General features: G+C 42.7%; 1 protein-coding gene and 2 long non-coding RNA genes across 5 annotated transcripts; 2 read left to right on the top strand and 1 right to left on the bottom strand.

Moving 5' to 3' along the window:
• Positions 1-27,076: 27,076 nt before the first annotated feature.
• Positions 27,077-129,985, top strand: LOC110475079 (contactin-3). 2 transcript variants are annotated; one of them, XM_077786187.1, is made up of 21 exons: positions 27,077-27,152; positions 51,939-52,075; positions 76,754-76,849; positions 89,497-89,700; positions 92,054-92,156; positions 93,114-93,298; positions 100,835-100,971; positions 102,965-103,094; positions 104,139-104,289; positions 112,962-113,089; positions 114,378-114,553; positions 116,851-116,968; positions 118,094-118,252; positions 118,337-118,486; positions 119,315-119,385; positions 120,172-120,406; positions 121,022-121,137; positions 121,774-121,960; positions 125,698-125,810; positions 127,420-127,588; positions 128,116-129,985. In XM_077786187.1, exons 2-21 carry the CDS (start codon positions 52,018-52,020, stop codon positions 128,217-128,219), a joined length of 2,790 nt encoding a protein of 929 aa, XP_077642313.1. In that variant the 5' UTR covers positions 27,077-27,152; positions 51,939-52,017; the 3' UTR covers positions 128,220-129,985. The 2 variants fall into 2 exon arrangements, with proteins under 2 accessions (XP_077642313.1, XP_021394635.1); XM_021538960.3 differs by lacking the exon at positions 27,077-27,152 and adding an exon at positions 27,351-27,475.
• On the bottom strand, positions 95,009-112,500 carry LOC110475080 (uncharacterized). 2 transcript variants are annotated; one of them, XR_013340718.1, is made up of 4 exons: positions 112,055-112,500; positions 97,986-98,883; positions 96,971-97,163; positions 95,009-95,936 (listed from the first exon to the last, which is right to left on the bottom strand). It is a non-coding gene; the product is annotated as an uncharacterized LOC110475080 (long non-coding RNA). The 2 variants fall into 2 exon arrangements; XR_002466211.3 differs by having other exon boundaries at positions 95,009-97,163.
• A 5,226-nt stretch (positions 129,986-135,211) lies between the features above and the next one.
• Positions 135,212-135,689, top strand: LOC116184099 (uncharacterized). The gene is made up of 2 exons (XR_004148837.2): positions 135,212-135,257; positions 135,535-135,689. It is a non-coding gene; the product is annotated as an uncharacterized LOC116184099 (long non-coding RNA).
• The last annotated feature ends 8,175 nt before the right edge of the window (positions 135,690-143,864 follow it).

The following is a 143,864-nucleotide window of genomic DNA, read 5'->3' as shown; positions in this document are numbered from 1 at the left end:
CCTTCAGATGCAGCCCTTGCAGGATGCCAGGCAGCCAGGGGAGGATTGCAAGGAGGAGAAATACAACTGCAAAGACAAAATGCGGCTCTTTACCTGTGCTATCTTGTATTATATACTTGCTTGAGGTTAAAGAAAGAATTTTTGAATCACATCAGCGTGTTTTTATTTTTACAAGACCTCTAAGGAATTTTTTTTACGTTTATTTTTGGTAGGAGTCAAATCAGCAATTCAACTGGTGTCCTTTGTTCCAAAAGTGACTGTGCACCACCAAGCGATGCAGGGCAGCCTTAGTCTGAATGTGGACCCTTGGTGCATTCAGTTATTTTGCTGCGGTTTTGGTTTGGTTTCTGTGGGTTCTGATGACCAAAAGCACATTGAATGCTTCAGTCTCTGCTGTGGCAGCACAATTTTAAACTGTGAGCTTCCATCCCTGGATGTGCCAGCACAGCCTGAGCAGCTCTCTCAGCACAGACATTATCTTGAACCTGCTACTCAATGCTGTGCCTGTGTAAGCCCATAAAACTCCCAAACCACACATAAACCCCCCTCAGTTGCCTGGAGCCCCAGCCAAGGCCCAATTTGGGTAATTGCATTCTGTGTCTCTGAAATTCACATATCAGGTTTCAGTTTGGGGTTGATTGGATTCTTCCTCCCTGCTTTCACTCCACCATCTGCAGGTTTTCAGGCAGGAGCTGTAGTTTGTCTTCCAGGTAGCCGTGTTCCAGTCCATGGGCCAGGATGGATGAGGGATGGCCAGGCTGTTCCGGTGCCATGGGCACTTCAAGTGGCTCCTCGACTGCCTCACCAGCAGCTGCTCCTCTTCCTCAGCCAGGGATGTCACCTCTGCCTTCACACGGTGACAGAGCTCTGCCAACTCCACCCCAGGAAACGGCTGAGATTTATTTATTTTTGTTCTTGGCATCAAATCCCTTGAAAAACTCAGCCTGGAAGGAACCTTAAACGTTGAACTAAACTTGGTCCCCTGCCACCTTGGCAGGCACAGCTTATGAAATGCTGCTGCCCCATCCCAGGCTGCACTGATCCCAACCCTGCCAGGAAAAGCTGCTCACTGTTTCAGAGGTGCACACTGACCCTGGAGGGCTGAGCTGCTGAGCACATTGCTTGCTGCTGGCCTGTCTCCACCCCTGCAGTTTAATATTCCAAGAGAATTCTCTTAGCAGGGATGTGAACTTTGCTGCAGAGCTGAAAGGTCCCAGACAGCCCTGAGGAAAGGTCCCCAAATGCAGCTGGGCAGGCGAAAATAAAAGATATATTCTTCCCTTTCATCCTGAACTTTCCATGAGGCAGTCCAGCCAAAGTCAAAGCTTTCCACCAGCTCCAGATAATTCATGGAATGAAGGAAGAAAGAGAGATATAAGATCTATTTCTTGCTGAATATATTGCTGATGAGCAGTGGCTGAAAAGCTCCGATGCACAATTACAGGGACGGAGTCCTGGAGCCAACTTTAATTAAAGTTCTTTTGACATTACAGTAAATCCTTAGTAATGGTGTCTTATTATTCCAGTTTCCTTTGACTGGCATGCCTGCAATGCCCACTGGGAATGGGAGAAACCCTCCCTGGAAACCCTCTTGTCTATTCTGCTTTTCTGTAATTAGCCTGAGGCAACAATGCTCACAAGAATATCTCTGAGCACCTCGATGGATGTTCAGCTCTGGAGTCCTTTATAAACTGGAGGTAATTAACTACAAATAAATGATTTTATTTATTTAAATAAAATAAATACAGCTCCACCTCACCCTGCTGAGCCCTTGGTTCCAGCTGGGCACCTGAGAGCTGTGCCCATGGCTGTGTCCATCAGGATTAAGGTGGGCACCCTCCTGGTGTGTCCATGACCAGAGGGGTTCTCCTCGAGCTGCAGAGAGAAACAGCCACGTACCCTTTGATTAAAGCCAAAGATTTACAGAACAATTAATAAGGGTGTAATCCATCCTCTCTAAGTCTCACTTATGCTTAAAATCTGCTGGAAATCTGTGTTAGTGGACATTGCCCAGCACCACCAGTGCTGTAGTGCTTAAAGCTCCTGGTGTGTGCAATTTCCTAGGGTGGAAGCTGCTTTTTGGGATTTTTTTTCACATGTTAACCAAGGAGAGAAACCCATGAACCTCATTTACTCAGCTAAGAAATGTAGAAATGCAGTCCAAAAAGAGCGTCCCATATAGAAATAATCATAGCCATGTCATTTCCAGTGTTCCCTTCTCTATGATATCTATTACCTTGTAATAAATTCTGGTTCTTAAATATTAACGGTGTAAACGCTGAAGATTTGCAATATCTCCAAAAGCAAGATACACAGTGACATTCAGATGTCACTCTCCCAGGCCGCGTATTTATTTCTCACTTTTACAGCATTTGTAAAAATAAGTAAGTAAATACATAAGAAACATAAGAAAAAAAAAAAAAAAACAACCATGTTTAAAGATAAAAAAGAAAAATAAAATGTGGAGAATTCAAAAGCAGGAAGGGAGGAAGGAAGAGGAAGCAGCTGAAAGCTGCTGGTAACAGATTTAGAAACCTTTTTACTTTTGAAGAAAGTTCTAAACTTGTGCTGTCATCAGCTGAGTTCAAAATAAGCATCACACCTGGGGAGAGGTGGCAAAGCAGGGCAAACAGTGTGGGGAATTAAGGTTAATTAGCTCTGTTCAAGTAATTGAGAGTGCATTCATTTGTATTGCTTTAATTCTTGGATTACCCTGATCTATACAGTGTTCTATGGAATATATACAATATACTCCATATATTCTATGGGATATATACAATGCTTCTATGGAATTACAAATTTATCCAAAGGTTGCCTGTAATGTCTGGATGTGGTGGCCCAGATGGGAGATTTTGTTCTCTAGATTGTTCTAGAACAGGACAAAAAAATAAAAACTCAAGTTTCTTTTTTGTCTTTTGTTTGTTTTTTTGATTTATTGATTTTTCTACTGGAAGAACACAAAATTGTGCAGTCTGTGAAATTATCCCTGAACTTTTGTTTTGTCAGTTGAGGTCCGTTAAAAACAACAACAAAGACCCAATGAATGGCAGCAGAATAATTCATTTAAATGCAGACAAGTCAAAAATCTCCTGATGAAGGAAAAATAAAAGTCAGATTAGTGTAGGAGTGAGGCTGAGCAGGAAGGTAAAAGTGTTAATGCTGTTGCCAACTATCCAACAGCTCATTTTGTGCCTTTTGCAGGGAACAAAACCCTTGAAAGGTGAATCAAAAGGCTGATGTGGGAGACAATCATCTCTTCCTGATGATTGTGAGCATTCCCACAGAGCTGAGGCTGTTTGTGTGGGATATCCCTCCTGCCATCCCAGAAAATCAAAGAGTGGGGTTTGGAGCTGGCAGCACTTCCCAGGAAGCTGGGCTGGGGTTTGGATGGTAGCAATAATTATATTTCTTATTTTATCATTATAATTGCCCAGGAAGCTGGGCTGGGGTTTGGATGGTAGCAATAATTATATTTCTTATTTTATTATTATAATTGCCCCTTTGATCAGAATCCTACACCATTTAACCACATATATATGGTCATCCTGCACATGGGTTCTGAATACAGGATTAATTATTTTCCAAGGGGAAACTCCAGGAGCTGGGTTTCCCTTTACTGCACACACATGAAATCCCATACATCTGGCACCAACTTAGGTTATTATCATTTCATTCTTCCTTTTTATATTTGTTTCACTCTAAAAACAATACTACCAAATCCTTCAGAACCAGCCCTGTGGCTGATGGGCACTGCTGGGAGCCAGCTCAGGGAACAAAAAATGAAGGTATTTGGTGGCACTGCATTGGGTGGAATTCTGTGAGGCCTAAATGCTGTTACCACTTTGTCATGAGGACATTTCTCTGGAAAAAACATAAATAAAGAAGACAATCTGTGATATTTAGCCTGCCAAGGGAAATAGGAATGACTTAGTTAATAACTAATTTTGGTTATTTCTGAATGTTCTAAAAACATACCCAAAATTATTAAAAATTAAAGCACCAACAAGATGATAAAACCATATGTTTCCAATATGCTGTGTCTGAAAACTTTTCAAAGCCTGGATGCTTTTGAGTGGGTTAAAATCCCATGGAAGAAATTCCTTCTGAGCTCCTCCATGAAGAAAAGACCATTGAAATGGAGACAGGCCACCAGCAGTGATAGGTTTTCCAGATAGATTTGGATGGGAGCAAAAATGGGTGAAATATCTAAATTACACCTGATGTTTGTGGCCAGCCCTAACCTATGAGCATGAACAGCTGCACTGATAGGCAAGAACAAAAGCATTTTGAGAAACTTCACTTTTATTGTTTTTTTTTTTGGTGGCTAAATGATGAATCTGATAAGACAAGCGTGTGCTCATCCCTTGCTTAAAACTCAGCATTTTTTTTTATTGAAGTGTGGCATCATCTTCACAAAGGAGCTCTTGTCCTCCCCTCTCCTTTTTTATGAAGCTGCTCTTTAAATTATTTTGTCTTTCACCATCAGAGTAGAGGCAATGAAATATGTCACAGAGGTGACTGGGGCCCAAGAGGTCCTAAGAGAAGCTCTTTTGCTCCACAAAAAACCTTAATTACTGAGGAAACTTTCTTTTTACATTAAAAAAAAAAATATTAAACTTCTTTATTTTATGAAGAGAAGGAACAGAGGATCAGAACTCCCTTGATGTCGTCAGAGCTCAATCCCACTGAATAGACCCTACAGACTTCTCTAATTATTCACAAAACATTTGGAGCAGATGTCCACAAAATAAATTATCTGCTGTCTGCCAAAAACTACTTCTGGCAGGCAGCACACCAGGTAAATAAGATGAGAGGTTGGGAACATGAATAAAACATGACTAGAGCAGCTTAGGGCGTTTTGTTCCTCGTAAATTCAGCAGCACCAGTTGAACCCAGGGAGGTGCAGAAGGCAAGGGAGGGCCACCATATGAGAAGGGGTTGGAGGAAAAGCTCTTAACAAGCATTTTCTTGTGTTAGTGGCATTATCCCTGTGCCAAGGCACAAAAAGCACTTCAGGGCAGCACTCTGCAGCATTTACTATGGGAGAAAGAGAATTTGGACTTCCAGCAGCAGCCTGAACCCTGGAAGCCCCATGGACCACCACCTTGGATTCTTATATTCAGCAAAAGTTGCTAAACTGTGCTATTGGCAAGGACATCCTTATCTAATTTAGCCTTAGTTTGATAATCCAATGAAAAATATTTACTTTCGTACCCTTCCTACTAGGAATGTGCCTCATGTTTTCTAATGAAGGCAGGATGCTCTACACCATTAAAATCAGGGAGGAATTACCTCTACAACAAGGCTGAACATTGCAATGAGTAAATCTGCAAATTAGAAATGCTATTCAGGAGGCAAAATTAAGGTTTTAAACCACTCAGCCTCATGTTGGCTCATCTAGTTCTGAGATCACCTTTTGTGTGTGGTATCATTTCAGGCAGATTCATATAGATCCAGGCCAAAGAAAATCTCAATTATTTGAGAGGAAGGGGCTTCCCAAAGACTTTGCATTGAGTTAAAGTTTCCTACTCTGTATTCTTTCATTGACTAATAAAAAATTTATAATGCTTTAGGAACAGATATTGTCCTTCATCCATATCAAAATTTTACTGTGCTGCACAAAATATGTTGGTTTGTTGTTTCAAAGAAAAAGACCCCATAAAGTGAGACTGCTAAATCTAAACATCAAGAAAATATGAATTAATCATTTTGCCTTATGAAAAAGGATACCACATAAGAGAGGGAGAGAAAAAGATGGGAGGGCAGAGTAATTTGAAAATTGTGATTAAAAGAAATGTATGGGCAGGTAGGTAACCCCATAAATAATGGACCAGATTTATTCACAGTGGGTTCATTAAAAGCAGTGATAAATGAGTGCCAAGCAGAATTCTGCTTCTTTGCAGTGGTTGTGACCTATTCAGTGGAACCATTGTAGTTACTAATTCATACAGGATTATACATAATTGGGATGCCAAATTATTACAGCTGAGTTTCAGAAATGACAATGTTCCCTTTCCTTCAGGGATCTGTAATTTATTCCATTACCTTGAACCTGCGTTACCCAATCTGCCAAAATAAAATTTGCAAATGTTCTGCTAAATCCTGCTATCTTTGGTTTGTACTCTATGTGTGAGGGAAACATGTTGAGAGGATTAAAAATATGGGAAAGAATTACCATTTTAATACCTTTGACTTGTCCACCAAGAGACAACAGAAGGTTTTCAGGCTCAGTAAATCCACTTTAATACATGTAAAGAGTTCATAAAAAATTATTCTATCCCACTGTCTTCATGAAAGCTATAGCTGGTCTGTGCTAGAAAGGACAGGATTAGTTTACCAAAGAAATCTGCAGATTTATTTTGTTTTGCAGGGACAGCTTCCCTTACCACATTTTATCCCAGTCAAATACTTCCTTACCATATTAATTCAGGTGAAATCTTTTATATAAATTGCCATCAGAAGTATCAACCCTTTCAAAAGCGTGGCTGATGCCACCTTTCCCTGCACTTTGAAATTTCCAACATAGAATTTGGCTAATGGCTCTGCTTTCCACGTGTTGTCTCGAGAAGCTGCTGAAATATTAAGGTAATAAACGTTTGAAGAAAAAGATCTATTCATGCAGAATCAATAAAGCATTGCCAGGAGAAATCTGAAGCTCTCAGAAGGAGGTTTCCTAGAAAAAAGGGTTTTCCAGGGAAGAATGGCTTGTACATGTTTGATTCTTTCTGGTTGTTGCTGTCTCACTGCTTTTGTTCATGTGGTGCTCAAACCTGCCTGCTTCAAAGCAGGAATTCCCCTCAGGAAGATCTTCCAGCAGCAGAAAGTGGAAAAATGACTTGCTGGGATGTCCAGCCTGTGGTGCAGGGGTTGGAGGAGAGAGAGGTGTGTGAGCAGCACCTCAGAAATGCCAAATGTTGGGACAAGAGCAGGGGAGGGGTTGGGGTTTGGGGACTTTTGGGTGCACTGATGAATTTTGGGGGGAGGTGTGAGAGCTCTGGGGTTTTATAGCTTGCTTACAGGGCAGGGATGATGATGATAATGATGGTGATGATGATGATTTGGTCAGCTTGCTGGAACTCAGAGGAGAAAGTGCTTTTTCTTACAGCTTCTGTGCCTGGAGAATGCTTTTGGGAACACGGTGTGGTCCCTGGGGTGTTCTCTGCAGAGCCTGGACTTCACTGAGCTTCTGGGTCCCTTCCCAGCCAGGATATTCTGTGATTTCTGTCATTTGCTCTCAGTGGAAGAGTGCAGACATTATTTTGTGGGTGTTCAGATGATGTGAACTATAGAATGTGCATGAAAGTACATTTGTACCTTTTTCCAGGGTTTGAGGGCGGATATCAATATCTGTAAGATGTGACAGCATTATCTGCTGTTGCTACAGTGAACAGTTCATCACCAGCCTCTAAAAAAGGGGGAGAATTGCATTCTTTCCCAGTCCTTCCTAAAGAGTTTTTCCTCTGGGGTCAGCAAGCCTTTGGGCACACATGTGGCACAAGAAATGGTGCTGTTGTCACCCTGCCTGCCTCCCCACAAAGCCAAAATCCTTGGATTGTCAGCCCAGCCCAAGGACAGCCTGTGCTGCTGCACATTCCATGGATATGAACTGAGGGGCTGCTTCTTCGGCTGCCTCTGAATTCAGTTTACAAGGCAGTGAATTGGAACAAAGCCAGAGACATCCCTGAATGTCAGAAATGGGATCTTTGAAGTGATTCTGGATGCACAGCCAGCCAGCCAAGTTCGGTCCCTCTTCAAAGTCATGATGCAAGTATTGTAATGCAGATTACATCGATTTGCTACCAGTGGCTGGCAGCTCGCAGGAGTCTTTTCAAGATTCTCCACAGCACCCATGGAATAAAGAGCTCTCTGCATGAAAAGGAAGATGTATTTTCATGCATATGACAGCTCGAAAAAATAGTATCAATGTTATCATATATGTAAGGGAAAATTCAATTTTGCGTAGTGAATTTCATGGATGTGTCAGGGTTCAGCTTACAGCACAAAGAGACCTTACATTTGGCACTTGAGGACATGGTTTAATGGTGGTGCTGGGTTGATGGCTGGACTTGATGACCTTAAAGGTCTTTTCCAACCTGAATGACTCTCTGATTTTATGATTTAAGCACGTAAGAAATGCTGCTGGCTTGAATACCTGCTTAAGTGCTCGTTGATGATTTGTTTTGTAATTAATGTATTGCAGAGAGGCAGCAGAAACGCTGACTCTCAATATCCCCACAGCAAGTTTGCTGTGGATCTGAGCTCTCCTTGGGCAGGACTGGTGTGCAGGTGCTTGATGAATGGGAGTAGACAAGATTCTACAATAAATACCTGAAATACCAAAGCCATGACTACTGAAGCATAAAAGGAGTTCTGCACCAGGCCATAATTCAAAGCAGCATTCCATTTACAAATGGAATAAGAGTAATAGAAAAGATTAACTTTCATAGGGAATTACAGTTTGGGTGTGGAAGTGCCTGTTTTTATGAAGTGCAGTTTCTTACAGGCTTTATGTTGCTACATCAAAGTTACCAGAACGATTTGAGGCTGCAGCTCCTTTCAGTGATTCTGTCACTGTGTATCAGTGCTCCCAAGGACTGCTTCCCACTGGGACCAGGTTTTTGCAAAGATTTCTGTGTTTATTTAAAGCCTAACCATAATCCAAGCACTGGAAACTGCAGTGTGTGCTCTTTTTTTTTTTTTATTTGCACGTAAAGGCACCTGCAAGCCTTTGGGATTACACCTGAACACTGGCTATAGCTGGATGCACAGATCTGCAGATTGCAAGAATGTTCTCCAAAATCTGCTCCTGTATGGAGGAGCTGGAAATGCTTCAGATTCACCCAATGCCATAAAATATGCCCTGGCCTCTCCAACTCCTCATTATCTAAGGACAAAGGGATGCAATGTGCAATCATGGCAGGGACACCTTCCACTGTCCCAGGCTGCTCCAAACCCTGTCCAACCTGGCCTTGGGCACTGCCAGGGATCCAGGAGCAGCCCCAGCTGTGCCAGGGCTGCCCACCCTCCCAGGGAGAATTTTTTTCCTAATATCCTTTCTAAACCCTTGCACCTTCTGTTTAAAGCCATTTCTACTCGTCCTATCACTCCATCGCCTTGTGAAATGTCCCTTTCCAGCCTGCACAAGAGTCCCTGGACAATACCAATCCTGCAATCCTCATCGTTTGCTTCCTTCCTGATGAAACCTCCCAGCCTAATAACCCTATTTAAAACAAACCAACCGAACACACAAAAAGGAACCTGAAACCAAACCACAGGCAGCATAAAAATCTCATTGCTCAAATGATGTTAGTCCAAAAATAAAACCAAAAAATCCAATGTGATTATGCAGGGGAAAGGATGAGAGCTAAATCATTGCTCTGCTTCTTCCTTCCTCTTCAGGAACTTCTGCTCCACATCTGAGTACCACAGAGCTGTTTAAAACACCTGTCCTTTAAAAGTTGCTCTGCTTCTTCCTTCCTTTTCAGGAACTTCTGCTCCACATCTGAGTACCATGGAGCTGTTTAAAACACCTGTCCTTTAAAAGTTGCTATCAGATCTCTGAAAGCTTTAATTTTTCCAAGTGAGCTGGAGGCCTATCAAAGCTGGAGCAAAGCAGGGAGAGAAATCTCCTTGGCAGACCCCTGCGCAAGGGCCGGGTCGTAATTGCTGTCCTGAATGAGAGACCCCAAAGAGAGACCCCAAAGAGAGCGAGGAAGTTCCCGTTATAATACAATAAATCTTCTGTGCCAAATATTCTAATTTTCACTAACCAACCTAGCATAAGATATAAATCCTATAGCATTTACCTACAGCCTATAAGAATCATGACATTACCATATTGTGTTACATTTTAAACCCTAAAAACGACTCTTTGGACCCCTTTTGCCAAGCTAGCAGGGTCTGCTCTGCCCCTCGGAGCTGTCTGAAAGCAGAGGGTGTTGTTTCAACAAAAGGGGATTTCCTTCAGCCAGCCACACCATTGTTTTCCAATTGTTCAGTAACCAATGCTTGGTATCTCAAAGCTTGCTTTCATTTCAATCTCACTTATAGTTTCCATATTCTCAAAATCTTTTGCCAGGCAATCATATTTTAAGGCTTTTCTGTTTCATCTTCCCCAACACCTGCTTTAGTGTATAACTCTGAACTCCTTATAAAGCCTCAGTTAACTGCCTTCACATGTTGGTTGGTCAGACACAAAAATCCTGCTGTGTGCTGAGCTCTTGCATGACTTAAAAACCAAACTGGAAGCCCTTAACATGATGGACCACCTCTAAAAATTCTAATTGAGCTGCACACTGTAATAGATTGGGGGAAATGAGGTAAAACGTTATCACCAATCTTTGTGCTAACTGCATTAAATCTCAGGGTATATTTATAAAGGCAAGGGAGGATATTAGCAAAAAGATTTATCCAACAGTGAAGGATTTTTTCCCCATTAACCAACTTCTAAGTTTCAGAGTTCTTGCAGTTTAATTGGAGATAGTGGAATTTAGGAGAAATAATTATAAACATGACTACACAGGCAATATGCTGCCATTAAGCACAAAATACAACAACTGTTTCTTTGGGGCTAGTAATTGAACCAACACAATGGGAGAAAATTCGAATAAAATTAACTTTCATTGGAAAATGGGAAAACAATAATAAGGAAATTTTGAAAAAACTGTCAAAGGCTTAATCTGACTGCCATTGAGAAGAGCATAAATAGATGGAGCAAGAACAGAGAGACAACTAAAACCAAGTGGCCTTATAGAAGGTTAGGGGTTGTTTTTCTCAAGGAAAAGAGAGAATTTAATGTCTGAAGTCAAAGTTAGACTCAATCAATACATTCAGGGCTCTTGAGAAATTTTGAAAATAGTTTCCTACTTGTAGTGATTTAGAGCAGTCAGGCATATAAAAAGATTGAATCGGTTGTGAGAAATCAATGACCTCCCTCCAACATCCCCCCCCAAGATTCCCACTGAAATGAAAACTTGCCAATTACAATGGGAGTTTTGATAAGGCCAGCAGGAGAGGGATGTTCCAGACTTGAAAAAGTAGCATGTGAAATGTAATATCTGTTATTTTTTGTGCCATTAGGGTGTGAGACAGAAGCCTGCTGAACATCTTACCTCAAAACTCCAGCCTCTGTCTCCTGTGGCAGATTAGGGGTGGTGATGCAAAGCAAATAAGCAGAGTTTACACCTGCATGGGATAATGATTCTCCATCTTCCAGCAATGTCTGCAGACATTTGCTTCCCCACCCAGCAGGTAACTGAGATGCTCCTTCCTTGCAGCCTTTGGAACCCCCTGTCAGAGCTTCCTTTGGGTAAAATGCAATGAAAAACCCCTCACTAGGTAAAGTAACAGATGATAGCTGATTACCCTTCATCATTTAACACCAGGGCCACTGGTTTCTTATTCTTTCACCACTCTGGTCTTTCTTGTGCCATGCCAAGGACACAGGTACTGGTGGGGCCCTGTCACCACTAGTTAATAGGGCAGATCCTCTGCTGTGGGAAGCTGGTGTTGGCTCTACAATTCCTGGGGCTTTTAACTGCAGAACAGGGCTGGTCTCACCCCCTGGGATGAATTTCCTGAAGGTATGCCTTGGCTGTGCTCCTGTGGGGACAGTTTCCAGTTTATTTTCACCTGAGAGGAACCAACTGGTGCAAGGTGAGAGCCTTCCAAGATGGGAAGTGATAGATCTAGGGGTGATGGGGAATTCATTTTGGTGAGAGCAGAAGGGAGGTCCTGGCTTACAGAGCCAGGTGCAAACATGGAATGCAAGTCACCATAACACTGAACTGCCCTTTTCCAACCCTCTCCCCCTCTTCCATACCTTCTCCTTTCCAATTTAGACATTTCAGTTGGAGCAGCATCCTTCCTTGGCTTGCTGCTATGGCCACTTGCCAAAATATCTCTCCGAGGGCTCTGAAGAGCAGCCAAGCTCTTGGGGATGAACTTCTCAAACCTCCACATAACCACAGGTAGAGAGGACCCCAAAAAATCCTGTTTGCCATGGCCTCTTGCAAGCACCCAGTGATTCCTCCTAAAGGCCAAGCCCATTCCCACTTCTCTTGCCTTCCAAGTGTTTGAAGAAAAAGCCAAGGGATCTCACAAAGATCCCTAAAAGCTGATAATCTGGTTTGACAGTCATGTCATAATTGTTAACAATGGTACTGGAGACACGCCAACAACCTCACACTCTGCTGCTGCTTCTGTGGCTGAGAGGAATTGCTCCACGAGTGCAAGTCTGCAAACCAAATCTGACATCAAGGGATGCTTCATTGAGAGGAAATGTAGAGCACTGGATTGTGCTGTTGCCAGATTACACAGCAGCCTCACAGGGTAAAGTAATGAAAGAGAAGAGGCTGCAGTGACACCACATTAATATTTGGTATTCCTGCTCTCTGTGCACTCACACTTATTATGTTGTTAAGGCCTTTGGGAACCCGATGGAGAGCCTGGCACACAGGTTTGGCAGAGGGTGTTGGGACAGCCAGCAGTGATGGAGTCATGTTGGCTGGTGTACCTCACCCCACGAAAGGCTCTGCTCTTCTCTGCTCCTGATACACCACACCGAGAGAAGTTTCCCAAAGTGTGATTTGGAGCTCCTTGTGCTCCTTCCTGCACAGCCATCTGTCCTGGTAAACATGCACCCAATAATGCACCTGCCAGAATAAATCACAGAAAATGATACTTTTCCATGTGGGTGTCATGAATTTCAGAGCTCAAGGTTCTGGGATTGTTTCAGGCCCATGGAAGGACCAGCTCCTTGTGAAATTTGTTGACCCTCAGACAGCTATAACTCCTAGCAACCTTCACTGTGAAAGGAATCAAAATACAAATCAACACCATAAAAAGTGACACATGAGAACGATGTCCTTTCTACCTGTGTTTGTAATTCCTTCTCAATGGCTCTATTAGAACTCCTATCAGCTAACCCATGCAGATCTCTGCACGAGCTGTTAATGATTATAGACTCTAGTTTACCTTATCAGGGAAGCTGTCAATAGATCTAGTTAATGAATTTTTTTTTCCTTGTCATGAACATTTTATTTAACAGTTTATTAACTCCCAGTCCAATTCACCAGAGGTCTTGGCAGAATTCTAGAAGATATATTATGCATATGCTCCTGCTTTCTTCTCTATTCAGACAATTTCTGGTCCAGAATTATTACATCAATTTCCCAGCACTGCAGATACAACTCTGACCACTCCAATTATCTGCCTGCTCCACAATACAGTAGCTGTAACTTCAAGCCATCATAAAGAAGTTTATTAATTCAGCTCCAACTGCGTGCCAACCATTTCACTGCAGTGCAACAGAAAACGATCTGCCCATGGAAGAAAACTTGCCCTATTCATCTCTTGCCTTTTGTAAAAGGATTTTATAAAATTTGCAAGGATGAACAGTGGTGCCAGTGCAGAATCTGCATGGAAGCTTCCCTAACTCCCTGCAAAACCAAAGGGGTATTTCAGGTGAGAAGCTGCTATTTTTTGAGCCTCAGAAGTCAGGTTTGCTGGGGATGCAGCAACACTTTCCCCTCATTTCCAAGGGCTGGAGTTTATTTGTTTTCACTTATTGGTATGTGCTGTTTCTCCTTGAGTGAGCTTTTGCTAGCAACTCTGAATATAAACCTCCAAACTCACTCCTAGCCATATTCTTCCCAAGAATGCCCACAATCTTAATATCCTGAGCATTGGATACACCTTACCTTCGGGCAAAATTGGGTTGAATTACAACTGACCACTGTGCCCTGGGGTGGTACAATCACCTGGGATGTCCAACAGAAGGAGCAGAGCTGCAGGAAAAAGAGATGCTCAGAATAGATAAAGCTGCACTCTAATGGCCAGTCTATCATGGAAGAGTCATCTGCAGAGCACTTGGGGATCACAGAGATGGCCCAGGTCTGCGTAGAGGGAAGGGAAGGGAGAAAAAGCTCCTCAGCTGGATAAAATGAAGTACCCACCCAGGAAAGCAAGGCAGAGACAGCTTTCATGGGGTTGTCAGCCAGGTTGTAACACCTGGTTGTGTATAACCTCCAACATGATCCTCACTCTGCATCCTTCACATGACAGGAAAATTCCCAGGGATTTCCTCAGCCAGCAGAGATTGGTCTGGGATGCAAAGGGATTGCTTTGCCTGCAGAAAGAATGGTCTTTCTCGATGTTTGGAATAGATTCTGTACTTCCCAAGGTACTGAAGCAAAACAAAATTCCCTGAGCTCATGGCAAGTCCAGGTGCTGCATCAAACCCAGCCACTGAAGCTGAGCACATTTTGCAGGTGAGATTCTGCTGCCTGTTTGAAAATGTTAGTTGTCATGGGCATTACAGTACAATTCCAGTCATCTCCTGTCATCTTGAATTGCTGTTGGTCAAATACCTGTAACCCCAAACTCAGAGCCTGTCTCTGGATTACAGAAAACAGCTGCCAAAACTGGCAGCTTAAATACCATCACTCCATCAGCTGGGCACCAGCCAGGGGGAAATGCCAAGGAAATGCTCCTGAAGGGCCAGGCAGGAACAGCACAGGAACAGGGCAGAGCTTTGGGGATCTATGGGGCTCCTGAATTCATCCCAGTCCAGGTGCAGAGCCCAGTACAGGGAACTGGGAATAACTGGGAGCAGGTTGGGTTTCCTTGACTGCTTTGAGAAGTCACACACAAACCCCTGCCAGTCAGTGGAACACAGGACCAAAATGTCTGATTAGATTTTCTGCTGACTGAGGAGGAGGAGGAAAAAAAAAAGGCAATTCCTGTGCAGTGCTCCCAAAAGAGCCAAAAGTGACCCTGCAGAGCCGGGCTGCTGCCCAGGGTGAAGGCCACACTCCATTTCACAGGAATATCAAACATGTTTGGCAGTCAGGTCTTTTTCTGAGCTGAGAGTGAACTGTTGCACTTCATGGATGGTTACTAGTGCAGATGTCTGGGGTTATGAAAGAGCAAAGATAGATTCCTGATCTTTAGGCAAGGCAAAACAGAGAATAGAGGAAAACAGAGCTTTTCTCAAGTGCAATAAGGAACAAATGTGAAGCGACTGTTTGAAAATTGCTTCAAAGCCACTTAAGTCAATGAGAGGTTTGATTTCCCACTCGTTCCAGTAAGCTTTTAATCAGGCCAATAAAGGGGAGACAGAAACAGACTGGTGGAAATTAGAGAGGTGTAATCAAAACACGTGTATCCATTTGGAAATGGGACATAAAATGGACTTTTCCCTTTACACCATGTTTAATGCTCATGCTTCTGAAGATATTTATTTAGAAAACCAATCAAATTCTCATTGGCAGTGAACATAATAATATAATAAGTTTTGCAGATTTATATGGAATGGTAGCTATAAAAGACACCACCTATAAATTAAGGTTCAAAAGGTGACACAGAAACCGAATATTAAATAACAGCACCTTTCCCTAAGTTGAGTTAACTGTTCTAGCAAAATTTATTGCCAATCTGGCTACAACATCTGCAGAACTAAAGGAATTGTTAGAGAAAAATGAAACTTGTCTTCCTGCCAAAGTTTGGAGAGGCTTAAACAGAAATTAATATCCATAAGAAATCCTGGAACATTTTTGAAAAATTATCTGCCTGGCAATTCCTGCTGCTTTTCAGAGAAATAAAAGCATTTTAAAAGGCATCTTTCACAGTGCAGCACAAACTTGCTCCACAGAAATGATGGTGCTTTGATACAACTGCTTTCAAATGCTGTCTCTGTGGTAAGGTAAATTTATGCTAATCACTCTTATTTCTGTCAAAACAAATCTGATGCATTCTCTACAGAAACAGACACCAGGCTCTTGTATCCTCCAAGAACGTGGCACATGTTGGTGCTGGATGTAAGGGATACGGATGATAATGCAGAAACCCATCCATACCAGCAGGTTCAAGGTGACAGTGCTCTCCTCTGGGTCATAAATCCTCTCTCTGGTTTGTGTTCTGGAGGAGAACTGCCAGAGCAGCTGAGACAGGCTGCAAAGGCCTAAAAACTCACCCATTTTTGCCTATAAAATATCCAGCTAATGGCTCTTCCCTTAAATTCTGGAATCCTCCAGTTCCTTTTAATTACTAGATTGTAAGAGATTAATGGCACCAAGAACTCAGTCACTTGTTGAGATGCTGCATCTCTTTTTATCACTGAAATCTGATGCCTACAGCCTCTACTATTTGTGATAATAGACCATGGAAAAGAAGATAATCTATACTATTACATTTTAAAATATGAATTCTCTCTCCTCTCAGGGCACCTCACAGAGAGCTGGGCTCTCTGGGCTGTTCCTCATTAGCAGGAGGCACATGTTGGATTACCAAGCAATACTGCACTTGCTGAGGGAGATCCCAAATTTCTGCCTTGGGGTGCAATGCCAGCACTGCTAGAAAACCTGGGCTTAAAATGGCAAGGCCCAGAGAAGAACATCAGTTGCAAACTGAGATCCCAGTACTGGGCATGGGAAGGGGCTGAAATGCTGAATTCATGACCTAAAAAATAAATTTTGATTAACCAGTAGTTGGTGGAGGACCAGAAACCAGGATTAAATCAACTCACAGATGGCAAAAGGTAACAGCATTTGGACAGCATGGACTTCTCCAGCACACGGAGCTCCCTTCACTCCTGTTCAACCAAACTGGGAGAGATTCTTGCACAGCATTCAAGGATTGTCAGGACTGTGAACAATGATTTCTGTTCATAATGCTTTGGTTGTTATGACACCTTCTGGCTGTGGATTTCAGCTAATTACAGTAATTACTTTATCCACAGCATCTTTAGCTCTGATAAAGACAGCACCATGCCATTATCCATGAGCACTTCTGCTCAGGGCAAGTTCGAGTTCCCCTGTGGCCACAAGGACCAACATGTTCAGATTTTTCTTCCCAACAGAGCATCAGGGATGGATCCAAGATGCTTCTTGATTCTGGGATTTCAAACTTGCACAGTCCTCATGTGTAAATAAGTCCCTCATGCATATTTGATTGCTGCCTTGGGTGGCAATATCCCTGCCTTTAATATATGTGCACATTGTGCAGTTGCTGTGGGAACTGTAACTTTGAGGTTTCACAGTTTAAAAAGATAAAATAGAAAGAATGTATTTATAGCCTTTATTTATTTGGCTTATGAATCAACATGTTAATATTGATGCAATGGAAGAAGAAAGGAAAACAAACTTCTAAACAGAAAGCGCAACATCAAACACTGATCTGTTTGTTTTTCTCTTCTGCAAAGTTCCCATAACAGCAAAATCACAGCAGCAGAAAGGGAAAGAATTATAAACCAAGAGGCAGACAAAAGAGGAGAAAGCAAGCTGCAGAGAGGTGAGCAGCTGAATGAAGTTCTCAGAGATCAAGTTTGACCGGTCACAGATGACAGCATGCCCAAAGAAGCTGTGACACATCCCAGGATTTGCCATCCTGGGTGCTCCCCCCAGAGCCTCGAAGCTCACCCAAAGCCCAGGTCACTGCCCCACGCTGCTCAGGTAATCACAGCTCTGCTCTCCACGGCCATCACTGAGCTCTGGCTGCTCACAGAATGTGGGAGATGGGTTTGCTTGTAGGTTTGGGCTTATCTGAGCTCCCCTGAGGGGTTTGTCAGAGCAGCAGTCACAGCCCAGCACTGCCCTCACTGACCATGGGAGTGGGGCTGGCGCTGGTTCAGCTGCAGCTTCACCACAGGGTGAGCTCAAATCAGAGATAATTATGAAGGAAATGGAAAAGTCCCCTCATGGTGGCTCTGTGGGGTGAGCCTGTTCTCTGTGAGTCTGGGAGTGACAGATGCTTCTGTGAAGTCAGAAGAGTAAAGCACTTAAAGTGGTTAATTTATTACACCAGGGAATTTCAGGGAAGGATCCATCTCGATCCTCTTTCCCTCTCAGGACAAGACCACTTCAGCATTTCCTTCTCAGATGTCCTTTACCTGCATTCCCTCCATGGGAGTTATGGCCACAGAAAATGCCTGATTTCAACAAATATGGAAGGAAGGGAAAATCTTTCCACTCTTGCCTCATAGAGGGCTGGGACTGTGCCAGATACAAGGAGCTGGGCAGAGGAATGGGGCATCAGCTCTGGTGTATGGATAAAGTGGAATGAATATCCATGAGATCCTGACTGAAACACATATAACCAAGGGCCATCAAGCCCTGGGCACTCTGGCTAATTGTTAATTAATAAGTTGGAGTCCACTTAGTGAAGCCCAAGCTGCCCCATGCAGCTCTTTGCAGGAACAAGGAATGAACTTGTCTGCAACACTTCCTGAAGGTCGAGAGTTTGGTTACCAGGCTCAGGGGTGGAGGTGATCATGGCAATAGAATTGCTTTTCTTCTCTGAGATACTCCTGTGATATTTAAAAAAATATTCTGCTTTCCACTGATTCAGCAAAGACGCACAGTAGATTCCTAACTTGGAATATTAAGGGATTTTTTTTATTTTTGGTCCAGAAAAAGGTTCTGCCATAAAGCTAAACATGTTTGAAACACAAAGCAACAGTGCTACCTGAGACACTAATATTTACCTCTGCTGCGACACAGTTCAGCACAGAGAAGTTGGCAGAAAGAATTGTGCTGTAAGCACAAGGGCATCCTCTGCTTTCCCGTGTGATTACAGCTCTTTCGGGCAGTGAAGTTTTCCCTGGCAATGAAGCCCTTAATAGCAGCCTGAGATTTCTGAGGGCTGACCCCGTGCTCTTTGTACCCACCTCACCTCCAGATACAGGTCCTCATGAATAAAACCACTTAGAGGGGACATTATAACTTAATTCTGTAATGAACTGTGGGTCTCAGATTCAGTCAAAGAGAGAAATGGGAGTTTCTAGCCAGACAGAATCCTGGGAAAGTGTTGGAAAAGAATGTAAATAATTCTCTATCTCTCTTGCTTTTCACATTGTTCATAGTTAAGTTCTATCACTGTGCATCAAGCACTGTACACCAATGCTATGCGTTGTTTTCACTTCAGAACCAATGGAGTTGGTCCTCATGAAGCTCTTTATAAAAGAGCAGTGTATTTTGAATAAATCAGAGTTTTACTCTCAGCAGCCTTCTGGTCAGAGTCTCTTCATTCCCATCCTGCCTCGACAATGAATGATTTGGATTCTGCTGGCAAACAAACTCTTTCCACTACAGAGAGACAATGCTGGAGCCAAAGAAAGGGGCAAGACTACACTGCCCCCTTCATCTGCTGACTGTTAAGTTTTCTGGGATATAATTGTTTGTTTTTTGGTTGTTTTTTTTTCCTCTGATCCATGTGGTCTGGTATCCATTTAATCTGCAGCTTGTAACTACATTTTACAAAAGGTGAAAAATGAGGGATCTGATGTGTTCCTACAGGCTGGATAAAAGCGTGGAGCTGACTCCCAGCGCAGGGCTGCTCCCCACAGCTCGTTTAGATATGAACATTATTGCCACTGTGCTGAATGCCTTTCATATTATGGCATAAGTTTGTCAATTAGGATTGCAATTAGCATCCCTGACTAATCCTGCCCATGCTGGGAAGTTGCAGCATGCGAGTTCCTCACCAAAGGGGTTGGTATTGTTTCTTCATTATTCCATTTTAATGCCAGTTGACAACTGCAACAGTGGGGGGTCAGAGAGAAAATCAAGTTTTCTTTTAAATGGGAGGTGAAGGGTTGATTAGAAAGGTTTCAGCAGAGGATGAGGTCTTGATTGTCCTGTATCACATGAAATTCTACATTCAAATTCACATTATATATCAAATTGTACAGATTTGCTTTAAAATGAATGCTCCAGATTTTCCTTAAAATGAATGCTGCAAAGCTGCTCTGAACTTCATGAAGGACTTTGTCACACAGCTTTTTTTTCATGGTCTCTGACAGCACAGCTCTTAAAAGTCTCATATAAATGTAGTTATTCTTAACTCTGTAAACACATCCTCCCCACAATCATATTTTTCTATGGCAAAGCCTTTTTATACTCTCTTAACAGTGTAAACAGATTTTTTATTTTAAAAATAATATCTGTAAGCATTTAATGTGCTGAGATTTAATGATGAATATAATCCAGTCTTCAAATATGACTAAAACATAATTTAAAAAACCCCAAGGAACAACAAAAACTCTATTCAGGCACTGTTTTGGTACAACATCTGGAAACAAGGGATTTCTTTCTCTTTTTTCATGACTTTCTTTATGCCAGTAGAGGGCACAACTGTTTAAATCACATTTATTTCATACACAGTGGGACATAATAGAGGCAATTTAAAAATTCATAGGAAAAAAAAACCCCATCTATTTCCAATAATGAAAATTTTGTGGCATTTGCCTGTATTATCCAGAAACTGCTAATAGCAAAAGGAATGTTATTTAAATTATTTTGCATTCCACAACTGCAAGAGTGTTTGAGTGTTTCTGTCGAGTTCACTATCAGAAAGCAAATTTTTGGGCAATGAGATTAAGGGAACGAAAGATAATGAGATGGAATTGCATGAATGAAATTAAAACCAGTATTAATTTAAACCCAAACCCCCATTAATTTGCTGCTTTTAAATAAGAGGAGTTGGAATGTTTGTGACTTTTTAGTTAAATTGTATATAAAAACTTGGCAAACTTTCTGTACAAATCACCTCTGCAATGGGAAACAAAATCTTGAGGTAATTTTTCATTGTATTATTCCACCTGACATCCATGTAAAGGGAATTAGAGAGGCTCGGGATAAACCATGGGCTTGCAAATGACAAAACAGCAGTTCTACTTTTCATGCATAGCTTAGAATCCTTTCATCCCAGAGTTTATTTCTGGAAAGGCTTTGAAAAATCCTCAAGTCAATAGATTAATAGCTTACCTGGAATTGTAAAGGAAAAATTAATTAACAGAAAGAGCATCCAGTGGGACAAAGTTTAATAAAACACAGAAAAAAACAGTAACTTGTTTTCTTCCACTTTCTGGCCAACATCTCTAAATTTTTGGAGCCAGCTCCGTGCAGGGTTTCAGTGAGTAGAAAACCTGATATTGGATTGATTCTAATGCTGAAATTAGAGATGTTATCTTCCAGCCAAGCAGCACTCTGCTGTCAAGGAAAGTTTGACAGAATTATTGAAGAACGTGGAAAACTGCCAGCCACAGATGGAATTGGTGTTTGGGAGAGGGGCACGAGAAGAATCAACAGCAGGAACTGGGAAAATAATATATTATCAACTTGAATTCTCTCAGTATCTTCCTTTTATTTTAACATTCTACGAGCATTTTAAAGTCTGATTTCAATGTGTTAAGGTTCACAAGTGCCCTCGCTCTGAGCTGCAGGAACATTCTGGCTGGAGGTCACTGACACGTTGTTTTCCTTATTTTTCCTGCTCAAAGACATTTGCACAGGGTCATTTGTATTCATTACTAATGCAGAGTTTTCCCATCAGGGTATTTATAGATCTCAGAATTATTAATATTTGATTTAGAGAAGTATTTTTAACATGGACAGGCATTAAGGCATGTGTTTTTATGGAGACAAATGTAAATAGTGGCTGAAATACTTCCCCAAATCCAAGCTTCTGAGGCCCTTTTTTGCCTTATTTATCCTTCAGGGAGACTGGTTTTCATTTTGTTCCTTTCCAGGTCACTGTTATTTATGCTCCTTGTTTTATCTGGCTGCATCTGATCCTGCTGGCAAAGGATTAAATGCATTTACCTTCTCTTTCCCTCAGACATGTTTGGGATGCCTGAGCTAACTCATGAATGAAACTGCATAATGCTGAAGCCTGAACCTACTTTATTATATTAACATGTAAAGTGTCAGATGATTTTTTTAAAGTTGTACAGAATTATTCCTTGGCTGCATGGAAGGTGCTGTGTAGGAAATGGCTGAAGGGATGAAGACAGCTCCTGATGTTTGGCTGCCAAGAATTCCCCAGCAAGGAGGAAAAGCTTTGGAAAATCCTGCATCACATTTGCAAGCAAATATTGTCCCATTACAGAAATCACTTTAAAAGTATGAGTTAAGCTCTTTGGAGTAGAATGAAAAATCCCTTTGAGGCTGAGAAGGAGGAGGAGCTGCTGTTTCCTCCTCTCCTCACAGTGCCAGTGATCACATTTCAGAGCACTTTTCAGGAGAATTTCTTTGCTGGTCAAGTATTTCCTAACCACATTTCATTGGCAATGGCTTCCTTTGGCTTCTGTCTTCACCCCCGAGCAGCAAATTCAGAGTCATTTTCTGGATTCATTTATCCTCTGTGGGTTCCCCTTCTCAAAAGTCAGTTTGAGCCCAGGAGAGGAGTCATTTCTCCTCCAGAGAGAGCCTCCTGCCCTGTGAGAGCTCCTCAAGACTAAACAAAATATCTCATTTCTTTAATAAGCTAAGCTGAGCTTTTGTTGGAATTAAAACCTCTCATTAATAAAATGTTCCATATTTAGCAAACTGGAATAGTCCATCAGGCAATTTGTTGGAACAAAGGATGGCAGGGGTGGTGGGAATACAGTTTTGTGTTTAATTGGATTTGATTAGGAGAGTTACACAGCCCATCACTCAGCTTCCAGGACAGCCATAAAATATCTTTGCCTTCCACTGAATTGCTGGCCAGGCCTCCAGGCATCAGGCTGGTTCCTGCTGAACACTTCAGCTCAAGGTTGCCAGTTAATGGGCAATGATAAGAACTGATCCCTTGCATTTTAATGGGTGTGACAAACTCAGGCAGAAGTACTGCAAAAATAACTTGAAATACAGGGGAGTGATCGTATTTTAATGCCTGGTAGCTGCAGATGTTCAAATTACTGTAATGCTATTAAAATCAGTAGCTATTAATACACAAATATTTCAACGACACACAAAAGCCGAGTCAAAAAAAAAAAACAAGCCTGAAATAATGACAAAACTAAAATTGCCCATTTATTGGAATTAGCCTTCAATCACTTCTTTCTAATGGGCAAGAGGCTGCGCATCTGACAGCACCACTCTCATTGCTCTCCCTCCCAGAGTCCATAGATTGCTTTTATGCCTCCATCTACCTATATGTGAAATCATTTCCCCGTTTTAATTTTCTTTCTCTGTGATTTCAAGATATTGTATATCAGTTTGCACTTGCTGGGCACTTAACCTTCCTATTATCATTTCCTTTCTGTGAGATGCTCTCCAGCACAATTGCAAATAATCCACTTTCTCAGATGGCTTTTGGAATATGTCCTGCCTGCATTGAGGACATTTGCATCCACAGAACACCACTGGGGTTATTACAGAGGTGTAAACCCTGAAATGCAGATTCTGTCAGGACAAATGGAGCCTTCCAGTGCTGCTCTTTAATCCAGCCACAGAATTAATTTCCTTCATACAGCCAGAGCCACTCATTAAACCTCCCCATTCCGGCCCTTCCCTCCTGCTGCTCCCAACACCAGTTGCACTCTCCATTTATTAGCACGAGCAGCAGCTCATGGAGGCAATGAAATGGGAATTTTAAGATGCTTGGTGATTTAATCAATTGGGTTCGATGCCAAAAGAAGTGTTACCACTGAATTCAGTGAAATTGGATCAGAGCTGTGCTGGCTGTTTCTAAAAAAAGAATTATTTTAAGATAACGCCTCCCAGGCCTGTGGAGAGCAGGATTATCCAAAATCCAGCTGGCCATGGGCACGAGGATGCTGGGGTCAGTGTTAGTGACCATGGACCAGGCAAGGGAGTGAATTCAGCTTCTCCTGTAGCACCACCACACCAAGGAATCTCCCCTGGGCTTGTGATACAGATATTCCAAAAAAAAAAAATCCAAAATAGTTGTTACAGCTGACCTCGATCTTGATAGAAATGCACAACCTCTTAACTGTGCCTGCAGATCAAGGCCTCAGATTAGTTGATATCAGAGGGAAGCATCACTTAAAAATTAGGAAGATTAAATTGACATTAAAGAGTTTTCTTTAAATAAGAATCCCATAGGTATTACTGGAACGAGTTGATTTTCTACTCATTTAACTGCATCTATATTTTGTCCATATATTTTTGCCATTGACACTATTGTGCCTGAAAGTGTGATTGGAAAAGGTGGGCTGCTCTAATCTTTATACCTAAAAGGACTGAAAACGAAATTTTCATCAGGTTTTAAATTTATTTTTAATATTCTCCTTTCTAGGCTGTTTCAGTTAATTGAAACTGATAGTGATTGTCAGTGGTAAGACCAGACTAATGATCCATTGAGCCCCATTGGCAAGATCTCACTTTGGTAATATCCTAGAGATGTTGTGCAAACCAAGTTCTGCTTAGGCTTGAGGTGAATTTCTTGGTATTTCTGCCAGTGGTGAAAGAAACTCTTCAAAAGCTAAAGCAGCTGGGACAAAAACACTGATTGATTTTTTTTTTTTTTTCTGGAGGAATTTACCGTGTATCTGAGTCTGCTAGTTACTGATGGCTAAATTCCCATCTCAAATTTGAAAAAAACAAAGTTTGTCAAAGCAGGACACAAAAGTTATGTGGGCAATCCGTGTGGTGAAAAGATGAACATGAAAAAAATGCTTGGAAATGGACACACCAACTAAAGCAGAGAACAGTCAGAGGGTGTAGTTAATAGGAACAAAAACTCAATTAATATTTTAGGTCTACAGCTGACATCAGGATGGACAGGGTTAAGCCAGGTCTTCAAAAGAAATTATTAATTGGGAAGCTTAAATATGATCTTCATGTACTTACTTACACCTGTGCAGGGGTTTTTTTCCCACTTTGATTCTTAGGAAGCCTTAATTAGACAACACTAGAGTAGAAGCATTGCTGTTCTTCACATGTAATTTCAGAGAGATGTCTGAATGACAAGTGGAAATGAAAAAAAAAAAATCATTAGCTGGAAGGAGCGTGAGACTGGTAATTCAGTTGTTATTATGGAAGGTGAATATTGCAGTGGGTTCAGAAGCCTCAGGTGGCAGAAGGGCAGCACAGGCTCAGGGGCTGTGTGAAAACATTCCAGGTAACCTCAGAGAATTCGCTGTCTGCAAATTGCTTCCCTTCAGCAAGTATATGGTGATACTGCACCTTTGCTGTGTTTTCTGAAATGAATACAGGAAAAGCACTTACAAACCCACTATTTCTGCATGCCTGGGTTGTTGGAAAATAAGTGAGGGGAAGAGAGGGTTTTGTCCTTTTTAACTTGTCATCCTAAAGATTAGAGTAATCTTTTCAACCTCACAATCTCATAAAGTGCCTCTCTGACAAACTTAAAATAAAAGTATCTTTTATGTGGCCAAACTTGATGCCTATGACTGGAATTTGAAGCCCTTGACTTAGCTGAAATTGAAAAAATATATTAGTTGGCCAAAGGAGTCTAAAGATGGGGCTGGGCTGGAGGTGACAAAGGACACCAGGCAAGGCAAGATGCAGGATGCATTTTTAAAATTTGAATGGCCTGTGTGGTTGGTCAAGCATAAAAATACAGGCTATCCTTCTCAGGATGGCCTTCACAGCTAAAGCTGCTATTTCCACGTGGAGAGCTGTGCCACAGGTCCCCGACCTTGTCAGCTCTCATAAGACTCGGGGGCTGTGCATACGTGAGCAGCACAGCTCTGAGGAAGCTGAGGAAACTGAGGAAACCCCAAATCTGCATCTGGGATTTGCTCCTGCCCCATGCTCAGCCACTGCCCCACGAGGAGTCCACAGCCACCACGCTGTGAGCTGGAGCTTGCTGGGGAACTAAGGCTTGGCCCCAGTCCTAGCTAAGGATTAGTGCAATAATAACTGGAATTTGTGATATCTTCCAGGCAAAAGCCCAAAGTGGAGTTGCAGGGATGTGGTGGAGTTTTCAGACTGGGCTGCACCAGCCCAAACAGGCTGGAGCATCCTCCTGACCCACGCCAGGGCTGAGCTGGACCTCGCTGCTACAAACCTCAGCTCAGCCCATGGCAGGTTATTAAATCCCTGTAATTCCATCATCTCCACGAGTCCGATGTGATCACACTCTGCCAATTAAAAATGCATCTTGTTTTCCTGAGATAATTCTTTTTTTGACATCCCTTCCTCAGACCAGTGCCACATTTGATTACAGAAGTGGCTACACTTCTGTGCTGGACATTTCTTGGTTATAAAACTGTACATGCATGGAAAAGTTAGGATATCTCTTCAGGTCAGGGCTCCTGCACCAAGTCTGGGTCAACAGATGCTGTGTCAAGTCTCTGCTATCCCCAGAGGAGATGTCATTGTTTCTCAGCCAGCACATTTCAATAATTCATGACACAACTGGACAGGAAGGGAAACGGAGGTGACAGTGACTTAAATCTTATTTGCTGAAGAAGCAAATTGTTCTCCTCACATCCTTCGTCCTTATGCCATGACAGCAAAGCATCAGCACCCTGTCCAGAATCCCTCTGTGTACAAAACGACAGCCATGAAGTCTTTTTTTCCCTTCTGGGAAGATCCCAGCTCAGGGAGGAGCTGGAGCTGCTGGAGGAGCCCAGAGGAGGCTCCAGGGGATCAGAGGATGGAGCAGCTCTGCTGGCAGGAAAGGCTGGCACAGCTGGGATTGTTCACCTGGGCAGGAGAAGCTTTGGGGGGAGCTCAGGGTGGCCTTGCAGGGCCGGAAGGGGCTGCAGGAAACATGGAGAGAGACAAATGACAGGGGATGAGGGACAGGGAATGGGTTTAAACTGGCAGAGGGCAGGGCTGGATGGGATATTGGGAATAAATCCTTCCCTGGGAGGGTGGCACAGGGTGCCCAGAACATCTGGGCTGCCCAGAACATCTGGGACTGCCCCTGGATCCCTGGCAGTGCCCAAGGTTGGATACTGGGGCTGGAGCAGCCTGGGACAGTGGGAGGTGTCCCTACCATGGCAAGGGTGGCACTGGGTGGGATTTAAGATCCCTTTCCACCCAAATCAGTCTGTGGTGCTATGATTGACTCTTAAATCAACACTCCACTGTGGCTCTGAGACAAAGTCATCTCTGATAAAATTTGTCTTCAACTTTGAGACACAGGGACCTAATGCACACTTTATTATAACACACACTTCAGTGTTCTTTGGGATGCTGAAAGATAATACAGGTAAAAAAAAAAAAAAAAAAAAAAAAGAACTTAGAGGAATTCTGCTCAGCCTTAATTTCACCACACATCTCTAATGCTGCCATCAGCTGGAGCCAGATCCAATAAAACCTCCATCCGGCTCCTGCACAGCGACCTACGCGAACCTGACTCTTTCCCTGGGCTTCCAGCCCAGAAACGGGATGCAGTTTTTATTTAAGCCATAACGCCTCAACTTTCCCCGGCAGCGCATCCACCCTGAGCGGGTGCGTCCAGCGGGGCTCTCGGGGGAGCCGCGGCCGCCGCCGGCGGAGCATCCCCGGCGCCGGCGGGCTGGGCTGGGTCCGGAGGGGCTGTACCGGGCTGGGCTGTGCCGGGCTGGGTCCGGAGGGGCTGTACCGGGCTGGGCTGTGCCGGGCTGTACCGGGCTGGGCTGTTCCGAGCGGTGGGCGGGAGATCGGCCGGGCCCGCCCCGCCGCCGGGAGCGCGGCCAGCGCCGCTCCGGCAGAGGCGCCGGGAGCCGCAGGATTACGGCGCTGGCACCGCGGGCGAGGACGGCGCTGCGGCGGCTGGAACGGCTCGGCTGCAGGTGGGCAACTTCGGGCAACAAAGTTGGGCAGCGCCGAGCCCCCCGCATCCCTCGCGGGGGATGGAGCGGGCGAGCGGCACCGGGGACGCGGAGACCGCTCGGGGATGCAGCGACAGGCACGGGCGCTCGGTACAGCCGCTGCCCGCTCGGGTGATGCTGGCAGGTGGCATTTGCGGGGTTCCTCGGCCACCTGCAGGATGCTGCTGTCCCCCCAGCCCGCCTGTCCCCGGGGCTCCGCCCGTGGCTCCGCCAGGGCCGGGGATGCGCTCCGGGTCCGGCGGCGCCGGAGCGTGCGGCTGCCGCCCGTCTGAGCCGTGCCGCGGGGTTTGCGCTTTTCTTCCCCCGTAGGATCCTTCTTGAGCCTGGAGTTGCTCAAGTTGTAAAGCTGGGCGGCTCTGGGTTTGCTTTTAATTAAGCGCTAATTGTCTCGAATGAGCGAAGGCGCGCACGGGAGCTCGCCCCCATCTCTGGTACCGCTGCTTTGAAACAGCGCACCACGCCGGTGCCCGCTCGCCGAAAAGCTTTTTCCTTTCCGTCTCCTATGAGAATCTCGCTCTTTCTGCACGTCCCCCGCGGCCGTTCGGCTTTGAGCGAGTCGTGGGCACGGCGGAACTTCGCGGAGAGCCGCGGCCGAGCGCAGCGGGGCTGGGCACAGCCGCTCCCGCAGCGGCGCTCGCCCGCTCCGCTGTCCTTCCCCGCCGCTCAGCTGCCTTCTCCGGGACTGGATGGCTCCTGCCTGGCTGGGGGCGAGCCGCTGGTGTCCCCAGCGTGCCGTGGTGTGTCACCTTGCTGGCAGCCCAGCGGTGTGCCTGCTGGGATTAACCCAAATCCAAGCACCATCTTGTTGGATGCGTCGGAGGGAGATCAGCCCGTTCCCGCTGGGGATGCGGGAATAGCCTTGGGTGGGAACTGGTTAGTTAGGTTTACCTTATTACTGCCATTGACACAATACAGGAATCAATACTGATTTTTAGCTGTCGTGTTTTACACGGGGGGAATAATGTCAGTATGGAGTGCAAAAATCAAAACCAAGCCCATAAGGACAAGAAACTCTCCAAAGTATTGACCGCTGTATTTGGAAAGAGAAACTTGAGCTCCAGCTTAAGCTGCATGCTAGGCTTGTTCAGTGGTGTAATTTTTAGATGTATATGGGAAATTATGAGCAAAATACTAAAATAAGGAATGGAAACACTGAACTTGTAAGCACTGAAAGCGTGTTACTACCCATGTGGAATTGTTCCAGAAAGTTGTTTATCATGCAAGAGACTTCCCATAGTAATCTGGCAAATGCATTTGTGGAAATATTTGGGGGGGAAGGATTGGTGAAGGTGCTTAACTCTTGCCAAAACCCACTTGGTGTTGGGGCTGCACTAAAGGCACAGGGCGCTGTGAGCTCTGTCCTGCCTCCCTGGCTCTTCCCAGGGCTCCCAAAGATCCGTGGGACTCCTGCTTCTGTCTCTTAGTCCTTGCACGGCAGGGGATGCTTGGGCTGCAGGCTTGGCTCTGGAAGCAGTGCTGTTTTCTGGAATAAAGCAGTGGGAGGTGCTGCACAGGATCTGCGAGCTGCCAATGGCTGTGGGGTTTTTCCAGAGTGGGTTTTCGTGGATGTCGCCTCAGTGAATGGAACAGGTAGGGGCTGTCTAGCTGATCTTGCTGCTGTTTATTTTTTCTGTGTTAAGAAAGTTAAACCACTGGATTTTTGAGGGGTTTGGAGCTGCTGTGGGGTGGTGGCAAGCTCTGGTGGTGACTCCTGTGGTGCTGGTGCCCTAAGTTGGGGTCTTGTCCAGAAATCTGAGCATGCACGCAGCTGGCTGCAAACCCCTGAGCTGGATGTGAAATACAAACTTACCTAAACACAACTTGTTCTTTAAATCCCTAAAATCACATCACCGTAGCTAAGGAGCAATGCCATATTTTCCTGTCACTTTCCTATAACGCTTCTGAAGTTTCCACCCACAAACAAATGCTTCCAACCACTTGTGCAGGGGTGGTGGTTTTTGGTTGTTTGTTTTTTTCTGAGCTAGCTTCACTGTCTTTGATGTTGTTTATGTTTATGTTCTTTGTGGTGTTTCTTGTGGGAATTTTCCCATTGCAATACCATAAGAACTATCTTAATGTTGTTGTGATACAGCAGCGGGAGGTTTCTGCAAATAGATTCAATCCTTTTACTGTTCTTCCTGGAAGAGGCTGAGTCTTGCAAGTGACACAAGCCAGTGGTTTTATATGTATGGAAGGGATCATCAGGATTTACTCTGATACCAAAAGACACAGATTAACTGCAGTCTGCAAAGAAGATTTTTTGTGTATTCACAGTGCTGTGAGGAGTTTGAGGAGCCAGCAAACCTGCAGAGACCGGGAAGTGATCATTGATGAGGAGTGACTGGGGCTGGAGGTGAGCATCCCCCTGGCTTTGGATGACCTGGGAAATAATTAAAAGCCTGGTCTTGGTTTACTAGAAAATCAAGGAAAATGGGAAGTTTGTTCATCTGTAAAGTAAAAATTAGTCCTTCTTGGTGCTCAGCTTGGAGCTAGGTCTGTCTTGTTGTGCTGTCAGATCCATAAACTCCCAGATTAGAGTCCCCTGGGATGCATGCACACATTGAGCACTACTGGAGTTACGACTGATGAGAAATGCCTTTTTCAAGGGACCTGTGTGATGCAAGCATTGCTTGAGCTCCTGTTGTGCATGGGAGCTGTCCAAATGGTCTAAAAGGCAGGATACTCAGAAATTAACTTTGTTTGAAGAAGCTTAGGAACCTAATGCTTTGGTTCTTCAAAACTTTGAAGAATGAACTTCTCTTGGTGCTCTGTTGCTGCTGTCTTTAAAATATATCTGCAGTGACAGCAATACCTGTTTCAGGTATTTTTTGGTTGGTTTTGAAGCTCTACAGCTGAAGTTTCCCTCTCTCAGCCAAACCAGGGATAGTTCAGTCAGAGATTAGCCCATTGAAAAACAACTGGAATGCAGAAAAATGCAATGGGAAGAGCTGTAGTTCCCTCCTGTGCAACATCTCCACCTTTGATTTAGGGAAGCTGTTTAGAATTGTAGCCCAAACTTTTCAGTGGAGATTTGATGGTCCACATTTTGTAGCATGTGGTGTAGGAAAATGAATTGCAGGGGAAAAAAAAAAATTAAATAATTATCAGTGATACCTTGTAATGTGCTTTGACCCAGGGAAGGATTAGGTAAAGGCTGGAGGTTGGCATAAGCTGAGAAATTTCTGATTTTTTGATCCAGACCTCAAAAAGCCACACAGTTCTCTGGTCTGCTGAGACAGATGAAAACCAGATGAGAGCTGATGGCCTTTTAAACAGAAGTGTACCCAGGAGAGCACTGTTGGGGAAACAAGAGTTGGAAGGGGTGGGAAAACCTTTGAGCTTTGACTACAGTCAACTGAAATTTACTATATATTGATTTATTTTTTTTAGTGTGCTGTCTAATACAAAGAAAAGACTTAATACAGAGTGAGAGGAAGTGGCAGGAGTTCAAAAATCTTATAGATTCTCAGTCTTCTTGATTGAAAGAAGATGGTGGGCAGCTGATGAAATAATGGAGTTAGTTGGTATTTTATTAGTGTAAAGTTAAAATCTGCATGTTGAAATTTGGTGTGAGAAAATACCAGTTAAAATGCAGGTCATAGTGTTTACAGAACTGGCTTTATTTTTAAAGAGCAGATAGTTTTATACCCCTAAAGTTTCACTTTTTAAGTGCAATAAAGTATAATAATATTCCTTAAAGTAAGTAATACTTTCATTTGGCACAGCTGATGTGGGAATTTTCCCCAGATTATAACATCCAGGTATTTTTCTCTTGAAAAATTTATCTTTTAATTAATGTAAAGTATAATTAATTAGCTGGCAGAGGTGTTGCACTTCCAGCTGGGGGAAGCAGCAGTGGGAGCTACTGAAGTTGTGCTCAGCCCGTGCTCTTCTGGAGAAACCCATTTAATGGGAACAGCCAGGATTTGAAACCTGGACATGTATTTTAGTGTTTTCTTAATCCTGATTGCACACAGAGGGAACTTTATCTGTGTTTGGCTGACTCATGAAACGCTTAAAATCTGGACTGCAGAGCTGCCAGGCTGGGGGGGAGCTCCCAGAAAATGAGCTGTGAGCTGTGAAAGGCTTTGGAGTGAGTGGTAATAGGAGGAGAAAAGCAGAGTGACCAGACTTGTCCTGGGGGTTCTTTTTGTCAGGCAGTTCTTGGTTGCTGGCAAATACAAATAATGCATTTCTGAGCTGCAGTTTGAAGGGGAAGCGCTGCCTGTGATGGAAGGAGCTGAAAAAAAATCTCTGTGCAAGGGAAATCTGACTTAAAGACAGTGGCACCAACCTCCCTGAGACCCTGGGGACCCTTGTGCTCCCCGAAATCTGCAGTTCCAGGGTGGAGTAGGGCTCAGCAGGGGTCTGAGCAGCTCTCAGCTTTCCTGAGCCCAGCTTATTGCAGAACCAGTCCAGCTAAACTGGTTCATCTGTCACAGATTAGTCCCTCCACACTGGGTTTAAAGGAAGAAAATGAAATAAAGTAGTTTTTAACCCTTGTAAGTCCCTTGTGTAGTGCACAAAGGAAGCTTTGCAGTCCAGAGCTGTTCTGTCTGAGGGGTGATGGACACAGCACTGCAAGCTACCATTCCTATAGATCTATCCCTATAGATCTATCCCTATAGATCTATTTCTCTATCCTTCCCCCTTGGTTTTGAGATACATGGTTGAGGAAAGACACATTTGTGCATTCAATTTAAACAGAGAAGTGAGAAATCTTGAATTTGACTGTAGCTTTGAAAAAGTGGTTTGAGCCTTGTTGAAACATTAAGGTTAAATCCAGATTCTTTTTCCACCAACATTTACAAGTAGTAATGAGCTACCCTGGTATTAACTATTCTAAAAACTCTCACTATTCCTGTTTTTTTTACTGACTCTGTAAAAAAAAAAAAACATCCTACTGCTTTCCTAGCGCTGCTGAAATCACAGTGCCATGCTCCTGATGTGGGAAGCATATTTCACTTCAATAGGCCTTGACAATTCTGAAGAGTATTACTGCTCAACATGCTCAGGCCTTTTGTGAAATGTAAAATATAATAAATTACAGCTGTTTGTAGCTGTAAACCTCTCATTGGAGTAAACTAGTGGGGAAAATCAACTGGTTTTCCACAGGCTGGCTTAATGTGAAGCATGTCCAGCATTCCTTTTGCTTGTGCTGAGGTCAGGACAGTAATTTCCAGTGTACTGCAGTACTTGACTACATAAGGAGCAATTCCTGTCTAATCCAATCCAGGGTGGATCAGTAAATGGTAAATTCTGTTTAGCTTGCAAGCATACAGATTTTCATAGTTCATTTGCAGAAGGATCACGCATCTCTGCATTTGAAGACATTCCGTTTGTTGAAGTTGGCATCTCTTAGCATTCCTGGTGAAATGTGCAAGATGAAAAATATTGTTCTAATGACTTATTACTGTGGAGTGTTTTACAGGGGGAAACCAGCCAATTCAGCTGGTACGGTTGTTGCAGGAACCACTGTTTATTCCCCTGGATATTGCAAAATACTTTAATTTTATCCTGCCTCCTTAAAGCTATGTGCAGTCTGTCCCACTTGTCCTGCTGCTTGAGGATAGTTGGACTGTAAACCCATAAAAGCAGGGTCTGGTTTTGCCAGATGGGGGGAGATACTTGATTTTTGTGAGATGCTGGAGCAGGTAGTAGCCCTTGGTGTGGTGCAGTTTTCACACCAAAATCTCATCACTAAAATATCAGCACTTCTGTGATGACTTTTTCTTTGTTTAATGGGAATTTTTTGGTGCCTGCTGCTGCGAATGTGGTGCAGGTTGTTGTGTGGGCAAAGCAGAGTGGGAGGAGAGCTCTCTGCAGCACCCTGGGTAATTTAACATCTCAGCCCAGTGTGCTGGTGTAGGTTGTAAATGACAATAAAAAGAAAAGGCTGTATATGCATGTTTGCTTTGCCAGGGTAATTTATAAAGCAGGGTGTAATTGGGAACATTTCTGCCAGGTCACTGCTTGACCACCAGCACCTCTTTACCTCTGAAGTTTGTGTGCTCAAGCACAGGCTGCAGGACAATTAAATAATAACAGTGACCTTTTTTACACTTTCTAAAAAATGCTCTAAGGAAACAGGATGAAGAACCATTAGCATCTACCCTGACATAGGTGCTTTCCTTTGCACTGCTAAATCAGTTCTTAATTCAGTTTTCTCTGACTTAAGGTCAGTAGAAGACCCCAGGTTTCTATGGTTTGCAGTCCTTCAAGTGCATCAGTTGAGCATTTAAGAGCATGTTTTTAGCAGTGTGCACCTCCTTTGGATAAAGATTTATTGATGCTGCAGAGCTGTTATGTTTGTGTGTTTGTCAGTGGTGTATGAAAAGCATCTGTTTGCACACTGAGCTTTCCACCCCACAGAAAATGTTTTGTTGTTTTAGACTCAAGATCTCGTCATTGATCCTAAGAGAAGGAAGATTTACCTTGATTTACTTTGATTTACTTGTCCCTAATGACTTTCTGCAAAAAAAGGTAGAGGTAGGCTGGCTAAATTAATGCTGAAAACTTTTAGTTTTGTGTGTTGGAGTTGAATTCCAGTTTTCCTGGACCTGTGTTAGTGCAGGGCTGCATTCACAGCCCCCAGGAGTTGTGTGCCATGCCTGCCTGCCTGTGGGGAAAATGCACTTAAATGGGTTTTCATCCTTCTGGACAAGATGAGGGGCAGCAGCTGCTCATGTGTAACCCTTTCCCATTCTTGGGCATTGACTTCTTTCCTACTATTGACTTAGCTTTCATCCTAGAAGGAGCTAAATTAATATAAACCAGAGTTGTTTTCCTCTTCCCCCCCATTTTTGAGGGGCTCTCACAGCACTTTTCCTCTCGTTGATTGTCACATCTTTCCTGGTCTAAAAATCCTGTTGAAATTATAGTGGAAAAAGCAGTGAAGCCTTACACAGAGCTGGCAAACTCTTTGTAGAATCAAATGCAGCTGTTGAATTGGCTGCATACACATGGTAGTTTTCCTTTTAGTGGTGGAGCTTAATCTGGTTACAGATCTTGCAGTTTTTCAATTTCTCACTATAATTTTTGTAGCTATTTGATTTTGAATCTCGCATTGACTATTTTTCGCTATTGTATTGCTGAAGAAAATAAAAATTGCTGTGGCCCTGGTGAAGAGTAGTGTTTCTAATGCTTTAAAAGCTGTAGTTTGTAGTCTCTTGGAGCATCTCTTTTCCTCAATAAGCTTAAAATGCAAACAGAGGAGGTGTTACATCTAACAGTGCTGTTCTTCTGCAACTGTTAAATGAAGGATAATTAGAGTTTCATGCCCTCTGCTCCTGGGATAGGAGATTGTGGATTTTGCTTGGCACTTTTTCTGCAGCACGTTCTTCCCTGCCACAGAGCTGTGATTCACACACTGAAATCCTGAGATGAGACAGTCCCAGCCTTCCACCAGGTGCACTTGGAGACTGGAAAGTCACTCTGCAGATCTGTCCTCCTACAAAACATCTGCAATAAGCTGGACCTTGGTGAGGAAGGCCCCATCCTCTTCAGAGGCAGAGCCCTGCAGAGGGGAGTGATGCCAGCCCTGGGGTGTTTGCTGAGCCCTGACTGCTGAGTGACACCCTGCAGGTTGGTGATGGCATTTGGTGCCCCTCCAGAAGGCACTGAAGTGAAAAAAGGATTTCTCCAAGCTTTTTACCTCGCTCTCTTCAACACCTGCCAAAGAGGACTGGAACATCTCTCTCCTGTTTGTTACTCACTCAGTTCCCAGCTTGGATGGAATTTAATCAAGCCTGTTGGAAGTCCTTAAGGCTTTAACCTGGTCCCTGTCCTGTCCCATAAATACCCTTGATGAGGCCCATTGTGGGTTGATAGGTTTCTTTCCAGGTTTATTTCCAGATGAAGAACCTGAACAGCCCTCAGGAGGTGTGGAATGGCTGCAGAGCTTAAAATCCTTTCTAAAGCTCTTCTGCTTTCAAAAGTACCTCCCCAAAGCAGCTTCTTCATAGTCAGGCTCCACTCAGAAATGTGAAATAATCTCTGTCTCAGAAGCTGGTTTGGAGCTTCTGTGCCATTTCCAAGTCATGCAAGGGAAACATCAAGGAAAGCAAACATGGAACTCATCTCCTCTACTAAACCATACCTGACGTTTCCTGGACAGATTTTCTTTGGATGGGGACTTGGATTTTTTGCTTCTTTCCTTGGTCAGAGGGCAGAATGACTTCTGGAGTGTCTAACCTGAGCACTGTTTGCCATCACTTGCTGGATGTTCTCCAGAGTTGAGAAAGTTGCATAAGCTCCTTATCAGGAGCTGAGCAGCTTAAGGAAGTTGCAGAGCTCCACCACCTTGTGCTTCTCCTGTTGATCTGTTTTAACACAGTCCTCTCTTCCACCAGCATCTGAGCATCCTGATGGTGCAGATTTTGATAACCTGCTCAGTCATCTCCTCCTGCCTCTGCGTCCTGAGAGAACAAAAAGCTCCCAGACCTTTGTGTAGTTGTGGATACAGAATAAAAACACAGGAGTAAAATGTGTGAAACAGATAGAAAACTGTGCTGGGGTTTGGGATGAAATCTGGAGTTTTCTCCAGTCTGTTCTCCTTCTGGGATGGATTCTTGATTACTTCATGCAGAATAGGCATCAGTTCTGATCTGGGTCATTGAATGTCTTTAATTCCTCACCTGGTACCTGCTGCCTTTTTGAGAAGCTTGGGCATTGTCACAGTAGGTGTTGCCAGCCTGAAAAATTACATGTCCCATACTTATAAATCCCTAGTGCCCAAGGGTGTTCTCTGTCCAGGAGAAAATAGTCCAGAGTGACTTTTTTTTAAGATAACTGGGCTTGGAGTTTTTATTTGGAGCATACAACAACACCCTGAACATAAAAATGATTTTTTTTCCCCTGCAGTTAACCTAGCAAAACAAGCAGAAGAAAAAAAGTCTCCTCTGTCCTGATGCCTCTTTACACTATTGTAAGAAGGGCCATCTTCTCCAGCCCTTGGCTCCCTGCAGCAGGGAGAGAGGAATCAGCAGTTCCTCTGTATTTTCAGAAAAATTTGAAGTGCATTATTTCCCAGAATAAGCACTGGAGACAGTTAAGTGCCTGTAATTCTAATGCAAATTTCTTTTAATTCTAGATTGCTAAAGATCCACATTTTTCTTTTCCAAAAGGCTCAGCAGCTTGTCCAATAAACCTAATTAAAGGTGGTAATGGACATTGCATTCTCAGATTGATTTATTCCTATGCAAAGTGATTTGATCTGCTTAAATGGCACCTGTGCAGAGGGGTTGACATACAAGCAGGGATGGCAGCAGAGAGCTGGTGTGGTTTTCTTACTTTCACAAAAGAAACGTTAATGTTGCGCTGGTGGAAAAGCCATTTACTCTTTCCTTTTGTAAAGTTTAACTCACAGTGAACTTACAGAGAATCCCAGGATGGTTTGGGTTGGAAGGGACCTTAAAGATCATTCCACACCCATCCATGAGAAACCTTCCACTGTGCCAGGCTGCTCCAAGCCCTGTCCAGCCTGGCCTTGGGCACTGCCAGGGATCCAGGGGCAGCCACAGCTGCTCTGGGCACCTGTCCAGATGATTTATTAAAAAAATATGGATATTGATCTAGTACCAATATCCAACTGTGACGGACAAAAACTCTCTAACAGTTTAAAGTTAGAAAAGTGTGTGTTTATTGTGTGTGGGATAGCTCCCAAATCCACACCGTGCCTTCCAGGTGATTACAGAGTCTTTTTATCCATACAAGTATTGAATACACAAAATACAAATCCATATTTATCATTTTGGTACATCCCATTCCCCACATCGTATGCTAATCACTCCAAAATCTATTCAGCATGTGTGGTTTGTTCCTTGAAATGGGCCGGTGTCCCTTCCATGGGGAGGGGTCCCAAAATGAGGAAGTAAATGAAGTCTTCCTCCTTCTGACCTTTCTGCCTTTTCAATGCAAATATGACAAATGAACTCTTGGTGGAACTCCCATTCCTTGTCTTCAATTGGTTTCAGAACAGAGGAGGCCACAATTGTCTTATGTTCCTAAAAGCTATTTGGCAGTTTCTATAAACCCAGCTAACTAAACATGGTGCTGACAAGCAATCAATTATTAGTTAACTACTAACTCTTAACTTCATCAAGGCCTACTCATTTATTTTAATTAACTCTAGTAAGGCTTATCTCTAACTAAAATCTTATCTCCTCTAAAATCTCTAAATTCTTAAAAATTTATATTTCAGTGCAGTTCTGGGCACACTTGTTATTTATCTGGTTTTCTGCAAACTCTCCTGTGGGATGCATTATTCTGATAAATTCCACGATTTCTCTTTATATTATGTGGAGGATTTCTAAAAAATCCAGCCCTTTGTTTTATATATCTGAGAGTTTCCTGACTAAAAGGGTTTGGTACTTCTAAAAAGGGTTTGGTACTTCTAGAAACAAAATCCCAGCAAGGCTTTATCATCAATTGGCAAAGCTCTCTGAATGTGCTCTTCCTCTCCACAATGTCCAGTATATGGAGATCCAATTAGTATTATAGGAAAGTGAAAGAAGTCTTGAAAGTCTCCTTTAATATTAGGCTTTGAAAAATCCTGCTTCTCTGATTCATTGTGGTCAGGTGAATTTAATGGTCTGCTTAGTCAAAAAAAGAAAAAAAGCTAAAGGCTCTAAAAGCCTTTGTAGAATTAAAATTCTTTTTATGAGTTAAAAACACACATTGCAGGCACAGCTTCAAGTACTCTTGTGCAAGGTTTTTGTGTAGATGAGTTTATACTTTGTTCTTGTGTTAATGGCATCACTTCAAGCCAGGCACAATGTGTTCTTCAAGGCTCTGATTTTCACCTTCACTCCTCTACAGTGAAGGATTCAGAGGTGTCCCAAATATTTTAGGAGCTGCAGCCTCTTCCAGGCCATGTCAAAAAGATGTGACTCCTCAAATTCCATATTCAGCTTAGAGTAATTTTTCCCTGTGAGCAGGATGAGAACCCAGGCAATATATGTGACACACACAAATATCCATTCTTCAGAGAGGATCTTGGTGGTAACTCCAGCAAAGTGAAATGCAGAAGATCTGGAGTTCTCTGGGAACATCTGGAAGGAGTTAAGGGGTGCTGCTGCCCCTAGATCTGAGAGGTTTAGGAAGAAGTATTAGGTAGGACTGTGCCTTAGCACAGAAAAATATAGATTTAGTGGTGGATTGAATTCATGTGGCACATCTCTAGTCTATGTTTCTAAAGGATATCTTCTGGCCTCTTCCTTCCTTTGCTGGCTCAAAACACAGCCCTGCTGTTAAACCATATAAACAGTTTCCACTCTGTGCTTTAAATCAAGGTGCTGGTGGATCCTGCTAAAGGAAATAAAGCAGCTTTGTGTGCCTGTAGCCCAGTGCAGAAGGGCTGAGCTCTCTGGTTCAGTGGCTTTATTGGTTTTTAAAGAATTATGAATTTAGTTTGAGGTCATTTCTGGAAAAGCACTTTCTCTTGGTCTGCAGTACACGATTAATGGTGAGAGCAACGCCAAGTGCATTAAGACATGAAGTGAACCTTGGAGATCTGAGAGAAAAACAGCATCTCCTCAGGCCTGGGGCTTGCTGCTGCTTTCCTGTTAGACATGGTGCAAAAGAGTTGTTATTCTCTGAAGGAAAGTGATATTTGGGAAGTAGAGCTTTTTGGTTGGTAAAGCTCCCAGTGGAACTTTCCTGGAGTTGTACCTCAAACTCAGTTTGGTGCTATAATTAACCTCACAACAATATTATCATCATTATTATGAGATAAAGCTCCTGGACCTCAAAATGTGAATTTGTGCTTGTTTCTCCATCCCCCTGCATGGGCTCTCTCTGCATCACCCTTCTGCAGATTTGTTTTCCTGCCAGGGCAAAATGCCAGGGCATTTTCTGTCTTGGTACTTTCAATACTTTACAAACCAATTAACCTCTCTCCCCATTGTCTTTTCCTTCCATGTGTTTCAGACCTTTGTCAGACAGATATTTCCTCATTTGAATTTAGTTCCTAAGTCAAGAAATTGATTTTTTTTTTTTTAGTTCTTTAGATACTCTAAGGTTCATCACCACTGAATGTTATCTCAGTGTAGCTCTCTGCTCCTTCCAGTTTTGTTTGGGTTTTTGGTGGTTTTTTTTTTAAACCAAAGCTGTCAAACTTGCCCAGTAAAGCCAGTGGAGTCTTTATCACATCTAACTTTGTACTGATCTTTAAAGAGATCTTGTTAAGTAATTTAAATACTTGGTTGGGTTTTTTTCCCTCCCTGAAAGTGAGGCCTCATTACATGGGAAGGATAAAAGAGCTGATCCACAGCTGTTTGGCTAAAAAAGCTGGTTTTCTTTACTACTTTTAGTAGATCATCCATATATTTGCATGCATTAATCTTGGGATGGGCTGTAACATTTATCTTTTAGTGATCTGGAATTTAACATCTAATTTCTGCTTTTTCCAAATTATTGTCTTATGCTGAGACTCATTTTCCCAAAGACACAAGGAACAGAGATCCCCAAATAATAATAACTATAATATCTAGATTGTACAAAACTGAGATAAACTTCCTTTCCTTTCCATCTCAGGCTGCTGGCCTCTTCCAGCAGTGAGTTAATGAAGCAAATGTGTATCTAAACAAATGCTGGAATTAAGTGGATTAATGAAGGGGAGCAGGGATGTGAGCAGCAAAGCACAGAGAAAGTGAGGGGTGGGAGGAGGTGGCAGTGTTCGTTAAAATGAAAATAATAATTGAAAAAAAAAAACATATTCTGTGTTACTAATAATAACCATAAAATGGTTTGATTGTCTTTCTCTCCTGTCATGTGCCCTCAAATCAGCCACGCTCATCCCCTGAACATCTCTAGTGGGATTTTCATGGTCTCCTGTGGGTTTTGTTCTGCCTCCTGGTTGGGTGTTTCTTCTCTTCCAATCTCACTTTTTGATTAATATCTGTGCTGGTTTGAAATGTGGCTGAAATGCAGTATTGAAGTTCTCAGGCAATGTCTCATCGTTTCCTTTGTAAAAAAAGAAAAGAAACTTTTTCACAAAAATATTTGAGCATTTTATTCCTATTCATAAAAGAGAGGAAACTCTCTCAGGCTGAAGAACTTTTCGAGTGAAACTTCATAGACATCAATGCAGATTAAGCTGCCTTGGTCTCAAGGAAGAAGTAGAAGGGAGGGGAAAAAAATTTTGCAGAAATGGGTTCAGCTCTAACCATTCAGCTGTGACTTTGAGCTTTTCTCTCCTTTCACATCAGTGAAATCCCCTGCTCTATGCTGCAGGGGATTATTTTCCTGCATGTGACTCGGAGGGAGATAATCACAGACAGGATAGATTAAGGGTACCTGTGGCCCTATCTCCCAAAGCTCAGTTCTTGCTGAAATTGGTGAATATTTCTATCAAGCTCCTCCATTCCCACTCTCTCTCTATATATATATATTTGAAAAGAATAAGAAAAAACTGGCAGACCTGTATATAAAATAAACTTCACATTTTTTCCTTTATTCCTCTAATTTGCTTCCCTGCTTGAAGCATCTATCCCATTTTTCTCTCTTGCTTGATTACTTCTTGGGAATTAATTGTTCTTTTGTGATTAAACAAGAGACAATACATCTTACCTGTTGCATGTTGGGTTGTAAACAGATGTGATGCTGGAGCACCAACTTCATGTGTCAGCTTTGGTCTGGAGAGTTTCACTGATGTTGGTCAGGAAGAAACAAATGTGTAATATAAAAATAATAAAATACCAAATTCACACCATATGTAGGATCCATTTAGGGGGCAATCATCTGCTTTTGTGTCATGTAGTGCATTTATTTGTTTGAGTTTCTGATGGATTAGACTTCCTAATGTTAAAAACCCCAAATAAAACCAACCCAGCCATCAGACATCGTCTGCAGGGCAGTGGGAAAAGGCTGTCCTGTCTTGTTCTGAGTAAATTGGCCAGAAAAGGCTGCATTAAAATTCATTATTTAAGAGTTTAAAATCTGCTATCTTGGAGGCATTTTCTATTTAAAAGCCAAGTTGAGGCCAGGGCTTTGTGGGAAGCCCCAGTTTACATGGTGGCATTTGGGTGGGAGAGGTGCAGGTTCTCATCTGCACGTCTGTTAGGAATTGTTTTTAATTTCTGTTAAGAAAAACAAATAACTGTACTACTTTTTCTAGAAAATTCCTGGCTAATGCAGTGCACAGATCATGTTTTAAGGTTGGATTGAGTGTTTTAAAGATGTGGTGGTGTATTGGGGGATCTCTTCCTATATTGGGTTGGTCGTAGGACAGAAATGACATTTAAATGGAATAAAATTTCTTGTAGATATTTGAGCATTAATGAGACTTGGGAGGAAGAAAAAGAGGCTGAGAAGGAAGAGGCTTTTCTGCCATTCTCTCTTTAGTACATATTATTAAGCTGATATATATATATATTTGTAAATATATATATGTATGTGTAGGTAGCTACACATTTTACTGTTTAACCTAAAAAGCCTCTGGAGTTTTTCAGTCCCAAAGTGTCTGACTGCTTAATTTGTCAGTTTTAAAGGTATTCAGCACAGAATGATTTTCTCATGTGTTGCAGTTTAAATTGTCAGTGTAAGGGAAGTTTAGTGGGTTGGAAATGTTGTTTCTGTCTGCTCTGATCGAGTTGGAGCCTCTCCTGCAATGAGAGGGACCAGGCAGGCTGGAGTGCTCATTTGGATGAGGATTTTTGGCACTAAAAGGGGGCTCTGAAAATCAAAGTAACTTCTTAGAAGTTAAACACAGGGCACTGCTGATGTCAATTTTGGTACATTTGGATGTTGAGAGTATCTTTGTGTTGAATTTTGCATTATTTTAATTTGCAGAGTAATACTGTCATCACTTTCTAAGTGGAGTGTCTGTGTTGCTGTTTTGTGGTGTTTAATGGGCTGTCTACGGTTGGTTTTTGTTGTCTCATTTTTTCATTTGTTTTAAATCTTTTTGTTGGGAGGGAATTGAGGACAGGCTTCACGTTTGTGTTGGATTTTTTGTTCTGTTTATTCAAGTGCTTGCTGGCCTGTTGTCATTTTGCTCCTTGGATGCCTCAGTTCAGGATCTGCTTGAATTCCACATCCTGGGATTTGCTCAGATGTAGGATCTTGTCCTACCCTGTGATTTTGAGTAGAGATATGAGGGAGAACAGCACATTCTGTTAAAAAAATATATTTGAGGAAGACAATTTTACTGTGGGCTGTGGCATCATTGGAAATTCAGCAGCCTGTAAATTTTTGATGAGGAGGGAACTGTTGACAAATTGCTGCAGGTGACCCTTGGAGCCAGGGCAGGCAGCATGGATCAGCATTCCTGGGGATCCGTGTGGGATGTGGGTGTTTAATTCCAGCTGGACACCAGAGAGGCACAGATCAACTTTGTTCTGGCCAAGGAATATCAAAGTGGAATTATGTATGCAGTGGAAAGTGCTGAGTTTTTATTGGGGCAGCCGTGCAGGATGAAAGAGGCTTTTGAAGCTGTGATTTGTGGTGGATGGCATGGAAGGTGCTTGCAGAGAAATGCTGATTTTTGTGCCCCACCAGGGACAGCTCTGTGTGCTGGTCAAGACTCCGGACTCAGGAATGAGGAATGGGTTATGCAAACACCCTGGGTTGGTCCCAGCAGGAAAAAAAGGGAATTCTGCCCCTCCCAGGTGAGCCCCACCTGCAGAGCTGCCCCAGCCCTGCCCAGCCCAGGGAGGAGCTGGAGCTGCTGGAGGAGCCCAGAGGAGGCTCCAGGGGATCAGAGGATGGAGCAGCTCTGCTGGCAGGAAAGGCTGGCACAGCTGGGATTGTTCACCTGGGCAGGAAAAGCTTTGGGGTGACCCCAGTGTGGATTTCCAGAACCTGAAGGGGCTGCAGGAAACACAGAGAGAAAAATGACAAGGGATGAGGGACAGGGAATGGGTTTAAACTGGCAGAGGGCAGGGCTGGATGGGATATTGGGAATAAATCCTTCCCCGGGAGGGTGGCACAGGGTGCCAGAGCAGCTGGGGCTGCCCCTGGATCCCTGGCAGTGCCAAGGCCAGGTTGGACACTGGGGCTGGAGCAGCTGGGACAGTGGGAGGTGTCCCTGCCATGGCAGGGGTGGATTTGTGATGGTCTTTAATGTCCCACCCAACCCAAACCACTGTGATTCCAATGGTCACCCTTCTTTTCAGGGACTAAGAATTGACCCAGCAGGATCATCTCCTCCATCTCAAGGCTCCCTGTTCTCCTAGCAATGAGTCCTGGAGAGTTTGGAACCCAAATGCAGACATGGGAGTCATTCCTCTTATGGAAATAAAAATCAGGTCTCACCCTTTCCCCCACTGCAGCTGCATAAGCCAGAGTTCACCCAACTTCATATTTGATTTTTTTAAAAGAATTCCAACAGCTCTGATTTATTTATTATAATTCTCCAGCCTTACATTATTTTGAAGTGATTTGTGACATGCTGTTATGTGGGTTCAGAGAATTCCTGACCTCTGGATGTACCTGCTTTGGGATGCTTGGTTGAAGGTGTTGACCCATAAATATTATCAAAAGGGTGTCTGGAATTGGTAGGTCACAGGGGAAAAGCCTCAGGCATACAAATTACAACAACAGGAGCCTGAAAATAACAGAGCAAATACTTGATTTTTGACAGGTCACTCTTCTGGGAAAAAAAAAGAATTTCTCAAGTTGATTATTGGTTTAAAATATTCTAAGAAAGGAAGAATTAGTGGGCAGAGCGCCGGTCATGTCATCAAGAGTGTATTGCAATTTTAACATTATTGTGTTCATCAGCATTGGTTTAAATGCAAAAGTTTGTGCTGTCAGTGCTTGGGAAGGCATTCAATAATTACTGAAATATAGAAAAATGTATCTGTACAGGGTAATAGATGGAAATATTTAAAGTAGCAGCTGAGGTTGGCTTTTGGCAGTGAGTGGTGAATATGAATAACTACTTTTCAATTTTATTAACACTTGTACAGACTCTCAATCTTTGTGCTAAATATGTAAAATTCTGGGTTACCACAGGTAAAGAATTGTTCCTGCAAGTATTTGGTTTTTAACATCCTTCTCTCCTGTATGTTTGGGAAGTACAATTTGGCACTGAGTGAAGGTTTTGGTTGCAGCCAGGGAGTGAGTTTGGTGTTAAACACAAAATCTGTGTGCAGATAAGAGAAAGCAGATTCCCACAGCAGTTCAGTGTGTGCATGTTTCACTAAGTGATGCAGAAAGAGCAATATAATTCTGATTTAATAACTGCATGAAAAATTAATCTGCTCCAGCAGTGTAACACCTTCACTGCACCAACACCAAAAGTAGTTTCCAGGAACTCCACGTGCCATGAGATTTGGGTCACTGTGTGGGAATTGGTCTTTGCTGTTTGTTGGGTTTTGAGTTGCTGTTGCTTCAGACTTAATAATTTTAAATTGCATCTCATAACTTGCCAGAGCTCACCCTGGGTCAGGGTGGCTCCATGGGTGGAAAAGTCTCTCCTCCAGCCCGAGCTTCCAAAGAAAGGCTCAGCAGTCTCTGTTGTTGGTCTCAAGGCAGTTTATTGCAAGTTATCTAAAAGATTTTCTCCTTGGGCTGCTGTGGTTTACTCACAGCTCAGGCAGAGGCACACACACACCCTGACATCCTCTCTGACCCCGACTGCTTCTTCTCTCCCCGCCAGGGCTGCTGCTGTCTTTTATATGGGACATTACGTGTGACATGGGTACAGTTTTTCCCCAATGCCTATTACCTATATTAAATGGTGATTTTCTATCTTTTATATGGTACATTACATGTTACATGTTCACAGTTTTTCCCCAATGCCCATTACCTATATTAAATGGTGATTTTCTACTCTAAACCAATCTGTGAGTGCCAACATCTCCAAGAACATGGAGGTGAGGAAGGAGAAAGAGGGAGGACAGGGCAGGCCCAAATCCCAAATCCATCTTCAAACCTCTGACCCCCATGTACAAAACCAAAACCCCCTGTACAGCACTCAGAAATTCTTCCCTCTACTTTGTGACTACTTCTACTCTAATATCTAAACTTTTGTGACTTCTTGTTCTCCCTGCAAGGTTGGTAAATCATTCCATGGCTCAAACCCAAAATCACAGCTGTTTCCAGCTGCCTGCCAGGGTCTCAAATGCTTCTGACCTGGGCCTGGAACATCCAAAAATGTCTGAGGGACATTTTGAGTTCTGACAATAACTGATAAAATGGCAAGAGTTTAAAGGGGGTCTGGTAAACATTTCCCAGAAAACTTGGGGAAGCACGCAGAGCTGGTTTTTGGTGAAGTGTTCCCGTGGGTGTGCCGGGATGGATGGAGCTGAGCCGTGCTGCAGAGCTCAAACCTCGGGCAGGACGTGAAGAGGCTCTCGAGTGCTTGATGCACAGAGCTGTGGGAGTGATGGGCTTTAAGCAGAGCAGGATTCCTGAGGACTTTAAGATAAATAATTTTTTTAAGATGATTTTTTTTTTTCTTGCTACCGTGCTGCTTTTGTTGAGGTGGAATAACTCCCCGTGGTAAAGGCTGAGCTGAAGGTGTTTCGGTGGTGGCAGAGCTGCAGAAGGGAGCTCAGCACACCCTGCTGCTGAGGGATGAAGAGCAGAGATGTTCTGTGGCACTCACTGTGCCCATTCAGGCACTACAAATGTTCTCTGCTGTGCTGGGAGAAGGAGGGGCTGAAATCAGTTCTGCAGAGCACAGCCACCTGTGTGAGCTGAGCTCCAGGGAGCTTTGGGTCAAGTGCAGAGGATGGATGGGCTGGGAAGGCAGGAGACCATGCCCGAGTGTCCATAAATGATGCCAGGCAGGAGAAGTTGGAATAAAACTCTCCACAGAACAGTTGCTGCTTCTTCCTTATTAAGCTGTTGTAAATTAATTTTGTATAAAATTACGCTTTTTGCTAACGGCAGGTGGAGAGAGCTTTAATCCTGCTGGGGAATGGAGGAGTTTCTGTGGGAATTCCTGGCTGGTTTTGTGCTTGCAGCTGGGTCAGGAGGGCTGGGATGCTGCCAGAGCCCTGCAGGGGCAGGAGGCTGAGGAAGGGCCAGGGGCACCTCACAGGGACTGCCTGGCAAGCAGCTTCCTAATGAGTGCTGCTGCCCTGGAACAGGGATCTAATGAGACCCCAAAGGAGTTGGAGCCATCCCATTTTTCCTTAGAGCACCATTTTAAACTCATCTCAGGAGCAGGGCACAGTGTTCCTTAGCAGGTTTTGTAGCTCTCTTCTTTGTCTTGCTGCTGTGGCTTTTAACGGGTCAATCCTTTTTTATTTACAGCCTTGCAGGTGAAGTTAATGCATTTTTGTTTCTTTCAGAAGTATGCTGCCACTGCTGGCTCCGTGCTGGTCAATATTGCCTCTGTGTTTTGTTTTCCAAAGCCTTTCCAATCTCTCCCATGAATTTACTCTCTAGACCTGCCTGGTGGATGATGTCAAATTGAATTAACTCCTTCCTTCCACTGACAAAAGTCCCCTCTAAATTCTCTTCTTTAAACTGGCACCATCTCTGCTTCAGTGCAAGAAATGACAGATACCAGTTTGATTTTAGCAAATTATTAGTGGTCAGCTGTGGCATTGGACAGTTTAACCTTGTCTGGGTATTTGCAGATACCTTTAGTGTTTTGGAGTTGGATTCATCCTAACACAGATCCAAGTGAGCTGGGCTGTGTTGGTATCAAACCAAAATCTGGGGATTACTTGGTGTTGAAGAAAGATTGGCTCAATAAATCAGGTCCAAATGGAGAATTACCACAGGGGTTTAGTTCTCTTTCCTTTGGGTTTTCAAAAGCCTGTGACTGTAGCATTTCTCTAATTGTTTTTCATTGACCATGGAGAGGTAGATGTGGAATTCCCATGGAAAACTGGAATATTTTCATTGTGGCACTGGTGCCTTTAGCTTGGTCAGGTGAGAGGCAGAGGTTTGATCAGTGATGAGGAAATTCCCAGCTCAGCGTTCCCTCATGGAAACCAGGTGGGTTAGGTCACTTCTCACCACTGCTGATTCCATTTGGAGGGCAATCAGAAATGGATATCACTCCCCTCTCCTGTCAGGACATCACTTGATTTTCTGTGTTGTGCTTTGGGATAAATACAGAAAAATTTAAGTTCTGGGTCTCCACAGCTCTCCTGAGTTCCAGGAAATTCTGAATAATTTAGACTTGATGACTCTACAAATTCCTCCTGCTCAAACTCCAAGTTTAAAATGAACTTGCCAGCCAGCTCTGACAAGTTCCATTTCTATATATATAGAGAGAAATAAAAATTCCACCTTTAGGGAACTGCTGGTTTTTATGTTTGACTCTATATAGTAAAAATTAAGGTCACTGAATAAAATTACTGACTCCTGAACCTTTCCCAAACTTTTTATTTCTTTCAGATGTTCATGTGCATCACTTGCCATATTATATGATCTGAAAGTTCAAAGGTATGGAAGGCTATTTTTAAAGGAAGAAAATGAAGCTGAATTTTTTTACATGGGTGTGCTCCCATCCTACTTAATTTGTTTGGCTGGTAGTTTGTTTGGGTTTGTTTTTTTTTTTTTTTTCCTGGATAACCGGTTGTTTCCATCAAAAAAATGTTTGGAGCAACTAATGAGAATTGACTTTTTCTGAAAGTTGAAGATATTAATAATAAAGAAATGTAATCTGTTAATTTTTCTTGGTTAGTTTTTTTTTTCACCACTTCACAGCTTTGCTTTTTTACTGCCTTGAAATAACTTTGGCTTCTAAAACCAGAGCACTACTAATAATAGGAATCTTTCTGATTTAAAAATAAAGTTCTATTTCCTTTTGCATATTCTGTGGCTATTTCTTTACAAGCCTTTCCAACCACATCAGATGCTGTTTGTCTTTATTCTTCCTGGCCTTTACATACAAAGTGCTGAATTTTGGGGGAGCCAGTTTAAATCTTGTTTCCAGAACCCCCCTCACAGATGATGTGAATCTGCCCCTTTGCTGCTGTAAAAGGAGACATGAAATGACTCTTAATATTAAAAGTAATAATAATTGATACTTTATTAATATTATTATTTTAATGTGGATATTTTAATATTACATTAAAATTTAATTTGTGAAAGGGAACATTTAGAACACAAAATCCAGAGGCAAAGGGCTGGGACCTGAGAAACAGCTGGGATTATGGAGGAGCTGGGAAGGTGACACAAATGCTCAGCATTGTCCTTGGATTTTGGATTCCTGCTTTGGCAGTGGATTTCTTTGATGCAGGTTATTTCTAGCTCAGAAATAACTGGAATATGTATATTACAAAAAGCAACTCACTGCAGCCTTTCTAATACAATGTTTTGGGGATTTTAACATCTTCATTTTTAGATCATCGGAGTAAGAAAGAAAAGGTTACAGCGCAGCTGAGCTGCTGTGGTGTCCAGTATTTGAATTTTTTTCTCTTTTTTGGAGCCATTTCCAAGGCAGAAGCTTTCTCCAGTGCCAGGCATTGACCAAGGCTCTAAGAACAGCCTGATCCCACTGACCTGGCCGGGGGCAGCTCTGCTTTGCAGCCCTTCATGTGTTGGAAATCAGGTGAACCCAGTGGGAAGAAATGATGATGTCTGACCCCAGTTCAGAGGCTGAATGATTTCTTTATTATAACTATACTATAATACATTAATATACTTTTTAAAGGAGATACTAAAACTACAAACCTACTTTTTCTAACTACCAAATCTAACTCACAACTCATGACCCTCTCTGAGAACCCAGCAACCACCCCAGGTAAACAATTCTTCAAACACATTCCACATGGGAAAAACAAGGAGCAGAAATAGAAATTGTTTTCTCTTTCTTCCCTCTGTGCTCCTCTATGAAAATCCTGAAAGACAGAAGAATGTCCCTGCGACATTCATGCACCTCTCTGCAGAGAAATAAAACTTCTTTGGGCTCCTTTTCTTTAGAGGAAAGCAATGAACTGAGGAGAAACTTCAATAAGTTCATACTTTGGGTGTGCACCTGGGTTTGCATCTTGGCAAAAAACAGGTATTATTGAGCATAAGGATGCATTTATCTGGCTTAAAGCTGGAAATTTCAGCACTCCTAAGTGTGGTGCTTTTAAAATGAAGCAGTGGCGTTCAGGAATAGATCCTAGATTGGCACAAACTCACAGAACACAGGGAAAATGAAGTGTTTAAAGTAATTTAAGTCTTAAAATGTTGGCTGGTAGCTACTGTTCTCTCTTTAGATATTAAAATTTATTAAAATATAATGCAGCCAGAGGTTGAAATGTATTTTTATGATTTTATACCCACATACAAAGCTTTCAATTTTTCCATTTTTTTAGCTTTTACCAAAGCAGTTTTTTTTCTGGCCTGAAATGGATCTATTGCGTTCTGCTTTGCCCAGAAGCACTTGGAGAACAAAACCAAATTAATTTATCTTCTCCATAATTTTTTTCCTTTGCAAGACTGCAAAAAAGCTGACACACAGGAGTGACCTACTTTAATATTGATGCTTCACCTCCTCCCCTCTCCCCTCCTTGCCCTTTGCTCTGGGCAGCTGTAGAATTCCTGGAATTCCAGGGCTGGGATGGGGATGAATATTTTGGGAAGGCTTTGTGGGTGCCCCTTGGAAACACAGGGTGAGGAATGGCCAACTCCAAGTTTACAGCTTCAACAATAAGTTTTTTATATTGTTTGGTTTATTTTATTATTGTTTCAGTTTGCCCCTTTTTTTTGTGAGGTTTTGTTTCTGTTAGTTTGGTTTTTTGGTTGGTTTTTTTTCTTTTTTTTTTTTTTTTTTCGTGGATTTGCTTTGCCAAGGAGAAAAGTAAAGCCTTGAGCTGCACATCTGCCACAGAATAGGTTTCTTTGTGACTTCACTTTTTATTGGGCTCAAAGAGAATTTTGAGCAACTCTCTGAGGCACAGGGTGTGACCCTCAGGCTGTCCCATGCAGGGCTAAGAGTTGGATTTGGGATTTTTGTGGGTCCCTTCCAGCTCAGGATATTCTGTGAAGAATTAACCTGTTGCCAAAGCACTGTTCTGAGGTTTTTACCATGCAAAGTGAGCAGAATTCATTGTACTCCCATTGCTCCTTTTGGAAACCAGTAACATTTTAGTTGTGTATCACCAACATTTTTCCATCTGAGATCTGTCAGAACCTGGGTGAGGCTCCTAAAATTATACCCAGGGAGGTGCCCTGGGGTGGGATATTCCCATTTGAGGTGCCTGGGAATTTCTGCAACACTGCTGTGAGCCTTCCTCTGTGCCAGCTTTGCTGGGGGATCAATACCTTATTTTATATATATATATTTTTTTATTATTATTATTTTATAGAGATGTGAGGGCTTGGATTGGCTTATTTTCTGATTTATAAGCATGTGGGAAAACTGAAGAAGGCAAGAACTTCAACACTGGATGGAGGATGGCACTGCCAGCTCTGTGTGGATCCCACAGGAGCCAGGGTTGGCAGGATGAGGAAAAAAATAATCTCTTTGTGGCAAAGGGTGATGTGTTGTGGAGGAAAGTAAATTCTCCTAGCTAATCACAGGCTGGGGATGAATCAGAGAGAACCCTCTGTTTGAATTATTTTTCTAGGAAGCTTAGCTGGAAATGCAAACACTTGTTCCACAGCAATATTAAACCCTCAATTCTAATGTAAAAAAAAAAAAAAAAAAGGTAGTTCATGTGGAAACTTCGAGTTCAGACAGCTCAGATTTGGCTCCTCAGAGTTTGTAGTTGCTTTCTTGACCTTAATATGGCCATGCAGTGATCTGTAGGCCAATTCCAGAAGGAATTATTTAGTCTGGGCTGTGTCCTGCCTGTCTCCCCTTCCTCTGAAGAAAGAGGATGCTGTGGAAGTGACAGCCAGAAAATACATAGGCCAGAGTTGTCTTGCAACTAAAGAAAAATGACTGCTTTAGGAAAAAAATACAAGTGAAATCATGTCATAGCCAGGTTGGTAAACCTCAGCACAGGATTTATCATCTGGCCAGTGACAGAGGTAGAAATTGCAGTAAATTGGTTCATTGCACCTGGTGCAGAAGTCCAGAGAGGAATTAAAAACTAAAAAAGCCACCAGCGAGCTCATCACACTCCAGTACATCAAAAAAGGATGGGTTGGGCATGGGTTTAATGAAATCAGTTACAGGTTTGTGGTGTTGCCAGCAGGGCTGGCACAAGGCAAGTGCAGCACAAGCTGCTCCTCCCAGATGTGTTCAGCTGCTGAACTCTGTGTGGTTGCACCCTTCCTTTAAATCCACTGTATCTCACCAATAAATCAGTACTGGAGCTTGGTGAGAAGTGGGAACTGCAAAATCAACTGTGCTGTCAGCTCTGCTCCTGCTGGAAAATAAAACTTCCAGCACCTCATGTACATGAAAAAAATGTGGAATATGAATGTACACTTCTGTTGGGGGATTAAGTCCTGGAAAAAAAGAGGAACATTAAAGGATAGGCCAACTTTGTATTTATTTAAAAAGTGCATTATCAAGGAAGCCTGTTCTTAATAACCATCAAGGGATTCAGTCTTATGTGTGTTCTTTTAACAGGTTAAACCTTGCCACCTGAGAGACTCAGACACACAGTTCTTGTGAGACAACCAGAATTACTGAATTCAGGAGACTGAAGATGCTGCTGCTGCTGTGGGAGCAGCTGTTCCTGGTGTCATTTGTTGGCTGCCTTGCAGGTAACAATAATGTCTAATTTCTTTTTTAGAGCTGTGCCTGAGTTCCCAGATTCAAGGTTTCAGCTGCACTTGAGGAGCAGAACCCAGAGGCTTTGAAATGCACAAGTTATGTAGAGTTTAGAAACCAAGCATGCAACAGATGTGTTGAATAATGCAAAATATTAAGAGTGAATGAAAAGAGCCTTTGCTACCAAGGGATGTGCTTTTTAAGCAAGCAGAAGATACTTGGATGCAATAAGGATGCTGTTGGTAGCAGTGCATGGTGGCTGTGCTGATTGAAGAGCTGCAATATGTGTTTGTCTCTACCTGGGCACTCCAGATTCTTGCTGTGGCTGATTGCTGCAGCTTTTCTCAAAACTCTGTTTTGGAGCAGGGTTTATTCCTGAGGAGCAGCCCTGGGTTGTTGCTGAGGTGCTGAATTGGTGCTGAGATTTTCTTTTCTTGCTGTGCCAGGCAACTCTCAGGGTTTGGGGCTGGTGCTGCTGCTGAGGTCTCATCTCTGCTGCCACATCAGCTCTGCAGGGTCATTTTTCTGTCCCTTATGGAGCTCAGTCCCTGCTCAGCAGCACAAGGTTCTCCGTGGTGAGCCCTCTGCTCAGCTTCTTCTGATGCCAGGGGTGTGAGGGCAGAGGAGCAGCTCCTGCCCTGTCCTTGGGCTGGGCTCTGGTGGATTCTGTGCCCCCCTGGCTGTGCCAGGCGTGCCAAGAGCTGGGCAGTGCCTGATCCCCCGGTGCATCCTCATCAGGAAGGTCACCACAGCTCTGGGAGCAGCTCCTGCACTTCATGTACCCTGAAAATGGAGAGGTTTGTCCCCCAGCTCTGCTGTGCATAGATCATTTTGCTTTCCAAGAACTCCAGGGGAAATGGGGGGAAATGCTGTGGCTGCCCTGGCCATCCCCTGGCTGGGATCTCTCCTGATCCTGTGCTGTGCCAGCCTCTCCTTCCATCCCTGTCCTGCCCTGAGCACTGCTTGTGTCCTGGCTGTGCTCAGCAGGGCTGGAGTCCTGGATTTACCTTCTCATGGAGGCTCAGAGGGCCAAGATTTGTTTTTGGCTTAGTCAAAAACTTCAAAGAAAGAGAAGTGACATGGTTAAACCAGTGTCCATCCTCCCAGCCCTTCTCTGCACCTATTTCAGGTCGCTCCCTGCAGCTGGGTACTTGCCAAATGTCAGTTTAGTGGCTATGGGGAGTTGATTGGAGAATCAGGAAGAAACCAAGTAAAAAAAGCTGCTTTTCCTATTTCCAAAAGGCAGCTGGCACACTTGGGAACCTGGAGCACCCATCAGGGATGCACATCCCAGGTTTAATGTTGGGTTGCTGTCACTGAGGAGGTTGTGTGGAGTCAGCACCTGCAGAGACAAGAGTTGAGCCAGATGGAATTTGAGGAGCTGAGCATTTCCAGCTGCCTGACCCATCTCCCTCAAAACAGCAGAAGGGCTCAGTCCTGACATAAAAATCTGTTCTTTGGGCATGTGTTCCATGCTAACATGACCTGTTTGCTTCAATTGCATGAATCTCTCCAGTGGACCTTTGGAGCAGCAGGCTGCTAAAATCCACTTGGGAATCCTGGAGCTGAATTGATTTCAAATCAGATTTCAGTAAGAGCACACTGTAAATGTGGAAACAAGTTATCAAATACTTTGCAGAATGTTAATTTAGCCTCTTACTAAGACAGATAAGCAGGTATTCTGTCTGCCCATAGAGAATCATTCTTTTTTTGCTTTGCCTATAAGCAAAAAGATAGTTGTTGAAAGAGCTGTGTGCAGTTCAGCGTTGTGAAAGAACATCACAGCTGCAGAAAAGGAGATGATGCTGATCTTGGCTTATGAACCCTGACATTGTCTGTCTTTGCAGATCATGTATTTCAAGCTAAGCCCCTTATTGCAGTGTCCTATACTGAATTGCTTTTCCTTTATCTGTTGTGAATCTTCATAGTTCATCAAAGAGAATGTGAGAGGATGTAATGAAAAAAAAAAGTGGCCCTTGGGTTTTTGTTTATTGAAGTATGATTATATCTGTATGACTTATGATCCCGGGGTTTTTTTGTCCACTTACCTTGAGGAGCAAAAAGGTGGTTACTGAGTGTTAAATACATACATATATATATATATATATATATATATATATATATATATATATATATGTATATATATATATATATGTGGGGTTCCCAAATGTCTGCCTTGTTAGGAGAGGCATTTCAAAACACACACTTTAGCATTATTGTCCTTAAATTACTCTGAAGACCAACTTCAAAGATAAAAATGAGTAAAATATGCAGAACAACATCAGCAGTGAAAGTGCCAAACTAAGCAGTGGTGAAGTCATGAATTAATTCCAGGTGTAACTTCTTGCAACTTTTGATTCTTGTAGGGCCTTCACCCCTCCAGAGTGTGCTGATTGCACTTGGTCCTTTGGGGAATTGGGGTAGAATTCCTGTTTGGAAGTGTGAGGAGCAGTTTGGTGAGCAGTGTCATGAATTTGTGATCCGCTATCACACGAGTGTGTAAAAACTTCCCTGCAGTTTGTGAGGCAACTGCATTTTCTGATGGGTTTTGTGAATTTTGTTTGGTTTTTTTTCAAATTGTGATGAATTTTGGGTTGGTTTTCATGCTCCTGGAGAGGAGGGGAAGGCAGGGAGGGCAGTGCTGGGGCTGCAGAGCACAGGCACTGCTTTCCTCACTCCTCACTCTGCTCTGCTGCTCTCCCCTGCCCAAACCAGCTGCTCCCTCCTCCCCAGAAAAGGATGTTCTTAAAGCTCCTCCTGAGATTTAACAGGAAAAACAACTTCTGAAGGGTGGTTGAAGGGGAAGGAAAGCTGTGAATAAAGAGGGAGTTCAAAGAAATGGAACAAGGAGGACTCTGTGTGTAAATGCATACAATTTTTCTCCTTCGGGAGATGAAGGGGCATGTTTCAACCATGGTATCCAGGGTGAGACCTGGAGACTCCACTTGGATTAACTTTAGTCTCCTGAAATTCTGACTCCTTGCCATCGCAGTGTATCCTAACACTGGCCTTGCTGCACTTTATTTAAATAGAGAAAAACAAAAATAATTATATTTTTTCTTCCAGCCATTGCAAGCCTCGGCAGAAAAACAAACAAAACCACAAATCCACAAAAAAAAACCCAGCCAATGCACTCCTGTCATATATAGAAATTATTTGGACATTGAAGCCTGATTTCTGTTGTGTCACTTTATACTAAAATTTGCCAATAGGCAGGTTTTACTTTTAATTCCTTATTCAGCAGTCCATTTGAGTTTAAAACCAGATCATATTCTTTATATTTCTTTATGTCAATTCAGGTGTTTTTATTGCTTTCATTTTCATTTTCTCATTTCGTTTTCTCAGGCTAATACAGAAATAAACTGCTAAGCCCTCAGGCACAGCAATGTCATGTATTGGATCCCACTTCTCTTCTTGAGTATCAAGTTTAGGAGACTTATGAAATTGGAAAGCATGATTCCTTCTTTATTTTCCAAAGAGCATGAAAACAAACCTTCTGTGTTCTTACTGCTCTGATGTTGTGATTAAATCATGCCACAAGCAGAGCAGAAATATCCCCTTCAGATTTAGTCTTTGCTGGGGAGTTTCTTTGTGGGTAAAAGCCCGTTTATAAGAAAAAAAAAAATTAAATAGTATCATTTACTACTCTTGTTCAAATTCAGTTTTCATTAAGAGTTACAGCCTTCAGACAGAGCCAGCCTGGTTTTTGATGCATAATGCTTTTGCATATTAATAATAATCTCCTTTTTGTGCATTTTGCACATCCAGCCATCATGTTCAAGTGGAGCTATGCCAGTAGTGACTGTCAAAATTGTTTAGCTGGGATGGCTTGTGCAGCACTACCAGCATTCAGTGCACTGCCAGAAAGTTTGGGTTCAGTTAGTTACAAAATGAGGAGCCAGTCTTGAGAGTTGTGCTTTTTGCTAGAGTGTTTGGGGAGCAAAAAGGTGATTTAGTGAGCAATAAAAAATATATATATTAAAAATTATAATATTTTATATATAAATATTAAAAATTATATATAAATAAATATTTTATATCTATAAATAGATTTTATATATAAATATATTTTTATATTTCATAAATATTTGTATATATAAAATACATATATTTAAAATTTCTACTTTGTTCAAGATTTCAAAACACACACTTTCCCATTATTATCTTTAAATTACTCCGAAGAGCAACTTCAAAGATAAAAATGAGTGAAATATGCAGAACAAGACAAACAGTGAAAGTGCCATGGTGAAGTCATGAATTAATTCTGGGTGTAACTTCTTGCAGGTTTTGATTCCTGTAGGGCCTTCACCCCTTGCTGTGGCCCAGGGTAAATCTCACCTTCCTCTGCAGCTCCTTTATTTAATCCATTCATTTAATCCATTCACCTGCAATCAGGTGAGGGGAAAAGAGCATCTCCTTCATGAGCATCTGGGTTTTTTGGTCAGCTAAATATTAACTTGGAGCTGGATACAAATTGAAATCCAAAGCCCATGGAAGCACCTTTGTTGACATCCCAGCCTTTCTCCAAGTTCATGGATTTCCAGGAGTCTGGGTTTCCATGGTGGGCATGCACTTACCAGTCACAATATTGAATTCCATAAGTGCAGAAGATGCTGTTCCATTCAAATTATTTTTGAAGAGAGACCTTTAACAGCTTTTGGAGAGTCTCCTTGGTCTCTGCTTTCTCTTTCGAGCTGAAGTGTGGGAATCCAGGAGTTCCCTCTGGCTGCCCTGGGACCCTGGCAGGGCTCAGGAACCCCCCTGGACAGAGCCCCCACAGACACTGGCTGTGATCTCTGGCCATGGAAAAGAGTTTTCAATCTTACAGGATCAATTACCAGCTCTGAGTGTTTGATAGAAGTCATAATTAAGTGTGGCATGGGTGCAAAATTAAAGTTTTAGGATTCTAGATGAGGGGTCCAAAGGGGACAAGATGGAGGAAATTGGGTGTGCCTTGTCCTTTTTCTCCTTCTTCATGCCCTCCATGTCTCACTGTGGTGTTGGCATTTTTCTGTTGGTTCAGGCTGGGGACACACTGTCCAACGTAGGTGACAGATATTGGCACGTTCTTGTAAATGCAGCCCAGGGAGTTTCTGGTATTTAATGTTTGTCACATCCCACTGAGGGCAGAGCCCCACACGCTGCCCTGCAGGACAGAGCTGGGCAGGGCAGCAGAACATGTGAGAGATAAACAGAATAAACAACCTGGAAACCAGCACAGACCAATTCTGGCTTCTGCTTTGGCAGGGGACTGACAGACAGAGACTTTCCACAATCTCAGAATCATCAATACCTCAGATTCCGACACTGAGAAAAGCCTTTTGAAAAGCAGCTCCCTCGTGCTGCAGATACTGTCTAACCTTAAAGCTGAATCCTCACCTCCAGACAATCAGTGCTTCATTTTAACGAGACAAATGCTGCCTTTATCTTCATTAATTAAGCTCACTGCAGATTTGATGACATTTAAATGGAGAAATTTTGACTGGTGGCAATTCTGATTTTCACATAAATTACCAAGAAGGAATTTCCAAGCCGTTTATCCCGCAATAAAATTTTGTTACTGCACATACTACTGAGCATGAAGGCTGTACATTTGTACTTCCGCAGTTCTTCTGCCTGCTGCAGTTTGAAGTGCACTACAATAGAGCAAATAATTCCAATATATTTATTGTAAAAGGTTCTGGAGCTCGGTCACACTGAATGGTAACCCCTCCTGGAATGCTTGCTCCAATCCACAAATAAATATTGATTTAGTGGGAATTATGGTAAATCCCAATGCCTTAGGGCTTCTGTTTGCTGAATTTTTTTGGTAGCTAGATCATTGCCTGGTATTTTTGTTATGGCTGCCTATTTGCTGTGTGACTTCAGCCTTTTTTTCCCAGACACCTTGGAAAAAGTGACTTTTGAAGATTCCCAGCTTGCCTGCCTTGTGACAAGGACAGCACAGGAGCCTCTCCATGGGTGTTTTTTGGGTTTTAGTGTGGAATAACACAGTCAAGAGTTTCAGGAGTGAGGTCCTGAAAGTTGTTGGAAAACTCTCAGCTTCCAGCCCTTTACTTGGGAATCTCAGGACACTGTGGAGTTAAAAAAATCAGATTAAAGAGGCTGTGACTGACAGTTGCAAAACAGGGGAGGTACACTGGGTTGAAATCTAAAGCTGAATAATTTGGCAGATGTTCAGCAAAACAGCAGAACTGACAATAATTCAGTTTGTATTTAAAAAAAGCTCTTCAGCAGAAACTGTTCTGATTTTTCTTGTTGTTCTTAATGATGATGTTCAAAATGAATGCTTTAGCTTTTTAATTTTTGCTGATTTTAAATACGTGGCTGCCAGTGCCTTGGACAAAAGCTTTATTTGTGCCATAATTAACCTCTCATTTTTTTGTGTAATAACAAATGTGTTAATAGTAGCCTTTAGCTCCTCCAATACAGGATGTACATATCAGCAGTGAGATTTCAGGGATCAGTAGTTATCAGGGATTAAAACACAATTTACATACTGTTTTTTCAGTAACAAAATAACACAATATTGTAAAGTATTAAGCTTAACCCCAACCATCTTTTTACTAAACGTGTTTGAAAACCTAAGCGAATAAAAGCTCATTTATATTCCTGTCTGATTAGCACAATCAGAACTTATTGATGCTAAAATGAGCCAGATTTCCATAACTATAAACAGAATATTAAAATACAGTTGACTAGCAGAGTTGTGATGCTTTTCCCCTCCTTGGATGGAACATGGAGTTACGACTTTCTTGGTGAATTTTAGGGTCTTTCAAGAAAATCAAAGGCATTTCAAAGCCAGGCCTTTGGGCAGGGAAGCAGAACATTTTCCAGGGAAATGTTTGGAATAGAAAGCAGAAGATGATGTGTAGGTAAATGTGTTTGTGCTTGGCTGTTCTTTATTTCTGCACAGTTGGGGGTCAGATGTTCAGGAACATTTCAAGGTAGGAACCAGTCCTTTTTGAAGCAGCCACCACAAGTTTTTGTAGTATTTTACTCAATAGGTGGGACCAGAAAACCTTAGTGATGAAGGGGAGGGACAGAGTGACTGTGTGCAGTGATATAAATTAGGGAATTCCATACTGAAGCCAACTGGGTGTTTCCCTGTGGTGTAAAATGAGAATGACAGAATGGTTTGGGTTGGAAGAGACCTAAAGATGATGCAGTTCCACCTCCTTTCACAGGCAGGGACACAGAAATATGGAATAATAGCACAATGCAAGCAGCTTTTTGGGGACGTGGGTTTGATTGTGCTGCCTGTGAGCTTGTGCAGTGTCAGAACCCAAAATGTCCCTCAGACATTTTTGGATGTTCTGGGTCCAGGTCAGAAGCATTTGAGACCCTGGCATGCAGCAAGAAGCAAAGGACTGCAAAGAGAAGTGTGGCATTCCCTTGCCTTTGGCAGTTGTTGTGCAATGAGCACTTGAAAATGGTTTAAACCTGAATTAAAAACAGCTTCATTTGCATAGTCAAGGGTAATTAGTGTGTATTTTATCCTCGTACAGCTATTTATAACTCTGAAAGCAATAAAGAAAATCCTCAGGTAGTTTGATGTTTGCTTCAGTTAAAGATTCTCCTGTAGCTCAGGGGTGGCACATAAAGATCTCACTGTTGGTAAACACCTGAGTGGCAAATTTTGATATGGAGATGGTGGGCATAGCTTGGGAGAGTTAAGGTGCAAATAAGAGTTCCTCTCCCAAAGCTCTGCTGCATGTCCAGGAAAAGCTTTTAGCTTGGTTATTCCAGATTATTTCCAGACTTGATGTTGTCAGAGATCACTCCCTGGCAGGGACTTTATGAATTGGGTATTTTAAGTTTTCATCCCATTATTTCTCATTTTTAGTTTTTTTTTTTTGTGTAAGGAGATCACCTGGCCCTGGGTTTATCAAGTCAGGGCAGCTCTGGGGTTGTGGAATGGGAGGAAAGACATTTTCCCTGCGCTCTTCAAAATGAGAAGAGACATTTATCCCATATCAACAACTTGAAAATAGGACAGATTCATTCCTTGCCACGATGTTTTGTGCTGGCTGGGAGACGATTCCAGCAAGCACTGATAAGAGACAGTGTTTTCTGAGATAAACTACTGACAGTAATGGTGCCTTGGCTTTTAGGGGAGAGGGGGTGTGTGACAGTTCTTTCTGCCTTCAGACTTCACAAGAATTGCCTTAGATTGCAGCTGTAGAAAAACCCTAAATCTGAATTTGCTTGCTAGCCTATGTAAAATTTTATTGTAGACCACAGACTGTAGTTAAAAGTGAGACAACTACATGGCTGAATCTATTTTTATATACATAATTTATAGACAAAACCTAAAGATTCATCTCCAATTTCACATCTACATCCATAGCATTGATGCAGAGGGGACGTATTTCAGCTTTTGCAAGAGTTTGCCTAGTGAGTGACAGTAGTGAGCAACATATTGGAAAATATTACTTCTAATTCATTTTTTAAAGTTTTTTGAATCTTAACGTGAAATATTGTGTTCTGTAAAGAGATTCTGACGAGAAAATGAAATTACATAAAAGCATAGAGGAAATGAGGGAGAAAAAGCAGTTGTTTCAGATCATAACCTCATTGGTTGGGGTGACAGTTTCAATTCCATCTGAGTTCTCTCCAGTTCTCATCCTTTTTATGTTGGATTAAGTAACAGTTTTTGTCTTCTTATTCCCATAGCAACCTTATCTCTCTTTATTTTTTTTGATGTAAATCTGCTTGTCTCTTACTATCTTTCAAAGCTTGTGCATGAATAGCTTGTGAAGGAGAGGAGTGTGGCAAGGAGAGAGCAGAGACTTTTCTGGCACAGAAAAATAAGGGAAAGAATATTTTGGAGCAAAAAACAGAGAGCTTAAAAAATACTTTTTTTTTTCCTCCCAAAGCTATTGCTCATCATCATTTTCCCGTGTGTTTTTTTTCATGAAGCCTAAAGCTTTAATGCTGTTTTAGGATGTTGTGTGAGCTTAACTCCTCCAAAACGTTTAGGCCAGCCCACATGCTCAGCCAGAAATACAGATTTAATCCTCTGTAGCGTTATGGTTTTTATAACTTGGGAAGAGTGGCACTCTGAGCAAAGGTAAACCTTGCTTTGCCACGACTTTTGCTCCTCATGGAATGTGGAATCTCTTAGGGGAAGGTTGAATTTTGGGCAGGACCCCCAGCTTTGTGTCCAGGCTGGGGAGAATCTTGGTGTTGGAATGCTCAGAGTGCCAGGGATGAGGCTCCAGATCACAGCACAAACTCTGTTCCTCCAAAAGGATGTTCCTCCAAAAGGATGTTCCTCCAAAACGATGTTCCTCCAAAAGGATGTTCCTCCAAAAGGGTGTTCCTCCAAAAGGATGTTCCTCCAAAAGGCTGCACATCCTCACTCAGGGGCTGTTGCTGTCGGACACAAAATGAGTATATAGAAGCTTGGTATGTTCAAAAGAGAAAGTTCAAAGAGAAAAAGACTCTGTTTTAGTTAAACATCTGGTATTTATAGAATTCCAAAGGTGACCATGGATTGGAGGATGGAATTACCACCTCTCCAACCACACTGGTCCAAATATTAATCAATCATTCTAATTACAGAGAAATATGTGAACTATTCTATTTATACATGAAATTGTGTGGGAACTCTGCCTCTTAAATATGTAAGCATTATCAGAAGGCTAAAGAAATTCTATGGGAACTTTAAAACTTTTAAAAGAACTATAAAAGAAATAATGCTTTTAAAAATCAGGGCACCAAGGGGCAGCTGCCAGTCGGCTTCAGGCATTAAATGAAGTTGAAAATCACAGCTGTTGCTTTGTCTCCCTACATCTTTTTCTCCTATTAAATACTTCCCTTGATTGGATTTGCTTAATATAAGATGTGTCTGAAGTGCAAGGGAGACAATGGACACCAATATGATTTTACATTTTTACACTTTATGCCTAAATTCTGAAATCTTTTTAACAGGAGCTTTTTGACATGCTGACTTCATTTCTCATTTATTTTATAAATATAAACATTTATAAAATGTTTATAAATAACTAAAAATTTTGACATTTCCTGTGCAGCTCCCCTCACCTAGTAAAGCTCTAACTCAGAAATACTTTAATTCTTTTGTGTGTGTGTGCTTGGTTTCTTTGTTTAAGAAAAGCAGTGACATTGCTTGGGATTATGCATTGCAGGACTGTTCTTAAAACTTTGAAATATAGGTTATTTGGGAAAACAGAGCTTATCTTCACTAAAAAAAACCAAAACAATCCTTGCTAGGGAAAGTATTACAGCTTTTGATTTGTCAGAATTACCCTAGTGGGTCTTGTTAGCCCATTTAACATGCTCCTGATAATATTAAGATAATACTTAAAAATATTTATGTTTTACATTAGTACCCCATTAAGGGCCTGATCTGAAGCCCATTGAAGTTAATAGAAACGTTCAGTAGGAACTGAATGCTTTGATCTTTCAACTGTAGTTCCTGCAAGTTTAAAAAAAAAAAATCAAACATGAAAATTGTTCCAGTCAACAGAAACAGGGCTGTGCTGTGTCCTACCCCACCCTTCATGGCTCACATTGGACTTGGAGCCTCCTCAAACTGAAATAAAGATTTAGAATATCAATTTGGAACGTGTTTTACAGCACCAAGCTGTGATGTAGAAAAAAGGGTGTTGCTAAAAGGTTTTGGATAAGGAGCTGGAATAAGGGAAGGCTTGGCTGGGTGGCCGAGAGAGTTTGACTTCATTAAGTAGATGTTTGGTTTGTTTTTCTTTTTTTTTTTTTTTTTTTTTTTTTTTAATATATAGAGTGCCCTGGCATGGTTTTAGACAACATCATCTTATTGAAGGTGTTCTTCAAATAATGTAGAGGAGATGTCCTTTTCTTTTGAGGTCACTTAGAAGACGTGCAGAGGGGGATTTAGGGAAGTGGTTTAATGGGACTTGGCAGTGCTGGGGAATGGTTGGACTCGAGGCTCTTGGAGATCTTTCCCAGCCTAAATGATGCTATCATTCCATAACAAGCACAGTATCTTGTGATGTACAAAATTACTCTGACATTCAGTGAATTTATAAGAAATACACAGCAGAGTTTGACTGAATTAACCCCTGGCTGCAGCCCAATAAATGTGGACAGATTGCAAATAACAATTTCAGTGCCTTCACTGGGTATCACCTTACCTTAAAGATACTTTTTCAGAGCTCCAGTTTGCTGCCAGCCTGCATATTTTGCTTTCTGATGTTCATTACAAAGCAAAGTAGGCATCTTAAAACCGAAGCAGTGGAAGTTAGAGAGCTGCTCCTATTACACTGCATTCATTACTTGTGTCTTTATTCTTGTATTGATTATGTATTTATGTCTTGTTTCTCATCCACTCTGGCACTGAGTAGTTACAGAGAGCACGGGCTGGGACTTGTGGAGAGTCTCATTTAATAACCAAGGAAATTCTCTGTACTTATGAGAAGAGATGCAGTACCTGATTTTATTTTCCTGTTATTGCCTTTCTCAGCCCTGTACAGCGAGACATCTTCTCTCTCTTTTTTTTTTTTTTTTTATGAAACTGTATTTTTTCAGCCCATGACTTTTTATTCAGTTGTAGTTAAGGATGTATTTCTGAGGATTACATCACCCTGCAAGGAGCAGTGTGGCTTTGGCTGGGGATCAGGCTGCACATGGAGCATCTGCCATGGAACAATTCTGCTCAGATACCAGCAAAAAGATTTGAGGTCCCCCCTGTCTTTTGAGGGTTTGCTCCTTATTTACATGTCTCAATCTATTAAACTCTCCTCAGCAACACTGGGATTGTATTTGTTTCTCTAAATGGAATAGCAGAACTCAGCTATTTCTCAGGAGTTGTTTTTTTTTTCCGACTTCTGCAGCCTCTGTTGTTGAATGGTCTGATGCTGAATTTATTAATCTTATGCTGTTGCTTGCTCAGGTGTAATCCCTTGTTCAGCCACATTTATTCATCCACTGAAGGATGTGCACATTGGTCCATCATGGCATATTAAAGGTTTGCCTCCTCCTGGCACAGCTGTCATCTCTTTGACCCCGCAGTAAACTAACAGTCTTCCACATAATTTTGCTTTCATTCAAGTGTAATGCCATTACTGCAGAGGCAGACAGAATGCAATTCTCTAAAGATCTTGTCTCATTCCCTTCTCTTCTAGGGAGGTTAATGTGCTTAGATGATCCCTGCCTTTTCTTTTTGCTCTCTTGCTGCAAGAAGAGCAAAAAAATAGTGCTCCTGGATAATCAGTTTGGACTGGCTTTTTGGGATGGAGCAGGCTGGGAAGATGAACTCACCAGCTGGGTAGAAGCTCTCTTTACCACTTGTGCTTCAAATGCCTTCATTTGTTTTCTTAGCACTTTTTATTTCTACAGCTCTTTGCAAAAACGTTGTACAGATGTTTTCCTGAAATAGAAGTAACTGAGTCAAAACCTCTTTACCCAAAACAAGCTAAGCCAGGTTTAAATATTAATGCCGTGTGGGAATCGCTTCAGTCTGAAGTTGAAGCCGTGTTTTGTCCACAGCCATTTGTCTCTGCCAAGTGGTACCACTGCAGAAAGCCCCAGCCTGCAGGGAATGTCTGCAGTGGCAGTGCTTTGCAGCCTGTGCTCACAGTGATTCCTGATTTTGGGAGTGAGAGCTGGGAGAGGATGCTCAGAAATGAGGCAGCCCCAGCAGGAGTCCTGTCCCTGAGTTCAGCTTCTCTGGATGAACTTACTGTCATTGCCACATCTAATGACTTGGAATGGCATTGATTGCCTCTACTGTACACATTGCTGTTTTAGCCACTAATTAAGTTAAAAAATCAAATGAGCCAGTGATTTGTTGGGTGTAGGGGCTGGCTCTGCACTGCCACAGCCTCAGATCTGCTGGCTGATCTTGTGTGTGATTTGCCAGAGGCTTCCCTGGGTACCAGATGAGTGTATGAGTGTGTGATATGATGCTTTTGATTTTTAATAATCTGATATTAACCATGGAATTTTGCATTTCCTTATCTGTTTTTAAAACTCCTTTGCATTCAGCTGGTTTTGAACCTCTGATTTCCTACTACATCTCTCTTTCTGATTTTATTTCAGTTTCTTTTCAGAAGTATTTTTATGCTGCTTTGGTTAGCAATATGTAGCCTATTCCACCTTAGTATTTTATAACTTCAGCTCTTAATAACACATGCTGCTCTAACTTACTCTTTCATCTTTCTGTGTATCTCTTTTTTGCTTCCATTTAAAAGTAACTTCAGCATCTATTTAAGCCAATTGCATCTTATCCATCCCTTATTTTTCTCCTGTCTTTCCTGATGAGGATTCAGTGGAATTACTGTCTTATTTTTTCAAGAAACCTCATAACAAATCCTTCTTTTGTGGAGGAGGGGGAAAAAAAATTGACTCCTCTTGTGATTGTAGGTCTGAGCTTTGTATCTAAACGTGTGGGACCTGCACATCCTTGCAGACCCTGCTGTTTGCTGACTCTGTGGCAGGGTGGAATTGGTTTGCCGTGTGCCAGGAGAGGCTGGCAGACACTGCTCTGCTCCCAGCTGAGAGCCTGGCACGTGGGCACAGCGAGGTCCTCCAGTGCCACACGCCCTGGCTGCCACTGATCTGACGCTGTGCAAGGTGACCCAGGCGGCCAAGGCACCGACTTCTCACCACAAAAGCTTTGTGGAGTTAATTTAATTTATTCCAAGTCGTGCCTGCAAGGGTCTCCTGCTCTTGCTCCAGACACTGCAGATCCCAGCTCAGTCTGAGCCAGGCCAGATGCAGCTTTCTCATCTATTCACCCTTTTGTTTAATTGTGTAATGATTATCGTTCCTGCCTTCATAAAGCAGAACATGGGGTTTGTTATCTGCATGGGGATTACGCTGATTGGGTTTTCAACGTGCCTCTGTTACATCTGGGTCACAGCAATGATTAATATTGAAAGAGAGCTTTTGTAACCAGGCTGAAGCTCTAGCACGTGTCCTGAAAAGGCTGCTGTGATTTTTAGAGAGGCTGTGAGGGGCAGAAGTGGATGTGTGGCAGAGCAAGTGGGATTTGTGCTTGATTACAAGCAGGTGGAATTTGTCACCCTGGTTGGGCTGATCAGCCTGGGCTTGTCAGTGGCAGGAGCAGTGCTCTGGTGGGATGGAAGGCAGTGCTGACAGTGCTTAGACTGGACAAAATAAGAGGTTATTCATGTGTCCCTCTGATGAGAGGTCAGGAGGAGCTGTGAGAGGTCTGTGTTGGTCTCACAGGTGTCCCAGCAGGGTTTTACTGCGTGATCCTGCTGTTAGCCCTTCCCCACTTTGCAGAACTGACCTGGGCTTGTCATTCTGACTTGAGTTGGCCTGGCTGCAGCCTTTGGGTCTGCCCTGCCTCAGAAATGCCACCAGGATCGAGTGCTTTGACCTTGTGATGGGAGCACCCTGCAAGGAGCCACTCTGGGCATCTTCTGGAGCTGCTCCCGAATCCCTTTGTCCCACACCACGGAGCTTTGCTGCCTGCTGGGAGCTGCTGATGGCAAGTACAGCTGTGAGAAAGTTCTTTACACAGCTGCACATCAGCAGAACAGCGACCACAGGTCCTGCTCTGCCTGTTGGAGCAATTCCAAGTGGCCACTGCTCCTCTGGTTTCCCCAAACATCCCACCAGGAGCCAGGGCTCAGAGCCTGCTGCAGCTCACCCTGGGTGCAGAACAACCTCACACCTTCCCCTGAGCACTCAGGCTCTTGAAAACTAATTAAACACACTCAGCAGCACTTCAGAGGTTTCCAGGTAAGACAGGAGAGTGGCTGCTTTAATGGCAGGAAGCCCTGGTGTGAACCATCAGCCATCACCACCACCAGTGGTGCTGGAATCTCACTGATGGGGCTGTTGGTTGTTCCTCTGGCAATATTTGTGGTCTTAGGCAACCTTAATTCTGGGATTTTTTTTACCTCCAAATAATTGAGTTTGCAGCCTCAGTGTGTTCTTTTAATTTTATTAGGGACTAGAGAGAAACAAGTTTGCACAATAGTGAATTAGGTGATGCAGTGGTTTTCTGCTTTTCATTAAATAATTAATTACCAGCCTGTGCTTGTGCACAGGTTGGAGATGTGTCTTCGTTGGGAAGGTTCATCATTTGGCTTTCATCTTCAGCTCTAAAGAAATGATTTTGCCTCATGGACTCTTCTATGGTCTGTCTCCTGGAGATAAAATTCTAATTTTAATTTTTTGCATTTTTATGTGAACCTGGCAAATTTTTATTGTTTTAAACTCCTCCACTGTCCACATCACAGTAAGGCAGGGTTTCTTTCCGTTTTTCTGCCTTATCTGCCACAGAAAATACTGTTTTGCTTGTCAGCTGCAAATGACATACATCAGGGTAAGAAATGCCTTTCCCTGCATTCCTGCTCCCTGAAGTCTGTAAGGAAATAACTCCAGACTGTCTGCTGTAGCCACTTTTTGCAGCTGTGAAGGAAGGGAACAAAATCTCTTCTGGTTTGCTTTGATGTGCTCCTGAACATCCATTAAGCTACAACTTCAGCGTTGCTGTACGGTGCTGGGATAGAAATAGATCATTTTTCTTATCTCTGCTGTCCTTCTGAGCCTGTTAATGTAGTCTAATCCCAGCGAGGAACCCCAGAGATTTACAGCCAGAAATGTTTGCAGCAATTCTGCAGAACCTGTTTTGTGCTGTGGTGACGTCTTGGTGCTCACTCAGATCCTGCTGGGGCTGGAGAGGAGTCCAGGGAAGAGCACATTCCATCCCTGATGCAGAAATGGTGGGTTTGAACTCCACAGGAGCAATTAATGTCAGTCCCAAATGCTGTGCTCAGGATACTGAGGCTGAGGTGCTTCATTTGTCAGACGTGGAAATTCGCCCACCTCTTCCTTCAAATTGTGACGTGAATAGTGAATGCAGTGAAATAACTCTTCTTCCTCTGCATCAGCCAGACAAATGTACTCTGAAAACATATTACTTTTATTTCTGCCTCTTTTTCATCTTCAGTAATAGAATTAAAAGTTTAAATTTCTCCTAAATTCCTCTGTAAATATTATTTTTGTTACGGTATGAATCAGTCCTTGCACCTTACCCTCTCTGCAGCTTACTTCAAGTGGGATATTTAATTCAGTTATGTAGAAATAGTCACCTTCTCCAGGTTCCCTTGTCTTTCTTTTATTAAAGAGTTGAGGCATAACATACCTGAGGTTGAGAACCAGTAAAGAGGAGAATTATCAAAATAAATATAAAAAATAAAAGTCCATTTGTATTTAACATAGCCAGTTAAAAATACTGAACAGCAGCTAGACCTGGAAATAATCCCCAGCTGATTTTGGAACAGAAAATGGCACAGGTGATTCTGGCAGGGTGAGTAATGGGTCAAGGTTGGATGTCTTATTTTTGGCCTATTATTTCACTGTTGTGAAAGAATTATTGTTCCACTGTTATGTATTCATAGTAATAGTATATAAAATATAATAATGTAAGATAGTATATATTAATTTAGATATAATATAAATTAAATAATATTATTCAACTGCTATATATTAATAGCAATAATAAATAAATATATAATAATGTAGCATATATTATACAGTATGTTAATTTAGATATAATATACATTAAATAATATTATTCCACTGTTATCTATTACTAGTAAAAATATGTAAAGATACGTTAATGCAATATGTATAATATAATATACTAAATTAGATATAATATAAATTAAATAATATTATTCCACTGTTATATATTAATAGCAATAATATATAAATATACATTAATGTAATACATATTATATTATATTTTAATTTAGATATAATATAAATTAAATTATATTATTGCACTGTTGATGGATGGGGAGATGATGCATTTCACTGCACATACAACAAAACATTTCACGTTCTTTTGCTCAGCCGAGGTAAGGCCACACATTTGGATGAGAACACAACCAAATGCAAGGCCTGTGAACATCGGATTTTTCTGCTGCCTCACAGGTTTGGGGTGTGGAGAGCAGCCAGGCTGGGACATCTGTGGGCAGGACACTTGTCCCTCTGCTGTGTCTGTTCTTGGTCACTGTCACGCCTGTGCTGGCCCAGGTGGGAATCTGGGTCTGTGCCAGCTGCTCCTGCCTTGTGCAGCGAGGAGATGACAGATCCTGGTTGTTTCTTGTCTTGGTTTGAAAGGACAGGAGTCTGTGAAGGAAGGCAGGAGCCTCCTGTGAAATGGAAAAGGTAAACCCCCTCCCTCTGAAGTACCACGATTTCAAAATTAAAAGGCTCTCAGGCAAAGATATGGGAATGGGATTAACAGTTCTTTACTAGGAAAAAAAACTAAATAAAAATAAAAAAAAAAGTAATTAGTACAAACGAAAGTACTGATAGAGTCAGAAAGCTGACACCCTGAGGAGCCAGGGTGTTGGGAATAGTCCAGTGAAATGGTGGCTGCTCCTCCTGCAGTGGCAGATGGAATGCTGCTGGAGCAGGGATCTGGAGAAGGGTGGAGTTTTCTCTGAAGGTCTGGGGATGGAGTAGGTGGGCCTGGTCTTCCCCTGGGGATCCAGTGGGGAAGAAGCTGCTCCTCTGGGAATCCAGCAAAGGGCTGCCCTGGTGTCCCAAAAATGCTGATTTTATGCAGGTAGGAATGCTTGGCTCCTCCCTCTGGGCAGAGCATCTCACCATGGGATGATGGAACTTTACCAGTCATGCATTGAGTCATTCAATGGCCCATTAACAGAAGATATCTCCTCGGAGGGAGACATTGTTCTTGGAAGAGATAAGAAAACTGCTCCACCTCCAGCAGATGGTAATAGAATCCATGCTTATCTTACAAGCCAGGACACCCCTGTCCCAGGAACATTTTCTGGTGATATTTTGCCATGCTTGGGGCAGAATCTGTGCATTTCTCTGTGTGCAAGGTGCCATCTCTGGAAACATAAAGGACTGAAGTCAGTGGCAGGGAAAAAAAAAAAATAAATCCCACTGTCATCAGCATGTTCCCAGTGTTTTAAAACTGAGCTGTTTTAGGATGGTTTTCATTGATTTATTTATTGAGGAAAGGCTTTTTGGGAACATTGCTGCATACTTAATAAATAAACAAACCTTCAGATAATTAGAGCTAGATCTGGCAGGGCTTTAGCCATCTGTTTAACTATTAAAATGTGAATAGCCTGGTGTTCTTCAGCACTAAACCTGCTTTGTGCTTGCGAGGCTGGTGCTCTAGTAGACTGCCAGGATGTTCTTAGGGCTTGTTTTGGGGAAGTGTTAGAAGGGAAGAAAAAAAAAATCTGTGTTGCATCTGAGAAGTCGACTATAGGATAATCCTTGAGCAAACATCCTTGCCTCCTGAGATATTTCTCAAATTGCTTGAATTGCTTTGTTCAGCACTGTGTTTGCCTGGAGTTGAGTGGTAATTCCCAGATAATACGAATTTATGAAAGGCATATTTTTGGAAATAGATATTGGAGAACATTTTTCTTTCAAAACATGCATTTCCCTAGTAACGCTGTTAGGGCTTGGTTTGGGTTTTTTTTTTCCAGTTCTTTCAGTGCATTTTTGCCAGAGCAAAACATGTTTTGAAAAAATACTCCTTGCTTATCAGATGTTGACTCAACTTTTATGCTATTAATATTATTTTACTGCCTTTGTTTTAATCTCTCCTGTCTCTGGTCCTTTCCTTCAGTTCCACGGATCCCACAGATCTCCTCATCCTTCTCTGTCCATCTTTCCCCTCATTATTGCAAACTCTTCTGCCTCTTCCCGTGCTGGCATCTCCTGTTCACCACACTCTGACACATCTGTGCCAATTTATTTTTTAGCGTTTCCTTGTGTTTATAGAACAGAGTTTTGAATTATTCTCCTTTAATGGGTGTAAGAGCATTTAATTGTCTCCTATTTCATATGTTCCTGCACCTCAAGTCGATTTGGGGGAAGGGGAAAGTTTCAAAGATCTGTAGGGTTTTTTTGCTGCTTGTTGTTCACTGCACCTGGTTCCAGCAGCCTGTTCACCCCAGCAGGACTCACCTGTGAGATATTCAGCATTTCGTGGGATGGAAACAACCTGCAGGGTCTGTTCTGCACTGAGTTCTGCAGCATTTTATTGGCAGTATTTCCATGGATTTCTCTCTTTCAAACTCAGTGGATTTCTGTGGTGTGCTGTGGACTCAGATGGGCCCTGCTGGTGGGACTGACGTGAGCAGAGATGGGGACAATATTTCAAACTCACAAATTGTCTGGGCAGCATTTTGGGTGTAAAATGAGCCTTGAAGGGTAGGAGGTTGTTTTGCTGTCGTGGAGCTTTCGGGGCATAAAATGCAAGTTCAGCCATGTGGCACGGAAGAAAGGGATTTTGTAGAGGCTGGTGTGGAATTCTGTGATTTCCCTGTAGCACCAGCCTGACCAAGTGAAACCCTGGAGATGCTTCCCCAGCAGCCTCTAAATCTCTCCTCAAGTGACAAATCACCCCCACCCTGCCTGCTTTGAGTGATGTTCACTCCTGCACTGTGAATATTTTTGTTCTCTCTCTCTCTGCCCAGCAGAAATGATTACAGAGATAATTTTTGGTCTCATTCCTCACTCCTAGCTCAGTGAGATTCTTCCAGGCTCCATCCAGGCCCTGGGATGGCAGCAGAAAGTTTTTCACTGGCTCACATTCAGTCCTGGTGTGGTGTTTTTCTGTTGGGCTTAACAGGCTGTGTATCCCAAATATCCTGGTGGAAATTAATTATGCAAAGTGCACATTTAGTTTTGGGTGTCTGTCTAAAGAAATACAAAGTTCATGATCACAGCAGTGCCTGGGTATAGCCAATTTTGGGGTAGAGGGTGCTGGGGAAGAAGGTTTGTTCATGCACACGGGTGAGTTAGGGGGTGCTGTGAAGGTTGTTGGGTTTTGTTGCTGCTTGTGTTTATTTTTTCTTTTTAAAGAAACAAATTGGTGTTACTGTGTTTTCTCCAGCAGTTCTCATTACCAGCATAGCTATTACAACGTGCTGAGGCTGTTATTTGCCCACAAGAGTTGAGAGAGTGGAATTTCTGTTCTTTTTAATAATGTGACTTTTACCAGGGCGAGTGGGCTGTGAATTAGTGCTTCATTATGGGCTGACATCAAACAGAGTCCCCACTTCAGAATTACCCACTCAAGAAAACAGCTTAGATTTGGTTGTCTGACTCATTTAGGCACTTGAACATCCTACCAATACAGAATTATACCTAAAGTATATTTAACAAGTTCTGCTCCTTTGAATAACAGTGGGTCTGGTGCAGCAATACAATAAATATTTTCATGGCTATTAAGGGACAATTATGTTTGTAGAGCTTGAATCCTTGTTCTGCAGTTTTGGAAACATGGTAGAATTGCTAACAAACATGTGTTGATAATAAAGAGCAGTTGATGTAAGTGTGATGAGATGCTTGGGTGAGTCGGAAACCTGAATTAAGTTGGAAAACTAAATCCTGTTCCTCTCACAGTGAATGTGTTTTTTGTATTACTTAAAAAAATAAATAAGATTTGGTGTAAGTTCCAGCACTGCCTGCAAATCGTACAAAGTTCCTGTGTACAGAACTGGTGTCTGGGGGTGAAATATCACACAGGTTTATGACAAAACACCACATAACTCAGCGCTGCCACACGCCAGCAGCTGTGTGTGTGGAGCAGCTTTGTCATCAGAAATGCTCCGAGTTTTTCATTCCTAGGATGCTCTGTGTCTTTCCAAGGCATGGCTGTGCTGTCTGATGTGATCTCTCCCTTCTCTGTTACACGAGATCACGAATCAGAACCATCCAGGAGATGCTCTCAGGGAACGTGGCCAGCAGGCTCTGAGATGAGTTCTGATTTATACTTTTATTTAAATGTCTCTGTTCTCAGTCTCGTTCTGATTTATTCTTTTATTAAAATGTCACTGTTCTCAGTCTCGTTCACCTTTCAGAGACGTTCCAGGTCGTGTTTTCCCCTCCTGAATCCACACATCCATGTCTCTCATTGTTCTGAGTATCACAGGAGTGTTCAGTGCAGCTGTTCCAGGTTTGACACTCACATCTCTGTCACTCCACATTCTGGAATCTGTTCAGCCACTTGGAGTCTCAATGCTTGAGGCTGAAAACTTGGCTTACTAAACAAAAGGAGGGAACCCAGTGGGATATGCAGATTTTACATCCTTTTTGTATGGGTAGGAACTCGTTTTGTTGTTCTCATTTTGGACAGAATCAAAGACTTTTCAACAAAGCTGAATTGTGTTTTTTTTTCTCCATTTTATTGCAGTGGTGTGTATATTTCAGTTGATACAACTTTATGGACTTGGTTCTAAAGCAGTGAGGCAAATACATGTATTAGCAGGGGAAAGGAGAAGAAAATGCTGTTTCAGGAGTCAGAAAGCCTCAGCTGCTAATTTTAAACTTCCTTCTATATGGCAAACTATAAACAAGCAATAAAAACATTTAATTTGCAAATTACAGTTCCAGCTTGGTTTTTATGTTGGATTTTTTTTCCCTTGTAGTCAGGATTTTTGTAACATTTTTACTAAAATATTTTCAGTGGCAGGATTAGAGCCTTTTCCTGGTAGGGTTAAGTAATTTAATTGTTAATTTTATCCATGAATAGTTGCTTTTCAGATGAAAAGTGAGGTGTAATAAATGCAAGGAAGAGGTGAAAAGATTAAGGCAAGAGAAACTAATGAGAACACTTCAGTTTGGTGACCAGTTTGAGAGAGTTTTAAAAGATCTGCTGATGAATAAACCAGTCTTTAGGCCAGCAGATAAAATGCAGAAACACTTCATGTGTTTCTGGCCTTTTTTTTTCATGTTCAGTGGGATATTGTCATCCCGTGGGTGCTGGAAAGCATCTCCTGCTCTGACCCACCACTCCTCAAAAGCATCTTCTGTCCTGATCTCTGCTCTTTGTTTTCAGTTATATTTTATCTGTTGAGACATTTCAGCAGGATGAGATTTCAGAGGGATAAATTCAATCTGTAAAAGTAAACAAGCTTTGCCATTGTTAGCCCACCTTTTAAGGTATTTTATGTACCCTGAGGACTTCATGTCCCTTCCCAATGAGTTCATGTAATAATAAGTTTTATTAGAAGACACAGCTCTCCTCCTTGGTGTTATTGTGCTTAGGATAGTGGCTTTATTAAAAATCAAACAAAAACCCAACAAAGAAGCTCAAGGATAAACAATCACTCTTCATACACTTCCAAACATACCTGGATTTGACCTTCAGTCCTCTGAATGTGCTGCAGGAACCTGAAAATCAGCCCAGCATCGTGTTCAGGAGCAGCCAGTGCTCTCCAAGGTCAGAGACTGGGGCTCCACTGTGTAATGCTAATGAAGAGCCCAGCTCCTGTTTTGCATGCTGATTTTTCATTATGTTCAAAAAGCCCTGCCAGACAAGAGAAGACAGAAGTTTGTAGAGAAGTTAAGTGCTGGTGTTTTGGCAGCTGTGTGATGAGTCTGGTAGTTGAGCTGCTCTGGAAGTTGGGATGGGGAGCTTCCTAATTTGTGGGAAATTATTCTTTTATTGCAGCATGGCTTGTGTTCTGCATTTTTGGATGGATATGCATTGCTTCTTGTTTCTCCAAAAACTGGTTTTCTGTGATAACAGCCTTCACCTGCAATCAGTGTTTAATAATTCTAATTTTTGCAACATTGCAACAGCCCAAACTGCAGAGCTGTGGTGGGTCCTCACTGGGTACCTCTGGGATGATTGCCTTCCCAGTCCTCCAGCACATCCCACATCCCTTCCCAAGGTGCTCCCAGCCCAGTCCCATCCTGCCCATAGGATTTGTTGGACAGCACAAAGACAAGGAAAGTTCTGAAGGTCTTTAGTTGCAATAAATGAACACATGGGCTTAAAACCCCCATTTCCCTTATGGAAATGGTATTGAAGATTTATAACTTCTCATGGTTGTGATGTAAGAGGGCAAAATGTAATCTAAATGGATTTTTTATGTAAAATATTAGTTCTATGGGTGTGATTCATCCTGAAACAGAGTGTTCTCTGAGGTACTGCCAGCTCCTGGCTTTTCCTTCCCTGGCTCTGAGGAATGGTGTTGGGACAGCTGATGAATGTATAATGTTATGGGAGAAAGAGCAAGGTGCTGGAAAGGCCTGAAATGATAATTTAAGGCTGTGCTGTTTTGATCCCTGAGTGAAATCAGTTTGGCTGGGGTTGTATGTGACTTCTCTGTCATGTCCAGCAAAAGGATCTGAGTTTATTCTGAGGATACCTGCGTGGAAATTCACTTGGAAAGCTGAAAACAGGCTAAGAAACATTCCTGTGAACTTTATGTGCACTAACAAGGGATTGTACATCGCTCTCTTACTGCAGCCTTTTTTAAAGGAAGCATTGAAATTCTGCTCGCTCTTATTCAGTGTTCTCCCTGTAGCAGCTGTTGCTTTGCAGTAATAAAAAATGCTGTATTTTGGGGAAGTAGCTGCTGTTGGTCAACTCACTGCTTCTACTATTCTTAGTAACAAAGACAACCTTATTTAAAGACTGTGTTAGTTTAGCATCTTATACAAGGTTATAAACAATTAATTTTTTTTAATTGTCATCTGTTCTGTTATGGAAAAAAACGTATGGCTTATTTATGGAAAAGCTTTTGTTACTATAGAACTTTGATCTTGGCTTGTATTACATGTTTCATTTAGCTTAGTTTAAGGGTGTAATGGGGCCCAATTTTCTTTCGGTCTTGACTCACCAGGTAGAGGGAAAACCTATTGGTTTTCCTATCATAAATTTCTAATAAAATATTTATATTTACAGAAACTGAAGTGTTTGCTTCCCCCCACCCCAAGAAGTGCTGTTCCATTCTGTGTGTGGTTTTTGGGGTATCCTGTGCAAGGCCAGGGAATGGACTCAATAATCCCTTCCACCTCAGGGTGTCCTGTGATCCTTACACAGTTTAAAATAATCCCAGAGACCCGAGGCCAGTCAGAGCAGAGCGCTGGGTCAGCACACCGAGGTGCAAAGCTCTGACTTAGTGATGCTCCAGGGGATTCTCCTGCAGGAATACTTTCCAGGAGCTTCCTTGCTCTTGGAAAAGATCCATATCTGTTTTCTGAATAGCTGTTATTACTGTTATTTTGCATTGGACATGGGAGCTTGATGCTTTGTTTGTCATAGCCTTCATCTCCAAAGAAACAGTGGATTAAGGATGTATTACTAAGTCATTGGCCCACTTTTGGTTATCAAAGTCAGGGTAGCAGAAGCCAGGCATAAAACCAAAATTAGCCACAGGATCTGATCAATTATCTCAGTGCAGATTAAGTCCCTTCAGCCCTACTTCTGTCATCCTCCCTCGTGCCAGGCAGCCTTTTCTTCTGCAGGGGCTGCACCGAGTCCAGCTGAGACCAAGAGATGGGAGTCAGGATTTGGGAGTGCCAGGATTTGGGAGTGTCAGGATCTGAAAATGTCAGGATTTGAGAGTGTCAGGATTTCAGAGTGTCAGGATTTCAGAGTGTCAGGATTTGGAAGTGCCAGGATTTGGAAGTGCCAGGATTTGGGAGTGCCAGGATTTGGAAGTGTCAGGATTTGGGAGTGCCAAGATTTCAGAGTGTCAGGATTTGGGAGTTTCAGGATTTGAGAGTGTCAGGATTTGGGAGTGTCAGGATTTCAGAGTGTCAGGATTTGGGAGTGCCAGGATTTGAGAGTGTCAGGATTTGGGAGTTTCAGGATTTCAGAGTGCCAGGATTTCAGTGTCAGTGTCCTGCCTGTTGATGTTTCCTGATGTCCTGCTCGCTGCTGTTCCCTGCAGATGTGGAGAGCTCCAGGACGAGGATGAGGAGCGCGGTGTCGGTGCGCGAAGGCCAGGGCGTCGTGCTGCTCTGTGGGACCCCGCCCCGGGCTGGAGGTAAGGGGGACCTCGGGGTGGGTGGTGGGGCTGGGCAGCATCCCTGGAGAGGCTAAAATCACAATTATAGCAAAAGAAAGAAACCAAAAACAAAGGAGGGGGGAAGTATTTAAGAGGATTTACTTCTATCTTGAAATGCCTTTCTCGTTCCTAGTAATTTCTGGGCACTTAATGTGTCTGATTTTTATGGGATTTCCTATAATTAATGGAGTATCTTCTGGAGTTACATTCTGCCCAATTTCACAATTGCTGAGCCTCGATGAATCCAGTTTTCCCTATGAGCAGAGAATAGCAGAGAGTAAATGGTTGTCTTGAGCATTGCTGCTGTCTGCCTGTGTTCTTGCAATCAAGACATTCTGTGGTGGGATGGAATGATGCTGTGTGATTTAAACCACTGCTGCACTGAGGGGGTGAGAAAAGTGGATATATGGATTCTTGGTGGACCAAAAGTTGCAAGTGCATTTCTTACCTCGTTCTACATCTTCAGTTTTTGACTAATTGCTATTGAGCCTCAAGTAATATCTGAAAGGAACTGGTTTTATTGTTTTTAATTGATACGGAGTTTCATTATTGAAGGGCTGTGATGTTCAACATTAGATCTGATTGCAAAGACAAGGTAATAAAAGCTAGACATTATATTCAATAATATAGGTGTTGTGGCCTCATAAATTTGGCAGAGTCCAAGCAGACACAGCCATAAAGTGGCAATTTTACAACTGTCTGAGCTTGCAGAATTTTTTCCCCTCCAAACTGATACGTACACTTAAATCATCTTTATAGCCTTGCAACAGCTTTGTCTTTCAGCAGCTGAGGAAATGGGTCATTCTCCCAGCTATGTGTAAGAATTAGAATGATCACATCTTCCTTCTCTGCCCCAGCTGTTCCTCCAGCTGTGTCCTGTGTGTGGGTTTACACCCAGAGGTGATGGCCAAGCTGAGGCAACGCTGCCTGACTCTGGCAAGGTTTAAGTTTGAGGTGTGGAACAGGAGGTGATGCCAGACGTGCTCGTGGTGCTGAGAACAGTGGTTGGAAGAGGTGAGAATTCCTCTTGCAGTCAGCAGATGGGAGATGATTGACACCCCCACAGTAATTGTGGTATTCATGCAAAAACAGAACTGAGCCCTCCCAGAATTACCAAATGGGATTGAGGACTGGTACCAGAATTACTTCTGATCGTTTAATCTGTCTGAGAATTGGAGGATTAACTGTTGAAAGTTTTCTGGAGACGTGGGGCAAGGTAGAAAAACACCCCTCTCCTTTCTTCACTGAAATAAAGCTGCAGCAGGGTGACATCAAACACGCAGGGTGGGATGCAGGGAAGGAAGTCTGGGATAAAACATCCAGCCAGGAAGCAGAAGTGGTTTGTTAGGAAGAGCAGAGATGGTTTAGGACCAGCTGACCTGGCCTGAGGGATGTTCAGCCCTTTCCAGATCAGTGATCTGACTTTTTTTTTTTTTTTTAACTTGGAGTCTGTATTTATTGCGCTGAGCTATCAAATAATTCCAGACAGTGCTAATTCTAAAAACTTCCTCCACCAGCTTGTTTCCTCTCCCCCTGTAGCCCCCAAAATACTCTGCTTTTGTTTTCTGGTGTGTTGTGCAGTTTCTAAGAGCTTGCTAACTTAATTGCACTTATTTCTTGCATTCTCTGTAAAGAGTTTGCAAGAAGAGACTTGATTAAATAGTTATTATTCCTCCCTGTACAGCATCCCAGTTACAATAGAAACCAATGCTCATCCCCAAAGAAATGCCAGCTCATAGTATGGCAAAAGAAAATTGCTTCCCTTCTGCAATTTATCGTATTTTTTTCATTGCTTATCTTGGGCACAGATATTTACATGAGTTGTATGAATGTCCCTTTTCAAAGGGGAGCAGATTATTCCTGCAGTTAGCAGTGGTTTTGTCCTTTGAGTGTGCAGTTCCAGCTCCTGTGGGCTGTGGACATCCAGCATTAAACCAACACTGAAACTCCATTTACAAATCTCAAAGCACTCCAATACTTCCTTTAGAGTTACCACATTTCCCCTTTCTGGAATTTAAATAAAACTCCCTTTTTTAGCAGTCTTGTTTGGGATTTACTGAGTGGAAGGTTTGAAAAATGATTGGATTTGAGTGTGAAGATTTTTTCCCCCAAATGTTTTTCTGATCCAGGCCAGTTTTATGTTAAATACCCTAAGTTGTATCATAATTGAGCAGTGATGTTTGGATAATTAAGATAGTCATCTGTCATCGTTCTGCATGGCCATGTTTCTGGATCTTTGAATTCTGTTGCAGGGAACCTGTTAAAATACCCCTTTTTTTGCCACCAAAAATCAGTAAATCACCTCACCCACTAAAATAAAATAAAAATTTATGTAGCTCTCCTGCTAGTTTTCCAGTTGTTGCAACCTTTAAATTGCACTAAAATCTACAGCTATTTCGACTTTTTACTGTGTTACTGTGATGTCTTTAATGGTTTTAAAGGGCTGTCGATCCAACAAACATCTCAATATCCCAGACTTAATGTTGGACACAGTTAATGTGCAGCTGGTTAAAAAACATTCATGTGATGCTAATTTTTGCCCATTCTGCCAAGAATGGGAAAAGCTAGACATATGGAGATCTAAAAATGATTTTTCTCTGCTACTGATTTTGTTCCAAAATTGGTATCTAACGAGTGACAAAGCCCTCAGTAAAGCAAATCTGAGTTCCTGTAGGGTTTTACCTCCTGTTACTACTGTACTGTATTGTGATTATTGTGTAGCTTGTCTTCAGCCGTTATTTCTGTTCCTGTATATTGTGATTTATATTTGTTTAGTAGTCAGTTTTCCTCAGCTGACATTGATTTTGGATTTATGAGGTATTTCTGCTCTTTGAGAGAGGAGCAGGCAATGAGGCATGGCCCTTTTTTGTTGTCTGGGGTGGTTTAAAACTGCTTTATACGCAGAGAAAAAGACGATTTTTAATGGTAGAAGTGAAGATTTGCTTGATGGTTATTTGAACGTTTCAACAAATTTTAGTTTGCCTGAAAAAACACAGCATTAGTTTTACATTGGTGTACTTGCTGCTGCATTATTCCCATGGGGAATGTGACCATAACCCAAGAGAACTTAAATAAATAACAAGAATTTTGTGGAGCTGATGAGCTGTTGCTTGGAAATTGCAAGGAAAATCTGCTTTATTCCTAATTAGCCTTGTGTGCTCTGTGTTCCTGTTTCATGCAGTATGGCAGGGATGTTCCTACATGGATAAAGCAGCAAGGATTTGTCCTCCCTCTTCATACAACTCCCTGATAAATGTGGGTTTAATCCCTGAATGAGGCAGGATTTGAAGGGCACGGATCAATTCAGCTCACAGCATATTGTGTCAGAGTTTTGACATGCTGATAGGAAATAATATTAGATCATGGAAAAATAGATCCCAAGTTATTGCTCAGTGTTGGCTGTGACAAATCCTTCACCGAATAATGTCATGAGTGTTTAGACTTGCAAATTTTCGCTCGTGTCTCTTGTATTGCCATTTGGAGACCTGGAAGTTCCAGCAGGGCTCTGCTTCATGAATAACATGGCATGGGGAGAGTCTCAGATGCCAGAAATATTTGGATGCTGTGATTGCTTCTCTTCTGCAGCTCTTGAATAGCAACATGCCATTTTTTCAGGGAACTGTAAGAATTAATTTTACGTATTTGGCTTGGGAAGCGTTTTATACCTTCAAAGCAAAGCAAAGTTAAACAAGTGCAACACCAAAATTAGATTTTTGTCCTATTGCAGATCAGTGGTTTGGGTTGGAAGAGACCTTAAGGATCTTGCTGGAATCTGTGGTATTGATGATTCTGAGATTGTAAAAGTCTCTGTCTGTCAACCCCGCTGCCAAAGCAGAAGCCAGAATTGGTCTGTGCTGGTTTCCAGGTTGTTTATTCTGTTTATCTCCAACATGTTCTGCTGCCCTGCCCAGCTCTGTCCTGCAGGGCAGCGTGTGGGGCTCTGCCCTCAGTGGGATGTGACAAACATTAAATACCAGAAACTCCCTGGGCTGGATTTACAAGAACGTGCCAATATCTGTCACCTACGTTGGACAGTGTGTCCCCAGCCTGAACCTACAGAAAAATGCCAACACCACAGTGAGACATGGAGGGCATGAAGAAGGAGAAAAAGGACAAGGCACACCCAATTTCCTCCAGCTTGTCCCCTTTGGACCCCTCATCTAGAATCCTAAAATTTTACTTTTGCACCCGTGCCACACTTAATTATGGCTTATATCAAACACTCAGAGCTTGTAATTCATCCTGTAAGATTGCAAACTCTTTTCCATGGACAGAGATCACAGACAGTGTCTCTCAAGGCTCTATACAGGGGGGTTCCTGACCCTCTGCCAAGGTCCCAAGCCTTCCAGGGTAACCAGAGCAAATCCCTAAATTCTCACAGATCTGATTCCACCCATGGGCAGGGACACCTTCCACTGTCCCAGGCTGTTCCCAATGTCTAACTTGGCCTTGGGCACTGCCAGGGATCCAGGGGCAGCCCCGGCTGCTCTGGGCACCTGTGCCACCCTGCCAGGAGGAATTCCTGATATCCCACCTAAACCTGCCTTTCCCCATCCTGGATTTGCCCCTTTGCTTCCTGCTGTCATTGCAGGCTGTGGGTGACACACGTCTGGGCATCAGTGATCAATCACACTTGCAGGGCCTCTTGCACAAAAATGTATTTTGAGGAGAGTGGCACCTTGAATATTGTAAGAGCATTGGCCTTGAAAATGGTTCCATGGTGTTTCTGTGCTGTTTCAATCTGCCAAGGAGAAATGGCATTTTTATTTAAAAACATATTTTTCAATAGTCCTGCTGGTGTCATCATCATCATCTGCACAAATTTCAGCTGACAGTTTGAAATCAAATGGTACCTGAGAGACACTTATGTTTGTCCGTATGAGGGGAAATAATAGATGTTCACAGCTGGATCTTCCAGTGATTTCTATCTGCCCGAGCATTATTTTCACCACCAGTACCAAACCAGTGCTGCAGAGACACTCTGCTGTGCACTTTGTCAAATTCAGTCTTTCTGAAGCATTTTTTCTTTTGATAAACCTGTGTTCCAGGCTGAAATTAATATATCTTATTTATATATCTGTGCACCATCTTCAGTTGCTTTATACTGCATGTTTTTAAGCTGACACAAGAGGTGGATAAACGACCTTAGAAGCTTTTAGCAGTTTCTAACCCCAAAATCTTACAGAGCTCTTTAACTCCACATTCCATTGTGGGATATCTCTTGGAAGAATGGGGAGATGGAAAGAAAAAGGGAGAAGTAGATTAGGAAGAATCAAAACTGCCAGAAAAAAAAATTCAGGTTGAACCTTTTCATGTAGATGGTCCCAGATATCTCAGCTCTGCCTTGGGGAAAAAAGGAGAAAACGGGTGACACTAACTGCATTGGGAAAAAAAGAGAAAAAAGGAGAAAATGGGTGACAGTAACTGCCTTTGGCTCTCCACCAAGTTTATTTTTATCCCTAAATTGTGACTGTGGAATGTTTCTCCTCCAGCTCTTTATTATCTTCTCTACTAAAATATTTGGGTTTTTCTTTGCAAACAGGATAATTGATTAGGAGGAGGCAGGAGGGAGGTGGCCCACACACAGCACACAGCACACAGCCCCAGCTGATCCCAGCACTCGGAACAAGAGTGCTGAAAGGAATTTTTGTTTTTCACAAGGGTTTTATCAAGTACCTTCTCTTAAAAAGAGTGCAAGAGTACCAAATAAAAGTGTCACTAAGTACTGCTTCCACATATAAATATTGGTGGTTTTTTTTTTTTAAATTGACTTCTGGTTATTTCTATTAATTTGCTTTGGTTTATGTCCCTAATATTTAACATTCACAAGAAATCAGATTTATTTTAGCTCAGCAATAAACTAAACTATCGCCTATTTTATCCTCAAAATTATTATAGGCAGGAAGCAATTTAAAATACTTCCAGCTATTGAAAAGGCACAACAGAGTTCTGGAAATGCTCTCAGCAATTAAATGTAAAGTTCTAGGGAGGTGATTAAAAGAACAGTTTGTCACTTGAAATGGATGTGGCTAATGGGGATGTATTTACATATTGCTTCCTAAAGCACTTTCTTACTTTTTTCTGCCTGCCTCCAGAGTGGGAGCAGCAGTGCTCAGAGCCAGGGCTCTTGGAATGACACAGCCAGTCTGGAACAATTAGTGCAGAAATGTGATGAGGAGAAACCAGCCCGTGTCCTGCGCAGCTCCAGGGGAGCCAGAACGAGGATTTTGCTTCAGCCCTGGCAGCCAAGTGCAGCAGAGCTGTTCTGTCAGGCTCTCATGAACATCTGGGCTGCCCTGGCAGCACCCAGGGGTGCTCCAGCTGCCAGCTGAGGAGCAGTTTGGGATGGAGAGGCAAACCCCAAACCCCTGAGTTTGGGATGGAGAGGCAAACCCCAAACCCTGAGTTTGGGATGGAGAGGCAAACCCCAAACCCTGAGTTTGGGATGGAGAGGCAAACCCCAAACCCATGAGTTTGGGATGGAGAGGCAAACCCCAAACCCCTGAGTCTGGGATGGAGAGGCAAACCCCAAACCCCTGAGTTTGGGATGGAGAGGCAAACCCCAAACCCCTGAGTCTGGGATGGAGAGGCAAACCCCAAACCCCTGAGTTTGGGATGGAGAGGCAAACCCCAAACCCCTGAGTTTGGGATGGAAAGGAAAACCCCAAACCCATGAGTTTGGGATGGAGAGGCAAACCCCAAACCCCTGAGTCTGGGATGGAAAGGAAAACCCCAAACCCCTGAGTTTGGGATGGAGAGGCAAACCCCAAACCCCTGAGTTTGGGATGGAGAGGCAAACCCCAAACCCCTGAGTTTGGGATGGAGAGGCACGCTCAGGCTCAGAGCTGCTCCTGGCCATGTGCTGAGCCCTTCTCCAGGGAATTTTTGGGGCTGGACTGACCAGGAGGGGGGGTTGGTGTTAATAAAGAAATCAGCTGTCAGCCTGGAGCATCAGTTTCCCAAGGATGAGCTGAGAAATGCTGGTGCTGTAATTGCTGAGCTTTGCTTGTGCCGCCGCTTGGGATGGTTTAGGAAAGCTCCAGGAATTATTTAGTGTAGGGAACAAGGGACCTTCAGTGGCTGTTTGGCACCCCTTGTGTGCAGTTACCTCTTGGCCAGTTCTGTGGCTGTGCTCTGGGCTGGGGGACAGCAAAAAAAAAAAAAAAAAAAAAAAAATACTATTCATTATTTTTGAAGAACTACATCTGTTTTTACATCAAACTAAAGCTCATTCCAAAATCAAAATAACAAGCAGACTCTTACCCCATTCCATTTAAAAATGAATGTTGGGTTTTAGCCTGAAGTAGGAAGCTTGCAGCTTCAGCTGAAGCATTTCAGTATTCTCATTAAGTGAGTAGATTGGAATTGCAAGATATTGTGTGTGTTTGTGTCTCGCTGCTCTCATTGTTCTGGGCTGTTCCATACACACAAGTTGCATGCCTGATTACCTGCACAGCAGGCTGAAAATTGATCTGGTACATTTTAGCTATAAAATAATTCACCTTTCATGCCAAAACAATTAATGTTATACATTAGTTTCAAATCAGAGTGTTGCCATTATACTCTGGAATAAAATTAATTTCTGGGCATACATTCTTCATTTTTTTGTCCATTAGCTGGACTTGCATTCCCATCACGCAGTTTACATTTGGTATAAACAAAAATTCAGCCAAAAAGAGTTCTTCTGCAGAGCTTAGATGAAATTTCAGTGGTTGGGAAAACACTGCACCTATTTTAAGCAGATCTCATGGTCTCACATCACTCCTGGAGGCCACAGTTCAAGCCCTGCTATAGAGGTTTTGTAATTGTCATTATTTTGATATAGAGAACATGAACAAAAAGTAAATATCAGCCCGGTTTGTTCTCTGAAGTGTGACTGCAGCTAAAGACTTCTTCATTATCAGTGATGGAACTATTTGGATGCCAGCAGCTCAGGATCCCCTTGGAAATGCAGTCCGAGCCTTGGTTTGGTTTGTTTTTCCCAGCTGCACATACCAAGGGTAGTTTTTAATCTCTAAGTATTGAATATGTGCAAGAACATCCCCTAAACCCTTGAAATTATGTACAATTTACCTCAAATAATACTCTAACCTGGTTTTTCATTGCCAAAATGCTGCCATATCTGACAGAGGCACCTCGTGACATTTTAAGCTCCAGGTTACACATATGTTATGGGAGCACATAAACACCTTGTCCTACACCTCCAGGGCAGCAGATTTTTATTTTTAAAGCAACCTTTAACGTTTGCCAGAAGAAATGAGGGAGATGCTGCTTGGTTTTTGGCACAGGGGAGGTAACAGCAAGAGCAGCTGGTGGTGGGGCTGGCCCAGGGGAGGATGGGGTGCTCAAGGTGATGATTTAAGTGCAGGAAAATTGGCCCAAGTGAGAAAGGAAAAGTATTAAGGAGAAGCTTGAAGTAATTCAGGTAGAACAAAACAAATTCTACCCCTGGGAGCACTCACATTCTGTTATCCCAGTCCCACAGCAATATAATCCAAGGATTTGCCTGCAGGGAGGTGAGTGAGGGCAGTTTGCACCCCAGAGCATCCTCTGGGACCTTAATGCACTTTTACCTCATTAATTAATTTCCTGCTTTTAGGTAATTTATTTGCACTTTCCCAGAGGTTCCTGTGCAGAGGGCCATAGCTGCAGCAGTGATAAATGGATATTTTTGTGGGTGGTTGTCCCACCAAACCCAGCCTGAATGCTCAGTGTGAGCTCTCAGAGCTCCTCCCTCCTGACTGAGTGATGCTCATCCTCTTCTGCCATTTCATCACACTTGGAGCTGAAATTGGGCCAAATGATGAACTAATTGGTTTCTGCCTTAATTAGGGAATCTGTTATTATCCTCTCAAAATCTGTGTTACTTTCCCATCACTTTTAACCTAAGGTAGATCATTCAAAATAGCTGTTTGCTGCAGATTTCCATGTTTTTAATTGCAGTTTCTGTCATTGCTAAATTCTGTCTGATTAGTTTCTTGGAATCAGTTTTCCAGGAGCCACGTGCCATCGTGTGGGATAGGCAAAGAGCCATTTGGAGACACAAAATTCCAGAATATTTCAGTTTCTCCTTGTGTCTCTGCTACAGAACATTGTAAAATCAGAGTTTGAGAAGTGCATGAAATAAGTGGGATTTGGGATATCAGTGATTGACATGAAAGTTCTTTATGTTTTGATGGTTGTTTTTTTCTATTTGGGTTTTTTTTGATTTTTGGGTTTTTCTTTTTAAACCTTGAAGTATTGTTCAGTCAGCTCCATGCTCCCCAAAATCAAGAATGTTCATTTCTTACCAACTTTATTTCTGGAAACACCCACTTGGCTAATTCAAATCCAGTCAGTTTGGAACATTTTAAATCTGGTTCAGAAGAACATTGTTCACATCACTTACTTGTGGCTATTTTAGAAGTCTCATTTAGGTGTGAATTATGGGGCTGGCAGGTAGATATTAAGCAGATGTAAAAAAATGATGGGCCAGAAGACAAGGAGCAAGAGCTGGCATTATTTATGCAAATAGTGGATAAAATTAACTTTGTGAATTCTCCTACTCCTTTTGATCATAGGTCTGTGTGCCTTTTTTCCCCCCGTAAACTTCTGCTTTTCCAACTTCCTGAATTTAATTACAGTCTGGGATTTCCATCACTGCTGTTGTCACTTAAATTCTGTTTACAAGAAGTAAAATCACCCTGCTTCTGTCAATGATCTCCCAGGGAAGTGTTTCCACCTCACTTAGAAGAAATGTGCCATTACTTTAAGTTCTATATTTCTAAAATTCTTTAAACATGATTTAAAGCCATATTTCCAAGAAGACATGCATAAGCTTAAGGCTTGACTTCAAACATAGTTAAAAAACAATTAATGTGTGGGTTTTACCCCATTATGTTCCTTTAGAAACAGTAATTTGGGTTTTTTTTAAGGGGGAAATGACCCTGGTAAACCTCAAAGGCAATGGTGATTTAATTGTTGAATTTCATAAAGAATTCAGGTTTTAAAATGACAGGTAATTTTATAAGCATTTTTTTAATTGAGCACAAAAGGCCTGGAACAGTGTGAACATGCTGAGTATGTTGGAAACTGCACAGTAAATAATAATCAAATAATGCAAAATAAAGAGAAGCCGCCAACCAAGACGTAGTAAACAAATAAAAATTGAGTAATAACTGTAATTTCCAATACCTTATCCATGTATAGTCACCAAATAAGGAAAAAATGCATTGGAAAGCAAAGGCTTAGAACTCAGAGGAAGCCCAGGAGAGACATATTACTTCCATTTATAACAGAAAATCAACTGAAAACTTGTAATTGACAGGAAGGGAGTGAGTTTGTGTCCCTGGAGGTGCCCCAAGATCAGCAACAGGCAAATGGTGTAAACATAATAAATCACACCACAAGTTGTTTAATATGATTTTTTTCTTTTTCTTTCTTTTTTTTTTTTTTTTTCTTTTTGAAACTAAGAGTGCAATTTTATAAAGGACAATAAATATAAAATGAGGTGGTGGGACATGGGGGATGGAATTACCCCAGCCTTTTTTAAGGGATTCAATGAAAATAAGTGTTGAATGGGGAATTGGGTTTCCAGGAGTGTTTATTCATGGGTTGAAGGACCCAATTAAACTTTGCCTGGCTGCCATAATTCCAGTGACTGATTTCACTGGGTTCACTCTATCTGAACCCAATATCATAGCAATGAAATGAAGCTGCTTCTTTTCCTGCTGCATCTCCAGATCTCCACAATGTCCTGGACATCTTTTTTCCTTTGATTTTCTCTTTTTTTTTTTTTTTTTTTTTTTAAAGCACAAAATAATATTTTGAGCAAGGAAACACAGGTGGTTCAATAAATAACAGAAGCAGTAAAGCTTGATGTCACCACTGCTGCCTTGTGGGTGTCTGAGTTTGGTGTGGAGCCGAAAATTGGGTTTTTTTGGTCCCAGAGATCACTCTCTCCACCCAGCTCTTCTGCAGAAAGAGTTTTCCTCTATTTCCTACCTTTCCCATTTAGAAAGGGATTCCTTGCTCCCTAAAACCCCTTCAAACTCCTCAGGTGTAGTCTCTTTTTAATTTTATTTTTTATCATTATTTAATGCTTCCCACTGCACTAATTCCCCCATTGTTTCCTGACAAATCCTTGCTGCCTTCCTTTCCATAAATGAGTTGCACATCTGAGTTCTGGAGGAAGGAATTGTGGTGAAACCCATCGGTGCTCCTGAGGAGATGCTGCAGGCCCACAGGGGTGATGATCTTGCAGGTCTTTTCCTCCTTATGGTTGTGGTTTTGACAACAAATATTTCTAAAATTTGTTTATTTTTTTTATAATATTGCTCGTATTTTTTATTACTTCTAATATTTTTCTAAATACTACAGAAGTTTAACTCCTGAGCCCGTTAATGGTTGGCACATGCCTCTGCTGCAAAATTATCATAATGGAAGAGGTTTAAATATTGATAGAAGAAAATTAAATGCAGTTTAATGGTCCATTTCATTTGATGCCTTTTTTTTTTTTTTTGCATTAGGCAGCCTATAAATATCTTAATAATTTCATTTATTGTTTTTTTTTTTTTCACCTGCACCGTCTCACCTTGTTCTAAATTGTCCTGTTGGCTTTGGCAGCCTGGGGAGGTGTTGAGGGTTCAGGATGTGTCACCTTTGCATTTCCTGGTGCACCCAAATTTGTGCACCCTCAAATTAAAGCTGTGCAGCAAGGGCTGATCTCCATTCCGTGGGGTAGTGCCAGTGCTGCAGACACTGCAGCACCAGCGAGGTCAGTCAGGCTGTAATCACTGCTAATTAGCACTTCCAGAAGCTGTAATCTTTGTATAAGTGCCACGTGGGTGAAAAAAATTATTCCTTGCCTAGAACACCATTAAAAATTTATTTACCTTTGATCCTGTAGGAAATGAATGAGACAAACACGTGGCCTCGCACAGGAAGGGGCTTTTGCCAATTAAAATTGGCCACACAAGGCTCAGAGTGATGCTGAGGAAACAAAACAATTTTTTATTTTTTTTACCAAATCTCTTACTTTCTCTTTTGAGGTGTGGGTTTGTTTTTTTTTTCCTTTCAAATAATCAGAACGAATGGTAGCAAGGACTTCTTCACCACATCACACAGAAGTGTTCTTAATGGAGTTTTTACAGATTTTTTAATGAAAAAAATAAGTTTTGCTGTGTGATGAGCCCTACTGGGAATTTAGGCTTTTTCTGACATTCATATCACATGGATACTACTGTCCTGTTTCTACCTGCTAATCATCTGGCTAAGGAGTTAAGTAGGTACTGAATGAGTAATATTTCCATTTTAGCAAAGTTTGCTCTCGTTTTTTTTGCTGTCTGCTCCTATTTCTGTGCATATTAAATCAAAAAAAAAAAAATTAAAAAAAGAGAGAAAATAAGGAGATTTAAACAAACCTGCTAATATTCTGGATTTCTTTTGCCTTTTTTTTCTTTCGGTGAAGAAAAAATGGGGGGGGGGAGTTCGCTAATTTTTAAATGTATTTTTCTCTGTTTGTTGCACAGCAAAGTACTGTAAATAACGCAATGCTGTCAAATACAGCAATAAATCGGTTTTTGAAGGTAAAAAAGGTGAGGAAAACCCTATCAAACACTTTTTCCTGTGTGTTTTTCCCCTCCCAGACGTGTCCTTTGCCTGGATCTTCAACGAGTACCCGTCGTTCGTGCAGGAGGACAGCCGGCGCTTCGTGTCGCAGGAGACGGGGCACCTGTACATCGCCAAGGTGGAGCCCTCGGACGTGGGCAACTACACCTGCGTGGTGACCAGCAGGGCCAGCAGCAGCCCCACGCTGGGCTCCCCCACGCCCCTGGTGCTGCGCACCGACGGTACGGCCGGGGCAGCCAGGGGGGCATTCCCAGCGCGGGGCGTTCCCAGCTTGGGTCAGCACTGGGAGCCTGGGGCATTCCCAGCCTGGGGCATTCCCAGCTTCATTCCATTCCCAGCCTGGGGCATTCCCAGCCTGGGGCATTCCCAGCTTCATTCCCAGCCTGGGGCATTCCCAGCCTGGGGTCATCACTGGGAGCTGGGGTCATTCCCAGCCTGGGGCGTTCCCAGCTTGGGGTCAGCACTGGGAGCCTGGGGCATTCCCAGCCTGGGGCATTCCCAGCTTCATTCCCAGCCTGGGACATTCCCAGCCTGGGGCATTCCCTGCCTGGGGTCATCACCAGGAGCCTGGGGTAATTCCCAGCCTGGGGTCATCACCGGGAGCCTGGGACATTCCCAGCTTCACTTCATTCCCAGCCTGGGACATTCCCAGCCTGGGGCATTCCCAGCGCGGGGTCATCACTGGGAGCCTGGGGTCATTCCCAGCTTCACTCCATTCCCAGCCTGGGGCATTCCCTGCCTGGGGTCATCACCAGGAGCCTGGGGTCATTCTCATCCTGGGGTCATTCCCATCCTGCAGTCATTTCCAGCCTGGGGTCATTTCCAGCTTCATGCCATTCCCAGCCTGGGGTATTCCCAGCTTGGGGCCATCACTGGGAGCCTGGGGCATCACCAGGAGCCTGGGATCATTCTCATCCTGGGGTCATTCCCATCCTGCGGTCATTCCCAGCCTGGGGTCATCACCAGGAGCCTGGGGTCATTCCCAGCCCAGGATCATCACTGGAAGCCTGGGCCATTTCCAGCCTGGGACATTCCCAACCTGGGGTCATCACTGGGAGCCTGGGGTCATTCCCAGCTTCATACCATTCCCTGCCTGGGTCATCACTGGGAGCTTGGGATCATTCCCAGCCTGGGGTCATTCCCAGCCTGAGATCCGCACCAGGAGCCTGGGGGTATTTTCAGCCTGGGGTCATTCCCAGCCTGAGGCATTCCCAGCCTGAGGCATTCCCAGTCTGGGGCATTCCCAGCTCCACACCATTCCCAGAGCTCTTGGCTCTTGTGTAAATCCTCACGTGTTGTCCTGTGCCGGATCACTCCGTGTCTCACAAATGGGATGGGACCCTGAGTGATTGCAGACTCAGGATTTATTATCTGTCTGTATCATACAAGCAAAAAGCAAGATACACAGGGAAAATAACAACATCCAGGCAAATCCAGATCAGAGACAAGGTGGCAGCTTGAGCAAAGCCTTTTCTACATATTCTTTGAACCAATAGCATAAAACAAAAGGTGCAAAGTCATTATACTCTAACCGATAACAGAAGGACCCACATAGGTTTAACATTAACAAAAGGTCTTCTATGAACCTCAAACAATACACAATAATTCATTATTTAAGATTGAAACTTTTCTATCTTTGCAAAGCATATATCTAGGACTTTTCACATCTTGAACTATCAGTAAGTTCTTGCTCTTTCTTGTTCCTTATGATAAATACATATGCATTCACTTGGTTCTTAACTTCCTAGCTTCCCATGAGAAGGTTTAGAAATTTCCCAGCCTTTCTTAGCTTTATGTCTACTTTCTGAGGCCTTTTTTTGCACTTTCTAGTATTTTACCTTTTTATATTCCTACAGTGCTGCTGTTGTCGCTGTTTGGAATGAAGGGGTGGGATCACTGTTGTGCTGAGGATTATTTGTTGCTCAGATAAATGCCAGTCTCAGGGGCTGTGAGGTTTTGGAGGAGCAGCCATTTGGCCATAGCTCAGAATTGTCACAAGTTCTTTGTCACAAGGCAATATAGAATTTTCTAACCCAATGGACAGTTGCCACAGGGTTTATTTTGCTTTTCTGACCTATCACCTTTACTTCATTCTGCTGCACTGTGGATGCTTTTATCCAGTGGGTTTCTAACTCATGTACACACATGCTTCTGCCATAACTTGTAAGCTCTCAGCCTATTCCACACAACCCCACCCTTACTTTATAAACCCTTCACCATCTTATCAGTGTAGTTTCTCACTTACTTAAGGCATATTCTCACCTACAACTATAGAAGCATAAGTTTATGATTTTTCTGCTTAATCTCTGTATGTTGTATTTTTGCATCAACCCAAACTTCTCTCAAGGCTGCAGATAAATCCTTCAGTGTCTGTGGAAATTTCTGTTTTTCCAATTCCCACAGTCAAACTTTGTTCTAAGATAAACTCTGTTGCATCCTAACTCTTCCTCTGATACCACTCTGCTTCCCTTTATAAGTGGAGTGTCAGAGAAATAATCTTGAATTGCAAAAGAGAGAAAGAAAACCCTTTGAAAATCACCTTCAAAATTTGACCTTCTCAATTGTCTCCCACAGGTGTGATGGGGGAATACGAGCCCAAAATAGAAGTTCAGTTCCCTGAGACGCTGGCAGCAGCCAAAGGCTCCACTGTGAAGCTGGAGTGCTTTGCACTAGGAAAGTAAGTGTTCCTCTTCCCTGAAAACTGAAGCACCTTTGAGCTCACCTGCACAAGAGCTGTGGGGTTCTGGTGTTTCCCCAACACCTGATTTTGGTCATCACAGCTCCTGGCTTGAAATGTGAGGGCAAAGACTCTTGGAGTGTATTTTGATTTTGTTTAGAATTAAGAAGTCTATGTTGGCAGCACAGGAATTTACATTTCATTTCAAATTAACTCCAGTGTGGTTTTGTGTATGACCTTTGAGCTAAGTCTCTTTTCTGTGTGCAAGGAAATGGTGCTGAAGTCTGTGAGAATGTTTGTCTGAATTTTCCCCTTAAATGTACTTCATGTTTTCATAATATTGTTCTTTCTTTATAGCCAAAATAAAGATTGAAATGCATTTCTCCTCTGAATGATGCTTCACTCACAGCTGATATCTTTTCTCTTTCCCAGATGATCTGAGAATACATTTGTGTTTCTGTAAATGTATTTATTTACCCGTGTGGGGTTTGTTTGCAGGCAGTTTGTCAGGTACCCATATCAGATTGATAACTTGATCACACACTATTGCTTTGGCTCCCTGGTGAGGGGATGGAAATTTTGCAAATCAGAGAATTAAAGGCTGCTGCAAGATGGGAATTCCAAAAGACTTGCCTGCATTCTTTCTCCATGGAAGAAGCCACTGGTAAATCTCACCCATCCTCTGGGGAGTCCAGTGCTGATTTACAAGAAATGTTGCAATTATTGGGCATTCACAGAGTTATTCCTGACAAATTTGGGCCCACAAATGCAGCGTAGGAATCAGCAGGGAATGCAAATCAGGTGCTTGAGTGTCTGACCATCTGTCATGTACAGTGTGGTTACTGCTTTTAACACAGCCTGGAAGTCACTGCTGAATTTAGTTTGCTTTAAGTATCTCATTATGACAATCAAGGACTTTAAGCAAAACTGTTTAAAATCTCATTACTCTCTCTTCAGCCCCGTGCCTCAGATTAACTGGAGAAGAACTGACGGGCTGCCATTTCCAAGTAAAATAAAGCTGAGGAAATCCAATGGCATGATTGAAATCCCTAATTTCCAACAGGAGGACGCAGGGCTCTATGAATGCATCACTGAAAACTCCAGAGGCAAAAACATTGCCAGAGGACGTCTCACTTATTATGGTAGGAAACCTCTGTTCTGCCCCTCTCCCATCTTTCTTTACTCATGAAACACAAACTGTTCTGGGGTACTCTGGAATTTCCACTTTCTGCAGTTCCATCAGGCATTTGGGCTTAAAAATCCACGGCGTTTTAAGGGCTACCAGAAAATGAGAATTTCTGCAGGAGTTTCTTAGTAAGGTCTCTAAGAAATGGCTTAAAAGCTCACAAGGATTGCTGAGAGTAAAGTACAGTGTGCTCGTGCTTGGTTTTGTCCATGATGGAAAGACTTTTTTTTTTTTTTAACATTTCTTCTTGGTCCATTGGCGAAACCTTCAATTTTCAGTCAATTGGATTTATTTGGGGGATCATTTAGGCCTCCCATTTATGGGAAGTACAAATTTTTTCTTGCTTTGTGAAAAGATTACCGATGGATATTCTCAATCCTGTGCTTTCAAAACAGCCAATTTTATTTTAAAATGAGTAAATAAATGGGAGGATATAATCCAGTATAGGAAATGAAATAATATGAAATTTTATAGCTGGAAAAAAAGCAGTCTCTTGTGCATTTGAGGCTATAGAGTGAAATGAGTATCAGCAAAGCACACTGGTGGTGGTGTAAAGCGAGAGTGATTTGCAACAAAGTGGTAATTGACAATTTTTGTTAAAGCCAGATCTCAGCAAATATAATTTTCTTTACTTCAATGGCAATTTAAACAGTGATTCTGACTCTGCCTTGGAATGTTTCCCTCATGGAGGAATATTTGAGGAAGGAGATGGGTTTTGAGTTGGATAAAGGCACAGAGCACAACTCCTCTGCAGCTGGGAGCAAGTTCTTCAGTGCCTCTCTGTGGGGAGCTGCTGCCTGCTAGAACACACGGATTTTGGTCCATGAAGATTTTAGTTTGAGGCACAAGACACTTTATAAGGAGGAAGGAAAGGAAAATTTTGCTCCTTGCTAACTTCCAGATTAATCTTTACACTGAATTTTTTATGTTGTTGGAAATGTTCAAGGTCAAATTGGACAGAGGACTTGAAGCAACACAAGTTTTCCATGCACTGATTGCAATTTTGACTTTTTGGGAAATCCTACAGTTGACATAGGGCAATAAATCCAAGCTGCTTCACCTGCCAGTGCCCTCTGCCATGCCAAACCTGGCACTGTGCATTTGGTTTTATTAAATGACCTTATTTTCTGCTTGAAAGTTCCAGAGTTGGGGTTTGTGCATCATTTTGGCTCAACATTCCTATGGCAGTGTTAAATCAAGACAGTTGTGAGATACATCATTGGAAATTAGATATAAATTAGAGCAGATAAAAAATAAATGCAGAAATTAGATATAAAATAGAGTGGATTTGTTCATTAGTCCTTGTAATTGTAGGGATCCTGCCTCAAATTCTTCTTTGCTCATTAAAAGGCCACAGAGCTGAAATAAAGGATGTTGCCAATGAACAAAAGCAGCCCAGCTGCAGTTGTGTAACAATGGAATCAGTGTGAATGTTTTCACTGCAAATCCAGGCAGGGATTTGAGCCCTCGGATGGAGTTCACATTCCAGTAGGAATGGCTGCCCATGGTGGGAGTCATCCCTGATGTGGATGTTTATCTTAGGAAGAATAATGAGAGCTGTAATGGCAGTAATGGCACTCCAACTGTTTCATTTCATTTGTTCTGCTTCATGGAACCCATTCTGCAGAATTAAATAGATTTAAGTAATCTTTCTTATTTTGGTGCTTGCTTTGTTGTTGCAGTTAGAATTCCAACAAGTTTGTTTTCGGGATAGGAGCATTTATAGCTTCTGTTGATAATTTGAAGTTTTATAACTGGAGATAATATCTTCTCATGGATATTCACCTCATCTGGTGCCAAAGCCCAGAAATCCGTCCCACTCAGCCTTCCAATAAAAGATCAATATTTAAGGAAGTTGTTCTAAAAGCAGATGAGGATTTGGGGGTAACTAATGCAATAAACCAAAGACATAAAGAATTACCCATCTGCCAGAAAGTACCAATGCTGTCAAAAATCCACAAATCTGTTTTTAGGGAGTGGTGGCTGCTGTTAGAACACTTTACTGGTGGAAGTTTAAGGCATGTCTGCTTATCAAACATAGAAAAATAGAAACATTATAAAGGTACACATATCTTTTTATTTCAATAGTGACAAGGTTCATTTTCCTCTTGGCAAAACAAAGCACATTTCTGCCTGACCCAAAAGAAAAAAAAACAGTATAAAAAGGACTGGGGTTAATGTTTTGCAAGTTGTCATGGTGAAATAAAAATGAAAAATAAATCTTTAGGCAGAAAAACTATTGATAAAAATCGTTCATGTACCTGAAAATTGGGTTTTTCTTTCTTTGCAAAGTTTAAGGATTCTTTGTAAATGTAACATAAAGCTGGTCCTAAACCAAAGCTTGAAACATTCATTGCTCTGCTACGAAGTGAAACACTCCTATTCTGATTTGTTTTATGAGCTGAAACTGCAAAGTTTAAAATCTGTAAATCAGGTTTTCCAGTTCATAAATAGTTTGGTTAAAAGCCTTATTTTTTTATCCAATATTGAATTACAGCCTTGAAGCTTCAAAGCCCTTGAACACAGGCTCAACTTTACTCCTGTCCATTGTCAGTTTCCCAAGAATTCCTGTAAATCTGTCACATCTGTAACTCCTGAAAGAAATTAAATTAGTCCGTTTTATTATAATTAAGGTGTTTTTTAAATATAGCTCTCGACCCATAGTTGGTGTTGATAATTAAAATAGATATTCTAAACCAGATATTCTGGGTTCATTATAATACTCACAGACTATTAATCTTCCTTTTTTCTCCTGAAGGATTTTATCAAGAAAAGCCTGACATCAAATGTTCAGCTTTTTATCCTTTTTAGAGTTCCAACATTTGTTAAATGCCAGTTTTCTACTCAGGGGAGTTCAGATTGTGCTAAAAATAGGACAAGATTATCCAACTTCGATTGAATGTAGAACCTGAAGATTTAAATAATTTGTTTTCCCTTTATTAGCGTGTTCGTTTGTCATTGCTTTTAGCTTGCCATAAAGAGATAACAGAAATAAAAAAAGAATCCTCAGAGATGTTTCATGGCACAGAAAAATGAGAGGAGATGAAACAATTGCATTTTTGTGGTTTAGGATGCAATTAAACACGAAGCACAGTAAAGATAGGTAAATCAATTAATTTAAAGTATAATTGAAGAAAATATATTCTTAATTAGCCCATGCTGATACACCAGAAGTCCTGCTTGGCAGTACAAGGTAAAATATTTGACAGGGAGAAAGAAATTCTGCTGCTGTTCTCCTTTTGCTCTGCAGTGCTGGGCTGTGATAGCGAAGACAAAATCCCTCAGGAATAAGTAGAATCTGCCACAATTTTTTTTTTTTTTTAGTGTTTTAAAAAATACTGGTATATTTGTGGGAGTTTTTTTTTTAATAATCAGCAAAATCAAACTGAAACTGTTATTTGTGTAGGTGGAAGAATATCTCTGTTTAAAGGTTTTATCTGATAGCCTGGCTCTGTCCTGTGCTTGGCATGTCTTCAAAACATCGACAGCAAAGTTACAAATGACTACTGAGTTTGATCACCTAGAGTTTAATTGTTAATTCTGTCTAATAATATCATTTTCTCGCTGCCCAGACAAATAGTTTCTCTTCTTTTACATACTAAAGCTTTTCCCAGTGATTTGGAATTACCTGTTGCTTGGGGGCATTCTTATTTTCGAATGGGAGCCAAAAAATGGACATTTTCAGAGATGTGCCAGTTGCTTCTCCAGGTCCAGCTGTCTCAGCAGAACAAAAGTGATTTTTGCTTGAATTCCCTTGGAGTTTTGAGGTGAAATAAGGGTTCATCCCTGCTGCAGGCATCAGTGGAGTGTCAGAGCCTGACCTGGAGACAGGAAAACTGCAGGTTACACTTTTGGGCTGGGTTTTTCCCCCACTTTGCTTCATAACTTCCCCTCTTGTGCTCTGGGAAGTTCTTTTTGCTCTTTTCTTGCCCAACTGCTGAGCTCCCCAGAGGTGTTTCAGAGATTTCCCGCCCAGCTTTCCTAGTGGAAATGTCAGAGTAAAAGTGTAAAAAAGAAGATTTTGTGTGAATCCCTGTTCTGGAGGAGCTCCCAAGAGAGCACAGAATTCCCTGCAGGAGTCATGGCCCTGAACTTCTGCCTTCCCTTCACTCCATTCCCCTGGCCTGTAGGATTAAAAGCAGATTTTTGCTGGATTCTCTCTGAAGGAGATAACACATAAAAATACCTGTTTCAATGCATTATGCGTGGTTAGCCCACAAATAATTCACAAATCCTAACACAGCCTCTGGAAGTGCCACTTCTTCACCCAAAAGCATCCCTGCAGATGATCTTCCTTCACATCAACCCCCAGGATGTCACGGAGGATTTTGAAAATCTGAAAAAATGGTTTTTCCTCCCTTTTTGACCTACAGGGAAGGCCTGGGGTGTAATGAAGCAATTGTTTCCTGCAGGCTTAACTGGCTGGAAGAGCAGGGTCATCATAACCACCAAAAAAAAGATGAGAGGCCTCTCGCTGGGATGCTTCTGATGAAGTTACACACTTGTTCTCTCCTTGCCTCTGGGACCACGAGCACTGCAAGGAATATTTTAGGCTCAAACAACTGAAGCAAAATGCAGGCTGGTGCTTTTCCAAGTGACTGGCCATGGAGCTGACGGCTAACCTGCTTTAGGAAATCACTTACCTACAAGCATTTCGTCCTGGGGGAGCTCCAGATGAATCTTTCATGAAGATTGCACAGCAAGTTCCCAAGAATTCTTGATATTATCCCAAAATACAGATTCTTGTCACAGCCTCAAATCCTGCACTGTGAACTCCTTTAAAATTAACTTCCAACCTCTTGGCTTACAGGACAATACCTATTTTTGTTTTTTTCTTTAATCTCAGCAATGATGTGCTGCCTGCTTGCCTGTTCCTTGCTTTAGGAAGAAGTGACTCCTCTCCTCAGGAAGATCCAGGTTTCACAATAACTCTGCAGTAGTTCCAGGAGAAAATGAGGTTTTATTAGCAAGTCTTCCTTCAGGAGCACGGATGTGGCAGTGGTGGTGGAATCAGATTTTTTGGGCAGTAAAAGTTGCCTGGCAGTGACTGAACCTTGAGAGGAATAAAGCTTTTTATTCAGGGTCCTTCAGGTGTCCTCAGGCAGAGCTGAACAAAGAGAGGCAGTGCTGGGCTTGGTCCTGTTTTTGGGAGGTGTCAAAGCATCAGAGCAGTGTCAGAGCTGCTGATACCTGACTTTCTTCCTCTGCACATGAAGAACTTTTATCCTGGCCAGGAGTCAGAGTGTTCCCAGCTGGAATTGCCCCTGCTGAGCTGCCTGATCAGTTTTGAGCTGGTTGGTCAAATTGTTCTCTTTCAAAGACACTGAAAATGGTGCTTTTCTTCCTGCTCAACTCCTCCATCAGGAATTGGAAGAGAAAAAGAGCCTTCCTCCAGGAAATCACTGAAGTCCCCATCAGCACTGTCTTGGGGATGGACAAGGAGCAGGAATTTCTCACCCTGTGCCTTGGGAAGCTGTTCTGTGCATTTCTGCTTTATTGTGTTGTGTGGCAACCCTCCTATGCAGACTGCCTGACACAGTCCTGAAACAAGATTAGATAGACCATCATTTTTTTATTGGTAGAATTGAATCCAGGGCCTTTAGGCTTGAAAATAGATTATATATTTAATCTACTTTCAAGTGGAGATAGGCAGCAGATGTTAAATATTCCACATGTATGGATCCATCAGTAATTCAAGCACTGCTGAACGTTGCATAAATATTCAGGTGTGCAAAGTTCTCATTGTGTGGAGCCCTGAGGTTTCATTGCCTTGGCACATGTGGGGCAAACACTCCCAATGACAATGTGGGGTGAAGCAAGGGCTGTCTTGAACTCCAGTGTTGTAACATGGTCTTGGGATTAATTAATTAATTCCCAGTGAAATTGTACATCCATGTGACACAAAGATCATCCTGTCTTTTGCAGCTGACCTTGACAAAGAGGGTGCAAAAAATAAATTATCCCCAAGTCACTGAAAGGTGTGGGGAAAAAAAAGTAATATTCAGAGGGTGTCAGCAAATATTGGTTGAATTCCAGTATTTGTTAGTAGTTAAAACCTCAGTGAATACATCGTAGGAAGCTCTTCTGTAAGAAGTTAACCCCAAATATGGATATATAAATCATGAATAGATTAATAATCATTATCATACAAGCCTGGTGCTGTACATGGTCCTGTTGAGGTCTTTCCACTGCATTGCAGAACTGGGATTGAAAGGAAATTTCCATGCTAGGAAATGAAGAATATTTTAAAATGGAATTAGTGCCAGCCCTGGTCCAGAGCTGGTGCTGTGGCAGAGGAAAGGTTCAGCTCCCAGCTGTGCCCATGGGCAAATTATTAATTCTCTGGCCTGAATTAATTCCATTGTAGTGGGAAGTTCACTGAGAATTAATTTGACCTTCTGTCCTTCCTACACTCAGGTATTAAATAATGTTTTCCTACATCACCAGGGACTTGTTTTCTCCCTGTTGTTTACATATGAGGGTGGTAAGAGATTTTCCTGAATTACTGACTTAAGATAAGCAAATTGACTCTGGAAAATTCTTCGCCCATAGCTAAGAGTTTGCAGCCAAGTTTCATCCTGCTCTTTCATCTGTTTTTTCCATAGGCCATGTCCAGTATTTTTCTTTTCTTGGAGAAATAGCATAGGCTGAGATGATAAACTTTCTAGTAAATTAAATAAATACAAAGAAAATTCACAAATTACCTATAAGATAGCATTGAACTGATGTGTGAAACAGCACTAAAGGAATAAAAATAAATTACTGTTGTCTTTCATGCATTGATGTTTATTTGCCAAGTGAGCTTTCTCCTTCTTGTGAAAGCTGTAATGGATGTTTTAAATATCTGTGCAGTTTTAACTGTATTTTGGGTAATTCTGAAGGATGTCTGGTATTATTGCTTCAAATTTTGGCTTAAAATAATAGTGATTTTTATGGACTTTATTCTACTGGTTTGAATTACCCAAATTCTGTGCCAAGACTTCTGCTTTCAAAAACAATCTCATATATCCATGTTTTCATCCAGTTAAGTGCTGCCTTGCATTAGAAAGCAATTTAGATGGTATTTAGCACTAAGGCTGACATACCATTATTTTTTTTTTAGGACTTAAAGGATTCTCTTCAGCATTAATTTGATGATTTAGCCACATCACTTATTTAATTTCAGTGTTGCCATTAATGTCTTTCTCTTACATTTGCCTCGATTGCAAAATGATGTCCTTTAATCATTTGTGATTTTAATACTGGTTTCACTAGTCCAGCTTTAGTGATCTGTACTCTCTGTTTTCTTCTGGTTTAGTGCTCATAATAAAAATGTGCAAGGGGAATAATAAGTGATTTGTGTCATCAGGGGGGATTGAAGCAGGGCCAGGGGGAGGCTCTGTTGGTGCAGGAGATGGATGAGGTCTGTGCCCATTAATTAACCCTTTGGTTAATTTGGTTCTGATCTGGAGCAGTGGCTCGTGAGGGTCTTTGTTGTGTGTTCTGCCTGCAGCAAAGCCTCACTGGGTCCAGACCATAAAGGATGTGGAGGTTGCTGTGGAGGACACCTTGTACTGGGACTGCAGAGCAAGTGGGAAGCCCAAACCATCCTACAGGTGGCTGAAGAATGGGGAGCAGCTGGCGATAGAGGTAACAATCTCTTGGGAAGAAGTGGTGCTGTGTAAAATTAACAATATCCCTGCAAATAAGAGAACCCAGAGTTTCCTGGTATTGGTCAAGGGAAGTCTTTGATCCAGGGTTTGTATTTTTTGATGAGAGCGTCCCGATGAAGCCTCTATAGCTGCAAAGACAAATAAATTATGTTGTGCAGAAATATTCCAGCTAAAAGCAGATTCAAAAACAATAGAACCACAGAAAGAAAGATGTAAGGAATGATTGGAGAAGGAAATTTAATAATGTTGTAAATAAAGAACTATAAATAAGGGATGGAGAGCTTGAAGATGGAGAGCTTGAATTATTTTACTATATTTGTGCTGGCGTTTCATTAAAGGCAGTAAGAAAATATTTTTCCAACTTCTTGACAAAACTCCTGAAGATTTAAGGGTTTACCACTACTTGTTGCAAAGAATGGAATACAAGCAGCAACATAACCTAGATATTTGCTTTAATGCAGTTGTCATCATAAATTAATTGAAAGTAATACATTTGTTAACAGGGAAGAGAGGTTGAACTTAGAAGGGGAAAGGTCAGAAATGCAGAACAGGACCTGATACCCCTTATTTATTGATTTTAAATCTCACTGCTTCATTGGAAAACAGCCCCTCTCAGGTTGTCAGGAGTATGAACGCCAGGCACTTCTGCCCTTGGCCAGTGCCTTGTGCTCAGCACTGACTTTTGGGGAGAGAGGACCTGCTCAGGTGAATTCACTGGATGGTTCTGAGGAATGAGCAGAGCACTGGAAAGCATTTCTTACATCCGTGCTGGCTGATAGGAGTGGTGGTGTTTTGTGGGCAGGTTAGATGAGGGAGCACAGATCTCCTCTGGGTGATTTAAGAGCTTTGCTGCTGTGTCATACAGAGTCACTGAGGTAATGGGCTTTTTTTACCTCAGGAAGTACAAAAATACCTTGGAATCATTCAGTCTTCCCCTTCCTCCAGTTCGGAGTGTTGCTGTCCAGCCTTTTGGCTGTGGCTTCTTCTGGAAACAACAAGGGAGCTCTTTGAGAGCCAGCACTGGCAGCACCAGAGGAATTCTGTGTGTGCAGTGATCAGGTGTCCTCTGCTCCAGGACTGCAGCAATCCCTCCTGTCTCCTTCACAGACACCTCTGGGGTTGTTCCACTCAGCCCTCCCCTTCTCCATGGACAAAACTTCCCTAAGAGCAGCAGCTTGGGATGCCCCAGAGGAGATCAAGACATGGGTGCTCAGCTTTTTTCCCCTTTGGGATTTTTTTCTGTCTGTCTGGGTGAGCGCCTGTCCTGTCATGGAAGGAGCTGAGCTGTCCTGGAGTCCCCCTGTCCCAAAAACAGCCCTTGGAAAATACTTCTGGGCAGGCCCTTTGGGGTTTTGTGCATTTCTGTGCCTCTGTTTTCCCCCAAAGGTTGTTCCCCAAAGCTGCTGTTCCTTCGGTTCTGGTTCTTTTTGTCACCATTCTGCCACTCAGATTAGTCACTTCTGCTGTAATTGAGCTTTCCGAGGATAAGCAAGGTGAGAAGTCCCAGAGACTGGAATAGCTGTGCTGGCTCCAAGGCACTTTTTGTGTCTTTGGTGTAATGGCTGCTGGAATTTTTTCTGCAGTGTTCGAGCTCATTAGCAAGTGGCACATGTGAAATCTCTTAAATAGTGTGAAATGCCAGGGACATCTGCACTGTTTGGATACTCTGAGGGGCTGGTAGGATTCTGTCAGTCTTGCTGGAGAAATAAAAGGGCATTTGAGATTGCCAGACCTTGGTGTAGCTGGGCAAATTTGAAGAATTACTTCATACACTGCATCAATCTCCATATCTGGTCACCACTGTTGTACCATGCTGCAGCTCTGTTACTTCTTTTAGAACTGTTCTCATGATTATGCTTTTGCATTTATGCTATTTGTTGTATTTATGCTGTCCTATTTCTATTCCTTACTTATTTTAAATTTTTCACAGGAAATATATCATCAATAAAGATATTTTTCTTAATATTCAGGGAAGGATCCAAATTGAAAATGGTGCACTTACAATATCAAATCTAAATCTGACAGATTCTGGCAGATACCAGTGCATAGCTGAAAATAAACATGGTGTCATCTCTTCGAGTGCAGAGCTCAGGGTTGTAGGTAAGATGTTCCTTTTTTCACTAAAACACAAACCTCATTATCTCTCTCCACACCCCCCCATAATTGCACCTCAGATTTAACTCACTCAGCTGCTGCCACTGAAATAAAACGTTTTTGTCACCCTGATGTCTTTATCTGCAGAGCTGAGGAGTTGAGTCATCAGCTGCCAGAGCATTTTCAGGCCAGTCATTCATTTAAAAGGGAGCAGGATAAATTATTCACGAGGGGAAGAGTGAGGATGGAGGTTTGGGATTGAAACCTCTGGTGTGATGTGCTGATGCTGGTTCCTGAGCTGCTCTCACCTCTGTGGGAGGCTCAGGGACACCATGGGGTTAAAAACCTCTGTGTGCAGCCCTCCAGGAGCAGGGACAGGGGTGACATTCACCCACCCAGCCTGGGGCTGGAGTAGTCACAGCTCTCTGTTTGAGTGTCTTGGGACTCACACCCCTGTGCCAATTCCCCCTCCAGCACATCCAAACTGAGCTGTAGCTGTTTTTTTGGGGACACAGGATATTTCCTTTGTGCTCTGGATGATCACACAAGGCTCAAACACTGAATTTCCTTTCCAAGTTCAGTGTTCCTGTAGGGAGAGCCTCCTCGGAACTGGATTCATGGAAACCTCACTCAGAACGAGCTGCCCTGTGAATTCCTGTCATCTGGCACCTGGAACTGGGAACCTTCCAGTTCCCTGGGGTTCAGTGAGCCTCTAATCAAACATTGATTAGATTGATCAGATAAATCTGCTCCCTTCAGCAGAGCATCCTCTTGGGCAGGAGCTGAACATGAAACTGGGTTTGTTGAGCTTTGGTGGTTCTGTTCTTGCCTTGTTGGGTGCTCACCTGCACAGCTGACACCTTTGGTGGCAGGATGAGGTACAAAAAAGGAGGAGAAAATGCATAATTGCCCAATAGAAGATCTGCCTGAACTAACTAATGGTGTTAATTATCTTTGGAATCTCAGAATGCTCATGTAAGTGCTAACTAGTAGTATCATTAATATCATTAAAAGTGTTTTATTTCACTGCTACTCCCCATTCTGTTTTAGCTTCTGCTCCAGATTTTTCCAAGAGTCCAATGAAGAAACTGATCCAGGTTCAGAGAGGCAGCACAGTTGATTTTGAGTGCAAACCCAAAGCTTTCCCTAAGGCCAAACGTTCCTGGAAGAAGGGAGGTGAGCAGCTACAGGAAAATGAAAGGTACCACGTTACATTGGTTTATTTGTTTTAATCTTACAAGAAGCTTTTGTGTGTCCTTTTATGCAGTAGTGTCAGCTGTAGATCCAAACACTTGTAAAGTCTCTCTGAAGTCTGGCTGGCCTGGAGATTTTTGCTTGGGGTTTTTTTTTTTGTTGTTTTTTTGAGAGTGCAAGTCTGCTGCTTTCTCTGAGGTCAAGGGTCACATTTGTTTTCAGTTTAATGTAGAATTGAGCATGATTTAGAGAAAAAGAGGTACTGATAGAAAACTGTGAATTCAATGCCTGTACAAAAATACTAAAAGGCTTCAGCAAAATGCTCTGGAAATGTTGGCAAAGGAGCATTTGAGGTGTGTTACAGCCATGGGGGTGATATAGCTGAGAAAAGAAAGAAAAGTTAATTTGGAGGTCAAGAGTAGCAGATGAAAACATGAAAAGGAAAATGCACTTCCAGGTCCTTTCCAAGATCCTACCAGGGATAACAGATGCCATCATTGTTTATGTTTATTTGTGAGGGTTAGGGTGATAGTGGATGTGTTTTGGGGTTGTAATTCTCAGGGGAGAGTTTGGGATTCACCCATGCCCCCAGCTATTGATTTCCAACAGCATATAAGTGGATTTTTTCCAGCAATACCCATTCAAGCATTATTGAATTAGTCATAAACTGAAAGTGCACGTGTGCTGGTTAAATTGTGTAAAAAGATAATGCAGGGTGCTCCCACACTGGGTGTTGCTGACTTCCCAGCCTTTCTGTCCTACATTTCAGTATTTACAGAGCCTGGGAGCTCCAGGGAGTGAGCTGGGGTGGCACAGGAGCTCCTTGGAGGAGAGGGGTGATGGGGATGGCTGCAGTCAGTGTGGCACTTTGGGCATGCCAGCTGCAGCGTGTTGCCCTGATTTTTAAAAGCATTAAGTTTCATTTTATAGTTCTTCTTTAGCCTTCTGATAATATTTACATATTTCTACTGCAGTTCTCACGCACTGTTCATGTAAATAATGATTGGTTTGCATTCTTCTTTATGAGAGGAGAGAATTGATGCACTGTTGGTTTGACCAGTGTGGTTGGAGAGGTGGCAATTCCATCCTCCAATCCACTGTCACTTTTGGAATTCTAAATACCAGATGTCCGAATAAAACTTCCTCTTTTTTGTCTTTGAACTTGCCAGGCTTCTGTGTACTCATTTTGTGTCCAATAGCGACAGGGGAGCCAGAAGTGGTTTTTGGGAGCTCAGTCTGGGTTAGACAAAATTCTTCTGGTCCTATTTAGGCCTCAGATTCAGTCAAAGAGAAAACAGAAAATTTCTAACTAGGCAGAAGCCTGAGAAAGTGCTGAAAGAGAATGTAAACAAGTTCTTTATCTCTCTTATTGTTCACATTGTTTATAGTTAAGTTTTACTACTGTATGTCATTCACTGCACACCAGTAGTTTGAAATGTTTTCACTTCAAGACCAGTAGAATTAGTCTACATGAAGCTCTGTATAAAAGAGAGATATATTTTAAAATAAATCAGTTATACTCTCACCTTCTGAGTGGAGTCATTTCATTCCCATCCTGTCTCAACAGTGTCAGTCCTACTATTGTAAATGCAGGCGAACCCAATGGTAAGAAATGAATGATGTCTGACTCAATTCAGAAGGATGAATTATTTCTTTATTATAACTATGCTAAAATACATTAATGTACTATATAAAAGGAGGATACTAAAACTACATACTGCTTTCTCTGACTCTAACACAACTGGTGACCCTCTCCGAGAGCCCAGCCCCAGGTGGGTTGGATTGGCCATCAGCTCAAACAATCCTCACCAGAATCCAAAGAAATCACCCCAGGTAAACAATTCTCCAAACATATTCCAATAGGAAAAACAAGGAGCAGAAATAGAAATTGTTTTCTCTTTCATTTCTCTTTGTGCACCTCTATGAAAAATCCTGAGAGGGAAAGAAATGTGCTTGCCACATCCTACTCCTGTAAAACACCGTGTTGTGCTTTTCTTCTGCAGTTTTTAAACACAGAAGTTTTTTCCCAGATAGATAAAACCTTGAAGAGGCTTCAGTGGAGACTTTAATTTGTGCCATCGTAAGGCTGGAGCTGTCTCCTTGTACCCAGAAGCTTTGGGCACTGCCAGCTTTGCCCTGGCTCTTTGTTCACAGGGGCCTCAGGAGTTTTTATGTGTTCTGGTGTTAAGTGTTGTCAAATGTGACAATTTGGCAGAAGTTGGGGCATCTGCTGCTGCAGAGCTGGACGTGGTGCCACAGCCTCGCTGGCTGCCTGCCTGCAAGCAGGCCAGCAAAATCCCTTTCAAAATAGCACTGCCGGGTTATTGAATACTTCCAGCCTTTAATTTAACAATATTAATGTGTTAAATTAAACTGTGACCTCTAAAATTCCTGTGAAACTTGTTGCCTTTTGATGGATCTCAATCAGTTTTGTCACTGCTTTTGTAAAGCGTGTGTACAAAACACACAGCACCTGATTTTGTCTGTTTAGGAAAACTCCCAGCTTTTGTCCCAGTTCCATTTCCATAAAAAGAAGAATGGTATCAGTTTAATTTGGGGTGATAGTACCAGGCTGAAGAAATCAACACTCAGTTTCCAAAAACGAATTGAATATGATGCTGCCTGCTTTAGGTTTATGAACATAAATTACAGCTGTTTCTTCTGCCAAGTGCAGGTAATTCCAAAATATGACCCAGAACGTGCATTTTTGACAATATACCGTAAATGGCTTCCAGAGGAAGCACAATAACCAGGCAGTAATCCTGAATTAATCTAAATGAAATAAACTTGCCTTTGGAGAAGAGCAGAGTGAGGTTCTTTGCAGAAAACCCTGGAGTTCATTACTGTCTGCTGTGAATAATTGCAATTCGTGAATTTCATGCAGTTCTACAAATTCCTGCAATTCTGGAAAGGGTTTCAAATTAGCAGTACATTTTTCAGCCCTGAACTCCAATTCCAGTGGAGAAATCTGCTGGGGAGGGTTTTCTCTTCTTTAATTGCAGCAAGCAGGAGGAATGAATTCCTTCCACAAGGGAGGTCCAGCATAGACAACACCTGGGAGAGATGGGGAGGCAAAAGGAGCTGAATTTTAATTCCATTTGCAGCAGCTTGGCTAGAATTTGTATTTATTAAGAAAACTCCTATTTGAATAATAAAGATAAAGCACAAATACTTGAATTTCTTGTCACCAGCGAACTTGGGTTTCACTGAGGTACTGACCACAGTGCTTTAGTAAAGCCTGAGAGAGTTTCATTTTGATGGCACTGTTGCTCTTGTTCTTAATTTATTTTTAAATGGTGCTGCTTTTTCCGTATGTAGAAGATTTGGATAATGACTCAGTAAATTTTAATTAAATGAGCTGAATATAGTGTGTCTTGTGGAGGGGAGAAAATATAATTCAAAATGGATTCATGAGCTCTGGGCTGAGAAATCACTCAGCATTGAAGAAAGCAATCTTGTTCCTTGTTAATTTTGCGAAGTATGTGATTTATTTTTTTTTCTAGAATATCTTTAATAAAGAGAGCTAAACATTAAAGAGCAGTGGAGTGCAGAGAGCAGTGAAAGCATAGGATAACATGCAGAAGGAAAGACAGAAAATGGGAATTAAATTTATCAGGTGCCTGAGACACTTCCACCTCCAGATGGATGAATTTTTGTTGTCTTTTTATCCTCCAGAAAAGGAGGATTAGATGCTTAACTGAGGTTAAATGTCCCTGATGTTGTTTTAACTCACCAAAACCAGAATAAATACTAAAACAGCTTCTGTCCAGACATAACCCCTCCAAGATCTAAATGTTTTATGCTTGTACATAAATTTTAATTTTCACTTTGTACTTATAGCCACTGCCTGTGGGCTGAAATGGGTCTGAAGTCCTGGCTCAAACACTTGACTAGAAGAGGGCTAAAAACCAGCTTTTAAAAATAATTCACCTATAAACAAGTTCACCTTTTTTCCTAGATATTTCTACATTTACTAGGACTTGAAAAAGATGAGAAGATGCTGTAAAAACTTCACTGAAAGACTTCTCAGTGGAATTCCCTTAGGAAAACTCCAGTTTTAGCAGCTTTCATTGTGGCCAAGTGATGGCAAATTAAAGGAGGAAAGAAATAATTCCTGATAAAAAATGGCACTACACTTAAAAGTATTAGTTAATGGTTTTAGCTTCCTTGCAATTTGAATTCAATATTTTTATTCATTTTGTGTTACAGTTTGAAGTGCTGTGATGTGAAAAGTAATGCATTTACTTACCAGCACTTGCATAGGATTTTATTTTGCTGACTTGCCTGTTAATTAATCTGCTTTAATTTAGCTGGAATTTGATTGCTACATTAAAAGACAGTTTTGACCCACTTTTCCACTGTTCCTTTGCATTGAAGCGTTATGAAATGAGAAGGAATGTGTTTGTGTTTATTACCATATCAATAAGGATCTAAAATAGTTGTGTGTGGTATTGGTTTTTTTTGTTGTTGTTTTTTGAGGGTTTTTTTGATGGGGTTTTTTTTTGGTGTTTTTTTTTTTTTCTGAATAATCTGAGAAATGAAGCAGGCAGTGATTCCTGAGTTTGCTGGTGTTTGATAGTTCATTGCCTTGGGAAGATGAACAGGTCTGCAGTCATTAACAGCTGCATTAGTGACACCAACTCTCAGTGGAGACCCATTCTGTCTTCTCTCTCTAAATATCAATATAGAAAGAGGTATAATTTTTAAATAATTGTATAAAGAGATACAATTTCTCTCAAGTCAGGAAGCCCTAAGTCCTGAAGCTGTTTATTCCTTCTCCCCATCCTGCTAACCTCATTTTCAGGGTGTGAGTTTTATTTGACTGTAGAGAAAAAGAATCTTCCCAAACATCAATTTCCCCCAGTTTTTCTCAGGAATTAGTGAGAGATGATGAGTTTGTCAGTGATGCTTCGATCTGATGACCAAACAGGTCCTAAATCCATCTCCAGCTGGAATTGAGGTGGATTTAGAACCATCACTCCCCACCATGGTCCCTTTTGAAATTTTTGTGCTATTTGCCAGGGTACCAGAAGGGTGCAGGTTGTGGAAAATGGAATTTCCATGGAAAATTGTTGGCCTTAAATAAAATGTTTTGGAAAAACACCTGTAGATATAGGAATGCCAAAGGCTGGATTGTTGTTTGTGTGTGTAACAGGTCTGGGTCTCTCCCTGACAGTATTCCAGCACCGTGTGTGAATATTGAATAATTCTATTTAAACTAAAAGCTGTTGTTTGTTGTTTGTCTCCCGTTCCAGCAGGAGGGGCAGAGTTATTTTTGAGTTTGGGAGTTTCCATAGGCTCTGAGCTGCATTTAGTGTTTTGTAATTGGAAAAAGTGGAGCATTGCTCTTTTTCTAATTTACCAGTAAAGATTTTATTTCGACTATATTATTTTTCTCTAATTGATTTTATTTTTCATGTATTGTATGCTTTTTGTTTTTAATTCTAGAAAAAAATTATTCTTAATTATATATCAGGGTTTTAATAAGCTTTCTGTTTAATTATTTTAGTCAAGCTAGGCTTGCAGGTAGCTCAGAGCACTCTAAAAGTGATTTGTTTTAATTAAACAATAGACATTTTTCATGTTTATTCCATGATCTTGCTTTTTCCTTTATTTTGATCTTGGCCTTTGTCAACACTTGGGGTTTCTTTAATTTTGTATTTTTTCTGTTGGAAATTGCATCAAAGTAGATGAAGCCTCAGCTAGAAAGTGCACCAGCACTTGCTTGTAACCACAATTGATATATTTTAACACCTTTTTTTGATGTCATTCTAATTACCTCTAAAATGTATCACTCATGTCTTTAACACATTTAAAATACCTATAAACCATATGGCACGGTTTAATTAATTTCAAATGTTCCATCTAACACGAAGTGCAGCCAAATATGACTGAGGAATTTTCCAAAACAAGTTAATGAACCTCAGGGAAGTCACTGGTGAGGCACATCCTCCCTTGAAAAAGCACCTCAAATGCCACCCCATCAGCTGAGGAGCCTCAGGATGCTTTGTGGTGATAAATGGATTAAACTTCCTCTCTTTCTGCTTCTGTCTGTTGTTCTAACAGGGTGACTTGTTATCTCTTGTAATTTGCATCTGCTAATTTCATTATTGCACCACCTCTGCCCAGAGGAAGAGTAGCTCAGCTCCAGCACTGAGAGCCGAAACACCCTTTTTAGGGAAATACAAAACGCAATTTGAACTCATTAAGAGAAAAGCCTTTAAAAGTTGTATTTATTTCTGTGTTGCAATTCCAAAAATTCCCTTTTCCTTGTACGCACTGCTGCTTTCAGAGGGTGAAATCAGCCTCCAGGGAGCTTTGGGTTTGCTGCTGAGTGGGGCAGTGGAATTCCAGAGCCCTGGTGTTCTCCCACTGCTGGGATTTGCATTTAGGGAATGTGGGTTTGGGTCAGAGGAGTTAAGTGTGCAGGATAGGATCATTGATTGACCCTTTCATGAAGAAATTTGCCCCAAAATCCAGTCTTCAGCTTCTGTTTATTGTTATCTTATCAAAACTTCAGCACGCTCTCTGCACCAGACTCTGGAAAACCAGCACAAAAATGGTCCCAGAAGTTCAGTTCCAAGGTCTTCTGAGGCTGAAGTGAAACAAAGCTAGCCAACTGAGGAATGACACCTAGATTATTTTCCCTTTTAACCCAATAACTGATCACTCAATGCCTGCAGTGCAGATTTTTCTGCCCAATTGCAAGATGCCACCCAAACCCATGGAGAAGAAGGAAGAAGAAGGCAAAGAAGAACAACCTGCCTCTGCCCTAAAACCTCCACCTTGCTTCATATCCATTCCTATATTCTAAAAACCTAAACTCTTAAATTTTCCACCCTGTGATATCACACACTTCTAACCAACTCCACACCCATAATCCCAGTGCTATTAATCAATTTTGGAAGTCTGTCACTATTGGATACTAAATGAATACACAGAAGCTTGGTAAATTCAAAAGAGAAAAAGACACAGTTTTATTCAAACATCTGGTATTTATAGAATTCCAAAGGTGACAGTGGATTGGAGGATGGAATTACCACCTCTCCAACCACACTGGTCCAAAGATCAATCAATCGTTTCTCTCCACCCACAGAGAAATATGTAAACTATTCTATTTATACATGAAATTGTGTGGAAACTCGTGACTTTCAAATATGTAAACATTATCAGAAGGCTAAAAAGTTTTATGAGAACTTTAAAACTTTCCAAAGAACCATAAAAGAAAACTTAACGCTTTTAAAAATCAGTTTAAAACTCTCAGCATCCAAGATTCCAACACTTTTGCACTGAATGAAGCAGCAGGTGGACGTGAGCAGACAAAACCCTCCCAGCTCTTCTGAGGGAGGGAAGGTGGCAGTGTCAATTTTGGTGGCATTTTCTGCCTTTTCAGCTGGCACTGCCCCTGAAAGTGAGCAGGACTCAGGCAGTGCAGGCAGAGCTTTGCCTGGAGAGGGTTTGTTTGCTGCTCTCTTCATTCTGCAGCTCAGTTTCCAAATTTCCAAATCACCACCCAACCAGGGTGCTGTGCTCCAGTTTGGTACCTCTCAGATGGGTTGACGGGATGTGAGAGAAAAGCTCTGCAGCTCTTTTGACTTGGGCATATCAGGAAAATGGGCATTTTCTAAAATCTGTTAATTACTGTGGACATTTTAATATATATTCAGTTATTTTGCTGCTGCAGGTTGTCTTAGGGCAGAAGTCCCTGCAGCTGTGGACAGAGCAGATGGGAGGACAAGAAATAGGGAAAAAGGGAGTCAAATCAGCCTTACCTGTGCATCAGCAGTGCTGCTGTCACCTCAGCTGTGGGGACATTCCTGCTCCTCTGTCCCTCTATGAATTTTCTTCTCTCCACATCTTTTATAAGCACCTTCCTGCTTTTCCATGCTCTCACTGTGGGAGGTTGTGTGGGGTGAAGGGAATTTGCTGTCCTGCAAGTCCTTCCACAAAGGAAGTTCGTGAACAACCCCATGGAGTTGTCATGGTAATCACAGTTATTTCAAAGTTGCTGTGCAAGATTGCTTGAGGTAAACAACAAAAGAGCTGAAAATTATTCCAGTTCCCATTGGTGCAGCTAAAAAAGATGGAGCTCACATGGGATTTCTCTCTTTCACACCCATACATGTGCCCACATCTCTTAAAAAATTGGTTCTACTATTGTCCAAAGTAATACATGGTTGGGTTCTGTCACTATAGGACACGAGAAAGCACAACACGAGCCACTGCAATGGCAAGGTAAAAAAGAAGAAGGTTTATTTTCTGACTCCAACTTTTATACTTTTCCAAAGGTGACAGTGGATTGGAGAGTGAATGGGCCACCTCTCCAAAGACATTGGACAAACCACCAGTACATCAACTTCCTCCACCCCCACGAAGGCATGCAAAACAATATGTTGTTTATAGAAAATGTGTGGGAAAGTTTTCTAACAGAATGTAAACTCAGAAGGCTTTAGAAAATCTTAAGAATCAGGGCGACAGGTTCAAATTTGTTGCGCATTATCAGTGGATGGCCACAACATTTTCAAACCCCAGCTTGGTGATTGCCCTGCTTTCAGCTGGCAGAGTTCATTTTCATCCTAACTGTTGATAGAGTTTAATACATGAGAGATCAACAGTGAAGCCTGAAAGCATTTTGTCTACAAATGCTGTGACTTTCAGAATCTCCCCGTAATTTTTCAGGGTCAGTCTGTTAAAGGATGGAGGACTGAGGATAGCCAACGTCACCAAGGGGGATGCTGGCAGCTACACCTGCCTGGCCACAAACCAGTTTGGAACAGCCAGGGGCTCCACCAGCTTGGTAGTTACAGGTGGGTGAGCTGGGACACGGGCGCTGGGAGTGGAATTGCAGCCTCTGGGAGCCTGCAGTGGAGTATAAAGAGTGTGAGAAGTTATTTATTTAATGTATAAAGATGATAGCTGTTACAGCTCTTTCATTAGTGTAAAAGACACCGAGGGATTTTTCTGTCTTTGACAAAGATATTTCTCAGATGTGAGGGAGTTCTGAGCACTTCCCTCCCTCCTCTCACTCCTCTAAACACTAAATAGTGCAATTATGCTTTTAAGTTCGTGGGGGTTTTTAATTTGTTATAAAAAAACATGTCAATCAGAAAAAATCTTTGAGGTAATTTTATATTCCAGTCGAAAATCTGTTTTGCCCAAAAGAGGTTTAAATGCTGTTTGCTTATGGTAAAAGATGTGGTGGAAACTCCAGCTGCAGGGGAGCATTCAGGGACTCCACGGGCAGTAGAACAGAGTCTTTGAAAAGCAAATTTTATGCAGAATTGTTGTTCAGAGGGATCCTTCCTCCAAGTCATCCATTTCTGGCTGCTGGTTGAGATACTGGATGAAAAGAGCCAAGAGTTTGTGAAGTTTATCTGAAGAATGTCTTCTCTCATAGTGCTATTTTTCAAAGATCTTAATAACTAAAAGATTTCCCAAACTCGGAATTATCTAATATGCCACTGCATTACATATCCTATATATCTCATAGGTCCAAACAGAATTATTTTGTTCAGTGAATTAACAACTTCATCTTTTCAGCCTGTGCTCCTAAATGATTCATATCCCTTTATATACAAATAATAAAATTATATACAGAGAATTCCTAGAATTAAATTTTATTGTTACAGTATTGTTATAGTATTTACAGCAGCTGAAATTTTTCTCCGTTAATGTGATTCTGGAATAACCAACAGCTGTTCTTAATGACACTATATATGTTCTGTGTGATGTTTGGACTCAAATATGCAGTGTGCTCCTCCTTAAGTGGATTTCCTGCAGTTTCTGGGGTTTATTAGGTTTATTAGGTTTATTCCCTTACTGCCACCTTTTCACCTGCCCAGTGGCTGCTGCTGCTTCAAAACCCAGTGGGGTTTTTGGGAGCAATTCCTGCCTGTGGTTCAGCTTGGGGATTGGCTCAAATTCACCTTTGCAGTGCCCAGCAGCTCCTGCTGGGAAAGGCCAGGACACAAAGCTCCAGGCAGCATTCCCAGCCCAGCTGCACCTTTGGAGGTGGCTGTCACTGATCCCACCCGAGGAACCTGCGGGGATCTCAGTGCAGAAAAGTCCAAAAACCAATGTCTGTGCTCCCTGCAGAGCCAACCAGGATCACCCTGGCACCTTCCAACATGGATGTCACCGTGGGGGAGAGCGTGGTGCTGCCCTGCCAGGTGCAGCACGATCCCCTGCTGGACATCAGCTTCACCTGGTACTTCAACGGGACCCTCACGGACTTCCAGAGGGACGCCTCGCACTTCGAGAAGGTTGGAGGGGTGAGCTGAAACCTCTTCTTCTCTTCTCTTCTCTTCTCTTCTCTTCTCTTCTCTTCTCTTCTCTTCTCTTCTCTTCTCTTCTCTTCTCTTCTCTTCTCTTCTCTTCTCTTCTCTTCTCTTCTCTTCTCTTCTCTTCTCTTCCCTTCTCTTCCCTTCTCTTCCCTTCCCTTCCCTTCCCTTCCCTTCCCTTCCCTTCCCTTCCCTTCCCTTCCCTTCCCTTCCCTTCCCTTCCCTTCCCTTCCCTTCCCTTCCCTTCCCTTCCCTTCCCTTCCCTTCCCTTCCCTTCCCTTCCCTTCCCTTCCCTTCCCTTCCCTTCCCTTCCCTTCCCTTCCCTTCCCTTCCCTTCCCTTCCCTTCCCTTCCCTTCCCTTCCCTTCCCTTCTCTTCCCTCCCCTCCCCTCCCCTCCCTTCCCTTCCCTCCCCTCCATGAACAAACTCATTCCCATCTCCTTTACCGCCTCCTGCTGCTCCCCCAGTCCCTTGAGACTCTTCCCAAACCCCCACAAATAACTGAAATGCAGAGTTAACACTTTCCTGAGGTTTATTTCAAGCTAAACTCTTCTATTTGAAGCCCACCTCCCCTTTGGTGAGAGGTCTCAAATTGAGTTTGCTGAAATTTGTGTAGGATGTGATTGCATTCTCTGCTGGCGTTGGGCATTCCCTGAATATCCACTCCCAATCAAAGAGATGGATTTTAGATTGCTTTTGACTCAACTTTTAATTTATTGTAAGCAATCAGCACTGAATTGTCCTGCAAACAGCTTCCATCTGTGCTTTCACAGGAGACCAGGCACAGGCAGAATTGGCTTCAGCTTGTGTTGAATAAAGAATCGACACGTTGTAATGCTGAAACAAAGAAAAATAATCAAATGTTTTGAAAGGTTCATGGTTTTTTTCCAAGACTGAAATAAACTTCAGAGTCATGTCTTTGCCTTTCTCCCAAACTACTGTTTGCCTATGAATTAGTGGCCAAAATAGCTGAAAATACCTACAAATTAGGGTTCTGTCCTTGAAGAAAATGCTGATTGTCCAGAAAAATATATATAATTTAAAAATTAAAATCTGACCGAGGCGTTTTTCACCTGGAAAATTTGACTGGAACAGAGTTAAGGCAGTAATTGAGCTGACACAAAGAGATGTTTTTTAAAGGGACACTGTTTAGCAAAGGTTTAATATCAAGTTCTCTGTTCAGTGGTGCAGAAAACAAACATTGCACAAGGAGCCCTAACGTGATAGGAAGTTACAGTTTCATTCAGGTTTTATTTCTTTTCCCATGATCCAGGAAATAACCACATGCTGTGATCTGAGAGAGAACAATGAGGAAAAAAGACTAAAGATTAAATAAATACTCAGTGAATAGCAAAGAACAGAACTGGGGCTTGTAAAATGGGAAATGTAGCCTAGAATGTGCAACCTTTAAATGAAAGTGCTCACAATAACCTGGAGGATGGACTTAATTCAACTTTGTCTTTTACACATTTAAACTCCTTAAAAATCTGTCATGACTTGACTTACAAGTTCCAGATAAAAACTCCATTAATTCTCTCTAGAAATCAAATTGGTAATGGCCACAGAAAACACATTTTTCTCTTTTTAGGGCTTTGACACAAATGGTCACAGGGCACTGGGGTTAACTGAGGGTTCCAGGCAGGAGCTGCCTTCCCAGTATGAGCTCCCCACATTGGAGCTCATTTCTCCCAAAAAAGGGACATCACCTCCTGGTTTTTTGGGAAAATGCTCCCAGACAACAGGCACGGAGCTGCTGATGGGCAGGAATTTGCTGTCCTGTATTGTAGATGCAGGTGAACACAATGGGAAGAAATGCTGATGTCTGACTCAGTTCAGAAGGCTGAATGATTTCTTTATTATAACTATGCTAAAATACATTAATATACTATATAAAAGGAGGATACTAAAACTACATACTATTTTTTCTGACTCTTATCTCTAACACAACTCGTGACCCTCTCTGAGAGTCCAGCCCCAGTGGGTTGGATTGGCCACCAGCTCAAACAATCCTCACCAGAATCCAACCAAGCATCACCCCAGGTTAACAATTCTCCAAACACGTTCCACATAGGAAAAACAAGGAGCAGGAATAGAAATTGTTTTCTCTTTCATTTCTATCGTGCACCTCTATGAAAAATCCTGAGAGGGAGAGAAATGTGCTTGCCACAGTCCTGCAGTGCAGCTTTTGAGCAACCTCACATTTTTGTTGGATTTCTTTTCCCTTTCCAAAGGAAATACTGAACTGCAAGGGAGGAGTGTTGGCACTAATAAATGTTCTGTGTTCCCCAGAGTGCATCAGGGGATTTAATGATCAGGAACATCCAGCTGAAGCACAGTGGGAAGTACGTGTGCATGGTGAAGACAGAGGTGGACAGTGTGGCCTCTGCTGCCGACCTCATCGTGCGAGGTACATTCCATCCCAGCCCCAGCATCATGTTTTCCACCTCTTTTTAAATTACAGGCTATAGAAATAACTGATGGTGGAGGTTACAGAACCAATGCATGGTGTGAATGGGGTGATGAATGGCTGTGAGTTGAATTATTTCATTCTGACCTGCAGCTAGGGAGAATTACAGCTCAGGTTTTGGGTGAAGCCTGATTTTTCCCAGAGAAATGAGGAGCTGGAGGTTGTAATAGTGACTTCACATCTTTTTTCACTGCCAGTCCTTCAGGTCACTGCCAAGAGGGAACACGCTGGCAGCTCTGAGGCAGCTGGGGTTGCTGCCTCTGCAGACTGAGCTGCTGGGGACTCCAGAATCCTTCCTTTGAAACGGGCAATTCTGCCAGAGCCCAGGAGAGCCTTTGTCCCAGGCTTTAAAGCCTATAATGCAGGATTATTCATTTTCATTCCAAGCTGGAATGCTCACAGTTGAGCCACAACTGTGGCTTTCTTTGCTGATGCTACAGCTACATTTTTTTGCAAGCTAAAAGCTTGGATCTAGAAAAGCACATGATGTGATCAGCACTTACTCAATATATTTTAAAATATTTCAGATATTTTCTCACTGTTAATGCAGTGTTGCTCACTTCAACCCCCTTTGCTGATGCAGGTGAGACAAAACCCAACATTTTGGCCAGGAAATGCCCAGAATGAGGATTTTCCAGAAGGCAGCAGGAAGTTTGTCTGAATTGCTGCTTGGGGTGCTGGTCAGATGTGCTGAAAAATCGTTCCAGTGCCTTGTACAGTAAAGAAGCTGTAGGTAAAACACTTCCAGACTACAGAGATGTGTCTGTAGGTTAAAGAGGGCATTTAGGACTAAAGGAAAAGACATTGGAAAGACAGAGGGATGTACTGAACAAAGGTTCTTGGTAAAAAACCAAAATCCAGTCATCTGTTCTGCCATTGGCAGTATTTCAGCTTGAAATTATCAAAGTTAAGCTTAGTGAATGTAAAACTATAATTATGAGTGTTCTGATTTTGGTCTGCATTGTTCTCCTCCCCCCTGAGGAAGAAAAAAAATGGGAATCCATCCTGCTGGAAGTGATTCCCAGGGGTTCACCAACCTCTGCCTGGTTTCCCATCCCGTTCCAGGCTCTCCTGGGCCCCCCGAGCACGTGAGGGTGGTCGAGGTCACGGACACCACTGCCCAGATCTCCTGGCAGGAGGGCACGGACAACCACAGCCCCGTGACCACCTACAGCATCCAGGCCAGGACTCCCTTCTCCGTGGGCTGGCAGCGAGCCACCACAGGTGGGCACAGTTCCCAGCCCAGGCTCTGTGGGAATGGCTCTGGCATCATCTTCCTGAGCTCCCTTTTCCCTTTCTCTCCCCCAGTTCCGGATGTGATCGACGGGAAAACCTTCACAAGCACAGTAGTGGATTTAAATCCTTGGGTTGAATATGAATTTCGTGTAGTTGCCAGTAACAAAATAGGAGGTGGAGAGCCTAGTTTGCCCTCAGAAAAAGTAAGAACTGAAGAGGCAGGTTAGTGGGTCCTTCTATTTGTTTTTAATTCAAGAATCTTGAATGTTAACAAGGAAAAGGAGTGTTGGTATCTTTGGCTCTTTGCAAACAAGCTTGGAATTGCCATTGGATATAAAAACCTGAAACAAGTTTGTTCATATTTTTCCATTTAGCTGTGGGACAGTTTGTGTTGCATTACTGAACCACAGAAGCATAACATCTAAATCCATTTAAATCCATTTAAATCCATTTACTGTGGCAGAATCTGCCAGTTCAGGCAGTGCTGCAGAGTCTGAAGGTATTAATGGATGGAAAGAGGTTAATTTTGACAGGGATTTTTCATTCCTGGTGTTTGATGAGTGAAAACCTTCCATGTGACAAGCATGTGGCCCAGAAGAACCCATCAGTTATAAGCCCAGTTCACTTGGAATGAGGCTGTTCCCCAATTTATCTACATAACATCCCTGGAAGTGTTCGAGGGTGTGGAATTCAGAGCAACATGGTCCACTGGAAGGTGTCCTGGAACAAAATGATCTTTGGGGTCTGTTCCAACCCAAGCCATTCTCTGAGTTAACTCTGGAAAAATGAAGCTTGTCTCCAGTTTTTGGTAGTTCCTAACCACAGCAGCAGTGGTGTGACCTGCGAGCTGCTGAGGTTCTTCACAACTCAGAGGAGCCCCAGCCTGGCCCAGGAAAGGATCAGTGGGGCTCTCCAGTGCTTCCTACCCCTAAACCACTCCCCCTGATTGCAGAAGGAGTATGAATGTGGGTTAAATTCAGGGCATGAGGGTGATGTGGTGTGTTCTCCTGTCTCTGCCTTGTGCTGACATCTCTGCATTTCCTCCCACAGTTCCCGAAATTCCCCCGTCTGAGGTCAGCGGGGGAGGCGGCAGCAGGTCTGAGCTGGTCATAACGTGGGATGTAAGTGTGCTGGGGAGGAGTTCCCTTCTCAGAACGTCCTTTTTTTCCTTTCTGCTGTCTCTGAATTTCCCTGGCTGCAGCAGCAGCTTCTGCCCTGGGATGTGCACGTGCTCTGGGCCCTGTGTGATCTGAGCCCTGCACACTGGCCTTCGTTCCTGCATGTGTCCCTGGGCTGGGTGGAAATCCCCAGGGAATTCAGTTTGGCTGGGGTTGCTTCTGTTCTCAGACAAATGTTGATGCTGAAAAGGAGGCAGGAGGGCAGGGCAAGAGGGCCAAGCCAAAGAGTTGGGCTTTGCAGTGCAGGTTTGCAATTCTTGCTTTCCCATCATTAAATCTGGATGCACATGCTAACCATTTTCCATTTATATTATGTATCCCTTTCTTTTAATATTCTGTTCCTAGCATTGACTACTCTGTGTGGTTATCTAATCATAATGACATCAGAAGAAGGTTTCATCCACTCTATGAAGGTGGTATTGGATTCTTTAACAGCTGACCAAGCAATTATTTATTTTTTATGAACTGTGGATTGATGGAAGAAAAGCTGTATTTACTGAAGAGCATCTTGAAGCAGAATACTTAGTGAAAAACAGAGATTATACCTGAAAGTTGTTCTCTTCTTGAAAGGCAAACCTTAAAGCGGGTTGTAGGGATCACATTTTGCTGTTCTGTACCAGAGTTAATTGGCTGAGGGTTTCATGCTGTGTGCATCCTGTCATCATGTCCCTGAGTTTCCTCCTGCCAGCCTGCCCCGTGGCCTCACGGCTCCGTGTTGTTCTGTCCCAGCCCGTCCCTGAGGAGCTGCAGAACGGGGAGGGGTTCGGGTACGTGGTGGCCTTCCGCCCCTCGGGCACCACGACGTGGATCCAGACCGTGGTGACCTCTCCTGACGCGCCCAGATACGTCTTCAGGAACGAGAGCATCCTGCCCTTCTCGCCCTACGAGGTCAAAGTCGGCGTCTACAACAACAAGGGCGAGGGGCCCTTCAGCGCCGTGGCCACCGTGTTCTCAGCTGAGGAAGGTACAGCCTTGGGCTGCCCCAAAATTCCCCCGGCTCCCTCAGCACCTGGAGAGGCTGCCTGGAGCAGAGAAGGGGCAGAGCTAAAGGAATAAAGTGGAGATTTGTTAAAAAACCTTCACAGGACATACCTTGGGCAGTGCAAGAGCCCAGCCAGGGCTACACCCCAGATGGACCCCACGAATTCTCACACTTTTATAAATTTTAGTCCGTTTCCACATTGGGGTTCATTGTCCAATTCCAGCTCCGGGTGATGCAGTCCCACCCTCCCAGGTTGCCCCCCTCCATTCCCTGTTTGCACTTCTTGGGCTGAAGCTACAGCGGTGTCCCTGGTTCTGGGCTGGAAAAGGATTGTTCTGTGTGCCTGAGCTGGTTCTGGGCTGGAAAAGGATTGTTCTGTGTGCCTGAGCTGTGAGCAGAGCTGCTGACACTTTGTGTGGAGTTCAGAGTCACACCAGTACAGTGCAGGACTGGGAAATATGAAAATTCAAAATCAATTCCAGCAGGAATTCAAAATCAGTTCCAGCAGCAGCTCAGGGAAGGGAGGTGGGGTGGGATGAGGACAGGTTTCAGGTTTATTCCTGCTGTCACCTGTCCCGTGTTGATTTCCCAACACAGAGCCCAGCACAGCCCCCTCGGGAGTGTCTGCCACCAGCCTGTCCTCCTCGGCCATCCAGGTGTCCTGGACAGCCATCCCCTGGAAGATGAGCAATGGGAGGCTGCTGGGCTATGAGGTGAGTCTGTGGACATAAAAATATTTCAGTCGATCAACCCTATTTATTAGGTAAAATCCACTCCTCTTTGTAAAGGGCCATGGGGCAGAAGGGTCGTGCAGGCTGCAGCACACCCACACAGATTCACCCCAAATCTTGCTCTTCCTGCCCCACCTACAGCCAGGAGAAGGACAATTTTTTTTCTATCTTTGTTAGAAAAACCCAACTTTGTTCTGTGGGGTTTTGCTTCTTGTGCTGATAGATAGTCACATGTCTGGCATAACTCCAAGCTAACATTTTTTTCAGAATTAGATTTACTTTCAAAGAAACTTCTTTATAAGGTACATTTTTCTGAGCTTGTTTCCTTCTTAATGAAGTAATGGTTTTCTTCTTGTCATTCTTTAGTTCAAGCAAGATCTAATATTTCAATTGCCTTTTTCCTGCAGTCACAACTGAAAAGAGCAGCAAGCGTGAGAAGCAGATGGATAAGAGTTTTTTGGGTTTTTTGCACAGTAAACATATTTCTGAAACTTTAATGTATTTCTACCTTTTTCAGCTGAAGTGAAAAAAAAATGCACTTAAAAAAGTCTAGCACAACACCGTGGGTGAACAGCCCCTTCCATGCAAGTTTTAAATGCTTTGGTTTTCATCTCCTAGGTTAGGTACTGGAATAAAGGCCAAAAAGAAGAATCTTCAAACAGAGTAAAAGCAGCAGGGAATGAGACATCAATAAAAATTACGGGGTTGAGGAGCAACTTGGCTTATTACACAGCTGTGCGTGCCTACAACAGCGCTGGAGCAGGGCCCTTCAGTGCCACTGTCAATGCCACCACCAAAAAGCCACGTGAGTACCCCACTTTGGAGTGGCCAGAGGCATAGATGGAGTGGCAGCACTGTCTAGGTGTCTGCTAAGGAAGGCAGGAGCCTCCCCTAAATGGGGAAAAAAAAATGTAGACACCCTCCCTCTGAATTGTTAAAAATTTGAAATTAAGGGGGGCTCTCAGGCAAAAATATGGGAGCAGGAATAACAGTTCTTTATTAGGGAAGGAAATAAAATATAAAATAAACAATGCAGTGAACCAAAACAACACTGACAGAGTCGGAATACAACCTGACACCCTGTTGGTCAGGGTGTTGGTGGCAGTTTAATTGGGAATTGTGGCTGGAGTCCTCCAGGAGTGTCAGGTGTGGTTCTCTTGGAGCAGTTATCCTGTAGAACAGGGTGCAGTTTTCCTCTGAAGATGCAGTGGAAGAAGCAGCTGTTCCTTTGGGAAATCCAGTGCAGGAAAAGCCGTGCTGCTGTCCCAAAAACCCAGATTATATCCAGGTAGGAATGCTTGTCTCCTCCCTCTGGGCAGAGCATCCCACAATGGGATGTTACAGTTCTTATCAGTCACCAGTGACATTCAATAGCTCATTATCAGCACGTGTCTGCCCTGAGTTGTGGAAGAGATAAGGAAAAACTGCCTAATTAACACAAGATAACTACCCTACAGATGGCAAATGGAATATATCTTGCCTTTCAAGCATTTAGAGGGTAAAAAAAAGCAGTGGAATTCCTGGGAATCACAGCCTGAGTGACCTAAATTTCCACCAAGCACAGAGCTTCCACATTCCTCTTCAGCAGGGTGGGTAAATCCCAGCCATGCCAGGGGAGGCCAAGGAAGATCTGTAATTTCTGCACTGAGCCTTTGTTATGCTGCTAATGACTGGAAGAAATTGAAAAGAAAAATCTCTGTTATTTAGAAGGAAAAAAAAAAAAAAAAAGAGAGACTTGTTGAATTTTTCAGCGTTCTATAACATATTTATAAGTTCTCTAGGGCATGGGTTTTGAAATGCAATGAACCTCATGGAGTTCATGCAAAACAATCCTTCATGTCCACTGTTTCCCCTTGAACAAATTGCACAAGAGGCCACTCTGCTGCTGCTACTGCAAAATTAAGCTGGAGAACAGCGTGTCAAAGGCTGCACTAATTTTTCTACAAGTGGAAATATTTTTAGTGTGCTCCTCCGTGGTAATACAGCTCGAAATCAGGGTCATCAGTCTCAAAGTGTTTCTGTCAGAGGCACAAGAACATACAATTAAATCTGTCTGAAGGGTCAAATTCCCTGCAATATTCATTAACATCCCCCGAGCAGACAGAGTTGTAGCATTAATATTATGAAATAAGCTAGTTTATCAGAAATTATTCTATGCAAAAATGAGTGTCAGTCTGTCACTGAGGACTAAACCAACTCAGATTTGCCAGAGTTTTAATATATTATATGCACAATTACCATGAACTGGCTGATCTGAAGTGACTCACTGCCTGCAGCCTGGACAGGACATGGGAAAAGGAATTTTTTTCTAATTAATCATCTTTGTGGCTGCTCACTAGAGGTGGTGCCAGGCTGGTTAGCTCAGGGATTTTCAGTCCTTTTTTAGTGTGCCCCCTGCTTTTGGGATGTGTGACTGAGAGCTGGACAAGCCCCTGATGCCAGTGGTGTGAGCAGGATCTGGATCAGGCCCTTGGGCAAGATGCTGCTGTTTGGAATAATTAAAAAGGAAAATTAATGGCATTATGTCCATGGATCTTTCTGGTGAGTAAGGAGAGCAAAAGCATGTAATGTCAGTGTGAAGATTTTGATAAATTAGTTGAATTGCTGAGAGAAATAATTCTCCATGCTACTGCAGTAGAAAAAAGTGATTTTTCATTCAAATGTGTAATTTTTAATCAATCCCAGTTTGTGATTTAATTTGAATATTCGTGATCGGTGTGGTTTTCACTGTGAAGGGTTTGCATTCTCCCACAGGACCTGCCAGGTACATCTCAGAAACTCTTTCCCATATCAAACACAAACAGTTCTACTGGCGGTGGATTTCAAAATTGAAAGTATACCTTTGCTTTAAAATTTGAAATATGCATATTTACAGCCCAGAATAACAAGTGGAGGTTTAAATATTGCTATGCAAAATGCCAAGTGGGTGGGGAAGACTTGGCTAAGTTGTAACAATTATTTCATATTTCGAAAGTCTTAAAATAAAACCCAATGTTCTGTCCATCATCTCCTAATTCTGGGAGGAGTTCCTGCCTGGGAGCAGCTTTCAGCTCCTGAGCAGCTCAGAAATCCCTGCAGCTCCTTGGACATGTCCTGATGTGACTTGATGGATCAGGACCTGCCACAAATGAAGTTCTGAGCACTGACGATTGCTGGAGATTTTGGTCTCTGCAGCAAATGGAGCTTCTGAATCCCACAGACAGAGGCTTACAGTTTTTATAGATAATTACTCTTCTTTTTTTTTTTTTTTTTCCACTTGTCATCTTAATATTTTGTTGTGGATTTCAGGGATGACTCATTTCCTTTGAAATTCAGCTGTAATATCTCAGTGTGAAAACGATTCATACATGCTGTAACACTTCATTCTAAGGAGTGAAACAATCTCCTCTTACATTTACAAGAAGTGGTTATTATTAGAACATCAGGTTAAATCTTCCTCAGTACACAGAACACGACAAATAGTGGAAAAAATAGCTGTGGGTGGTTGGTTGACTTTGAAATATTTTTTTTTTAAGTGTCAGGAGTTTTTTTCTGTTTTTTGAGTATAATCAGGTGGGTTTTGATCTGAGTGCTTATGGGAAGAAGACAGAGAACTTCCTGTGTGAGAGAATTGAAAAGAGGAGGGGGGGGATAAAGGAAAAAACCCATAAGTACATGGATACAAGTGTTCAAAACCACTCTGAGTGTAAAACTGGAACCTACTCTCAAATCACAGCTCAGTCCATCTAAGCAGCAGTTGCCTCCACTAGGTGACAGCAGCAGTAAATTGTTTTCCTTAACACATTTAGGAAAGATTTTAATCATTGATTTGTGTCACTGCAGGACCCATTTTCTGGGAAACCAACCTGAGGTGTTTGAGGAGGTTTGGCAGCTCCAAGGTGCACGAGGGGGCAGAGCCCAAAGCATGCAGCTGCTTTGCAAATAACAGGCTTGGGTTGCTAATGAACCAAAAATCCCTGCAGATTTCCGTGGCCAAAGCCCACTTTTGGCACAGGCTCACTTCAGAACCACAACTCGAGTTGGAAGAGCCAACAGACAAAAAAGACCTGCAAATATTTTCCATAACAAACATCTTAAAGTAAATCAACATAGTGGGTAAATTTGAATAATCACTGAGACTAAATTTGTCTAAAACTCTATTGTGAAGAATTTTCTTAATCTTGGCACTGTACTAAACCTAGAAATTATCTGTTACCATCATTAGAGTTTGTTCTTCATCACCCATTGTTTGTAATAAAATAGTTTGTACAAAATAGTTTGTGATTAATCACCCATGTCCTAAGGCACATGCTTCTGTCTGGCTGTATTGAATGAAGGACCAGCAACAGATATTTCAACTTCAGAAACAACATTTGTGTGCCGTTTTGGCTTTTTCCTTCCTTGTTTTTCGAATTTAGCCTCTGAACCATAACGTGCACAGAGAGGAGCCTGCACTGGGGTTGGTTTTGCATCCCAAGTGCAGTGGCAGCCAATTACCTGAGCAGCTGAATCAGTCACCAATGGCAATTCAATTAAAGTCCTGCTTTTGTCGTGTGCTTGAAGCCCCCAGCCAACCTCCAGGGAACGTGGTGTGGAACGTCACCGACTCCAGGGTTGTGCTGAGCTGGGAGGAGGTCAGAGCCATGGACAACGAGTCCGAGGTCACGGGGTACAAGGTCAGTGGGGACAGAGCTGGGAACAGCCCAGAGCTGGGATTTCTTGTCTGTCCATTTCTCGAGGTCGGGACTGAAGTCATTTCAGACAGTATTCCATGTTTGGACTCGGGTGTTTCTTATTCCTTGTCTATGTTACAGCCTCACTGCCTTGCGTTTTCATCAGCAAGGCACAGAATGGCTAACTAACTCTTGTTACAGGGTCTTCTAAAACTAAAATATCCAGTTAAGAAAGAACACCTAGATTACTTTCCCTTTTAACCCAATAATTAATCCCTCGAAGCCTGCACTGTGGACTTTTCTGTCCAATCACAAAACATCACCCAAACCCATGGAGAAGAAGGAAGAAGAAGGAAGAAGAAGGTGAAGAAGAACAACCTGCCTCCACCCTAAAACCTTCATCTTGCTTCATATTTATTTCTAGATTCTAAAATCCCAAACTCTTAAGTTTTCCACCCTGTGATGTTACAGACTTTTAACCAACTCCACACCCATAATCCCAGTGCTATTAATCAATTTTAAAAGCCTGTTCCATGACCTCAGGTCAAATGTAGTGTTCTCTTGTAGGTCTGTGTTTTTAAGCATGGAAAGTTTCAAATTCTCAGCATCTAGAATTCCAGCACTTGTCTGTTTGCATGCACAATCCCACCCCTAAAGCATTTCACTGGGGTCTCCTTTTTAGGGATTTTAAATGGTATTCTGACAGTGTCTCACCATTAATGTCCCCTAATCCCTTTTCCTGCCCGTGCTGGCATTGCTCAGCTCGTGGGATGCCACCCACACCTGGATCTGAGAACATTTAAACACTTACCAATCCATAACTCTTAATTTAAATGTGTAATGGATAAAACTTTGAAAGAAATAAATAACATACAGCCTGATGGATGCAGCTTCCATTGCTGGCCAGGTGTATTTATTACATTTATTATATATTATCACATATATTAAACTGATACTATTAAACCTTTCTTCTCTTACCTGCTGTGGGCCATGTTCATTTCTCTGATAGAAATTACACAGTTACACCTGCTCTAAATCTGATCAGCACACAAATGTAGAAGTGCTTTAGAATGTCATGCAAAGTGTGTCTAAAAGAACAGCTGAGGATGCTCCTGCTAAGCTCTGTACAGCTGAATCCGCATGATATATTCCTGAATAAAAGATTTAGGCTGAAGATCTCATCACTCACCGAGTTTTATTGGCAAGAAGTACATGTTTGCAGCTTGTTCCAGTGTCCCACCACCCATTATTTCATCTTGTAAAAAAAATAGTACATAATATGTATTGGCATCCGTTGTGCCATTTTAAATCATATCTGGAATAAAAGGTGAAAAAGGTTTTAAAATGAATGAGAAATTAATTCTTTTTTTTTTTAACAAAAAAACATTCAAAAAAATGGTTTTGAACATCTCAAAATGTTCAAATCTTTGAACATTTTTGAATCAGTGTTCAAAAGAGAACACTTGATTGATGTTCCCTTCTTCCCTTTAATACAATTCCACCCTGGAATATTAACCAAAAATCAGATCTTTCCTTTCATCCCATCGCTTCCAAAAGCTGAAAGCTTGTTTGCTGGGGGCAGGGCAGGGGCTGAGGGTGTGCTGTGTTGCAGGTTCTGTACAGGACCAGCAGCCAGAGCCGGGTGGAGGAGCTGACCACGGCCACGACCACGGCCGAGCTGTGGCTGCAGCTCAAGGACGATTATTTCATCGAGGTCAGGGCCACCACGGAGGGGGGAGATGGCAGCAGCAGCGAGCAGATCCTCATCCCCAGACTAGCCAGTAGGTTGAACCACTTCATTTTGTCCCAGCTTGTCTTTGCTTCCTTTGTTGATGGGGGGAAAATTCTTAAAATTAACGCTTAGACGTTTTTGTGGTAATAAGGTAATAAAAAGGAAAGCATTTAAAGTCTTCCTGCCCTTATGCATGGCAAACTCCATTCTGCTGAACTGGTAAATTGCCATGGAGATTGGTATTAAAAATGTTACTTTTTTTACTCTTTATCCTTTTTTTAAACAAATTAAAAACAATTACCTTGAAAGTGGATGCACAGAATCATTAAGGTTGGAAAAGACCTCCAAGATCATCGAGTCCAACATTTGACCAAACACCACCAGAGCACTAAAACCATTCATGATCACAGCATCTCTGTATTTTTTAAATATTTACTCTTATTTTTATACATCTTTACTACTTCTAAGAAAAAATTTACAGTAATTTTTGCTTAGCATCTAGGAAGAGTAATAATGTGGCACAGCACGTACTTATGCTTTCATTTAATCCTGAATTCATTTTTTCCTTTGTCACAGGTATGGATGCAAGAGGTTCTGGCCCATCTGTCTTGAGTATCTTCAGTGTCTCCAGCTTCTTAGCAACAATATTTTCCTTGACCCTTAATTCTGTGTTGTGCTGATATATTTGCATTTGCTGGGAAAAAAAAAAAAAATTGGTTACTAAAGTGCATTTTTTTAAAAACACTGCAGTGGTTAATGCATGTTTTTTCTTCTATCCTGGCGTGTTTTTAAATTCTTTATATTTCACTGTAAGTTGAAGTAAAAATACCATGTAAAGTTTAGCAAATCCTTTAGAAAGGAATCTAAAATGCCTTAATACTTGAACCAAAGGAGTTTACATGTTACATACTTCAGATACAGTCTGAGATAGACGGGGAGGGATGGCACTGTGAGGTCAGGGCTGTGAGGGAGAGTGAGAAACCCCATTTTTGCAGCAGCCCTGAATTGTTCTGGGTCTGTCCTGCATTGCTAAAATAGCATTTGACGTGGAAGGGGTGAAATCAGAGCTGTGGCTGTTACCAGCTGGAGGGTAACACGAGCACCCCGTGGCTGCTCCCAAGGCAGTGCCATCACCCAGCAGTTCGGATCATTTTCCTGCTGCCCTTTGTGGGAGTTGCTCTAAATGGAAAAAAAAATCCCAAGAGAAATCTCCAAAGAAATCCCATCTGAAGCAGGGCAAAGGCAGGGCCTCCACTGCTGCTCCTGAGGAATTATCTCCCAGCTGTGATTGAGGATGTTCTTGTGCACCTCTCAAATACCCAGCAAATTCTGAAATCCATGTGCTCATCCCACCTCACCTTTCCCTAACCAGGTGCTTCCTTCAAAGCCAGATTCTCCCACCTGGAGGGTGATTTCTTGTCCTCCTGCCCAGCTGGCAGCCCTGGTGAGCTGCAGGGGCACCACGGCCTTAGGAAGAGGGACAGCCACCCCCTCCCTCCCTCCCTCCCAGAGCTGCATCCCCAAATCCTCCTGCTCCTCTCCCTGCCCCCTGCACTGCAAACACCCTGAATTCAGACCTGCAGGCAGACCTCTCCCTCCTGCTGCCCTGGAGCCAGTTCTGCTCTGTCCCACCTGCTGTCACATCAGTCTGGGAAGTTCATAGGATATTAAAAAAAACGGTACAACAACACTTCAGGCTTGCTGTTGAAGAGAAATCTGTGCTTTCTTTCATGGCAGTAAATTAAAGATAAATTAATCCTGCTCCATTTGACTTTTAAGAGTTGTGGCTTCAGTCACATCAGCCTTTTAGAGAGGTCACAGCATCCCTGTTCAGCACATGTTCACATGACATAAAGCATCTCCTCTCAAAGACTGGGTTTTTTTTTTCATTTCACAATACTATTACAATACACACAGCTACAAAGGGAGAACCAGGATCCATAAAATTATGGTAGCACTGTAGAAAAAAATACCTTGATATGCATTCAGCTGGCAGATGAGACAAAGTGCTGCTGAGGAAAGCAGGAGCTGTATATACTGTACATAGAGAGCATAAAAGAGTTAAAAATTAGTTGCTTTTCCATGTGGCTGACCAGTGTTGTTTTCAGACACTTGCAAACAGGGGGGTGGGTGGGACATGGAAATCCAGGTGTTCCTAGTGAGTAAATAGTTATATTTCATGCAACAAAGGGTGACTCTTGCTCTTGTTTCACAAAATTCTAGTCCGGGTTCCTGTACTGCCCATTTTTCATGCGCTTACATTGTATTATTACTTGATTTCTAGTTCTATATCTCCATGAGATATGTACCCAGTACCTTGTTTCATATTGAAAAGGTTGAAATTTATCCTTGAACTTCCAGTTGTGTGTGTATCCTATGGTTATCTGTATGCATTCTTTTCTATTGCTGTAATAAAATATTTATTACATTGAGGGATAATAGAAAATCTCAAAGTGTTATTGCTTGTTTCTATTACATGTTTGCACACGTTGGGGGTTTAATACATCTAAAAATGGTTGTGCTCAAGCTTCTGAGTGCCTCCTCTGCCTGGGTTTGCATCAGGATGGGCAAAAATCCACCTCCATTTCCCATCTATCCAATGAGGCTGTTTCCTCTTCCCTAAAGTGGGAAAAAAAAAAAAAAACAACCACTGTAATTATACTGAGGAAGAGTTCATTTTTTATAATAATTTATTCAGTGTATCACTATTTAGCATTAAATTGCAGGCCCTGTTTGCTGCTGCAGTTGCCTGTTCCTTACACCCTGCAGCTTCCCATAAAACCTGAGATTTTCCAGCACTAAAACCAATTTTTTGGGGGAACACAGGCACAGCACAAACTATTTATTTTAAGTTTTGGATCCTACCTGCATAATAGGGAGCTGATCCAGGCACTGCAATAAGGGTTAATAATGATCCCAACAAATCTCAAGTGTGTGCTTACACACAAAGAGTGGAGTAATTTTTCTTGAGTAAATCAGATTTTTCCTGTCAGGTGGTTGTAGGTGGGCACTCCTGCCTTGCTCTGCCTCCTCCAGTGTCCAGATTACTCTTCCTTTAAACTGAGCTCTCTTTCTTCCTCCTGTCATGTTAATGCAGCTCAGGATTATTTGCATTAATAGAATTGTCTTGTTTCTCCAGTGGGTTGATAAAAAACAAGCTGGCATTGGGAAAGTGCAGGAGGAAAAGCTGGAGAGGCAGCAAGGGATAATCCTGCATCTTGCAGGCATTTCCAGAGCAGCTCCTGTGACTATCCCAAATTAGAAACTCAGTCCTAGGGTGAAAAAAAAAAAAAAAAAGGGAAGAAAAAAAATAATAATGAAAAATATGACTAGAATTACTTATACAACAAGTATAAGTAATTACTTATACAACTTATACAATTACTTAACAACTACAGGTGGTGGGGAAGGTGGTTCTGCCATTCCATTGGGCTTAGGCTTCCCCAGAATAACCATCACTTTGTCACATCTAATATTTGAAATCTCATAAGGAAGAATGGTAGGCTTCAGTCATAGTTTTAAAAATTGCATTATTTTCAATTCCTCATCCAACATCAGAGCTGCATTCTAAAGCCTGAATTTCTCAGAGGTACTTGGAGTAAGAATTTTTTAAAACCCAACTTTTCTTTTGAACAGTTCACTGCAGGATATGTTACAAACATGCAGGATTCTCTATGAATACAAAATGAGTTAAAAACTAATATCACTTCAGGCCAAGGAAATATTGGAGATCTCTTATTTTCTACTTAATTTGCCTTTCAGTGGTGGCAGGCAGATGTGGGCAGTGCCTGTCAGGTTATATCTGTTATGTCTTAATAACAGGCAATAAAGCAAGCTGTCCAGCATGAGGGAGTGCATTCATCTGGCAGCTCTGTCTGAAATAAATAACAGAGGAATATTGTGAAAATAAAATGAGTTTGTAAACAAGCCCTGGCTCTCTTAGGGGAAACAGCCGCCTCGATTGTTTTATGCTAATGCTGTGAACTCCTGCAAATCAATAAAAAGGGATGTGTTTAGCAGAGACAGACCTGAGTGCACCTTCTGCTGCTTTGTCAGGGCTGATGGATGGAGAGAGGCACTGGGAGCCTGGAGCTGCCAGGGCTGGGGGATGTGGAGCACCTTCAGCAGCTCTGGGGAGCAGCCTTGTCCCTGGGAAAAGGGATTTCCTGGCAATCCCACAGAGCCTGGGGCTCTGAGGAGGAGGGAGCAGCCCAGGAGGGAGAATTGCTCATTTTCCAGGCTGAACTCACAGAACCACTGGGTTGGAAGAGACCTTCAAGAGCATCGAGTCCAACCCAGCCCCAACACCTCAACTCAGCCCTGGCACCCAGAGCCACATCCAGGCTTTGTTAAACACACCCAGGGATGGGGACTCCACCACCTCCCCAGGCAACCATTCCAGAGCTTTATCACCCCTTCTGTAAAAAACATTTTCCTATTATCCAACCTAAATTTACCTTGGTGCAGCTCGAGGCTGTGTGTTCTGGTTCTGTCAGTTCCTGGAGAAAGAGCCCAGCCCCAGCTGAGCACAGCCACCTTTCAGCTGAGGTGTTGGGGCTGGGTTGGGCTGGATGATGTTGAAGATCTCATTCTGTGAATTCTGTGAACTCAGCAGCCTCAGCAAGCTCTGTTGCACAGCTTTTAGAGTCTTACCTTTGGCTCGGAAGTATTTCCCAAGGTGGCTGAGGGTGGAACACCCCACTGTCACCCCTGGGACATCCCCTCCAGGACAGTCCTGTGCCAGCTCTGCCACTTCCTCCTGCTGGCAGGTGGTGCCAGAGCAAGGGACTGTCCCTAGGAGATGCCCTCAGAAGGCACCAGTGTGTTTGTGCACGAGTATTTGCCACAAATACAGCCCACTGTCACTCTCAAATAACCCTGGCACCCATTTGGGATCCATTTCCCTGTTTTCCTCTTGTGCCAGTGGCTGTCCTCTGTCCTGCCTCTCAGAGCTGCCCCCAGAATTTGGTGTTTCAATAAAGAGACTCTCACCTTTCCTTTGGTGTGGGAATCCAGGGCTTCCCTCTGGCTGCCCTGGCAGGTCTGGGACCCTGGCAGGGGTCAGGAACCCCCCTGGACAGAGCCCCCAGAGACACTGGCTGTGATCTCTGGCCATGGAAAAGAGTTTTCAACCTTACAGGATGAATTACCAGCTCTGAGTGTTTGATATCAGTAATAATTAAGTGTGGCACGGGTGCAAAAGTAAAATTTTAGGATTCTAGACGAGGGGTCCAAAGGGGACAAGCTGGAGGAAATTGGGTGTGCCTTGTCCTTTTTCTCCTCCTTCATGCCCTCCATGTCTCACTGTGGTGTTGGCATTTTTCTGTTGGTTCAGGCTGGGGACACACTGTCCAACGTAGGTGACAGATATTGGCACGTTCTTGAAAATGCAGCCCAGGGAGTTTCTGGTATTTAATGTTTGTCACATCCCACTGAGGGCAGAGCCCCACACGCTGCCCTGCAGGACAGAGCTGGGCAGGGCAGCAGAACATGTGAGAGATCAACAGAATAAACAACCTGGAAACCAGCACAGACCAATTATGGCTTCTGCTTTGGCAGGGGGCTGACAGAAAGAGACTTTTACAATCTCAGAATCATCTCAATAGCACAGATTCCAACACTTTGGTTGCTCCTGCAGAGCCTGAGCTGCCAGGCTGCAGTGTCTGCAGTGCCCTCGTTGGAATTCATCCCCTGCTCTTCGCTTGCTGCGGGTTTGAACTCTGTTTTCAGACTTCGCAGTTTGTGCATGAGAGTTTTTTGATATTAGAATTTCACAGGACCTTCATGTGCATCCTTCCTTTGCTTTTTCCATCCTTAAGGGTCAAGAAAACATGATAAACTCAACTTGGAATTAAATTTCTTTTCTTGAACTGCTCACTGATCTTTTTGAGGTCAAAAAGTGTCTTTGAAACCCTTTTTATTTTTTTTTTTTCAAATGCCCAAATATAGGAGACATGCCTGTAACCCCGTGCACCATTACTGAGATGCTTTCTTCCCAATGTACCCGAGATTATTTTCTCACCCTTTAAGAGCATAATTAGTCCTGTGAGGTCTGGACCATGCCTGCTCTTTGTGCTGTGCTCTCCATTCCTTCCCAGACATTAATTCCCTTGGTGGGGAGAACATCAAGGCACTGGCAGAGGCTGAAAAAAGAAGAATCAACAGCATCCCTTTAGGAGCCTGTGAAAGGATGCAACTTCAGGATGTTCATTCATCCAGCCCGTGACAATTTAAACTCAACCCAGCTCCTAGGACAGTGGGACAGCCAAAATTGTCCATCAGGAAGGAGAAACTTCTGGGGGAGCCCAGCTCCTTGCTGCTTGCTCAGCCCTGACCCTCCCAAATCCTGCACTCCTCGAGATGCAGAACTGCAGAGCAGGGACAGGGATTTGCTCCATCAGGAGCCAAGGCTGCAGGACTGGAGTGTCCCAGGACACAGGGAGGGTTTGCATCCCCTTGGGAAAAGGTGGGACCTAAGCCCAGCTGCCAAAGCACGTGGCCATGGATGAAAATACACATTTAATGTGATTCCTTTGCACAGAAGCCACGGGCAGCTCCAGAGGGGCTCCCTGCTTCCAGAGCATCCTCCTGCTCAGGAGTCTTGGAGCCTCCTGATCCTGCAAAGTGAGGCAGGGACAGCCAGGAACACAAACCCTGAGGCAGCCCTGACCCTGCAGCCCCAGAGAGAACTGCAGGTTTTTTGGTTTTTTGGGTTTTTTTTGCTGTGACTTCCCCTGAGATTAGAGCACCCAAAGGCTTCCCCTGAGCCAGTTCCTTCCCAGGATGGGCAGGAGAGGGATTGCTGTCCCTGGGGAAAATCTCTCTGTCGTGCTGGAACACAAGCAATGATCTCTCACATCAGGGAAAAGCACAAAAAAGGAGTCAGGGAAAACAGGGGAAAGCCCTGTTGATACAAAGAATAAATCATTCTCCCAGCACCTGTAAAGGAGTCTGAACAGGACAAGTGTTTAACAAGAATTTCCCTCATTAACAATCCAAGGAGGGCCATGCTTAAGGCAGACAAATAATTTAATTTTTGTCACACTTCCTAACATTGCCAGCAAACTGAGGCATTTACAGTCACCCTTGTCACAACACTAATTATCTATTTGAATAGCAGAGCACTCTGCTGCTGATTGAATGAGTTCTGTGGTGAGAGCAGATCATTTCAGCAGCAGCATCTGATCATCATTGCTTTTTGGATATAGGATGTAAATAGACTATAATGACAAAAAATATGGCTTTGGTACCTTTTCAGCAGCTTCAGACGAGATGGGACAGCTTCTGCAGCAGCCAAAAGCATCAGTTCATGGTCTGGAAAACAATGTCTTGGGGGTTTGTGTTGCCTGGGAAACGTGAAAAAATAAAGCACCATTAATTACCTATTTTCAAGCAAGCAGAGTATCCAGTGCTGAGGGCCTGATCCCAGGCTAATGAATCCCTCACCCCAATTTCTGCAGCCTTGGGCTGATCAATCAGCCCTGCTGAAGCAGGGCAGGGCTGAGGCACAGCAAAGCTCTGCCAAGTTTTCCTGCTGGCTGCAATTCCAGAGTGTCACCAGGAGGCTCCAGGCAGAGCCTCCCAGGGCAGGGCTTCCTCCTGCCTTCACATCCATGACCTCAGTAACATCTTCAGCTGGTTGGTTTTTACAATAAAGGCACTTTTTCCTCAAGGAGGTACCAGCAGCAGACCTGGGAAGCATCCAGGAAAACACATATGTAAGCCCTATATAAATTCCATATATAAAATTTTATATACATATATATATATATTTATTTATATTTATATATATATATTTATATATTTCTGTTTATAATTTATATATCTACATATATATGTATCTTTATATATTTTAATGTATTTCTAGATATACAATTTCTTTATTAAATATAATAACATATATAATATATAGTATAGAAAATATTAATTTTAGGTACTTACATATATAATGTATATATATTGTTATATTTATTTATTTGTATGTATTTTTGCCAGATAAAAACCATTCTGGTAGCCCTGACCACTGGAACAAAACCATGAGTTTGGCCAGACCTTCTGCTGTCATTCTACCCAAAATGCTGCCAAAATATTTACTGTTACATCTTCTGTATAATAACAAATTTAAGTGGAATTAAACATTTTTATCTACAGACTGCATGCGCTCTTTTTCTTCCCTCTAGTACTGGTGCTTTGGTGCTAGTTTTAGAATTAGGAAATGTAACTCTATATGGTGACTATGTGAAATAACTCTAATAAAAATTAATGCTGTGAAATCAGTAAAACTGAAATCAGCCTCTTCTTGTAGAAGTTTGAAGTATCTTTTGGGAATACTACACCTGCCCTGCCATCACAGCCCAAAGCAATCAGTGAAAAATTTAGGCACAAAAAGTGCAGAGGGGTAAAAATAACTCCAGCAATTCTGAGATTTGCCCACAGCACAAGTCTGGGGCACAGCCACCTCCCTGGAAAAGCACCACTTTCATCTTATATCACACTGAGCAAATGCTATTTTTATATTGGTCCCAGCTATTTTAAGCAAAAATTTGCTTTAAAAAGGACACTGAAAGACAACCTTTTCCTTTGGTGAGCATCCATTCTAAACAAGCTGTTTTCAGCAGTAATTTGGAGTTTTCTTTTCTCTCTCCAGTTTTCCTCAGGACTAATGCCAGGGGCAATCTCTGTGAATGTTCTGACTCTTTCTGGAGGTTAAACTGGCTACAAGAAAGCCAGATCAAAAGGAAAGAAAAACTTTGTTTGGGAAGCACAAAAATATATTTACATAACAGAAGATAAGCCAGAACTCCTCATTTGTACCATGCAGACACGCTTGGAAAAAGCAGGTTAAAAATTGGCCACTTTAGTTCAGCTAAAGAGGAGGAGAGAAGGGATTTTATTGCTCATGTAAGAGAAGAGAGATGAGGCTGGGAATCAGTTTGTGAAAAGATTGAAAAGATCCAGAGTTTCCAGGGATTCCTGCCTGGAGGAGAATCTCCTCTTGGAGACATTTTGATGCGCAAGAGGAAAAGGGAATAAAGTTTCCCACCACAGACAACTGACTGGGAGATGGCAGCCAGAAACAACTGGACTGGGACAGGCAGAGCTTGGAAAGCAAGAGAAGAGCTTGGTTTCAACCTCCTCTGAGCTCCTCAGCTGCAACCACCAATTTTGGCAGCAGACTATTAATAGAACTCACGAGAGATAACACAGATTGAACTGGGTTTGGCCACTGCAGTAAAAAATTAGACACATTTTCTTCCACAAGGTATTTCTCAAGAATTCACCTCTTTCTGGCCAGCTCTGGTAAACTCAGACAAAATGGAGAGTTCAAAACATCTATTGATATTTATTCTACTGAGTTCATCATCTCTCCTCTCTGATGTGCTGGAACCAAACCAAACCATAAATGTTTTGATATCAAACACCCACTTGTGTCTGCCCTGGGAGGAGCAGAGCTGTCCCTTCTGCACTTAATTAGCTGTCCTCTGGGAAGAAATGAGAAAGGCCATGCTTTAAATGAGACCCATCTGGGGAAGGCTTTCTTCAGAAGATGAGAGTTCTGTGATGTTTTAGAGCTCTCAGAGGCAGAGCCCATCTGTCCTGGGTGAGTGCTGCCAGAATTCAGGAGTGGTCCATGATAGTTCAGAGGGAAAAGGTGCCTGAGGGGTCAGAGTGATGCCATGTGAGCATGAACACCGTGGTGGAGCCTGAGAAAAGCCCAGCTGAGAGCCAGGCACTGCTCCCAGCACCTCCTTTTCCTATGAGCAACTCATTCCTGCTCTTGGAGCTCAAGAGAAGAGATTCTGCTGCGTGGGGCCACTTCCCTGCTTCATTGGAGTTTGTGTGGGACAGGGTCAGGCCCCTCCTCAGGGCTTTTAACCAAATATCTCTTGATTTTCTTGATGCCTCGTGGATCAGAATTCTCCCTGACACCCAGGCAGCATGAACACCCAGCTGCATATTTGGGATGAAAGCCCAGATTTTAGAGACCATGCTTTGATTTCTTGGCCTGGATCATCTGCTAACGGGCTCCCTTACATATAGCCACAACTTCAGGACTGAATTGCTGAAAATCAGTTTTAAATCTCATTGTTTACCCCATTTCTATGGAGTTTGAATTAACTTCCAATATTCCATGTGCTCTTTTCTCCAGTCCCAGCCCAGCTGAGGTGCAGCCACATGAGTTCTGCCATTCCCAAAGCAGCTCCTGACTCACTCCTCCTGCTGGGGCAGCACAGGGCTGGGACCAGCTCCCAAGGAGAGCAATTGTTGATGGAATTCATGATGTCTCCTGCGGCCAAAACAACCAGACAAGCTTATAAATTTAAGCAGACACTATGAGGGACAATATGATTTAAATGTTGGATAATATGGCAGTGGTGTAGAATGGGAAAATTGAAATTAGAAGAGAATAAAAAGAGAATTAGAGAAACATAGAACATTTTGTCTATTTCACCTGTCAATAATGCCTCATGTGTTGCTTTAAGGATCCAAGAAAGGTTCAAGGAAAATATTTAAAGTGCCAAGAAAATATTATTTGTTGATGAGTCCCACCTGCCCAGCAGCTGCTGTACATGGGCTTGAAGAGCATTTTTCAGTGGTGATAAGAAAAAAGGCATTTGAACAGAGAACCACAGAATCATTTAGGATAGAAAAGACTTTTAAGATCATCAAGTCCAACCATTAACCCAGCACTGCCAAGGTCACCACTAAACCACATCCCCAGACACCACATCCACAGCTCTGTTAAATCCCTCCAGGGTGGTGACCCCACTGCTGCCCTGGGCAACCTTTTCCAGGGCTTAGCAACCCTTTCAGGGAAGAAATTCTTTGTAATATCCAATCTAAACCTCCCCTGGCACAACTTGAGGCCATTTTCCCTCTCTTATGGCTCGTTACCTGGGACAAGAGATATCTATTTCCTTCTCTGTGTAGAACACTGAATTTTGTGAGCAAGGGAACTCAGACACAGAGATGCTCAGATGATCAAAGGGCACTGGAGCATCGCTGCTCCAGAGGGAAAACCTTCCCTTGCACACCTATGGCAGGACAGGACTCCTGGCTCACAAATTCAGGACTTCTTCACTTAAACATGAGGACAAATATATAAAACACACAGCCAGAAACCTGAGGGAGTGAGGGGCTGGTTTCTCCACATGCCAGCAGCACAGATGCTGCTGATTGCCAGGTTGCAGATGGACACTGCACTTAGAAATTAAATTGTAAGTCACTGGTTGTTGGGCTTTTTTACAGCATCAGTTGGGTTTTGTGTCTGTGGGAAACTTTTCCTCAGAGAGGCTCTTTTCACAGACACAGCAGGGATGGAGGTAACAGCATGAAATGAGAGAGCTTGAAAAGCAGCGGCGTGCTGCAGGAAGCCACAGCATTTGCATGTTAAGCTACATCTATTCCCTGAACACTCAGGCACATGAAAGCAAGCCTGGATTTTTGGTTAGCAGCAGATCTGTTCGCTGCAGCCTGAATTTAAAGGTCAGGGATGTTTAGAGCTGGGTTTTTTTTTTTGCACTTAGCTGGGGCAGAGTTCCACGGCTCTCCTCGGGAGGAGACACCATGCCAGGACAGCAGGGCACGGTCCTGCTGCAGCACAGTGCCTTGACATCAGCCCCTGTCTCCCAGTGCCAGTGGCCCTGACTCGCTGGGATGTTGTAGGAGAGACATTTCTCTGATACCAGTGACCTTAACAAGAGCTTTTCAGTGCTTGTCAGGCTCTGACAGCTGAATCCTTTTAGGCACGTAAATGCCGCATGAGTGGAAAGTAGCCGAACGAAACCTTCTTCCCAAAAACACAGCCCTGAGGGGAGAAGCATGAAACATTCAAACTCAATTCAAACCTGCCTCATCTTCAGAAAATAAGCTGATTTTTGACCAGGCTGAAGCTTTCCTACCTGACATGGCAATTCTGCCCTTTGGCTTCTCCCCACGTGGCTTGAGGGGCTGACAGGGCTGGCAGCGAGGCTGCGGGCACCGATGCTCAGCTCTGCCTCCCGCTGCTCCTCATCCTCCTGTGACACCCTGATGAACAGCCAGGCATGGCAAGGTTGTCATCCACACCCTCGAGCTCCCCAGGATGCTGTTTCTTGCCTTGCTTTGGCTTCCAAGAGCGAGAGATAAAGAATAAAATGATGACCCTTGTCATCGCCTTCCGATCGAGCAGCTCTGATGTGGCTGTGTGTTTGAGCAGTCAGGGCAGGGGCAGACACATACTGGATTTACTGAAATAAATGTTAGTCTCAGATGATGAATTCCTGGTGCTGATGAAGGCTGCAGAAAAATTGTGTGTATGCAGAATGGATAAAAATGAGGGCTTGGTGTTGCCTGCCAATAGATAAAGGACTTGAGTGACTGCTGCTTTGTTTGGGTTTGTGATTAGATTGATGTGGCTCATGTCTTAGAATGCTGCTGATACAGGTGAGCAATTAAACAGCAACACAAACCAAGATCCTTGGATTCACCTGAAATGCACTGGGGAGCTGGCAGGGCAGAGCCCCTGGAGGGACTGATCTGACCCCAGAAAGCAGTGCACACCCTCCAGAGGGTTTTTATTCCAGCTCTTCTGCACTGGCCATTTATCTCATGCTGGTGAGGTGGCACATCTCCTCTGGAGAGGGGACACAACTTCTGAAGCCACAAGTGAGGGAGAGGAGGGCACAGACTTGTCTCACATACACCAGGCAGTGACACCCCAGCACTGAGAGCGGCAACAAAACCCCCTCGGATTTCCCAGCCCAGCTGCACACAGCGGAATTTAAAAGGCCAATTTCTAATTTCCTCCCTTGAACAGCAGCAGTGGGCTGATTTCCCACTGAACTGAAGGGAAGCACCAGCCCAGCAGCATCATGAAAGATGAGTTTGGGTTTCTCAGGAGCCCTCGAGGTCCCTGCTCAGCGCATCACTGGTGGGCGAGCGTGGCTCTGACAGCCGCGGCTCCCGGTGCCAGCCGTGCCACACGGGGCACTGGGGACAAGCAGCTGCTGTCACCAAGCCACCAGCAAGGCTCAGCAAGGCACAGCAGCCACCTGGGGCTCTGCCAGACTCAGCTCTGGCCTCCCAGGTCCCTTGCATGAGCGCGTTTGTTCTTTGCTCTGCTGCCTCCACCAGCACTGCTGGTGCTGAGAGCATCGTTTATCCCAGTGAGGAACATGACAAAAATTGCTGGGGCTTTGTTCTGGGATTTTTAGTTGCTTGCTGAATCCAAATAAGTCCCTTGTCTTATTTTTGGAGTCAGTTTTTTGTTACTTGCTGCCTCCCATCCAAGGGCAGCACCTTTCACTACTTCAGTCCCTGGTATATCCCTTCAGATCAACCAATATTGTGAAATCTCAGGGATTTTCTCTGCCACCAGCCCCAAAACACTTTGAGGAATTCCATGTGTCTGCCTCCCAGAGTGCCACTGCAGCAGGTATAAATGTGTACATTTATATACATTATAAATGAACACATATATAAATGTGTACATCTACCACAGAGCCTGGACAGAGGGAGGAAGAGGAAAGGAGATTCTCCTTTTCTCTCCCTGCCTTCACACCTTCCCATGGCATATGATGCTACTTGGATTCACCACTTACCTGGTCCTTTTATCTTTCCTCTTCTGGGACTCTAATCCTCCCAAGGACAGCTGAACTCCCCAGAACTCTTCTCCTCCTCAGCTCTGTCCTGTCTGTGGGGGTTGCATTAAGTTACCCAAATTTTACTGCTGCCTTCAGGGTTCAGAGCAGAAGTTACATAAAGCAACAGCAGCTCTGCAAGGAAGAACTGATCCCTCGGAGGGGATGAGACCAGTTGTAGCTCCCAATTGCCACCTGAAACTGGGTTTTATGAAATTGCAGGTAGTTACCAAAAATTTCAAAATACAGAAAATAAGTCTGACATATCTATGAGCAAAAATATTGCTGTTTACATTTAAATGCATTACCCCATGAAAAAATGTGGTCATACTCCATTTAAACATGTCACTGTCTCAGGATTTAGTGCATCCATTGAAAATTTTCATTGCAAAGATTAAAAAAACAAATAAAGGCTTTGAATGAGAGTTGCTTACCTGTAGCACCCTCATTTGGGCTGTGCTCAGATCTCAGGCCCCAACAGCTTCACATCCTCCAATACCTGAACGTGAAGTCAGGGAAGGTTTCCTTTGGGAAGAATTGAGAGAAACAAGCTGGATCACAGGTAGGGTTGAGTTAGGAACTCTAATGTCTGCTTGATTTGGGGCACATTTGTAATTCATGTTTAGAATTAAATTATTTACATAATTAACAGAAATGTGAAAGCAAATGAGACGACAGAATGAAAATATTTGTTGTTTCTTATGGTAGTAAAAGACAACTTCAAAGCAGCTTTGCAAATGGAGGCCAGCATTATTTCCAGATTTAGAGCTTTTTATGGTCTCCAAAACACACACTCACACTAAATCAATAAGTGAATGTTGGAGGCACGATACAGAACATTCTGGTCTAAGACAAGCAGGACCAGAGTCTGAACTGGGAATTCTTGTCCTGAATGTGGTGACATTGCCTTTGGGTGGTCACAAGGGAGTCAGAAAATGTATCTGACTCCTTTCCCAACACCTGCCACGGGCAACAGAGATCCCAGCCCACACAAAGGGCCCTTCAAGGACCATCCACAGGATCCTTTTCTTACAGACACATGGAGCAGGGCAAACAAGAGACACACCTGGAGGCTGATGTGTGCTCTGTTTCATGATTCAGTGTTACCTCAGTCCTCCCACCACTCCTGCTCTGGTGAATGGAGGAGCACGTGGGGTTTAAAATTACCAAGCAGGTGTTTAAAAGATATCTGTAAGCAGTTCTGCTATAGTCTAATTAGAGCTCTAATACAGATTACAGTGCACAGTCATCATTATTTCCTCTTCATTAGCTGCTGAAATATAACGCATCTTAAAAAAAACCCAAACCCATTTTCCTTTTTTTTTTAATTAAAAAAACCCCAAGAGCCTGTTTCTGCCATTACCATAACAAAGGCAATAGGAATATGATTAATGCATCCATCCAAGCTATGTGCACTGTACATTAAAGGAACCATCTCAGCCTAACGTGGGCTCCCACACTCCAAGACACACTTGGTAACATTCACACTTTCACCAAAGGAAATGTTTGGAAAGGAAACAACAGAAGAATGAATATCTTCTCCTGAGAATGCAGAATCTTACTCTTTGCAAAGAAGGAGGCAACAAGCCCAGCAGAATGCACCCGAATTATTCAAGGCATGGTGTGAGAGGGACAGGAGATCTCTGTCCTGTGGACACTCCGTGAGGGCAATCAGGGCCAGCTCTGCACAGTTTGGGATATTTTGGTGGTGATGGCTCTCTCAGGCAGCTGCAGGGTGCAGAAATTGCTGAAATGTGGCCACTGCTGCCATCTCCTCAGAGGAACTCTGCAAGAGCTGCAGGATCCAGGCCAGTCCCACACATCCCAACCCCAGCCCTGGAACACAGACACAGCTCAGGAGCTGCTCTGCCCAAAACCTTCAGGGACACCTCCTGCCTTTGGACATTCCTCATACAGAGCCCCACTGGGATCACCTGTGCCAAGGAAAAGGTCTTCTCCAAGCCTATGGGCCAGGATTTCTTTGGTGGTGCAGCAGATTTGGTTGTTCCTGTCAGGCAGCTGGGGTACAGCACACTCCCTGCAGAGCCTTTGGGATAATTTGGGGGATTGGGTGGTAGACCAGGGACCCCACTCCTTTCTTCCATTCCTGTGCACACTGGACACCCTCACGAGTCACCACAGTGTCCCTGAGACAAGACATCCCCTTTTCCTTCTCCAAATTTAATTCTCCATCAAAGGTTGGAAGTCAGGAAGAACTCACCAGAGGGCACAGCAGCTGAGGAAGGAACATTTTTTCTGCCTGCTTGGCCTCTGAGAGCAGCCCTTTAATTACAGCAAGTTTTCAGCAAGTCCCTGATCATGCCCAATTCCCCAAACTCAACTTGAAGCTTCTCTGCAGCTCCACTCTTCACCTTCTGTGACAGAGCAATGACAGATGTTCCCAAACTGATCCCTTCTGAAACATAACACCATGCCTATAATGAGGCTTTACTGCAGCAACAGATTTTACTCTTCCTCTAGAGATCTACAGAAATCTGGCCAATTTTTAGACTAATTCAAGCTCTAGGGAGCAAGGAAACCCCAAAGTCAATGCTGATGGTGGAGCTGGTGAAGCAGCAGAGACATCAGTGCTATGGGCAGTGCCCTCTGAGCTGCTCTGCTCCCAGCAGCCAGGCAGGTGGGATTTACACCTGAATTCACACCTAAAAGGAGTGAATTCACACCCAGCTGAGGTTCAGCGAT

This window comes from Lonchura striata, chromosome 12 (genome assembly GCF_046129695.1).
Source record: "Lonchura striata isolate bLonStr1 chromosome 12, bLonStr1.mat, whole genome shotgun sequence".
Classification (NCBI taxonomy): Eukaryota; Metazoa; Chordata; class Aves; order Passeriformes; family Estrildidae; genus Lonchura; species Lonchura striata.
Note: the sequence above shows the minus strand (reverse complement) of the source record. Positions and strands in the feature narration are given on the sequence as shown.

Excerpts from the sequence above, each read along its gene's own strand:
- LOC110475079 (XM_077786187.1), top strand. The coding sequence starts at position 52,018 with ATGCTGCTGCTGCTGTGGGAGCAGCTGTTCCTGGTGTCATTTGTTGGC. Across the intron at positions 93,299-100,834 it reads AGGACGTCTCACTTATTATG|CAAAGCCTCACTGGGTCCAG; the intron begins GTAGGAAACCTC and ends TTCTGCCTGCAG. Across the intron at positions 127,589-128,115 it reads CCTCATCCCCAGACTAGCCA|GTATGGATGCAAGAGGTTCT; the intron begins GTAGGTTGAACC and ends CCTTTGTCACAG.